Here is a 122,293-nt window from a genome sequence, read left to right on the forward strand (position 1 = left end):
TAATGGAGGCTTAATTCCTTACTGTACCCTTACTGCCACAGTAGTTGAGATCAACTAAATCAGCAGAGATCAGGAGTTCAACCTGTGAGCTGTAGGGCTTAGCACCACACTGTTGATTCGTATGACGGGAAAGGATTATAATGGGATGTCTAGTTTGGCTATCCATTTGATGACGTCCTGAGATGCTGAGTGGAGAAATGAGGTGCCTCCCGCAACAGGTCTTAGCGGACAAATTGATGAGATGAGATGTGTTCCATGGGCCGGAATTTTCTTGCGTCCATGCAGGCGGGACTGGAGGCGGGTCAGGAGTGAAAGTGGAAATAAATCGGAGCGGATTGGGAACCTGCCATTATCCCACCTCCTCACACCTTTAACTCAGGCGCGTTTGCAGCGTGGCCACGACCCGAATGGCAGAGGCGAGCGACATAATTTAGATCATTATCAGCTTGTTGTCAGACTCTTAACCATCTTTTTAACCAAACCTTTTGAATTTCGCTGCATGACCACGGGAATCACACAGCTCGGGAATCGCCTTTGTCAAGCTGAGGCGGATGTTCAGTGGCCATTGATCGAAGTGATTACTGCAGAGCATGGAAAGCACAATAAATACTGCCACCTGACAACTGCTTACTTTCCTAAGGGAAATGCTGTTGCTGAGTGCATTTTCAGCACAGATTTAGGTCTCTAGAGCTTGCAAGTCTTTTCTGCAAATTCGGGAACCACTGTCACCTCATTGCTACAACCTCTCTCACCATTGACAGATTGCTTCTCTGATCTCTACTTGACCTGCCATCTATTATTATGGGGGAGAAGTGTGAGCGCATTGAGAGGAGCCCCCACTTCCATGTCCCCTCTCATCATCGTCCCCCTCATGGGCCACCCGCATTTCCCTGCTAGCAAGGAGCTGGAGAGCACCTTGCTGCACAGCAGTGGGGCCATGAGAACCCACATCTACACTGACATCCCCCCTAGAGAGGAGGTCTGTGAGCCTCTGCCACCTATTCTCCATAGAGACCATGTGCTCATGTGAGTGGCACATTAGCTGCTCCATGCTGGTGGCCATCCTATCCATGGAGGAGCCTACAGTCGCCATCGCCTGCGACACGGTGGTGCTCATGTTGGAGATGGACTCCTCCATTCTCTGAACATTTGCAGACATCGCGGTCGCAAAATCTGTCAGAGGCTGCTGATCGTCTTCCTGCACCTCCAGGATCGCCCTCTTTCTGGATGGCCCCCGAGGCTCAGCGTCTGCATGCAGCCAAGCAGAGCTGGGAACATCCTGCGCCCTCTGGCGAGGAGCCACCACTGTTGTCCCTGTCTCCACCATCTGCTCCTGCTCACTTGTGATTTGTGAGACACCAGGTGACAGCACTACGCTAGCTCGCGTGGGACCCACCGAGGTGTGCGTATCTGTACTGGTGCTGAGTGCGCTTATGTCTGGTGATGGTGCACCCTCAGAGTCTGGAGGATCCTCTGAGGAGTCATCTTCCTCTTCCGCCTGGACAGTGGGGGGTGGTTGATGGATCTGTGGGACAGTAAATAGATTATTTATAAATGTCATATCAAGAATGGGAAATGATACCATTATGCACATGGTGAACATTCACTGGCTGCTGACATCAGTCCCTATATGAGTGACTGCTGTATGCCACGTGGCTGTATGAGATGTAATTCTGTCACCAGGTTGCTGAGATGTCCCCCTCTCTCCGTCTCCCACCACCAGCTGCTCTGCGACTCCTGAGATGTCCAGGGCGACCTCCTCTGCTTGAGTCAACGTGGCCAATGATGGAGGGCCACCTCCAGTTCTCTCCCTCTCCCTCTTATTGTGGGGTCTCTTCTCCTGCAAGAAGGGAAAGAAGAGAAGGTTGAGTGAGAGTGCTGGAATGCATGTAAGGAATGGATGGGTTACATCTGTAGAGGGTGTCTATGAAGGAGTGGGGTGCCAATGCCAAATGGCCTCCTTGTGTGGTGTTAGTTGGTATGATTGCATTAGGATGAGGGTGAGTGTGATGGGTGGTTAGTCAGATGGGGATGTGAGTATGTAGATAGATAGTTAGGGATGGGTGGACATGTAAGACATGTTGGTGTGAGGAATGCTGTGCAGGTGTAGGCTTGGGAAGGCAGAGTGATGGGGATGTGATGAGAGGTTGAGTGTGGCTTTGTACTCAACTTTCCTGATCTAATGAGGTCTTTGAAGCGCTTATGGCACTGCACCCAGGTCTTCCTCACAACATCCCTGCTGTTGACCCTCCTCTGCTATTTCCAGCCAGGCTCTTTTAGTCTTCTGGTGAGGTCTCTTCCGCCCATCAGGAGGGAAGAGGACCTCCCTGCGTGCTCTCACTCCCTCCACAAGCGTATGCAGGGAGTCATCTGAGAACCTGGGTGCAGCCCTCTGCCTCTGTGCAGTCATGTGTGCAAGGCTGAGCAAGACCCAAAAGCTCAAATTTACTGCCTAGATGAACCTTCAAGTGCAATGTGGCCAAGGCTCCTTTAAATATCACGGCTGAAAATGCGTCATTGAAGACGGCATCAGACCCGCACCATTTAATTGGGCCAGGTAATGCCTTATTAGGCGCCATTAAGGGAAAGACGATCTGAGGAGCCCGATGAATAGAAAAATGGGGTCCCGACCCGCCACGCCGACCGTCCACACCCGACCCGCCCAGGTAAAGAAAATTCCGACCATGGTCTGGAACTCATGACCACAGTCGCACTTTGGGTCGTCCCTCATCTTCCACTTCTGGAGCAGGTATCTGCATCGTCCGTGCCCTGTGTGGGTTCGGTTGGGTGTTGTCCAATGTCTTCGAGGGAGGTTGATGCCAGGGACGTCAGCTGTTGGGTCAGTGATGAGCTGTTGGTTCTTTATGTTGCGTGCGTCCCATGATTCCGTCCATCTGGATAGTGGGTCGATATCAGCTGCATGAATATTGGCTGCTGTTTCCCAGAATGGCCGGCGCGATTTTAAGCGCTTTCGTGGTGGGTTTTTCAAGTCTTCGTGAAAGGGAAGGTCGATATTGCTCATGATTTTTTCCATCTCACGGAGCACGGTGGCGTTGTGGCGAATGGCACCGTACCACACTAAGCAAATGGGCCATCAGGGAACACTACAGTACGCACTGTAGTCTGAAGAATGACTTGATTTACTTCACGTATAAATTGCAGAGTTATCTTAAAGTGCAAATTTTCCGCTATCAGCACAGCTCAGTGAGTAAGAAGTGACGCTTTCAATTATAGCTTATAGGAGCTAGCACCTGGTCAAGGTACAATTCACAGTGCAGTTATATGTGCTTCGCGCTAACCACCATTTCCTGTTTCTGCACCATTATACCACATCCTGTGTTCTGGCTAGCAGCTGCTGATACGCTTTACCACAGTGTGCTTCGTTATAGCTGGTGCAGGAAACTCAGGGAAATGAAGGTTTTTTCATTGAGCTGTTTTTAAATTTTAAATTGAAAAAGGGGCTTCAATTTTGAAGGCCGACTTTGGTTGAATATCAAACCTATTAAAAAGTAAGCAATCTCTGAATTTCTGATTAAGAAGCATAGGGACAGAAGTAGGCCACTCAGCCCCTCAAGCCTATTCCGCCATTCAATTAGATCGTGGCTGATCTGTACCTCAACTCCATTTACCCGCCTTTGCTCCAAATTCCTTGATACCCTCACCTAACAAAAATCTATCGATCTCAATCTGGAAAATTTCAATTTTTTAAAAATTTGCTTATGGGATCTGGGCGTCATAAGAACATAAGAACATAAGAAATAGGAGCAGGAGTAGGCCAATCGGCCCCTCGAGCCTGCTCCGCCATTCAATAAGATCATGGCTGATCTGATCCTAACCGCCAATCCACTATCACAGAACCATCTCCTGAATCTAACAGAATTAGACACACGAAATAGGAGCAGGATCAGGCTACACGGCCCCTGGGCCCGCTCCGCTACCCACAGGGCCATGACCGATCCGGACCTAGACTCATGTTCAAATTCCTGCCCGCTCCCCGTAACCCTTAATTCCCTTTACTTCTAGGAAACTGTCTATTTCTGTTTTAAATTTATGTAATGATGTAGCTTCTACAGCTTTTTGGGGCAGCATATTCCATGGACCTACCACCCTCTGAGTGAAGTAGTTCCTCCTCATCTCAGTTTTGAAAGAGCAGCCCCTTATTCTAAGACTATGCCCCCTAGTTCTAGTTTCACCCATCATCGGGAACATCCTCCCCGCATCCACCCGATCCAACCCCTTCACAATCTTATATGTTTCAATAAGATCGCCTCTCAGTCTTCTGAACTCCAATGAGAAGAGTCCCAATCTACTCAACCTCTCCTCATATGTCCATCCCCTCATCCCCGGGATTAACCGAGTGAACCTTCTTTGTACTGACTCGAGAGCAAGTATGTCCTTTCTTAAGTATGGACACCAAAACTGTACGCAGTATTCCAGGTGCGGTCTCACCAATACCTTGTCACTGGCAAGGCCAGCATTTACAGCCTTTGGCAGGAGAGATTTCCAGATTTCCCCTACCCTGTGTGTGAAAAAGTTTCCTGAATAAGCCTTCTGGACTCAACATTGAGTTCAACAATTTCAAACTATAACCCCTGCCCCCATTTTTCATGCTGTATGATTTTGCCATTCCCATTTGCAACATTTTATCTTTCCTGCCTCTTACATAAGCACAGTATTGTAATGATCAGTAACCTGTCATTCTAGAATGGTACACTAGGTGGAGCTGTATGTTGTTGTATGTTTAGCTGTATGTATATATAAGAGTGGGCTACCCACGATGCACTAGGCTACCCAGAAGGCAGTAGTCAAGATGGATGCTGTACAGAAGTCCACATGGCATGAATAAAGTGACTAGCTAGAAGCTAGCTGTTCATAATGAAAACGACTAGTTATTAATGAACATAACATGGTACCAGGTTTGGTAAAATCTGCTGAATATTGTGAAATGCGACATGGAGACTTTGAAGCCACCGGAGGGTTTGAAACTCACGGGGAATGTCGACTGCAATTGACGGACTTTCAAACAACAATTCGAACTCTACATTGCTGCCATCAGATTCAGTACGAAGCCAGACGCAAGGGAAATAGCGTTGCTGCTCACAGTTGCAGGCCCGCAGGTGATAGAGGTATTTAATACATTTGTATTTGATCCAGAGCAGGACAGAAAAAAATTGGACGATGTGCTAAAGAAATTTGATACACATTGTTCTCCCAAAAAGAACGAAACCTATGAGAGGTACGTGTTCCATTCACGGACACAGCAGCAAAATGAGACTTTTGATAGCTTTGTGACCGATCTAAAACTGAAAGCACAGACATGTAATTTCTCTGATCTGAAATTATCCATGATTCGTGACCAGATTGTGTTTGGTATTCATGATAAAAAGGTCAGGGAACATCTGTTGAGAGAAACCGAACTAACATTGGAAAATGCTGTGAAAATATGCCAAGCCAGTGAGCTAGCTCAAAGCACGTGAAGACTTTCAGTGAAAATAATAATAATGCGATTGTAGTAAGTGATAGTGCTGCTGTCGGTGCTGTGTCCTACAAAGGAAAGAAACGTGGGCAGAGCAGAAATGAAAGCAATTGGAGGAAGGAATTTTTAATTGTAAACGCTGTGGTTACAAACACCAGTCACGACAATGCCCAGCGTTTGGAAAAATGTGCACAAAATGTTATGGAAAGAATCACTTTGCCAAACAATGCTTTTCAAAAGTAAAAACAAAGAAAGGGCAACAAGTCCAAGTCAATGTGATTGAGGACACTGATTTAAGTGAGACATTTTCTGTAGGAATGGTGTCATGTGACAATATCAAAAAGGATACAGAAAATGTGCAGCCCTCAGGAATGGACAATGCTGAACATAAAGTTAATGCAGTAAAAGAGAACAAATGGATGATCCCACTGCAGGTAAATGGAGCATTAGTTACATTGAAACTAGACACTGGAGCAAAAGCAAACTTAATCAGTATGAGTGACATTAAAAATATGAAAGAAAAGCCCAAAATACAGAAAAAGTCAGTACTACTGAAGGACTATAATGGACAGAAAATAGATAGCTTAGGTGTATGCAGACTTAAAGTGACAGTCAAAGACAAAGTGCATCATCTCATGTTTTCTGTTGTGGCTGAAGGACTTGATTCACTATTAGGTGACAAAGCTTGTGAGGACTTAGAACTGGTCAAGAGAGTCTACCATATAAACTGTGCCATAAGCAGACCAGATGACTCGGTGGATTCTGTAGTGAGTAATTTCCAGGATGTATTGAAAGGATTTGGAGTTCTACCATTCACTTACAAGATCCAGCTAAAGGAGGATGCTCAGCCAGTGGTACATGCTCCACGGAGAGTTCCAGCACCCCTGCGTGACCGGCTCAAGAAAGAACTGGACAGAATGACCACACCAGGAGTCATCAGGAAAGTCGAAGAGCCAACAGACTGGGTTAACTCCATGGTATGTGTAAAGAAAAAGAACAATGATCTAAGAATATGCATGGATCCAAAGGACTTAAATGCAAACATAAAATGTGAACGCTACCAGATTCCCAAGCGAGAAGAAATCACCAGTGGAATGTCAGGTGCCAGATACTTCACAAAGCTCGATGCCTCACAAGGATTTTGGCAACTAAAACTGGATGAAGAGAGAACCAAATACTGTACCTTCAACACACCATTTGGCAGGTATTGTTTCCTCAGAATGCCTTTTGGGATAATGGGCCAGTAATTCCGGTCCCAACACGTGAGTACGGATGGGGTACTCACGCGTGGGCCCATTGGAAGTGCCAGATTTCAGCATGCACAGCGCATGCGCGGGAAACCGGCATTTCCTGTCCTCTGAACCAAGGGGTTCAGAGGACGAACGCGTTTGCGCAGGAGTCTGCTCGTGCGCGCTGAAATTCCTTTTTTTCCATAGGTTTGCGCGTGTGTAAGGGCCTCTCCTTTTTACGAATGTAAAAAGGAGACGTAAGGACTTCATTCTTTAAGGTAAATGGTCTATTACTTAAAATTATAACATTTTTTCCACAGCTTTATTGTTTTTAAGGACATTACAGTAAGGTAAGTGTAGTTTTAGACCCAATTTTTAAAAAAATTATTTTTTTCAAAAATTTGATTAATTGTTTAAGATAGTTTTTTAAAGTTATTTATAGTTTATTTAATTATTGGGATGTTTTAAATTTTTTTATTTAAAGTGAAACTAGTCTTTTGGGCGCCCATACTTTTCATGAGTTTGACAGTTCTTACTATCAAACTCATGAATGAAGTTTCCCCTCCCCTGATTTGCTGCACAGTGCTCACCTGATCCCAGCCGGCACATCGAACTAACTACGCCGCTGGATCAGGTAAGCACAGCGCGCTGACATCTGAACCAGGCCAGTGACAGGAATTTCAAGCAGGCCCAGGCTTCAGAACTCGGCGCGCCGGGTTAGTGCACATCGGGGGCTTGCACGCGCGGCAAGCCCCCGAACCTAATTTCTGGGCCAATATCTGCATCTGAAATCTTTCATAGAGCGATGGAACACATAATTGAAGGTCTGGAAGGAGTTCGGGTCTATGTTGATGACATCATCATCTGGGGCTCCACGCTGAAAGAACACAATGAGAGACTGACTAAAGTGCTACAGAGCATACGCTGGAATGGACTGAAGCTCAACAAAGCCAAGTGTCAGTTTGGCGACCAGGAAGTCACTTTCCTAAGAGATAATCTATCTGGTAAAGGAATAGAGCCAGATATGGAAAAAGTAAACGCCATACTCAACATGCCCCGACCCACTGACAAAAAAGGAGTGCTACGCATCATGGGGATGATAAACTTCATTGGAAAGTTCATTCCTAACTTGTCAGCCAAGACAGCCTGTCTGCGAGACCTGCTACATAAAACAAATGAGTTCGCATGGACAGAAAGACATGAACAAGAGTGGATGAACCTTAAAACAGTGCTGACAACCACACCTGTACTCACCTTCTTTGACCCAACAAAGAGAATCAAAGTGTCAACGGATGCATCAAAAGATGGCCTAGGCGCGGTCTTGCTACAAGCAGAGGGTGAAGATTGGAAGCCTGTTGCCTATGCCTCCAGGTCTATGACTGATTCTGAGTGTCGATACGCCCAGATTGAAAAGGAATGTCTAGGCTTGGTAGTTGGACTAGAAAAGTTCCATGGCTACATATATGAACTTCCCACCTTCACAGTTGAGACAGACCACTGCCCATTGGTTGCCATCATAAAAAAGAACCTGAATTAGATGTCTCCAAGGATACAATGACTCATGATGAAGCTGCAAAGATATGACTTTGAACTGATCTACACACCAGGCAAATACATAGTGTTAGCAGATGCACTATCCCGAGCACCCACAATGAGTCATGTGAGCTCTACTGAGGAAGACGTGGATGTTCATGTGAGTATGGTCACTGCTGCGCTGCCCGTGTCAGACACAAAATCAAAGCAAATAGCAGAAGAAACAGTGAAAGATACAGGGCTAGAAATTCAGTAGGCTTTGCGCCCAGTTTTCGCCCAAAGAGGGTTTTTGCGCCACTTGCTGAGCTTTCGCCGATATTCAGCGCTGCGGTAATGGCGGCGTTAGCCAGTAGCGCTGCGCCACCACCGATGACGTCATCGGTGTGCGCAGTGCCCCGCTACCGCCCCACTACCGGCCCGACCGCCATATTTAGTTGCGGCTGCCTCTTCCGCAGCAGCCGCAAACAGCGATCAGAAAACGGGGCCGTCCTGTAGTGTTAGTGGGGCGAGTTAAGGCGGAGGTGCGGTCGGCCGCTTTTTCGGCGGCCGCCTGCCCGCACCTCCTTCCCCGGCCTCCTCCACCCCCCCCGCGGCATTGCCGGCTGTTTTCCGGGAGCCCGGCACTTCTCCGTGGTGCCGGGCTCATTTGCCGGCACTAGCGAGCGGCGATCTCGCTGTTGCAGGCACCTCCCCCTTAAGAGAGGGAGGAAGGCCTGCAGTACCGCAGCCTGCCGCTCCGCAGCGGGTGGTGCTGCGGCACCTAGCGCGCCGATATTCAGTTTCAGCGCCCCAAGCGGGGGCGCCGAAACCCTTGAATAGCGGCCGCCTTCGAGTTGGGGCACTGAAACTGAATTTCCGGCAGGCGCAAGTGGCTCCGCGCGCAGCGGTACTTTCTGGGCGCGAGCGAGCTGGCCGCCCCAAACTGAATTTCTAGGCCACAGTGTTACAAACAGTAATAGAGAACATTCACCATGGTTGGCCAAAAGTTTCCTGTCCAAAGTACTTTCACATCAGGTCAGAATTGAGTGTCGCAAGTGGACTATTACTAAAACAGAACAGAATAGTCATTCCACAGGCTCTACGTCAAGACATGCTCAAAAGGATTCATGAGGGACACCTCAGAATTGAAAAATGCAAAAGGAGAGCAAGAGACACTGTTTATTGGCCTGGCATAAATAAGGACATTGGGAACATGATAGGCAAATGTGAGACATGTCAGAAACACCAAAACAAACAAACAAAGGAACCAATGATAGTAGCTGACTTACCAACAGCACCATGGCAAAAGGTTGGTATGGACCTCTTTCATTTGAATGGTAAAGACTATCTAATAGTGATTGACTACTATTCTAACTATCCTGAGGTGGCGCTGATCTCAAGCACCACAGCAAGCAGTGTCATAATGCATGCTAAATCCATCTTTGCCAGACATGGAATTCCCAGGATTGCCATTAGCGACAATGGTCCGTGCTTCAACTGTAAGGAGTGGCAACAGTTTGCAGCACAGTATGACTTTCAGCACATCACATCCAGTCCTTTGTATGCTCAGTCGAATGGTAAGGCAGAAAAAGGCGTTCAAGTTCTCAAACAGCTACTGAAGAAAGCAACAGAAAGCAAGTCTGATCCTTATCTCGCCCTGCTGAGCTACCGAGCCTCACCTTTAGACTCTGGTTCTTCACCTGCTGAACTCCTAATGGGTCGCAAGTTGCGCACAACGCTACCCTGCTGTACAAAAGAAAAGCAGAGTAAGGAACTGAGACAGAGACTTCAACTGTTAAAGCTGAAACAGAAATCATACTATGACAAGTCATCCAAAACTCTGAAACCATTGACAAGGAATGATGTTGTCAGGATTGAAGATCCAGATGCATGGAACAGGAAAGCTACAGTTCTTGAGGAAGTAGGACCAAGGTCATACACTGTTAGAACTGAGGAAGGACAGATTCTCAGGAGGAACCGCCATTCCCTCCAAAAAACACAAGAAACTATCCAAGAGCAAATTGATGACAATGCCGCAACTGAATCTTGTCAATCACCACCAGAACAATCTAACACAAACACGCATACAGGCTCTCATGAAAACACATCAGACTTACCTGTGCTGAGAAGATCCACACGTGAAGTAAAAAAGCCTGATAGACTTAATCTTTGAGTATAAAGTAAAGCCTTGAAAATGTGTTGACTGTTGTGAAAATGTTTATGTTTATAGAGCACTAACAAAAGTGTTACTGATATCATCTTTATCGTTTTTCTTGAAAGTTGATTGATATTGATTTTGTTTAACCTCAAAGAAAGGGGAATGTAATGATCAGTAACCTGTCATTCTAGAATGGTACACTAGGTGGAGCTGTATGTTGCTGTATGTTTAGCTGTATGTATATATAAGAGTGGGCTACCCACAATGCACTAGGCTACCCAGAAGGCAGTAGTCAAGATGGATGCTGTACAGAAGTCCACATGGCATGAATAAAGTGACTAGCTAGAAGCTAGCTGCTCATAATGAAAACAACTAGTTATTAATGAACATAACAAGTATGTTCCTTCAATTCCTTCCTCCCCTCCCACCACCCCAACCCCCCTCACCCCCTCACCCCCTCACCCCCTGTCTCTGCACCTGCTTAATAGCTGTTACATCTCCAGCTTTTTCCAGTTCTGATGAAGGGTCCCAGACCTGAAACGGTAACTCTGTTTCTCTCTCCACGCATGCTGCCTGGCCTGCTGAGTATTTGCAGCATTTTCTGTTGTTATTCCTGAATAAGACTGTTGTCTCAACATTTAACCCTTAATCAGAGCTGAGATCGTGCACCATCAGAGAGATGAATCGAGTCATGAGCACTTCTTACAGTCTGCATTCATGCTGTCAACTTAACGTTTGCAGTAATAAGGAGGAGATAACATCTAAAATTACTTTTTTTTACAGGCTAGCATAGTTTTAAGGGGCTTGCACAGTTAAATAAATGATACAACTTCATCATAAAACAAACTCTAAAAGGTTAGAAGATCTGACAGGTGGGTTCATGCCTGCTATTTGAACATTAAAAATAGAAAATGAATTCTAAAAAGGAATCATACACAGATGAAGTACAGATAAGGATCTAGTCAGTGGGCTGGAAATGATCTGCAACAGAAAGAAGTAACCAAATACAGCAGAAAAGCAGGACACATTTATGCTGCTGCTAAACTGGGTCTTAGTTTGATTCTCAGGACCAAAGATGGAAAGTAATTCACCTCTTGGTAGGCAGCAAGTGGAATTTATTTGGCACTCAGCAACATTACTGTGACGCTGTGCTGATTTAGATACAAAATTACCTCAATCCTTTCAGGTTACCATGGTACAAAGGCAAAATACTGAAGATTTTGGAAATCTAAAATAAAATCAGAAAATGCTGGAAATACTCAGCAGGTCAGGCAGCATCTGTGGAGAGAGAAACAGAGTTAATGTTTCAGGTCGACAAAAGTTCTGACGAAAGGTCTTCAACCTGAAATGCTAACTTTTTCTCTCTCCACAGATGCTCGCTGACCTGCTGAGTGTTTCCAACACTTGCTGCTTTCATTTCAGGTTACCGTCAATGTTCCCTTTAAGCTGCATGACCGTGCAACGCTCTGGAGCTCCCGCGCAGCCAGCTCATCGACTTTTAAATGGGGAAAGACGCGCTTGAGTGGTATTTTGAATGGGCCGCGCACCCAAAAAAGAATTAAAGGGAACATTGGTTACCATGGGCGCGATTTTCTGATGCTGTAGGAGGCGGGTTTGGAGTCGGGAAAGGCGAGAAAATTCAAATTACTGAGGTCGGGTCAGAAACCTGACTCCAACCCGCCTCCGTGGGATTTTGCCGGTGCCGGTTTTGGCGGTCGGGAAACGTTCCCGCCTCCAGCTGGCCGTAGCATTAATTAACTACTGCAAATGCTTGTTAAGGGCCTCTCTAATCCTATTTTGAGAGGCCCTCTTGAATTTACCATCATTTCGGCATGCTTCACGCAACTTCTGAATCATGCCAGGTAAACCTGGCGGGTTGACTCGTGGGTGGCCTCCTCACTGCTGCAGGTCTAACAAGACCTCGTTCCCTGCAGCAAGGCTTACTTGCAGGTGCCAGACCTTGGCTTTAAAAGGTCTCTGAGCGCTTTTAGAAGGCCTTCCGAAGTCGGAGGTGCTGCAACTTGACTCCATCAACTGTGGGACCTCTTGGGAAGAACCTCACCCCGCTTACAATGAGCGCTTCCCCAGAGGAGGCAGCTGCAAGCAGAATGAGAAACATTCATTTCCTTTCACCTTGGACCTCAGATGAGGATGAGGAGGAGGAGGAGGATGATCTGGAGGACGAGGAGCAGGAGGAGGTCATAGCGCCGGTGTTTCGACCAGCGGCAGTGGCAACACACGAGCACATGGCTGCCAGGGATGCAAGGGATTAACTTATCATGGCCAGATTTGTATAGGTTGGCCAAGTTGGCACATGTCCTTGGCTCCATGCTAGGACTTCATTGACAATGGACATGACTCTCTGGCCTCCTTTCAGTCAGGCCACCAACCTGACAACGCAAGTGTGGCGTTGCCCACAATGTGGAGCTGCCTAAGGCTAAGTAACAGATGGCATAACGCCAACATTTTGGCATCAAATCATGTTAATGCTTTCCAACAGGGATGATATTTCATCAATACACAGAAAGTCTCCCAATCTGCACACAGATCTGAAGGTTATATCCCTTGCCAGCTGTACCCACACAGCCTTGGTTTCTTTGGCAGACCTCTTCCTCCGAGATGAGTGGAAGAGCACCTTCATGCTAGCTGTCACCCCCTCCAACAACATTTGCAGCGCCTCATCCGAGAGCCTCGGGTAGACCTTTGCCTTGGACATAGTGGTTTCTCAAAAGATGTTGGAGGTGGTGCAGGAGACGCAGAAATGCTGTGGAATGAGCCAAGGGAGCAAGAAGCCATAAAATCAGACTGGAAAAGTGTTGTCAACAGAGGCGATTTTCAGTCTCAAAACACTAATTGAGCAAGGCATCCCACACCTCTGAAATCAAGTGGCCAATCATGGGAAAATCTAAATTTTTTGAAAACTATCAGTGGAGGCGAGTTTCTGACACACCGAAGTCGAAACCCGCCTCCATCCCGCCTCCAGTGAGAAAATCGCCCCCCAAGATTCTGTATTTGCATCAATAATATGAGCTTTTTTTTTGACTGCTGTAAATATAAAGAATGGTCTGTGGCTCTGCATTTCCTGTGAACTCTTTCATATTCTGTACTAAAAATAGCTGTAATATGAATAAAACACTTGTTATACATAAATGTGATTAACAAAATTCCGGCCCCCAAAGATTTGCTTAATGCAGCCTTTTTGTTAATACCCACAGCCAAACCAGTCAAGGTGATCCGATTTTAAAGTCCGAAATATTTAATCTGTTTGAACCATCAAATGTTTATTAGTACTGTCTTTTTAAAACATTAATTAGATGAAAATTTGCACTGAGCTTGCCATGTATCGTGCAACCAGAGGACAACCAGTGTTCGTGAAATCAACGACTTGTGCCTCAATATGATTCATGCCTCAATATGAATCATAGAATCATAGAATCTTACAGCACCGAAAGAGGCCATTCGGCCCATCATATCTTTACCATATTTTTGAAAGAGCACTCCAATTAGTCCCATGTTCCTGCTCTTTCCCCATAGTGCTGCAATGTTTTCCATTTCAAGTATAAATCCAATCCCCTTTTGAAAGTTCCCATTGAATCTCCTTCCACCCCCATTTCGGGAAGCGCATTCCAGATCATAACAACTCGCTGCGTAAAATAAATTCTCCTCATCTCCCCTTTGGTTCAGAGTGCCAAAAATTCCAGGTAGCTGCTCCCCAACCGAATACACAAGTGGAGCTCCTTTCCCACAGTAATATTAATTCCAATCATTTTATCTTCAAACTTCATTAGCAATTTTGGCCAGTAAATGGCAACTGAGGACTGAGCATCAATTACAGTCAGGACTGACAGTCAGGATCTGGTACAGGCATGGTGGGCTGAATGGCCTCCTTCTGTGCTGTATCATTCAATGATTCTACATCACTGACAACATGTTGACAGAAACTGTGCACTCAAACCTGAGAGATGGCTGCTTTTGCCGATATTATGCATGTGGAACTAGGCTTGAATAAAATGGAACAAGGTCACACTTTTACAAGTTACCTGTGCTTTTATTTCCTTCAGCAACCTATGTTGTAACTCGTTGACCCTTTATATCTCAACCAGGAGCTGACAAATTCAATCAAGGCATGACCTCCAAATCAAGGGTTCCTCTGCTGGTTGCATATGTTACTACATTATATAGTCCTAAACATTGCAGAAGGTAACGGTTAAACCGAGAAACCACAGTTACAAGTAGCTATCTGGGGGGGAAGTAACAAGCCTCAAGGAGCTAACCTGTGAAGCCAGAAAACCAAATTTCAATTGGTTTGTGAATATTAACTCAGCACCGAGACTGGGTTACAGTCAGTAAGTTGTCGCTGGGTACCAGCAAATATTTATACTGCACATTATGACAAGACAGTTTGTGACAACTTGGAGAAAAATATTAATAATGACTGCATTGTGCACAGATGAGTTACTGCTGGATGAGTGTGTACCGTAGTTTTGACAGAGCATTGACAGCAAAGTCAGATGGTATCAGGTTGACGGGTATCACAGACCTAAACCTGTTTTACATAGAAACATAGAAACATAGAAGATAGGAGCAGGAGTAGGCCATTCAGCCCTTCGAGCCTGCTCCGCCATTCAACGAGATCATGGCTGATCATCCAAACCCTAGCACCCGGTCCCTACACTGACAGCCATCCCACCCAAGCCCTATCCCCGTAACCCCGTAACCCCACGTATTTAATCCCCCCTAACACTAAGGGTCAATTTTTATCATGGCCAATCAACCTAACCCGCACATCTTTGGACTGTGGGAGGAAACCGGAGCACTCGGAGAAAACCCACGCAAACACGGGGAGAATGTGCAAACTCCACACAGACAGTCACCTGAGGCCGGATTTGAACCCGGGTCCCTGGCGCTGTGAGGCAACAGTGCTAACCACTATGCCACCGTGCTGCCCCTTGCCACCGTGCTGCCCCTTCTGGGCACCGTCTAAACAAACTCTCCTTTGAATTTAAGCTAAAAATATTTAATTTCAAATATTAATTAAAATGAATTAATGAGACAGATAGGATATTTTCGATAACTGTTGAGAACTATTTTAACCAGGGCTACACATACCTCTTGTGAGTTCAAACACATTCTGCAGTTACACATGATAAAAATCAAACTAGATTTCTACATCACAGTAGAATGAATAAATGAATGAATAGATTAGCCAGTTTGTTGATATTAGCTTATCTCTAGTCTTTCAAATAATCAGGATCGACTGCAAACCAATATGGTGGGAATATTGGGCCAACATTTGTGATCGGAGGCGGATGCCTCTGACCTGCAGAAAATCTACGAATGTACCTGGTGGCCAGGGAGGTACGGAGGATTGCGATCCTGAGCCTCTCCGGGTCCGTGCAGGCAGAGGCCACATATCCCAGGGGCGCCTGTGGTTCGCAAGCGCCTCTAGGATCACGTGGCCTGGCCCAACCAATAAAAGGAGGGAATCCCCATTCATACTTATGCGAGTTCCGTACGTACAGAACTCCAATAAGTATAAATGGGGATCACTTAAAAAGTACACCAACACATGAAATAATTTTATTTTTAATTACATATTTAAAATTAATTAAAATACCATTTTATTAAATAATTTAAGCAAAAATTTAATTTTTTGATAAATAAATCTATGTTTTTTCGGGGCTAAAAATAAACTTACCTTATTGAAGAGTATTTTTAATTTATAAATGAGTGATAATGTTTTATTTTTCTATTTTTTAAAACTCTTATGCTGGTAAAAGCAAGCCTTATGCCTACTTTTACCAGGTGTAAGAATTTGACAGGCTTTCAGCGGGCGGAAGTTGTGCAAATAATGCAACTCTCCACCCGCAGTGGCCCTTCTCCCAGGGAGATGGAGGATCTGTCAATAAGATTCTTGACAGATCGCAAGTGCTGGTTTTCAGTGCATGTGCTTCGCACACCTAAACCCAGAACTTGCATGGCCTCTATGGCGTGTACGCACCTCATACGCACCCATAGGGGTCGCAAAATATGGCCCATTGTGTTTAATCAGAGTTTAACACGGAATATAACACACTAGTTATACAGCAAAAACATACGACCGTGACAAGCAACTGGTACCGGTCCCGATCGGACAGTCGGCTGGCGTGCACGAACAACCCTTCCCTTCACCGTCTCTGTGAAAAAGCTCCCTACGTCTTTCTTTTATACTCTTTTTAGGGGTACGCCTAAAGTAGGATATAGAGAGGGCTATCTGACCTGTAAGGGTTCTTCCTAAACCAAGGTGCCCAATGGCACGTTGAGCTCTTTGTTTCAACTTCGAGATGAAGATCCTCCCTCCAGGAGGGGTCCTCACAATCATTACACATGCTTTTTTGTTTATACATTTTGATGGTATACCCATCAGAATTTCTCTTATCAGCCTTGTCCCTATCCTCCCTAGTTTGGAGTCAGACATGCCACTCTCGGCCATCAGATATTCGTAACTGCTTGTTATCAGTTATTTATGTTTATGCTGTTCATGCAACTATTGTACCATGGAATGAATCATTAAATTCCCAAAGATATCTTCTATTCTATGTCGTTATATTTAATTAACTTATGCATTTTAAAGCAGCTTTGTTAAACAAAGTCAAAATCCTAACTTAGCATTATAATATGGTTATTAGCAATAATGAAAGAAACATAGGTGTTGTGCCTCGGTTAGCCAAATCATAGAGACAGTCAACAACCTTTCTAGCACACAGACAGCAGACAGCTAGTCTGGAAACAAGGTCACCACCACGGTGCAGAATGTTATAACATCCGCAGCGAACCAAGAACATCAGCAAATTCTAAGCATCTATCCAATTATTCTAATACTAGTCTCAAGAGACTTTTTGTCTCAAGTTCTAGTACAATCATCTAAGCACAGTATTATTCGCATAACCCCATATATTTTGGATACCCTAATTTCTAATAACATGCAGATTTCATATTTTATTGAATTCAGTGGCACCTGCATAATCTACAAGAGAATGGTGCCAGTTTTAAATTGATCCACCCAGCAGAAACAGGGCGGTAGCAGACTTATAAACTAGCTGAGGTGAATTTAATCGCCCAGTTTGTGCCCTGCCACCATATTGACTGAAGCCTTCCACTGGGCAGCCCAGGCAACCACCTGAAGGAGATGGGAGCCTCATTACTATATGGAACCGGGGTCCTTTGATGTACGCAGGGCTGCGATGCAACTTAGAGGGAAAACTAGGTAGATCCCCTCCCTCCCCGGACCTAACTACCTAACTACCCGCTAACTGGGTCGGCCCGATATTGTGCCAGCCCTGAGCTGGCAAGATTCCGCAGTATGCCCGTTGGGGTGCATGCAGCTGGACTTCCAAATGAATCACCCTCCTGCCGGCAAGGTCAGGTGGCTGGCCTATGCACTCTGCGGCTGGTCATCGAGAATTAAAATCTACCCTACTGTGACAAAACTGTAGAATAACTTTCACTAATAATATATATATTATTTTTCAGAATGAAAATTTAAAAAACTCTTTACACCAGCAGGAAAAAAACCTCCGAATGTAGAACTGGGTGACATCTTTGAATGTTTGCATGCTTTTTCTGTCATGTGAATTCTAAAACAGGAACTGTCAGCACATTTTATGTTGTTTAAAATACCAGATGTATCACAGCATGGATCAGCAGTGGCAATGAGCTATATTTAAATGAACCAGATGCATTGGTTGGCGGTTTGCTAGTTTTACAGTAGAGTTGTACAACTAACCCTCTCAGAAGGCTTTCAAAGCAATTGTTTCTGCTATTTATTGTTGGCCTATGATAGGCTTTTTTAAAATAAAGATGTGATAGAATTCTTTTTTCATTATAATGCAGCCTTTTTTAAAATTTAGTTCAGGTTTACCACTTTTTCTCCCAACTTTTGCCCATTTTCAGGGCCCTATATAATTGCAGCAAGACGTCTTTACTCTTATACTGCAATCCTCTTGTAATAAAGGCCAACATACCATTTGCATTCCTAATTGCTTGCTGTACCTGTATGTTAACTTTCAGTGATTTGTGTACAAAGACACCCAGGTCCCTCTGAACACCAACATTTCCCAATCTCTCACCATTTAAAAAATACTCTGCTTTTTTATTTTTCCTACCAAAGTGGGATAACTTCACATTTCCCCACATTATATTCCATTTGCCATGTTCTTGCCCACTCACTTAGCTTGTCTATAACCCCTTGAAGCTTCTTTGCATCCTCCTCACAACTTACATTCCCACCCAGCTTTGTATCATCAGCAAACTTGGATATATTACATTTGGTCCCCTCAACCAAATCATTGATGCAGATTGTGAATAGCTGAGGCCCAAGCACTGATCCTTGCGCTACCCAACTAGTTACAGCCTGCCAACCCGAAAATGACCCGTTTATTTCTACTCTTTGTTTTCTGTCCGTTAACCAATCCTCAATCCATGCTAGTATATTACCCCCAATCCCATGAGCCCTAATTTTGTTTAATAAACTCTTGTGTGGCATCTTATCGAATGCCTTCTGAAAATCCAAATACACCACATCCACTGGTTCCCCCTTATCTATTCTGCTAGTTACAACCTCAAAATACACAAAAAACAGATTCATCAAACACAATTTCCCATGTTTGAGGAGATTTGAGAGAGAGAAGAGTGTAGTGTACTTATTACAAACACATTGTAGCTTTTGTATTGTGTTCTATGAACTTCAGAAGATGAATTAGAGAGAGAATGATCCCTGCGGTGGAACAAGTAGGCCTGATTGAAACTGGGCCTCGGCCAAGCTTCGGATACTGCCGCACGTTCCTAGGCAACTTGCGATTAAAATGGACGTCAATATTGGGCTGCTAATAGCAGCAATACAAAGACATCAGTGGCAGGTAAGAGAGTGGCCACAGTGTCCGACTTAGCTTTTCCAATGCTACGGGAGCTCAGTAAGCATATTTTTAAGAAGACTTCCTGTCTACAAACTTACTTCCTGTTGTCACGATTTTTGGTTATTCCTTCATGTCAACATTTACCAGTGTAAGGTACTATGTCAACATTTCCTGTTCAACTTTGTCAAATGGTTGTAGGTTCAGGCCACTAGATGGCTGTGTGCACTGAGTTTCTGAGGTCTCTCTCCCAACTTTGTTCCCATCTTGTATGTATAAAAATAAGTATGTTGATCAACTGACCATGGGCAATTTATTAGTGATAAAAGCGGCTTTCAAACTGGTCCATAGACCCATATCTTCTTCCAGGAAACTTATTAGCTGAATATATGGGGGCAAAATATTTGCAATTTTTAATAATCTTACTATGTGCAGGGCTATGAGGAAAGAGCAGGGGGAGTGGGACTAATTAGATAGTGCTTTCAAAGAGCTGGCACAGGCCTGATGGGCTGAATGGCCTCCTTCTGCGCTGCAGCATTTGGTCAGAAATTTTAACAGACTAAAGTAAAATGAATTGGACTTTTAAGTACCTATAATATTTTAATGCATTTGCAGCATTTCCTGCCGTATAACCCTTACTTCCTGTAACAACCACATAGGCCGGAATTTTCCCTACCTGGGCGGGCCTGGTGCGGGTGGTGGCCATGGAGGGTCACAAACCCGTTGCTGACTCCATCCCGCTCCACAGAACGACTTTACGTTAATGAAGTCTGTTACGCCCGCCCTGCGCGTTACCCGGCCCAATTAAAAGATGCGGGTCTGGTGACGCCATCGATGACGCATTTTCAGCCAGGATATTTAAAGGAGCCATGGCCACATTGCATTTGAAGGTTCATCTAGGAGTGTGCAGTCAGTGCACTTCACAATTCCACTGCTGCTCTCACCACCAGAGATGACTGCACAGGGGCAGAGGGCTGCACCCAGGTTCTCCAATGATTCCCTCCATATGCTTGTGGAGGAAGTCAGAGCATGCAGGGAGGTCCTCTTCCCAGCTGATGGGAGGAAGAGACCTCCGCAGCAGAGCAAAGGAGCCTGGCTCCAAATAGCAGAGGAGGTGAATAGCAGGGATGTCGTCAAGAGGACCTGGGTGCAGTGCCGCAAACGTTTCAACGATCTTGTTAGATCAGGAAAGGTGAGTACAAAGCCAAACTCGTCCTCATCCTGCTGTGCCTCTCATTATATCCCCATCACTCTGCCTTCCCAACCCTTCTCCTGCATTTTCTTACTCACACCAACTTACCTTGCACTTCCACCCATTCCTCTCTCTCTATCTACATTATCACATCCCCTTCTTACTAGCCACCCCACACACTCACCCTCAACCTAGTGCAATCATACCAACTAACAACACACAAGGAGGCCACTTGCAATTGCCACCCCACTCCATCATAGTTACCCTCTATAGTTACCCTCCATTCCTTACACTCATTCCATCACTCTCACTCAACCTTCTCTTCTATCCCTCCTTGCAGGAAAAGAGAGCCCACACTAAGAGGGAGAGGGAGAGAAATGGCAGTGGAACAGCATCAATGGCCACCCTGACCACAACAGAGGAGGCTGCCTTAGAGCTGGCGGGAGTTGCCAAGCACCTAGACGTGGGAGACGGAGAGAGGGGGACATTTCAGCAACCTGGTGACAGAATTACATATCATAAAGCTGCATGGCATACACCAGTCACTGGGGACTGATGCTAGCAGCCATTGAAAGGTCATTACATGCATAATGGTATCTGTACCCAATCTACATATGACATATCTAACTCGTCTCTTTACTCTCCCACAGGTCTGTCAAGATTTTGTTGATGAACTTAAATTAAACTAACAGCAAATTCACAACCAATCCTGAATAACCAGTCAGGAAAACCTATAACTAAAAGAACAAAGAAGGTGAACACAATCAAATCACTCAAAATGGTTTTTGGAGTAACTGAAGGTCCAAAATAAGGTTTTAAACAAAAAATTTAATATTTCACAATAGCATGATCACATTTGTGATGATTGAATTATCTTTTGCATTTTTTATATCTTCATTAAAGTTTTTATGTCAAGGTCTCAGCCTGTCTCAAAAGCTTAGACTGTGACTGGATATTTTTTCCCAGGAGAGTTGAAGGAAGTTACCAGCCACATTCGGAGCAGGAACAGTTTGGAAATTTTTCCAGGGTTAGTATGTTTCCTAGTAGAGGGTACAGTAGAGGGTGTCGCTCCCTATCCTGCGAGGATTTGTGAATTTCTTTGCTTATTCAAAAAAGCTTCAAAACAAGCTTGAAATTGAATACTCAAAGCTTTTTTTTCTATTCTGAACTGTTCAATTTTCACCTCAACTACAGTTAGATTAATCGCACCCATGGTATATTTTGTTGGAATTTTATCAAGTCTTTTTTTTGTCTCTCAGTGGAAATGTTGGAGAATTTCAGTTTGTTTTTTGAAACTTACTGGAAGATGAATCTGAATTATTGGAGGCCCCCTGATTGGTGTTGCCTACATCCCTCCCTTCTTCATTTTAACTCCAAATTCAGTTAAAATGTTTTTCTTCTAAGAAAGAAGCAGACCATTTTTGAGAGGTTTAAGGTAATTTTGTTCTGTATAAAAAAAATTCAAACAACATAAACAATTAATTTTTGAATATTTTATATTTGTTTGTTTATTGAGAATAATGTTTATTAAAGACTTAATATGAAAAGAGACTTAGTGCACCTAGTGCTTGAAGGCAGGAGCTGGTCATTTAAGTGTAAGTGGTAGGACGGGGCTGCCTGACAATCCAGAAGCAGTCACAAATGGATTTGAGAAGGAACATGAAAGGCACGAACACAGTGAGGGTGCCTGATTGTCCAAAAGAGTCCAAAGACAGCTAAGGTCTCATTCTCCTAGGTCCCTCCCCTCCCCAGTACTGCTAGACCTTGGCCTCTCAATGCACCCAGAGTTTCCCAGATTCCTCCTGGACCCCAAGATTCTTCTCCAGATAGACTTTCTCCCAAGTCCCAGGACCCACCTTAATGTCTATAAGCCCCTAGACTGCCTTCCCAGTGTTTCTTGACCCAGGGACTATCCCCAACGCTCCCAGAGCCCGCTCTAAGTACTCCCTGATCTCAGGACTGCCTCCAGTACTCCCAGACCCTGGCATTTCTATTCTTAATGCTCTCAGATCCCAGATATCCCTCTCCAACTTATCACAAGACATCCATGGCTGATGCAAACACTGAAGATTGGATTTTATCGGTTGCCGGTCATAGGGAGGACCACACACTCTAAAGAATATCTTTGAAACTTTTACAAATGTTATAAAGTTGCAGCAAATAATAATTCAGCATTATGGGATACCAGTTAAATTCATGCTAACCTCTAATTGAGCATTTTTGATTTTTTTTCCAGCATTTTTAGTGCAATTGTTTGATATTTGCAATATGCCATATTTGTATGATTTTTGTATGCTCCTGGATTTTGCAGATTTGTAAAAAAGAGCCACTTTGACACACAACACTATTCTGTTCACAAGAATATGGTTTTAAAGTGTCAAATTGCATTACAGAATCCACTCTGAGCTGACCTGAGCAATGGAGAAAATATAAATGGCTACCATTTTCATATTGTTCACTCCAAGTTGCTAAATTTCCTGTACACAATATTTTTTGTATAAACATTTCCATGAAATAGTCTTTGTTTTATTTGTGCATCTCAGTCATGTTAACATTTTTGTGCTAATCTGCAATTCTGTACATTCAAACAGTACAATGTTGAGTCTTGTTCTTTAAATACATGCTTACAATTCTACTGTTGAAACAGCTGCTTAGTTATGTTAAAATGTCTCATTAGTCCATTGATGGCTTCGTGGGGACGTACACTGTGCAATGTGGTTCTGAACCATACAGTCCCAAAATGTTCCAGGTTTGGCCTTTGGTCTGTGCCGAGTTAGCCAAACGCAGGTAGGATGGCAGTTCTGTTCGCATCCTTGGTGTCACTTTTGACCCTGAGATGAGCTTCCGACCACATATCCACGCCGTCACCTCCGTAATATCGCCCGACTCCGCCCCGCCTCAGCTCTTCTGCTGCTGAAACCCTCATCCAGGCCTTTTTACCTCTAGACTTGATTATTCCATTGCACTCCTGGTCGGCCTCCCAGGTTCTACCTTCCATAAACTTAAGGTCATACAAAACTCTGCTGCCCGTGTCCTAACTCGAACCAAGCCCCGTTCGCCCATCACCCCTCTGCTCGCTGACTTACATTGGCTCCCTGTTAAGCAACGCCTCGATTTTAAAAATCCCTTCATGGACTCGACCCTCCCTATCTCTGCAATCTCCTTCAGCCCCACAACCCCCCGAGATATCTGGTCTCCTCCAATTCTGGCTTCTTGCGCTTCCCCGATATAGGGCCATGTCTTCAGCTGCCAGGGCCCTAAGCTCTGGAATTCCCTGCCTAAACCCCTCCACCTCGCCGCCTCTCTCTCCTCTTTTAAGGCGCTCCTTAAAACCTACCTCTTTGACCAAGCTTTTGGTCTTCTACCCTAATATCCTCTTATGTGGCTCGGTGTCAAATTTTGTTTGATAACGCTCCTGTGAAGCGCCTTGGGGCATTTTACTATTTTAAAGGCCCTATATAAATACAAGTTGTTGTTGTTATTACATTTGGCCTCTTGTCCCTAGGCCATGAACAGGGCAGAAAAGTCAGCTAAGGTTCCGACTCCTCATTGTTATCCAATGTCTCCCACTGTAAAATCCATAGACGGATGGGTGAAGACAAATTGCAGTTGGCTGTGGTGCCTCCCAAATGGAATGGCCAGACTTAGACTTCTTAGAAGATGCATTTTGGGCCCTTCAACACTAAATATAAACTCAAAGCTTAGGCCGCACATAAGAAATGGTCAGGTAGTTGGGGTACCCAGAGAGTTGCTGGTACCCTGCCATGATTGTGCATTTAGCAGGAGCAGGAAAGAAAACCGGGGTGGGGGGGAAAATACCATGTTACAAAATTTTTTGACCCTTGACAGATTTCCAATACCTGAAAAAAATGAATGATATAGTCTTAACAGAATCGCAGGCAACACTATGAAGTGATACACACCTCCTGTGGCTCAATGTTAGTTCTTGTTCATTCAGTCCCAGTCCTTCAGTTTGGAGATGTTTGTTCCATCAATAAAGCTACTTCATTTCTGCAAGTATTTTTGTGAAGACTGGTGAGCAGTTTGTTGGTGATGCTGCAATATAGCAGAAAGCTAATCTCAGGGTTCCACAGTCAAGCAGTTCTCAAGTCCTGGCGTGAAACTCGGACTGCAGAATATTCAGATGTATCATCAACTTGTTTGTGAGGAGATGAACCACGGATGTATTTGAAGTCTCGCCTGGTATTTTCCTCTGTTATATCAGGAACTTGCTGTGACAAGTGTACAAAAAAATATGAAAAATCACGTTCACAATCTTTTTAAGAAGCACCTAATAAATGTGGGATAAAATCATAAAATGCTGGAAACACACAGCAGGTCAGGCAGCATCTGTGGGGAGAGGAAGGCGGGGCTAATGGTTCAGGTCTATGAACCTTTGCCAGAACCGAAGGGTCATAAGACCTGATACGTTAACCATACTTTCCTCTCTCCGCAGATGCTGCCCGACCTGCTGAGTGTTTCCAGTATTTTCTGTTACTATTTCAGATTTCCAGCATCCGCAGTATTTTGCCTTTTGTCTGATAAAGATGGGGCCATTTTGCATTCCTATTCCCACCTCTTTAATGTGCTTTGTTGTGATTTTCCTTACAGCAACAATCCAGCATACAGCCTGGCTGGGATCCACAGAATTCTCAGAAACAGAAGGGGAAAAGAACCTTCTCCTCCACCCCCAGTTTCCAGGTACCATATCAGATCTGAAAACTTACAGAACTCATTGCCCTTTGTCTCCTTGTGTAGATAAGGGAGGACGGAACACATTTTTCACAGCAAAGCATATGAACAAGTTGATTTTCAATAAAGATAACAAATAGAGAATGAACTGTTTTGAACTAAATATGATAATAGGCTTAAACCAAGACTGCGAGATTGCAAATTTATATAGGTGTGAGATGCAGGGTGTAGCAGAAATATCGTCCACTCTCAGACTGTGAAGGCAGAACTTTCCAACTTTATCTCGAATTGTTCTGATAAGTCACACATTGGGTGTGAGGCCCGGTCAATGGTACTTGGAATTAGCAACTTTTGCCCAGGGTATCAGAAAAGGCTATCTCATAGTAGTAGAAAGTGACATGTTGTAATATCTAGCACATTTACGTTGAAACAGTTTTCCATTTTCTCTCTTTTCTGGTTTGAAACAGAATTGAGTTTTCTTTCCTCTAGAATAAGGATCAAGCAAATCTAAAAGAATTGATTCTGGATATTGGGAATAACATTCACAGTAGCCACAGGTTACAAAGATATTACTAAATTTCAAATGTTAGGAATGTAAAGATGATTTGAGATAACTATGGAGAGTTCTATCCGTGTCAGGACAAAAAGTTATTGAAAAGTTGACATTTGGTTCTGAAGACACTAACATTTGATTCCACTGAAGCCAAAGGCTAAATTTGAAAGCTTCCAAAATGACGATAGATGTTACAAAATATCTATTGTGTAGGAAAAACTACTCCATTAGATTGTAGTATGATCTCCTCTATGCCAAGGAGCATGCGCAAGAATAGTACACATTTGGATATTAGTGCACCTTAGTGCAAGCACTACTGACCTAATAGTTGCCTCTCCGTGGCAACTGTCTGAGGCTGAACCAGACAGTTCGCAAACTTGGTGTCATATTTGACCCCCAGTTGAGCTTCCAACCACATATCTGTGCCATCACTAAGATCGCCTATTTCCACCTCCAGAACATCACCGACTCCGCCCCCGCCTCAGCTCATCTGCTGCTGAAAGCCTCATTCATGCCTTTGTTACCGCTAGACTTGACTATTCCAATGCACTCCTGGCTGGTCTCTCATGTTCTACCCTCTGTAAACGTGTAGTCATCCAAAACTCTGCTGCCCATGTCCTAACTCGTACCAAGTCCCGTTTACCCATCACTCCTGTGCTCGCTGACCTACATTGGCTCCCGGTTAAGCAATGCCTCGATTTTAAAATTCTCATCCTTGTTTTCAAATCCCTCCATGGCCTCGCCCCTCCCTATCTCTGTAATCTCCTCAAGCCCTATAACTCTCGAAGATATCTGCGCTCCTCCAATTCTGGCCTCTTGAGCATCCCTGATTGTAATTGCTCCACCATTGATGGCCGTGCCTTCAGCTGCCAAGGCCCTAAGCTCTGGAATTCCCTTCCTACACCTCTCCACTTCTCTAGCCTTCTTTCCTCCTTTAAGATGCACCTTAAAACCTACCTCTTTGACCCTCATCTGTCCTAATATCTCTTTATTTGACTCGGTGTCAAATTTTGTTTGATAATGCTCCTGTGATGTGCCTTGTGATGTTTTACTATGTTAAAGGTGCAACATAAATACAAGCTGTGTTGTTTTTGTTGTTAGACAGGGTAGATGTGTCGGTATCACATGGCCATGTGAACCATACTTCAATATACTATCGGAGTAGGGCAGACACATACCTATGATAAGAATCAAAAGACTAAGATCTCACAATAGCAGAATATCAGACTAAAGGTTTTCCTTCCATGCCACATTCATGTACTTTGTGCATAAAATTTAAAAACCAGTTGATTTACAAATGTCATGGATTCAATTCCTCCCCTACCCTGTATTCAGTTTACAGTTTCAGACATACAACTATGAAGAGGCAACAAGTTGAAACAAAGCATATCACTATACATATGGAAGTAAAGTCCTGATCAAGGTCACTATTAGAATAGCACTGGAAGAAATTCAAGAGTACAGCAGCACCCTTCCGCTGCATGACTTTTAGGTAGCAGAGAGTATTAGAGCTATTCACTGTCTACTAATGGGTCATGGACAACACTATGTATTCTCCCAAATCCTACATGAAGTTAAGAAGCCGGACTGACTACAATTTCCTGTACTATCAGAATCACTCTCTGAATACATTTCTTTCCCTCACTGCAGGCCCAGCTGTAAAGAGGGACTTCTGCGCCATGGAGGTGCATTTAATGAATCCTTCCTCTCCTCACGAAACAGTTTGTGTGGTGATAGGACTTTTATTCAGCGGAGAAGGGCACAATGCTTCACTGGGTATATTTCTTCTGAGGGACATTGACTCATGACTGTCCCATGATGGCTAGTGGGCTTAAGGTATGTGAAGGAGAAGTGAACAAGGAAGGTTATACTGGAATAATATTAATACCTCGGGCTGTTGGTTGTAGAATTGTCGCTTTGGATTAAAAATGACAATGTCTGCATAGGACACTTCTTCATCTTCCTCTTCTACATTGTTCCATTCATTAACATAAGCTGCCTCTGGGGATAAAAAAGAACTATATAAAACATCCATTGTCGTATTAAGATACGGAAGGGTTTTAGGTCGATGAAGTTTAACTTACCTGTTGGATGTTTTGGACTGCTTGGTAGACTCTTTCTCCTGACTATTGCATATATTGTATCTGCAAATTGAAACAGAATATGTGAGTATTAAAGTGGGAGAAGGAGATAGAGAATAAATTCCAAAATGCTCCCAGCACCAACGCTAACACACTCACTGATGTAACAAAACTCACTAAGCACTTGGTTTGAGTGTAAAACAAGGCTTTAATCAACTGTTTCCCAACCATGAGTTCCAGTTACATCACTAGTTCCTGGTTACAAAAACGTCCTGAGCAAGCTGGGCCCACGCCCGAGTATTTATACTTTCCTTGGACGGCGCCACCAGCTGGCCACCCAGTGTTATCTCATGAGTCATTTCTACATGAATGGTAAGATTCATGACACTCACCAAGATGGCGTCCGGTGCAGCCCACACCAGAAGTGTGTGTGCGTGTGGCTTGGACGTTGCGCCCAAACAACGGGCGCTACACAATCAAATTTTTAGCCCAGATGTTTTGCTGCACTTTGTGAGGAAGTGGGTGCAGAGATGGCTATCTCCAGGCAGAATGCTTACCCATATATTTACTCTCAAGGAAAATGTACCTACTTTCATAGCTGATAAGAAGCCTGAACTTGCCGAGGTGCTAAAAGATGACATGTGGCCGGCTAAACTGGGTTCCCTCACAGACATATTCAGTGAAATGAATAAGTTGAATAAAACTCTACAAGGTGGGAGAACTCATTTTTTTTTGCCCAGCGTGAAAGAATTGATGCATTCAAAAGGAAACTGGAAGTCTGGAAAGTTCTTGTCTGTGGGGGGCCCTACGGATATGTTTGAGCTCTTACTTTCTTTTGTTCAAAAAAAATGTTGACTTCGACACAATCAAACCACAGCTGGTAGCGCATCTTTCTGGTCTGCACAACAAATTTAATACTTACTTTCCAGAACTCACGACCGAACAACTCGCTACACACCTGTGGGCTTCAAACCCCTTTAGTGAGAATATTGAAACTAAACTACAAACCTCTGTCCCATCAAAGCTATTAGAGGTGCTCACTGACATCTCATCAGACAGCTCCTTCCGAACCAAAGGCCGCTGGAGACATTTTGGTGTGAATGCTCCGATGAATACAGTGCTGCTTCTTCTGCAACGCTGAAAGTGTTGGTCTCATTTAGTACAGCCTACTAATGCGAAGCTGTGTTTTCAGCAATGAAAGCAAAAGTACCGCACCAGGATGAACATTGACCATGATATGCGCGTGTGCTTGCCGAAGATACCTCCTCATCTTGACAGAATTGTTGCTCAGCACCAGTAACAAGTTTTACATTAAGTAAGTTAAACAAAAATAATAATAAATATATATGCTTAATTGTATAACTAATTTTTATTCAGAAAAAACACTTGTGTTACAGCTGTGGCTCAGTTGGCAGCACTATCGCCTCAGAAGGTTGTGGGAACGATAGCATAGTGGCTATCCAGAAGCCTGGACTAATGATCCGGAGACATGGGGGTCGATTTTCCCGAACCTGTCGGGAAGAAGGTGGGACTTCAACTTTCGGGTTTTAGACCCGCCTACTTCGACGTCCGGCCAATCTGCGCGATTTTCCCTTGATTGACCTTGTTGAGCCTGCCCAGCGGGCTCAGCAGTCCAATTAAGGGCCACCCGGCAACAGGTGACATCACAGACTGCAATTTCATCTGTCAAGAGTTCTTGACAGATGAAATATCAGCGTTTCACAGCTGTTTGAAGCTGTGAAACACTGACAGTCTGACTTCTAACATGAGTCCTTATACACAGACTCAGTTAGAAATCTCAGCAGCACTCAAAGCTGAAGGCTGTCACTTTTCACAGATCGCAGCCGTTCAGCTTTAAGTGCCGGCTGAGTGATGGGCTCCCGACGGCTACAGGAAGAAAGGCTGCTAAGGTAAGTACAGGTAAGTAAAAGTTCTTTACACACTTTAGACACACCAAACACACTTACCTTTGCACTCATGCACCCATCACTCACCTGAGCACCGACATCGCGACCCCTCCAACTCCTTCAACCCGACGGCCCGCCTGCTCTAACCTGGCGTGATTTGGAACCGTCGGGAATCCCACACGAAACCCCTCAAAATAGGGATTAGGCTAAAAACTGCCTGTTAACTACCTGTTAACAGGCAGTTAATTGACACTAATCCCTTCCCACCTGGTTTCGGTGGGTCCCAGTACGGGGCGGGTACCTGCCGCCCCTGAAAGTTGCGCGGGGCGGGGTTTTGGGCGGGATGGTGTCGGGACCCCTGAATTCAGGATTTCCCCCCCCCCCCCACATGCCTGAAACCCCACCTGACGGCTCCAGGAAAATCTAGCCCATGAGTTCAAATTCCCACCATGGCAGTTAATTAAATAAATCAGGAATAAAAAGATAGTATCAGTAATGGTGACCATGAAACTACTGGATTGTCATAAAAACCCATCTGGTTTATTAATGTCCTTTAGGGAAGGAAATCTGCCATCCTTATCTGGTCTATATGTAACTTCAGACCCACAGCAATGAGGTTGACTCTTAACTGCCCTCTGAAATGGCCTAGCAAGCAAATGGGTAATAAATGCTGGCCTTGCTGGTGATGCCCACATCCCGTGAATGAAATTTAAAAAAAAAGTGCCACTCCAGAGACTTAAGCACAAAAATCTAGGCTGATACTCCAGTGCAGTACTGAGGGAGTGCTGCACTGTCAGAGGTGGCGTCTTTCGGATGAGACATTAAACCGAGGCCCCGTCTGCTCTCTCAAGTGGACGTAAAAGATCGTATGGCACTATTTCGAAGAGCAGGGGAGTTATCCCCAGTGTCCTGGCCAATATTTATCCCTCAATCAAAATCACTAAAACAGATTATGTGGTCATTATCATAGTGCTGTTTGTGGGAGCTTGCTATGCGCAAATTGGCTTCCACGTTTCTTACATTACAACAGTGACTACACTTCAAAAAGTATTTCACTGGCTGTAAAGCAATTTGCGACGTCCGGTAGTCGTGAAAGGCGCTATATAAATGCAAGTCTTTCTTTTCTTCTTTCTTACTGCAAAACTTTTATACAGAAAAAATATGTGTGTTACAAGGGGTCGGCAAAAATTTGTAACAGGGGAGGGGGGCCTCAGAAGCAAAAGATTGAGAACCTTTGCCACTGACAATTTCTCAGGTGTTAACCATCAGGAAGGATAGCTGTTCCCATTCATCTATCATTGCTTCTCTTCAGCTGGTTCCAAAGAACTAAGTATGGGGTGACTCGCTATCTGACCTTCCCTGCCTTTTAGTTAAGGAGTGCCTCACCTTAGATCAATGCATCCCCTGATGGGCTGGTTAAAATTTGCATGTGAGTAATAATGGGGGGAAGCACACATGCTGCCAATCTGTAGCACAGCGCATCACCACAGTGTTTGAGCCTAAGAAACAGAAACTTTGAACTTTTGCCTTGTCTTTATAGATTGATTGCTAGTATCCCACATCACCCAGAATAGGCAACATTTGTCGCAATCTCAGCAAGTGTAAGCTACTCAAACTTAGCCGAGCCGGATCAAAAACTTGCAGGAGCAACGTTTACATATGAACAGTTATCCACATGTCTGCTGTGTCTTTGTCTCTGGTTGTCCCTTATCAGTAACATGATAAAAGATTTTGAAAGAAGACAAAAAGACAAGACAGAAATGGGAGAATTTTCCTCTGTGTCCCTGGCCAAAATGTGTGAGACTGCAGCAGAAACGATGGGGAAGTGGGATGTTGAGACCCACTGCCGCCTCACCGCCCGTACTACAACTGCCCACTCCTTCCCCGTCCACTGTTGGGGCAAGGACTGGGCCCTGGTGGATTTTCTGTCTTTCCTCCTGTGTTACTGCTGCTTCTCAGGGCCACCATGGGGAAGATGACGGTGGCCCCTGGAAAGTGATGGTAACGGCGAGGTGCTCCCGTGAAGGGGGAGGAACTTGTAGTGGCCTCTTCTCCCTCCATTCTGTCCCAGTGACTTATCTGTTGAAGGACCTGGTCTCTGCTGAGACCTTCAGTGGCTCTTTGCTTAAGATCTTCCGGGGCGCTTCTGCCCCTTTGACATCTCTCGTTGGATCTCTGCAGTTGGAATTTCCTCCTTTGCACTGGTGGGCTCTCTTTTGATGGTGGGAATCTTCTGGGAGTCTGCCATGCATATTTAAATGGGTCGTGGCCCATCAGGGGATGCATTGATCTAAGGTGAGGCACTCCTTAACTAAAAGGCGGAGAAAGTCAAATAGATAGTCAACCCATACCGCTTCTACTTAGTTCCTTGCAACCAGCTGAAGAGCAGCAGTACGGGTGGGGGGTGGGCAGGGGTCTCACCTCATCAGTACTCTGCCTCAAAGTGGAGAACTCTCCACAAAAAGAAAACAAAATGGTAACAACCAATTCTGAGGTATGGTTCCATCGGCAGTGACAGGACTAGTAATTCCCCTAGTGGTCATTATAACTTTCACCCTGATACTTACAGATTCCTATTATGTGTTCAAATGCATTTTCCCATTAAAGGTTCAGAGCTGAGCCTAGATATTGAGTCAAGGGTAATTGTGCAATTGTTGGGATCATAAATGCAGAGCATGCATTCCCAGCAGAGCTCACTGGATAGTACCCAGGAGCAGACACCCTGGGTGATTCATTTTCTCTCTCTACTGCAGTAAAGCTGATGCTAGTTGTAGCCTGCCCCAGCCAATTCCTCAAACATGGGACTTTCCTGTCACACCACAAGGTGCACTTAACTACAGACCCATTGAGTGAGAGCTCCAGCAAATGATTTTTGTAGCATTGACCACAGTCAATAATTAGAAACCAAATGCTTAGTAACTTAGGAACGCACATCCCTTTTTGACCTGAGGTTGCATGATTTACTACAATTTGCTATCACATTTTAACCACAAATGATTTTGCAAAATGAATGTAGCTCTGACTCCAGCATCAGTGAGGTTTGCCAATCGGGACTTAACTTCCTGATTTTCTGAATAAAGCATCAATGGCCCTGTTTTCATTGGGTTAATGGTTGGAAATCAAAAAAGTAGGTGGGTGCAATTTTGCTGCCAATGACTTCCTGAAATGCAAATCAGTTTGTGCGAATGAAAAAAAACCATCCAATTACAATGCACAATGTAATGCCTTTTTCACGCTTATAAATCAGGTATTGACATTTAACCTGTATAAGTGTCAAATATTTTGTTTCGCCAACTGTGGAAAGTACAAACCTTTTCCACAATGATACTATAAAAACTTAGGAACAACTGTTTTATTGATCAGGACATGAAAGTTACGATTGGCAACATGTTTGAAAAGCACGGTGAGCGTTTTGGTACAGTGGAAGAGGGGCAGTCCACAAGATTGCATCAGACACAAAGAGCGTGGCAGTCTATCACAGACCAGTGAACTTAGGGTGGAATATTGAAAACACCCGGAAGGAAATCTGGAAGAAGTAACTTAAAAGGGCGTATCAAGTTATGACAAGGTTAATATGCTGTCTTAACATGAAAGACACATGAAGACATGCAACTAGGTAAATAGTACAGGCTAATGTAATTGTGTTACACCTGCCAGGATGGCAAAAAGAATATGCTACTGGAATGAATTCATATGGTTCATATCGCCCTATCTGAATTCCCATTATACTTAAAGGCCAAAGTTGCATGCAACAGAGGCCAAGGAGTGGAATTAGGAAATGGTCATTGCAGCGGATGAAGCTTCTACCATGATTTCAAGAAAGTAATTTTCACGTTTTGGGTCCTCATGTTTGATGTAGATTCTCTGGTTGAAAAGTGGACAGGCAGGCAGCCAGCTTGCTAGCTTCTGCCAATAAGAACATACAAACAGTTACTGGGCTATATACCAGAGCAGCCAATGGTGATATTCTTTCCAATTCATGTATTTCGTGTTTTGGCAGCAGCAGCCTCTGTTCTGCTGTTTGGTGATGACCCAGTATAAGAACAAAGTCCGTGGACATATAATGCCACCACACTCCTTGAACTGAAGTGGCACACCTGGTATTGGAGGTACAGAATGACCAATTGGATAGAGTTGGATTTTCTTAACGAACCCTCAGCAGTCCTTCAACTAATATAATGGATCAATATACTAAACCACCATAGAAACATAGGAATTGCTAGATGAAAAAGACTAAGGTCCATCTAGTTTGCCTTCTACCATCCTGCTAGCCTGATATAATGATAATGGAGTTGTTGACGAACCATAGTAATAAATCTCTATTAATTAGTCTACTAGAGACTCAGAATTGACATGAAGAAAACCCCGGTCGGTGCTGGGGAGCTTTGCGAACCATAGGTCTAAAGTCACCCTTTTCCTCCCAAGCACACTACACTTACCACATGCCATGTCTCAAATTACTCATCTACTGTATCCCAAAATGTTATATTCTGAAAGAAATCTATCTAATTTGCATTTGAATGAATCAATACTAACTGCTTCCACCATCTCCCGAGGGAGCCTGTTCCATAGATTTATGATTTGCTCACTGAATTATTGTTTCCTCGGATTAGTTTTGAATTTACCCTCTTCAATTGAAGGCCATGTCCTCTGGGTCTGCTGTTCTGGACAAGGTAAAATCGTTTGCTTTTTGGTGCAACTCTACCATGCTTTATGAACTCTTGCATTTTATAGCTGTTTTGTCCCGTGCATGAGTTCTGTTACGATGTCCACCTAACATTTGGAGTACACCAATATTTACAAATGGGGCTGTTTTTCTTGTTCCAACATTTTCTTTGAAAGATAACCCATTTAATTGAATAGGTGGACATTGCAGAGCTACCAGGTGGTATTTCCATAGTTCTGAGGATAAATAGTATTATACCATGTTGTTGCATAGATGCACCCTTACTGTACTAAAACACAATGTTATAAACAATGTACCTACCCGTCTCACTGTTGCAACTTGCACTCCTGCCCATGGTTTCTGGACTTGAACAGATGGAAATAAAACAAAATTAATATGATACAAGAAACTAGAGTATTTCAGAACAGAACACTATCAGTTCCATTTTATTCCTCTATGGTCCAGTAACGCTGGGTGTAAGAACGGGAAACAACTGTCACCGACATTAGTATTTTAATATAACTTACATAATGGTGGATCACAGCTTTAATGGCATTTGTAAATTAGATGTTGTGTGACTTGTATTATCTAACCTACCATTGTAAGGATGTGGCTGGGTAGACTGTGTTGCAAATAAAAGTGACAGCCCTTCCAAGTTCACCTTTGTGCAGATTTCTTTTCCACTTAGAATAGGTTAAAGTACAGTCATCCTTTTCTTCAAATATGCATTTAAATATGTCACATTTTATCATGGCTGTGTCACTCTATTTGTTGAGGTGATACATGTTATAATTTTAGCATATCAGCACTGATAAATAGAAACCCTCTCACCAGTGTTGAAAAAATAATCCTATCGGTCAACCCACCGATGATAACAGGGGAGGGGGAATACAGTTAGTCCAATAAAAAATTACTGCTTACACAAGACACAGTTTGTCGTTATAATTTCTCCATTAGTGAGTGTAAATAACATCAGAGGTCCTGCTGTGTCAGTTAATGGTAAGAGGCATGTTACACTTTCTCGATTATTGAAGGAAACAAAGAAACTGCATGCCATGTAGAAACATAGAAGATAGGAGCAGGAGTGGGCCATTCGGCCCCTCGAGCCTGCTCCGCCATTCAATGAGATCATGGCTGATCATTCAAATTCAGTACTGTCCCTGCTTTCTCCCCATATCCCTTGATCCCTTTAGCCTTAAGAAATATATCTAACTCCTTCTTGAATATATTGAATAAGTTGGCCTCAACTGCCTTCTGTGGTAGAGAATTCCACAGGTTCACCACTCTCTGGGTGAAGAAATTCCTACTCATCTCAGTCCTAAATGGCTTACCCCTTATCCTTAGATTGTGACCCCTGGTTCTGGGCTCCCCCCGTCATCGGGAACATCCTTCCTGCATCTAGTCTGTCTAGTCCTGTTAGAATTTTATATAGAGGTTGTAGTCAAGTGTCATGACACAGATAGTATTTTCTACAGTGGAAACAGAGCTGCAAAAGAGGGCACGTCAGAGGACATGTGTTTGACATTCATAGATCTTTTGGGGAAGTCAGGATCCAGGCCACAGTTCCTTCAAAAGTGGTAGCACTTGAAGTTTGCTAGACCAAGATCTCACTTTAGCCCAAAGGCACCCATAACCACATCTCTGTCCAGCACACCACTCTCACGCCATGACTATAGACTGTTAGAAATTAGGAATACCTAAAGAAATATATGGTTATGCGAATGAAATTGTGATGCAAATAATACTGTGTTTAGATGATTCTATTAGAGCTCGAGACAAGTAAGGAGTCAATGTATAAGTTGTGTTTTACTGGAACTTCTTAAGTTTCGTTTTCCTGGAAAATGAGTATGAAATAAGAGACTCTAGCCTTGGGAGGATAGGGCCAGATGAGATAAGGGGAAAACAGTCCTCAACATGCTGTAAGGCCATGATTGGTTAGGTACAGAAACCATGTGTTAAAAGGACCCCTGACAGGTGGAAGATAACAGGAGGGTTCCATGGTTTAAATAAAGAACACAACATACAATTGGGCACATTGTTTTAAGGGGAACTTCTACAGGTTAAATGGCCTTGTCAATATTTTACCCCAGGTTCACCCCTAAAAAGTATAAAAGACCTGAAAAAGCCTCCAGTGCAGGCAGTGGAGTGAGAGTTCCTGAGGGTGGATCAATACTGACTTTGGTCAAACACTCTTGGGTAGTTCAGGAAGAGAGAGGAAGAAGAACTGTTCATACATGCCAACCGTCTGTCCAATCGGGGCCTGTACTCACTACTTCTCACGGTCGTACATTTTTGCTGTATAACTAGTGTATTACATCCATCTGTAACTCCAATTAAACACAACATACCCACCATATTGATTTGCACTCGATCCTGATTATTTGGAAGACCAGAGATAATCTAATCTTAACAGACTTCATAGAAGGCCTGAAGGAAGCTAAGTGAGACAAATGGACTACCAGCTAACAGAGAACAGTAGAAAGTTCAGACATAAATCCTCCAAATTACTAAATGTAGTACAGTAAACTCTTGTTTAAACAGCACTTAATCATCCAGAATACTTTAATAACCAGCAAAATAGAGAACGGGTAATCTTGCCGAATCCATCCAGCACTCGTTTTGCCGAGTCCGAGTCTCCCACGGTGGCCGGTTTAGTCAGTGGTTTTTATTTTTGTTTGTGTTAAAAATTTCCTTGGTAGGTAAACCTCTCTGTTATCCAGAATTTTTCATCAACCGGCACCATCCTGGTCCCATAGGTGCTGGATAAGAAAGAGTTTACTGTAATATGTGGGAGAGTGAACACAAAATCTTCCTTAATCTCATACATTCTCCACCAGTTCCATCCCAACCTGTCAGAATGGAGAGGCTGCAGCAAGACAGGGACAGTTCTACACACTTACTGCACAATGATCTGAAGCACCACAAAAGCCAATACCACCCATCTAAATCTCTCAGACTCAGTCCCCCCTCTCTGCTGGCCATACCTTGAAGGCAATGAGGATGCTGTGCAACATGCTAATATAGTTTCCTGATATGTATACCCTCGCATTTCTGGGACCATCCTTGTAAATCTTCTCTGCACCCTCTCCAGTGCCTCTATCTCCTTTTTATAATATGGCGACCAGAACTGTACGCAGTACTCCAAGTGTGGTCTAACCAAGGTCCGATACAAGTTTAGGATAACTTCACTACTTTTCAATTCTATACCTCTAGAAATAAACCCTAGTGCTTGGTTTGCTTTTTTTATGGCCTTGCTAACCTGTGTTGCAACTTTTAGTGATTTGTGTATTTGTACTCCGAGATCCCTTTGTTCCTCTACCCCACCTAGACTCGCACCCTCCAAGTGATAAGTGACCTCCCTATTCTTCCTACCAAAATGTAATACCTCACATTTATCTGTGTTGAACTTCATTTTCAAATTATATGCCCATTCTGCAAGTTTATTAATGTCCTCCTGTAATTTGTTGCAGTCCTCCTCAGTATTGACTATCCCCCCCAATTTGGTGTCATCGGCAAATTTATAAATTGTGTTTTTGATTCCAAAGTCTAAACCGTTAATGTAAATTGTGAACAACAGTGGTCCCAGCACTGATCCTTGTGGAACATGACTATCCACCTTCTGCCACTGTGAATAGCTCCCTTCACCCCTACTCTCTGCTTTCTGTCTTGAAGCCAGCTAGCTATCCATTCTGATACTTGTCCCCTGACTCCACATTCTCTGACCTTGTTCATCAGTCTATTATGGGGTACCTTATCAAAGGTCTTTTGAAAATCTAGATACATCTACTTCATTACCATTGTCTACTCTTTCTGTTACCTCTTCAAAACATTCAATGAGCTTGGTCAAGCAAGACTTTCCCTTTTGAAATCCATGCTGGTTATTCCTTATATTTTTGGTTTCTAGATGTTCTTCTATTTTCTCCTTCAGTAGGGATTCCATTATATGTCCTACCACCGATGTTAAGCTGACTGGTCTATAATTCCCTGGACATGTGCTGTCCCCCTTCTTGAATATAGTTATTAAGTTAGCTATCCGCCAGTCTTCTGGCACTATACCTTTTTCTAATGAATTGTTAGTATGTTTAGTAATGCCTCTGCTATCTCTTCCCTAGATTCTTTTAAAATGCGTGGATGCAATCCATCCGGACCAGGGGTTTTAACCTCTTTGAGTTTGATTAGTTCATTTGATATATCCCCTCTTTTTATTTTAAATGCACTTATCTCATTACTAATCTCATCATCCAGTGTCATGTCAACCTGTTCTATCGCCCTGATAAATATTGAAGCAAAATAATTATTTAATATTTCTGCCATCCCTCTATCATTACCTGTGGTATTATCATGTCTATTCCTTAATGGCCCTATTCCCACCCCAACCTTCCTTTTTTTATTGATGTGCTTGTAAAATATTTTACTATTTTGTTTAATGTTCCTTGATAATTTAATTTCATAGTTCCTCTTTGCCTTCCTAATTATTTTTTTGACTTCTCTCCTAATCTCTTCGTATTCTCCCTTATCATGCACTCCCCTGCTGTCCATGTACTTAATGTATGCCTCTTTCCTTACCCTCAATTATTCCCTTATAGCTTTATTCATCCATGGAGTCTCATTAGTGTTTAGTTTGTTCTTTCCTTTTAGCGGAATATATTGTTCCTGCACTTTGTTGAACACCATTTTAAATGTTTCCCATTGCTGTTCTACATCGTTGTTTGCCAATATTGTTACCCATTTTCTTTTCCCAAGTTCTATTCTCAGCCCCTCAAAATCAGCTTTTCTCCAATCTATTAACCTGGTTTTCATCATACTTATATCCTTCTTAATTATCATCTTAAAGCGTATTAGATTATGGTCACTATTGCCTAGATGTTCCCCTACTTTTACTTCTCTTATCTGCTCTGGTTCATTCCCCATTACTAGATCCAATAGCAAATCCTCCCTTGTTTGGCTTTTTACATATTAGGCTAGAAAGGAGTCCTGTACACATTGTAGGAACTCACTCTCTTATCCCCTTTACCTACCTCTTCTGTCCAATTAATATCAGGGTAGTTGAAATCCCCCAGGATTATTATTGTAAGTTTTTTACTTATTTCCCTAATTTGTCTGCATATTTCTTCTTCCTCCTCCCTTCCACTATTAGGTGGTCTGTAGACTATGCCTATTAGTGTAATCATTTATTATCTTTTACCTCTATCCATATGGGTTCTATTTTTGTCTTGCTGATAGCTGCATCACTTTTTTCTACTGCCATTATGTTATCCCAAATAAGTACAACTACTCCACCTCCCCTTTTTCCCGCTCTATCCTTTCTAAATATGTTACACCCTGCAATGTTTAATTCCCAGTCCTGATTTTTCAGTAGCCATGTCTCAGTAATCCCCACTATGTCTGGTTCCTCACAACGCATGATTGCCTCCAGCTTCCCTGTTTTATTATGGACACTGTGCACTTCTGTACAGACAATTTAACTCAATTTTAATAGTATTTCCTCTCACTTTATGATTAACCATATTTTTAGACTCCTGTTCTATAACTCTATTTATTCCCTTGCCATCAATGTCCCCCCCCACCTTACTTCATTCTTTCCTATGCTCTCTTTTCCTGATTTGTTTATATTTAGGCTGGTTACATTTCTTGTAGATCCCTCCCACCATCTTACTTGTTTAAAGCCTTTGCCACCTCCCTATGTACTCTTTCCACTAGGACACTGGTCCTATCCCGGTTCAGGTGGAGCCCATCCCATCGGTACAGCTCCTTCCTGTCCCAGAACTAGTGTCAGGGTCCCATGAAAATAACCCCTCTTTCCCACACCAGCCCTTTAGCCACGTGTTAATTCTCCTGATCTGTCTGCTTCTATACCAATTTGCACGTGGCTCAGGCAATAATCCAGAGATTATTACCCTTGAGGTCCTGCTTTTTAATTTAGTGCCTAACTCCTGATACTCTTTCAGCAGGATCTCCTCCCTGTTCCTACCTATGTCGTTTGTTCCAACGTGGACCACGACAACTGGATTTACCCCCTCCCTTTCCAAGTTCCTCTCAGGCCGCCATGAAATATCCCTTACCCTGGAACCAGGTAGGCAAGACACCCTTCCGGATTCTCGTTCTTGGCTGCAGAGGATGTTATCTATCCCCCTAATTATAGAGTCCCCTATCACTACCTCATTTCTATTCTGCTCGTCCCCCACTTGGACAGCCTTCTGAGCCACGGTGCCTTGGTCTGCATTGTGGCTGTCCTCCCTGCAGTCTTTCTCCTTGTCCTCACAGGTAGCGAGTACATTGTACCTGTTGGACAGGACCAGTGTCTGCAGGACCTTCTTCTCAACCTCTCCTAAATCCCTGCCACCCGGCTCCCTAACAGTCACACCCACCCTTTACTGAACCTGTGCTTTCCTCTGGGGTGTGACTGTACTCTGGATAAAACTGTCCAGAAATTCCTCCCCCTCCCTTACGTGTCGGAGTGTCTCCAACTCGCACTCCAGCTCAATGACTCTGAGCGAGAGCAGGACCAGCGAGCGCGGCGGGGATAAAAGGAGCGGCTGAAACCCTCATCCATGCCTTTGTTACCTCTAGACTTGACTAATGCAACTCACTCCTGGCTGGCCTCCCACATTCTACACTACATAAACTTGAGGTCATCCAAAACTCGGCTGCCCGTGTCCTGACTCGCACCAAGTCCCGTTCGCCCATCACCCTTGTGCTCGCTGACCTACATTGGCTCCCGATTAAGCAGCGTCTCAACTTCAAAATTCTCATCCTTGTTTTCAAATCCCTCCATGGCCTCGCCCCTCCCTATCTCTCTAATCTCCTTCAGCCCCACAAATCCCCAAGATATCTGCGCTCCTCTAATTCTGCCCTCCTGAGCATCCCTGATTATAATCACTGAACCATTGGTGGCCTTCTGTTGCCTAGGCCCTAAGCTCTGGAATTCCCTGCCTAAACCTCTCCACCTCGCTACCTCTCTTTCCTCCTTTAAGACGCTCCTTAAAACCTACCTCTTTGGTTTTTGGTCTTTTGGTCACCTGCCCCAATTTCTCCTTAAGTGGCTCAGTGTCAAATGTTTTGTCTTATAATGCTCCTGTGCAGCGCCTTGGGACATTTTACTATGTTAAAGGTGCTATATAAATACAAGTTGTTGTTATTGTTGTTGCCACTCAGCCCCAAGCACTGCACTTCCTTTAGTGCTTACAATTAGTAATTTTGAGGAACGAGTCCCAAGTAAAGCACAATTCACAAGTGGGGCACAAGTGGAATTGGCAGGAGGGGAAGCTGAAAGATCTTGTAAGTCTGTGATCAAATTTGCCAACCGCAAGGGCATGGGATTCGTATTCTACTGGGCTTGTCTTTAAATGGGAGTTTATGGAAAAGCAAAATGCATTTGCCACTTCCTTTGAGTCCACCTTGAGCAAACTGCACCAGCTGTCAGAGAATATTCAACAGTGCACCTGACATGACTGCAGTGCAATAGTTGGGATGTATTGACATCCAGAGGACCATGGAGTGAGGGGTATCCTTGCAGTCCTCTGTACGGGACCCCCAAAGCAGTGAAGGAGCAAACACAGAACAGAGATTTGCCATGAATGCTCTGACTGACACCACTTAGACTTTTAGAACTCAGTTACAGGAGGCTACCATTGCCAGATTTGATAGACCAGGTGAACATTTGGACAGAGCACTGACAGCAGGTTTTATCCACATTGGGGACCATCTATAGGCTGCTCTCAAGCAGATCACAGGGGGTCAACTGGAAGGTTCAGTACCAAGGCCATGGCGGGAGAAGGGTTTTTAATTTATCATTTGTCTGACGCTGTTTGTTGGTTTCAGTCATGGCAAGGCTATATTACTGGTAGAGGTCAGAAAGAGGCCAATGCTGGCCGAGGGGTAAGAATAAAGAAAGAACGAAAAAAAACTTGCATTTATATAGTGGCCCAGAAATTCCGTTCGCAGGCCTCCCGCGGGCGGAGGGCTGCGATCTGGAAAAATCTGCGCCTAGACCGGAGGGCTCCCGGGAGGTGCAGAGTTCCGTTACTGGGCCTCTCCAAACTGCCGGTGTGGAGGGCCTACGTATCCCAGAGGCGCAGGCGGTTCACAGCGTCCTTGGGACCACGTGGGCCATGGGGAGCCAATCAGAGAAGGGAATCTCCATTCATACATTTGACAGGAAGACCTGTCAAATATATGAATAGAGATCACCCCCAAAACAGAGTAAAACTTCAAATAAATTTAAAAAAAAACACATTTTTAAAATGACTATAAATTACATAAATTAATTAATTTAAACAAAAATTTTAATTTTTGAAAAAAATAATTAAATTTTTTAACAGGGCTAAAAATAAACTTACCTTTCTTTAAAGTATTTTAAAATGATAAATCAGTGGGAAAAAAAATTCTTTTTTACTTTTTTCAACTTATCCTGGTAAAGCAGGCCTTGCGCCTGCTTTTACCAGGTGCAAGAATTGTAAGTGTTTTCTGTGGGCGGAGGGTCTCCAAAAAATGGAACTATTCACCCGCAGAGGCCCTGCTCCAGGGCAGGTGGAGGATCTGTCAAGAGCTTTCTTGCCAGATCGGAAATGCCGGTTTCCAGCGCATGCACAGTGCATGCCTAAAACTGGCATTTCCATTGGTCATACGGGTGGATGCACAAAGCGTACACACCCGTAGGGATTGGAATTTCTGCCTCAGTGTTTCTAATGACCTCAGGAGATCTCACAGCACTTTGCAGCTAATGACAGCTAATCACAGCTGGACAGTGGCAGGAGATGTCCATTATTAAAAGTAGTTGTTGACTAGTTTCGCTCCCCTCTGCTAGCCTGTGAGGACCTCCTCCTCTTCCAGGGGGTTTCTGCTACTAGCCCCCTTTGGGCTGCTGTGTGCTATTCCCTTTTGAGGGCTAAACTGTGAAGCATACATCACATGTTGATGATCTTGTTCATCTTGCCTGGAGTGTACAGCAGCAACCTTCCTGTGCTGTCCAAACAACCGAAACATTTCTTGAGGTGTAATTGTGAAGGAATAGCCATGATTCAGAGAAATACATGATACCATGAACAGATTTCTAATATTAATAAAAGACATACTGGGTTTAAAAGTCTGGAATGTCTCAGCAGACAAGACTGTGAACAGAAATACAGGCTTCTGAGATAAGATCAGTTGATAACAAAGTTGTGAACAGGCTTTGAAATGGGAATTAGTTAAATAAACTAAAACAATGAAAGACTGAAGCAAACCATTGGTGCTTCCGAAAAGTCTATGGTTTGCAATGAACACAATGAAAATGCTCAGTTTAAAGTGTGAAGAGCTAACAGGTAAAACAGAAATACAAACGTTAAAAGTGGTATGAGCCTTTGAAAACATGACATCAAGTAAAGACCTGCTGGTCAAATAGTTTTATGTTAAACTTGGAAAACAGGAACCATAAGATTAAATATGCAACCAATTGAGATAGCTAGAAATGCATGAAACATTCAGTTGAAGTGTCTTTAATTTATAGACATTGTAAATATGATACCAACAAGGACACTTTGAAGATATGACTTCAATAGATACACCAAGCAATTGCATTGTGTTTGTATTGAACCTGGAGAATAAGGGGAGTCACAATGTCTGCAAAAAACCAGTAAAGCCAATATTAAGAATTGAATGAAAGCATTTTGTAGGAATGACATCAAACAGAAACCATAGCTGTCATTGTTTTTATGATGGTTTTTGGAACACCTAAAGGTAGAGAAATAATTATGCATGCAATAGTTGAATTGATAGTAAGATAGAAAGCATTCGAAAGAGGTATCAATAAAAACAATTAGCTGACACCAGCAGAGAACATCAAAGAAGAAACTGTTATAAATCCCATCATCATCAAGAAACTACTCATGAAATAACGCTGGACAGCCAGCTGGTGGCGCCTTCCAAGGAGTATAAATACTCTGGCGTGGGCCCAGCTTGCCAGGGACATTTTGTAAGACAAGGAACTAGTGAAGTACAACTAGACCTCCATGTTCTGAAACAAGTTGATTAGAGCCTTGCTTTATGCTCAAACCAAGTGCGTAGTGAGTTTTATTACGTCAGAAACCACTACCAAAAGGGTATAAAAATAAGACCTTTTTAATAGAAAGTCAGAACTTGCTGAATGGGCAAAGCATTTCTCAACTCTTCAGAGGCATCTCTGTAAGTCTTTAACTATGAGTCTCGGGAAGTCAAAGTGATTGATTTTGGTGGATGTTCTGGATTTAGAAATAAGTAAGAAATAAGAAATGTAACGAAGTAAAGATTTGAGAATAAGGATCTCTGAGAAATAAGAAATGTAAGCTAATTGTATTTTGAATTGTTAATGTTACGACTGATTCAACAGATGTTAACTGAAGGTCAGCTATTAAATAAAACGATATATTTTTAGAATTGTCTCAAAGAGTAAATCTGTATAAACTCGCGAACCCACAATGCTGTACACTCTTTTGTAAGGAGTTGCAGAATTCTGCAGTGTATTCTGGACCCTCATAATATCTGGAAGGTTACAGTCTTAGTTCAACTTATTAAAAGTACTATCTGGAGGACAGTAACATCTTCAGTCATTCCATTCCTTTAGGGAGAGATAGCCTGAACCTTTAGACCCATTTAAGCATCTTATGGAATTCAGCTATCTCTAACTTAAGTTGAAGGTGAATGCCTGGGGAATACGCCTGATCTGGGGTAGCCCAAAAGGGCTAGGACTGTAATTATCCTTTCAGATGGCACCCAACGAGTATGTTAACGAGTTGATACAGAACCTATACTTATATTAATATTGTTGTAGATTGTTAAGTATAGAAGGGGTGTTTACCGACAGTGGCTCTAAGACCCAGATTTAAGTCTCTAGAGATGACAAAGATCCTGATCAGGCCTTGTAGAGCTCAAATCCGAACTTCCTCAAAATACCATTGAGGTCTAGTAGCTTCTTATAAAGTTCATATTAAATCCCAACCGAGGTTAGGTCCTGCTCAAATATTAAATCCTAACTGAGGTTAGGTCCTGATGAAATATTAAACCCTAACCGAGGTTAGGTCTTGAAGAAATGACAAATCCTGTCGGAATTGGCCACGTTTTTTTATTAAAAAATTTAAATGATTGCTTTATTAGGGGAAATAATCCTATCCCTGTACCTCCACAAAACCAAGTGATAATTTTTGGAATAGACAGCTTTGATGGTGAAGGAGCCATTAGAACTCATGGCACAATTAATGTTCATCCCCAGAACCAGGGGATACAGAATATCCTGTGGGATAATCAAATGAATACTCCAAATCCAATAAATTCCTTAATGATAAGGTGCACACCTGCACAATTGGGAGGCCTAATGAATGGTGCCCAACAAGGTGGTGGCAACCATGGCCGAATAGCAGGACCCGGAGCATCCTATGCTCCTGGGGGCCATGGATTCCGGTTTAAGGTGGCAAACTCATGATGAAATAAATGACAATAATCTTAGAGAAAACTATAGACAGCTTAGAATCCATTATAATCAATGCCGACAGGCATTAGCTCACTCTTATCTAAATGCTGGAGGCGCAATGATTAATGGTCCAGTAAATCAATCCCAGCATTGAAGGCCTGGCACCCAGCCAGGACCTTTTGAATTTCCCTATACCTTGGCAACCTTGCCCACAAACGAACACAGCTTGATTAAACTTGTCCAGAAGGGGGAGGCAAAGACCTCCTCGAACAACTCATTAATAAATACTATCCTTATCTACAAGCCATTCAAATGAATGTGGAAAGATAGAATATCTTTCCATCATGGAGGATGATAATAAGGAGGAGAGAATCAAACAAATATCTATGAGGCCGCTTACAGAATACCATCAAGTTATTTACTGTGATGGATCGTCAATGACGATTAAAAAAGAGACATCCCAACAATCCTCAGCTAGGATGGGGATAGTAGTAGTGACTTTGAAATTGCTATTCTTTATATCCAAAAGAATTTCTGTTTAAACCCCTTGGCCATAAGACAGCGCAATATGCTGAAGCTGCAGTATTACGGTATGTTTTAAAGAAAGCAGATTTTATTAAACCCACACTGTGGGAAGAAATTCTCCATTCGAGAATGGAGAAAAAGAAGAAGTGTCAGGTGATTCATATAAACGGGCACACCACTGGAACAGTACACTCAAAAGGAAACAGCCTTACAGACGAACAAGCGAAACGTTCGGTCTGCATGATACCTCCTCGAGAGGGGCCTGCCAATGTTAGTGTAATCACTAGGGCAGAACGGGCAGCTAATCAGGATGAGGAACTGATTCAGCTATTAGACCCAATAACAGAGAATCTACCAGAATGTCCACCAAGGTACTTTTACTCGGAAACCCCTATGGGTATTGTAGTAGTTAAGTTGCCCAAAGGAAACCGAGAAGTAGCCCTGAGCCACAAACGAGAACAGCTTGTAAAAGAAGCATAAGGGCATAAGTCATTCACATTGTAGTGCCAGAATAACATTCTGCAAATTGGCCCTCTTATATTGGTGGCCAGGCATGCTTAAAGCCTGTAAAACATAGGTGGCAAATTGTGAGCAATGCTATTCGACTAATAAGTCATCACTAAATTAAGCCACCACCATTGGCTCCTGTGAAAGCTGATGAGCAAATGGGAAAATTCTTTATTAACCTTATTTGACCACTTCCTCCATTTTTGGGATATAAACATGTTCTCGTTTGTGTGGATGGATGCACTTCCTTCTGCTGGCTGGTCCCCACAAACTGTTTTGGAAAACGCACTCGCCAATGCTATTACTGATATAATTACTGTAGCTGGTGCACCCAAAATTTTGCACTCCGTTAAAGGCGGAGCCTTTGTCTCTAAGGTCTTCAAAGACTATTGCAAACAAAGGGGGATTGGGTTAGAGCACAGCACGTCACATCATCCGCAATCAGCGGGGCTGGTGGAATGTAAAAAGTCAGGAAGTAATAAAGTTATTGGTCAAACTGTTGAGAATCAGGGAAATAAGTGGACCACCTGCATTCCAGAAGTACAGCTATCACTCAAAAATGTGCCCACGTCTGCATCAGAAACTCCATATTATCTGATGTATGGGGTTGAGATGCATACACTGCTTACCCATAGTTCTTTTATTGCCTCTACACACATTGAGTCCTTGACCCGACAGCGACAGTTAAAAAAAAAGTAACAGAGGAGATTCATCGAATTGATCAGAGGATAAAGGAAGTAAATAGGCAGAAAAAATTGACATAAAGTAAGAGAATGGGTACAGGAAAAAAAGTTCGCGCAGAAACCTGGTTTAAGACTGAAGTGAAAAAATCCTGTTCAAATACAGTCTGTTATTAATGAAAGAACAGTTCAAATACATATTAACCAGCCAAATGGCAAGCATCTTTTTAAAACTGTCTCCATAGACAATATCAAAAGATGTCCTGAAGGATACTGAAAAGGAGGAACAATAGAAGGTGTAGCCGTATACTTGTCTTTAAAGACCCAGCTTGGAGTACGACACAGGAAATGGATGCGATCGAAATACTGACGATGGGAAGACAGAAAGTGTCACCGACACTTCTACACTTTGCTTGGCAACACATCAGGAATTGGATTTGCGAAAATCAACAACAGAAACAAGGAAAGATCAACGAGTTACTTCAGCGAAGAAGGAAGACACCGCAGATAATGAAGGAATCAACTAAGTGCCTGGTGAGGCCTTTACCACAACATGCATCTGTACACACGCCAGCTCGAAGGAACAGTGTGTAGAGCTTCAACTAATTTCAACTGATGTTTTCTTGACTTGTATGAATAACTCATCTCTACGGAACGTACATCTGCCGATTGGACATTCTAAGGACATTGTTGTTTCGCTAACAGCATGACAATGTACCTATCATCCTTTAAAATTGTGTACAATTTAAAAGAAGACAAAACATTGTCCTAGAATGACTTTAAAGGAATTTTCATGTAGCACATGATTGTACATCTTGTAAAATTAATATGCTATTGTAACCTCATGAGCAATATTGACGAAACTCTGCCCTGAAGATTTAAGCTCATCTTTTGGTCAAGGCAGGGGTGTGAAGGAATAGCCATGATTCAGGGAAATACTTGATACCATGAACAGATTTCTAATATTATTAATAAAAGACATATTGGGTTTAAAAGTCTGGAATGTCTCAGCAGACAAGGCTGTGAACAGAAATGCAGGCTTCTGAGATAAGATCAGTTGATAACAAAGTTATAAACAAGCTTTGAAATGGGAATTAGTTAAATATGCTAAAACAATGAAAGACTGAAGCAAACCATTGGTGCTTCTGAAAAGTCTATGGTTTGCAACGAACACAATGAAAATGCCCAGTTTAAAGTGTGAAGAGCTAACAGGTAAAACAGAAATACAAACATTAAAAGAGGCATGAGCCTTTGAAAACATGACATCAAGTAAAGACCTGCTGGTCAAATAGTTTTATGTTAAACTTGGAAAACAGGAACCATAAGATTAAATATGCAACCAATTGTGATAGCTAGAAATGCATGAAACATTCAGTTGAAGTGTCTTTAATTTATACACATAATAAATATGATACCAACAAGGACACTTTGAAGATATGACTTCAATAGATACACCAAGCAATTGCATTGTGTTTGTATTGAACTTGGAGAATAAGGGGAGTCACAATGTCTGCAAAAAACCAGTAAAGCCAATATTAAGAATTGAATGAAAGCATTTTGTAGGAATGACATCAAACAGAAACCATAGCTGTCATTGTTTTTATGATGGTTTTTGGAACACCTAAAGGTAGAGAAATAATTATGCATGCAATAGTTGAATTGATAGTAAGATAGAAAGCATTCGAAAGAGGTATCAATAAAGACAATTAGCTGACATCAGCAGAGAACATCAAAGAAGAAACCACTGCCAAAAGAGTATAAAAATAAGACCTTTTTAATAGAAAGTCAGAACTCACTGAACGGGCAAAGCATTTCTCAACTCTTCAGAGGCATCTCTGTAAGTCTTTAACTATGAGTCTCGGGAGGTCAAAGTGATTGATTTTGGTGGATGTTCTGGATTTAGAAATAAGTAAGAAATAAGAAATGTAGCGAAGTAAAGATTTGAGAATAAGGATCTCTGAGAAATAAGAAATGTAAGCTAATTGTATTTGAATTGTTAATGTTACGACTGATTCAACAGATGTTAACTGAAGGTCGGCTCTTAAATAAAACTATATATTTTTAGAATTGTTTCAAAGAGTAAATCTGTATAAACTTGCAAACCCACAATTCTGTACACTCTTTTGTAAGGAGTTGCAGAATTCTGCAGGGTATTCTGTACCCTCATAATATCCAGAAGGTTACAGTCTAGTTCAATTTATTAAAAGTACTATCTGGAGGATGGTAACATCTTCAGTCATTCCTTTCCTTTAGGGAGAGATAGCTTGAACTTTTAGACCCATTTAAGCGTCTTATGGAAGTCAGCTATCTCTAACTTAAGTTGAAGGTGAACGTCTGGGGAATACGTCTGATCTGGGATAGCCAAAAGGGCTAGGACTGTAATTATCCCTTCATAATATAGTAATTGTAGTGGTGACATGGGTTTCATTGTACCCGTGCTTTGCTGCTTTGTTGGGGTGTTCCTGATGGGCATCAGTCCGGGTAGCCCTGGTGCCCCAATAGCCATTGAGCCCCTCAAATAGTTGCAGCATTGTCAGTAATTTTCTGTTTATATAAACATCAGCGGTTCATCTGTGGAGTCCTGATGCCCATCTGAATTGCATCTACAGTGCCCCACACTCTTGGAAAATTTGCCAAACAGAAAAAGGTTCTGTGCCGTGTCCAATTGTTGGATGTGTTCCACTGGGAAAGTCATGAAGGTTGTCACAGCATGATGGCCAAGTTCTGTAACTAAGCTTTTCATGTGCCAGTATCCTATTCAAGTTAGAAGGAAGGATTCCCGTCACAAAATTTGGCATGGCATGGGGTGGCATGGGATGGCCCAGGCCCTCCGGTTTCCTCCCACAGTCCAAAGATGTGCGGGTTAGGTTGATTGGCCATGATAAAAATTGGCCCTTAGTGTTAGGGGGGATTAAATATGTGGGGTTACGGGGATAGGGCTTGGGTGGGATGGCTGTCAGTGTAGGGACCGGGTGCTAGGGTTTGGATGATCAGCCATGATCTCGTTGAATGGCGGAGCAGGCTCGAAGGGCCGAATGGCCTACTCCTGTTCCTATCTTCTATGTTTCTATGTTTCTATGTTTCTAAGCTAATGATGCAGGTGACTAGCACAACACCATTTTTTTATCATTCTTACAAAATAGGAGCTTAGAAGTTTACCACAGATAAGATTCCTCTCTTACCACAATCAATATAACATTCTGGAAAAAAATACATTGTAAAAGAATAGGCAAATTAATGACTGGAAGTTGCGGAATGTAGGAATTCATTCCCATTGGGTTGCTGTTGTACTTTAGCCAATCAAATAATAATCATAGAACAACTCTCTGTAACATGCATCAAGATCGGTATATAGTGAGGAGGAAAGGCAAGGCAACATTTGTCAAGCCACAAGTTATATAGCCCTAGATTTAATAGTGGTGGCAGATAACCATTTCGTTATCACTAAGCAAAGATCTGTATTTTTATGTAACCCACCATTGCGTGCTAGCATGCTTGCCATCATAATTGGTAATGTATCAGCTACTTTAATCTGCAGGACCATGCTATCAACTTACTTTAGTTAGCAAATACAGTCTGCCATTCATTAGTTGTGGTTTTGTCAACAGTTCTGAGTTGAATTAGGCCACCAAATGTCACTGGGTTAACACAGCATGCCTCTCTGCTCTGAAATGCTTAACCATTTGAAGTCAGTACAGCACCCTGCATCGCAGTCAAAAACATAACAAGATTACAGCTCATTCTTCAATGCTATTAATTAAGAGTTCCAAGATTCTGTACAATTCTCCAATTCTGCATTTTAACTTTCACAATAAGAAATGTACACAGCAACTCTGAAATTATGCCATGTGAAACTAGCCTACGACCGTTTAACACATTTGTTCATAATTCCTCTGTCTGCAATCTTAACGGAGGTAATATCACATTTAAAATCAACTTATTTTTAGACATTATAGTCAGCAAAGACTATCCCATAGAAGCTTTTAGCACAAAAATAGGCCTTTCAGTCCATCTTATCTGTGCCAGCTCTTTGCTGGAGCAATCCAAAACTAATCCCAGTGGTCTGATCTTTCTTTATCATTCTGCATCTTCTTCTGCTTCAATCCTCTTTTCCCTTAAGAAGTACAATTCTCTCTGTCTCAACTACTCTTTGTAGCAAAGTATTCCAAGCTCTAATAACCCTTTGCATACAGAAATTGTTAACCTTTCTTCTCACTCTCTTAGTGAATATTTGAAATGGATGTTCCTTTGTCACTGATTTCCCCCTTCAGAGGAAAGAGACTGTCCCTATTTGCCCTAGCAATCCCTTTCATAGTTTTAATAACCTCCATGTAAGCTCCTCTTAGCCTTCACTGTTCCAGTGGAAATAGTCCCAATATCTGAAATATTTTAGATATTAGGGGGGAAAAATTCAGTTGTTTGCGCCTCCCGTTAGCAGCTTAAGAGGGCGCCAATTGGGGCGCAAAGCAACTAGTGCCCGGGCGCAGCGATGTTTGCGCCGCTCGCGAAATTAACTAGATATTTTGCGGTGGTGCTAAACACTACCGCCACGATCTCCTGCGCCGGCAGATCGTGATGTCAGTCGAGCGCGCAATGCCCCGTTAGCGCCCCGGACCGGATATTGAGTGGCGCCCCCTCCCTTACCACCTGCCGCTAGCAACGACAGGTTCAGAAAGGGACTAGCGGAGCCCTATTTAAAGGCGACCGCTTCCTGCCTTTTTTTGTCGGTGACATTTTTGCACCACGCATTCTGAGAGAGAGAGAGAGAGACTTCTGGAGAGATTCAACGCTGTGTGAAGGAGTTTTGAGTACTGAGCAGCACTTTGCAGGTTTATTTTGATTTGCCCTTCCTTGCTTCGCCAGCGCTCTGAGGTAGCGCCTCACTCCTCGGCCATTGCGCCTTAAGACAGGTGTGAAGCGCCTGATTTAGCGCTCCAATCACCTCCAGGGGCGATAAAAGCCAAGTTTGCTGTCAGAGGCAATAATTAGTGCCAAGCGCTAAATTTTGCGCATGGCCGATAATGGCGCCCCAAACGGGGCGATACTGAATTTTTCCCCCTAGCTCTTTGCTAAGACTAAAAATATAACTGGCAATTGAACACTGAGGAGCAGAACTCTGTGCACGCCTCCAAGCGCTTGCGTTCAAAGCTCCACTCGGACCAAAAGATGCTACAGAGTCAATTGTACTTATCTGTTCTGCTGCGCACAACACTCTAAAGCAAGCACTCATGTCAAACTATTACCTGAAAAACAGTACATGGTCATCAAAAGAATCTGTAGATAGTGACACTGACCCAACATTATATCACCAAGTTAAACCCACTTCCAAAATAGTGTAATGAGCTCAAAGTTCTGTGCTTTCAATTAATTTTATAAAGAGTCTAAATCAGATTTGAAAGAAAGCAAAATCACAGGAGGGGGGAAAGGGGAACTGTACCTTAATATATATTTCATTTAGAAGGGCTGATATAAAATGGCAATTTAGCCATTACTAGAAAACATTCATCTCACTATGGAAAGCTGGGGACACTGTTCTTTTTAAGAATGGGGCACTAGATGGGCCCATTTTAATTGAAAAGCTTCCATGGTTGTATTTTCTTGCATTTTCTGTGCCTAATATGCATAAATGATGGTTTGATGGCTTCTAACATTAATTTTCATGCATAAAGAGACTTGAAGAAGGAATATGGTCTAAGCTTGGTGCTTTCCTCGGGTTTACATTGATTTCCAATTGTTTTACAGCGGTTTTTATGTTCCGGGGTATGCTAATGAGATTCTCAGGAAATGTCGCCGACCTGAAGATCAGCATAACTTGCCGGTTATGCCATTTCAGGAAACCCTATGTACTGTGATTAATCCATCTGGTGGTGTGAGCTGAATGAGAGAATGTTGGGCATTGGAAATGATATAATATACATTCAAGTGAGCTGGTATTTGCATGTCCTGACAAAATATGAAATAAATGCATCCAATTAAACATACATTAACTTAAAACATACTTATCCAACGTAATTTCTTGTCATGTTGAAAGCACTAGTCGGCATGAAAGTGGCTGTAAAAAAGGTTAATAACCAAATTTAACAATGATTCTTACCTCAGTTCGATGGATTCATTAACTGGATCTGGTGAAAGAAATAAAAAAATACTTTAGAATCTAAGGTTTTCTGGTAGCCCTTAACTTCCATATGAGCATTCTCAATTGCGATGATAGGACGGTCCACTCCACAGGTATCGGCAATGGTTGTCTTTTGTTGTCCCAACAGAGGGTTTGCTTCATTTGATAGACTATTTGGGTCACCACAGCCCGATCTACAGTCCTCCATCACAGCATCCAACCGTTTCTTAAAAGATTCCACTTTCTATAGAAAGCCAAAGCATGAATTCAAACACCCTTCAGACTCAGGTTTCCCAGCTGGGAATACAGCGACTAAACACTGTCAGTGTCAGATTTCTCCAGCAATATATTGACCTGGAGGTTCAGAAGAAGCCACAATCTGGTTTCAGTGGCGCTACCCTTTAATGAAACCTGTCCACCTGTTTGGAAAATGTTGCTCCCAACAATAAACTTAAAGGCTAAAACTAAGTTTGTTTTAGATGATTAGCTGTATATAAAAAAAATCTCAAGGCAATCCCAAAGGTGGTCATCATAGAAAGGTTTCAAAGTATTAAAGGGACTGTATTTAAAGGGACTAGAGTTCAGAAGAATGAGAGGGGATCTCATTGAAATGTATAAAATTCTGACAGGGCTAGACAGACTGGATGCAGGGAGGATGTTTCCCCTGGCTGGGAGGTCTAGAACGAGGGGTCACAGTCTCAGGTACGGGGTAGGACATTTAGGACAGAGATGAGGAGAAATTTCTTCACTCAGAGGGTGGTGAACCTGTGGAATTCTCTATCCCAGAGGGCTGTGGTGGCCAAGTCACTGAATATATTTAAGAAGGAGATAGATAGATTTCTAGACACAAATGGCATCAAGGGATATGGGGAGAGAGCGGGAATATGGTATTGAGATAGAGGATCAGCCATGATCATATTGAATGGCGGAGCAGTCTCGAAGGGCCGAATGGCCTACTCCTGCTCCTATTTTTCTATGTTTGTATGTACTTCTAATTCCTGTGGAAACAACCTTCAGCTGTTTCTATCATAACTGATCAATGGTATATGTGAGGGTTCGCGCACAGCCACCTTCAAAAACAAACTTACTTAAAAAATATAATGAATCAATTAATAAAAATGGTGTCACTGACACTAACGTCATACCATAATGGCTGTCGGTTAGTCGTGAAGCAATGGGCATGTGTGCTGTACATGTAACAATGTCACCTAAGTGTCTTTCTGTGAATCATTAACATAAATCATCAATATAACTGCATGCTTTAGGTCTCTAATGGATCCTGTTACAACTAGAATTCTGAAAGTACCGTCCCAGCCCCCAAAACAGTTTGAAATAGTCCAATACTTCAAGGAACCAATATGAACATTTCAGTCCCAGATATTACTGCTGGCTACTCTACCCCAGCACTGCACTGTGCAGTTTTCAGGTCAGCTTAGCTCAGCTGGTAGAACCTTTGCTACTGATCAGAAGTTTGTGGGTTGAAACTACACTCCAGTGCTTTAGCACAGCTAGTCTGACATTTCAGTGCCATACTGAAAGCAAACTCAGTACATGTGAGTGGTGTCATACTGTGGATGGAAAGTTAAATCAAGGTTCTGCGGATGTTAAAGATCCCACAGCATGATTTAAAGAAGAGCAGGGAGTTTGAGTTCTCTCAGTGTCCTGGCCAACATTCCTCCCTCAACAAACACCACCAAAATACAAATTAGCTGATCATTCATCTTGTTGCTGTTAGTGGGATCTTGCTGTTTGAAAAAAGGTTGGTAGATGACAATAGTCATTGCACTTCCAAAGTAATCAATTGTATGAGAAACATTTTGAGACATTTCTGAGAAGGTGACGAGCAGCTTATATAAATACAAGTTTTTATTTAAATTTGGAAATGTCATAGTCAAAAGGTAACCAGCAGAATCTTATTCTGCATCATCTGTACTGAGGTAAGCTTTCGATTTCACCTACACTGAGATTCTAACTTTCCTCGGACTTTCTCCCACTGCACCACCAGAAATGCGGTGAAAACCTTATTTATGTGCACACAAGGCGTGCCTGCCGCACTTTTGATGAGCTCGGCCTGAGAACACTCAGGGCCTTGTGTTTCATTTTTAGCAGACATCAAAATAGAATTGTGAGTAACTTTCAAAACGTTGTCACCATCCTGACTTAGAAGTATATCGCCGATCCTTCATCGTCGCTGGGTCAAAATCCTGGAACTCCCTCCCTAACAGCACTGTGGGAGTACCTTCACCACACGGACTGCAGGGGTTCAAGAAGGCGGCTCACCACCACCTTCTCAAGGGCAACTAGGGATGGGCAATAAATGCTGGCCTTGCCAGCGACGCCCAGATCCCAAAAGCGAATTAAAAAAAAATTCTTCCTTGTTTTGTTAAGTACTGATGGCATTATTGGTTTAAGTAGCTGGGTGGACAGCGTGCAGTGTGAATTAGTATCAGTGAATAGAATCAATAACATAGGTAAGTTAATGATCTTATTATTTCACTCGCTGTGTTATTTAGATCTCTTACATCGTCATTCTCAGTTACTCTTCCCAGTCATTTCCCAGATGGTATCATCAGCATTCACAGTTTAAACAGATGTTCAAAAGTGTAATTGTTTATTCAATTTTGAATAACTAAAAATGAATGATAAATAATTAAATAACTTTCAAAAGGGAATTGGATCAACGCTTGAATAGGAAAACATTACATGGCGAAGGCGAAAGAGCAGGGGGTTGGAAATAACTCGATTGCTCTTTCAAAGAGCCAGCACAAGCAAGACGGACCAAATGGCCTCCTTCTGTGCTGTATGATTCTACGATTTTAAAGATTGCTAAAGGGCCCTCCAACAGTGAGGATGTCTCTCTGATGCCCCAGGTATTTAAAAATGTCACAGTGATACCGAGACATGTAATGTTGTGCTCCCAGCACTGAGCCTTGCTAAACAGAAGCTTGGGACGGGAGAATCAGGGCGGTAGTATTGAAGTGCTATCTCCAACCTGCACTCCCGTCCAGTGTGGCTTAGCATTGGGAGCGCAGAATCACTAAAATATAAATGAAACCAGAAAAGTAGAACACTCTTCAGAAGGTACCTGTTTTCCAACTACCCATTTCCGCATTTTTGACTTTAAAGTACTATTAATACAAACATTGGCTTTAGTCTTCCACAGTGTACTTTTATTTATATTGGCAATTACATACATGCTATGCAGCCCATGGTTTCGTACAGTCATTTCTTACAGTTCAACCTACAGGTATCGTTTATTTCAGGACTGCAGTCTTCAACAGAGCATCTACTAGTTTTGTTACACCTCCTACTAGTGGCCATATTGTGTTTGACTGATCACCATGGCCAGATTAACTTCACTTGATGCTGTACATCCTGACGACCACAAGATGCGCCGGGTTGGCACCACCCCACACCAACACCATAAAGCATTCCTACAATGCCCAAGCCATTCCTTTCACACTCATCGCCATTGCGGGGGGCACCGTTATGTCTCACCATTCACTGCAACTCACTAAGCCACTTCCAAAGGTGCACACAAATCTGTCCAAGACCGGAAAGTGTTGAAAATAAAGGTTTCAATGTTTGACACCACATTAACAGAAACTTTACATGAACATTGCATAAAACACCCAAGTACTTACCCTTGTGTGTTGTTAGTTGGTATGATTGTACTAGGATGGGGGTGAGTGTGAGGGATGGCTAGTGAAATGGGGATGTGATAATATAGATAGAGAGGGATGGGAGGAGGTACACGGTAAGTTTGTGCAAGTAAGGATGTGCAGGAGTAGGGTAGGGGAGGCAGAGTGATGGGGATGTGAAGAGAGGCACAGCCGGATGAGGTTGAGTGTGGCTTTGTACTAATGTTTTGTGATCTACTGGTATCATTGAAAGGTTTGCAGTGCTGTACCCAGGTCCTCCTGACCACAACCCTGCTGATGACCTCGTGTGCAATGTGCAACCAGGCTGTGTTGATCTCCTGGGGAGCTCTCTTCCGCTCATTGGAAGGGAAGAGAACCTCCCTGCCTGCTGTGACTCCCTCCATAAGCATATGGAGGGAATCATGGGAGAGCCTGGGTGCAGCCCTGCACTTCTGTGCAGTGATTGTCAGTGTTTGCAGCACCTCAATGCTGTAGAACACTGACAGCACAAATGTCAAAATAGAGTTAGCCATGGTCCCTTTAAGGAAACCGGCTGATGACGCGTCATCAAATGACGTCACCAGACCCACTTCCTCTACTTGGCTGGGAAACGCCTGGGTGGGTTTAACAAGCCCTATCAAGGGAAATTGATCTCAGAGGCCGGGATGAAGACAGCAGTGGGGTCGGGACCCGCCACAGACCCGCCGAGGTTCATAAAATCACGACCTACATTCCAAAAGCGGTTTGGGGCGTCCTGAGGTTGTGAAAGACACGGTACAAATGCAAGTCTATCTTTTCATATAGGCAGGATTGTAAATGAACTTACATTGCTCAAAACCTCTCTGGACAGAAGTTGTGGCTGTCACTCATGTTTTCCCAAAAACCTTCACAAAAGGTTATTGCAAGCCCAAATTTATGCATAAACTTGCTGGAAGTACAGCACAAAAGAGAGACAGTAATGATATCTCATAAATATTACAACAGGCTACAGAAAGTATACGTGCAAGTTAGCAACTGATACATATTATTCACTAATATCCTTATAATGAATTAGACCTATAAATATTAATATAACCACTCTGCTTTTCTAACTGCAGCTTACAAGATATTTTGTTCTAATTTGCCCAACCTGAGAAAAATTCAAGCTATACACTGTTGTGCAGCCTTCCCCTTTTTTCAATACTAGTTATCAGATAATACAGTTAACAAGGCATCGGCATCAACAAAGAGAAAAGCCAAGTTCATGTTTTGGGTGTAACCCTTCATCTGAACAGAAACCTAATAGATAGGCAAGCATTTTAGTCGGGTTGGAAAGGGGAAAGAGAAGAAACAACAAATACTCCAAATCATAGAGAGGGCATTAGTGGGTTAAATGCAAACTGCTTAATAGAAAACTATCCAGTGATGTAAGAGATCATCTCAGTGAGGCAATGGAAAGGCATTAAAAGAGCAAAGGAAGAGCAAATAAACAAGTTGGTGAAATGACACAAAGGAAAAAGTCAATAAAATTAGGGAAATTGGAGAAACAAAAATTCTACAGGTGCAGAAGGTATGAAATGAAAACCAAAAGAATTGCTGGGAATGCACAGTACTGCATCGTGACATAGGAACTCCGGCTGAATTTTCAATATGCCTCCCCTTTCCATTAACAGCAATTTATCTAGTTTCTTACAATGCTGAAATATTTCAAAGGACTTCCCACAATGAATTGTTTTCTGAAGTGCAGCAACCATTCTGTGCCCGCAGTGTCCCACAAATGGCGAGGGATGAATGAACATTTACATAGGCTGCGATCCGTGCAGTGAAGCCCCCTCTTGCTGACTCCCATTTGGGGTTCGTTAGCTCACTGGAAGGGCACCATATTTGCATGGGGCTGGCAGCTGCCCATCCCAACTCAGGCACCCATCAGCCCTACACTACCAGAAACACGGGTGCAGCTGCCACCCAGTGTAGGGGTAAAGGGTGCATAATTCCCCTTCCCAGGAGAGATGATTTACTATCACCTTTGGCTGCCTTGGTATCCTAGTATATTTCTAATAATCTTCCAACACAATCCCACCAGAGTTGTGGCAAGAGTACATGAGAAGGGCCAAGCAATTTCAGCCCCATAACGTTTTTGTTGTCAGTTGATCGCGAAATGTTGGTCAGAACACCCATAAGCACTTCAGATAGTGCTACTGAATCTTTAACACCACTTGAACTACTGGAACAGGCAGCAAGAGCCTTGATTTAATGTTTACTCTAGCCACACAATGTGCACTTTCACGGTAATGTACAGGAAACTTTTTTTTATCCGGCATGGACGGGACCGACGTGGTGCCGGTTCATCAAAAATTCTGGATAACCGAAAGCTATAGTAAAAGATACGGAGCTGAGTGCTCCGTATAAAGCAACAAACCCTGTTGCTTAGCAACAGGTTCAAAACAATGGCCACAAGTTGCAAGCGTCTCTGTAGCTTAGCAACAGCTGCAGCCACACCCTTGCACAGCAACACATGGAGGAAGGCAAGTAATAAAAGTTACCTGAACCTACTCCTGAATTTTGCCGGTTAACCAACATTTCTGGTTATTTAGGTGCCGGTTAATCGAAAGTTTCCTGTACTGAATTATGAGCCGAGTGCCAGCTTGGTGCAGTTGGTAGTGCTCTCACCTCCGAATCAAAAGGTTGTGAGGTAAAGCCCTACTACAGCACCTAATCTAGGCTGACACTTCAGTACAGCTCTGAGGGAGCGCTGCATAGTTAGTGAAACTAAGTTAGAGGAAATGGTGAAGCAAGTCTGCCTGCTCAGCTGGACGCAAAAGATCCCATGGCGCGTTTTGAGTAAGAGCAGAGGTTTTTCCCATGGTCCCAGCCAAAGTTCCTCATTCAACCAACACCAGCAAAAATAAGATTACCTGGTCATTCATTCTTTTATTGTTTGTGACACCTGGCTGTGCACAAATTACCTGCCATGTGTGCATGCAGGACAATAGTGGCAGCAATTCAGAAGAAATCCATTGATTGTAAAGGGTTTTGGAATATTCTGAGGACATGATAAAGTGCTATATCAATGGGGTTCTTCACGTGCTCAAGTCCAGAAGTGGGTCTTGAACCCAGAATTATACGAGGCTCAAAGGTTTGCTATCAACTGATTCAACCGGACATCTATCTATTCCAGGAAATGGGAAACAGATTAGTGTTTCAGTTGTACTTGTTGCTCTCTATAAGGGCAGGTTCTTGGACCAGAGCAAACGTATTGTCAATCATGGGGAAATGGTTCTTACTGCACAAAATGTGCTACCTAGAAAATGCAGCCGAAGAACCTCCGAGTTTTAAAGTAAGACCACAGCCCAACATTGCCCACTCATACTGTTCATGTCACTGCTCAGGTGGAACTTACTAACTCTGCTATTGGGCCAAGATCTTATCAGCACAACAGAAGCAATGGGCAGGATTGGTTCCCTGTCTGGATGTGTCTATAATTTCCTTTAATTTTATGCTTTATTTAATGGTTTGACTGATCTCCAACTAAGATTTAATTTTATAAACTTTACATGTAGGTTCAGATGCTGTCGATGCAGCCTCTTTAGGACATAAACTGCTGTACTTACCGCAGGCAGACTCACTGCCCGAGGACTGCAGTCTTGCACAAAAAGAGTGAAAATACTGATTTCTCAGTAGATTGGAGTGGTAACAAAGCATTTGCCCTAATTCTGTTAGTTATTCAACTCTGAACACTGCTCTACCACAAATGCACAAAGGTAAATTCAGCATAGCAGATCTAGCAAATCAAAACCTCCTCAACATTAACATTTGGAACAACTGATCAGATAAAGCGTTCCACCATAAGCCATCTTGTAATCTTTATTTCACGTGTATATTTTGTATATATATTAGCACTGAAAATTACATTTCCAAATATTTGACATTTCTTCTTTCAATTAATCTGTTTTCAATTCTGTTAAACTATTGCATCTTATTACACCACAGTAACCTTTTTGTAATCATTGCCCTGCTGGAATAATAGGAACTCCATAGAACTGACCTCAACACATTTAGTTGTTACCATCAGCTCAGTAGAATTCATTGCCTGTGAAAGCCGCGGCATTACTAATTTATAAGATAGAGCTTAAACACTAAGGGGGATAGATTGGCTGTAGCCCATTTTGGGGCGCCAACCTCGCATTAATTTTAGCGCCCCGAAAAAGTTAGCGCCCCTCCCCCGTAAATTCAGTAGTAGTACCACAAGAAGGAGGTGAAGCGCTACTGGAAGCACTCCACCTCCTTCTTGGGGGCGCTACTACACAATGTCATGGCGCTATGTACTGTAGCGCCATGCGCGGTGGCATGTAGAGCCACGTCTTTGCAGGCCTCCGCCCTTGATTAAAGGGATGCGGCCTAGCGCTGCGCGCACCGGGGCCCTGCCGGACGACCGTGGCGCGGGGTGCCGTGGAAACAGCCCGGCACTGCAAAACCACCTCCTGATCCTGCCGCACATATCACCCGGCAATAGGTCAGGGGGCGCAAGGGAAGTTTGCGGCCGGGGCGCAAATGGGGTGCGGCACGCAGTGATGACATCATCATTGCCAGCGCAGCGGAGCAGGGTGCTACCAGCTACCGCTGCCGCTAACCTCCTGCTGAATTTCGCGGGAGGCGTTAGCGGCGCCGCAACGGGCGCTAGGGCATTTGCGCCCCTTAGCGCCCTAACGAGAGGCACATAGCAACCAAATTTCTAGCCCCAAGAACCACAAGCTCATAACACCCAAGCCCTGTGCAACCTGCAGAAAACACAAATGACATAGTCATCTTAGAACATTGCAAGAATAATTAGCATTGTAAAATTTGAAATATCATTCAAAGCCTTTAATAATAGAGTTTAGCAGAGATTAAAAATAATGTTTAATAAAATGCTGACTTACTTTGCCTTTCAGATGAATTGTCGCAACTTTCTCAAAATTTATTATAGGCTGTGCTTGTTTCTCTTTTATCTAAGTTGTGTTTGTTTCTCTCTTATAGTCGCTTATATAGCAACAGTTGATGCACATCAACGTAATTTATTACTTGAGGCATTTCTGAGAAACATTATAAGGCACTAGGGCTAGATTTTCAGTATAGGCAGTTTTGGGGCGCTAACCTTAGCGCCCGCCCGAAGTTAGCGCCCGCCCCAAAGTAGCGCCCCGTTGCCGGAAATTCAGTGGCTTCGCCCTAAGAGGTTGGTGGAGCGCTAAAAGAGACGTTCCACTACTATCTTTAGGCGCTAAGCCGGCGGTCCAGAGGGATAGCGCCCAGGCGGGGCGCAGCGCGGGTGCGGTCATTTGTGGACTGACAGCAGACCCCGTGGCGCCGACCAGCTCTTAAAGGGGGAAGGGACGAATTGGTCTGCTGCCACGCCCTGCACACTGCAGCCTTGCAAAGAGGCCTCAACACTGCTGCTCAGCCCCAGGGAGTCATGGCAATGCCAGAGAAGGCCCGTCAGCGTGCCCTGCGCTTCTCAGAGGGTGATCTGGACATAATGGTCACAGCTCTGGAGGTGAGGCGCAAGATCTTGTTCCCAGAGAGTGGGAGGAATCCAACCCACCACGACTACACCAAAGCCTGGAAGCAGATCGCCCAGAGGGTGACGTTCACCGGCGATGCCCCCAGGACCCAATGTCGTAAAAAATACAACGACCTGACCAGGATTGTCAGGGTGAGTACCCTTTCCAGTCTCCTCCTCATTCTTGCATGTACACCTGACATGATGGGCAAAGGGAGCTGAAAGTCCTATTGGCCAGCCCTCAGCCAGCAGCATTGGGACAGTCATGAGCATCAATTGGCCATTCGGCACTCTACACTCTGGCAAAGCTATTCCACCATGGGAGGCTGTGCACACTACATCAGGGCTTCACTCTGTCCAAGCTATTCCACCATGGGAGGCAGTGCACACTACATCAGGGCTTCACTCTGGCCAAGCTATTCCACCATGGGAGGCTGTGCACACTACATCAGGGCTTCACTCTGGCCAAGCTATTCCACCATGGGAGGCAGTGCACACTACATCAGGGCTACACTGCGCACTTACAGCCCGTCCTTTCTCTTGCAGGCTAAAGTAGCCTTTAATCGCCAGGCCCGTGCCAGGGGTGGCCGCGCCAAGCAGCAGAAGCTCACTCGGCTGGAGGAGCGCATGTGTGTGCTCATGGGAGCCCGTGTGATCGTCCCCACAGCATGCGGAGTAGCCGACCCTCCACTGCCCGGCAATGGTAAGGACCTCGCCTTTTGGCCCTCTCACGTCGCACTGGCCCATCCGAGCTACCTCCTTTGCCACTGTCCCACCAATGTGCTGAATGCCACCAGTCCTAACTCCCTCGCTGACGCCGTCTCCTCACTCTGAAGCTACTCTTGTGCATTCCTGCTTTCAGCTGGTGACGACCAGGACCCTGAAGCTGCCAGTGACAGCACCTCCGAGCAGGAGGAGGAGGAGGAGCAAGCCGGACCATCGGGGGAACAGTCACGTCCCGCAGGAGAGGAGGAAATGCTTGACACCTCCTCACTGGACGAGTGCCTGGAGGAACTGTCGCAGGGCAATGCAGCTTCTGGGACCAGTGGCGTCCAGCCACCCAGGAGCCGTGCGCGTGGCCCGCGGCCTTCCCCCCAAAGGGGGGAAGGATCAGAGGGGAGTGCTGCTGATCGGCACACTCGCCGCCACCAACTTGGCAAGGGTCCCCTAGTTCGGCCCCCTCCTCCCCAGCGGGAGAGTCGCGACTCCAGTCCGGACACCTTCACCTCGGAGGAGGTGCGGGAGCTGGATAAGATGGCCGAGGATTCGGACCGGCGCCACACGGAGCTCATGAGCGTGGTGGGGCGCATGCCTGAGGCCATTGAGTCGCTGGCGACCAGTGTGCGCGAGTTCGGGGCAGCAACTGCCGCGAGTGGCGGCATGCTGACTGATGCCATCAAGACCCTGGCGGATGTAATGCGGGCGCACACCAGGACAACAGGGGCACTCACTGCTGCCACACGCGCTGTCTCAGGCAGGCATCGCCAGGGCAGCCGCCGCGCTGGACCATCCCAGCAAGCCGCCCCTCGGCTGATTGTTGCGGATCCTGCAGTGCGGGCCTGGCCGAGTGCCACCGCGCCACAGCACCAGCCAGCGCATCCCAGACGCCAGCTGGCCCACATTGCGCCATCCGTCGCCGCCATTCCACCACTGGGGCGTCAAGGGCAAGCGGCTGCAGCTGATGGTGGCCAGGCTCAGGTGCGCCACTCAGCAGACGGCCCCTCGAGGCCCAAACGCCGTGTAGGCCGCCCCCCAGCGGCATCTGGCGGAAGGGCATCTGAGCCTCAGGCGCCTTCCCCCAGCCTCACAGCAGCCACTGGGCAGAGCTTGCGAAGGAGCAGCAGGCCGGGCAGGGGAGGCAAAAGGCTGGGCAAGGTCTCGCCCTCGCGGGCCACTCAGTAGAGGGTGTGGCCAGCTTTCCTTTTTTATGGCGGTGGCCATCTTTATTTTGCCCATGGTTGTGTTGTTGGAGGGCTTATTTTTTGCGGTAGGCCGACGTTGAGGCCCGGTTTGAAGAAATGTGGAGTGACTCCTCCCCAGTTTGTGGGAGTGAGTCGTTTGTTGGGCTTTTTGTGGGGCCCGTTTATTGTTTTTGGGGATTCATGTGGGAAGGGCTTTTCATTTTTGTGTAATAAATAATTATCTTTATTCATGCAGTCTCCATGGTTGTTCTTCTTAGTGTTTGTTGGCTTCGCCGGCTGAGGGCTTGCGGAGCGGCTGCATTCATCTTCCCTCATGGCCCCTGGCCATTCCCTGACAGGGGGCTTAGAAGTACCGTGTAATAAGGTGGCGTCGTGCGGCCCTTGGCCCTGGTTGCTCCCTCCTGGGAACGTACTCCTGCTCCTCCTCCTCCTCCTCCTCATGCTCCTCCTGCTCCTCCTCCTGAGGTGCTGGTCCAACGTCAGGTGGCAGTGCCTGAGTCCTGCGGATAGCCAGGTTGTGTAGCATGCAGCAAACCACCACAAATTGGGAGACCCGGTCCGGCGAATGCTGGAGAGCTCCTCCGGAGCGATCAAGGCAGCGGAACCGCTGCTTGAGGACCCCAATAGTTTGCTCGATGATGTTGCGGGTGGTTTGATGGCTCTCGTTGTAGGCCTCTTCAGCAGCGGTCCTGGGCGCGCGGAGCGGGGTCATGAGCCAGGTGCACAAAGGATAGCCTTTGTCCCCGAGTAGCCATCCTCTTGGGGGAGGCTGTGCCTGGAACATGTCATGCACAGTACTCTGCCGCAGGATAAAGGCATCGTGGCTGCTGCCTGGGAAGCTGGCATTGACTGCCATGATGCGCTGCTTGTGGTCACACACCAGCTGCACATTCAGAGAATGGTAGCCCTTCCTGTTGCGATACTGCTCGCCATGCTCCAGAGGGGCCCGCAAAGCCACATGCGTACAGTCAATGGCGCCCTGCACCAAGGGGAATTCCCCGAGTCTGGCAAATCCCAATGCGCGCTGATGCTGGCTCTCCAGGGCCATGGGGAAGGAGATGAATTGGCTTCTCCTTCTGAACAGTGCTTCGGTCACCTGGCGGATGCAGCGATGCGCGCCGTACTGGGAAATGTTTGCTATGTCCCCAGCAGCGTATTGGAAGGAGCCGGTGGCATAGAAGTTCAATGCCACCGTCACCTTCACTTCCACCGACAGAGACGTCCTGCACCTGAGCTTTGGCCGCAGATCTCGGCGAAGCAGGTGGCAGATCTCTGCAATCACCTCCTTTCGGAATCGGAGCCTTTTAACACATCGCGTGGCACTCATGTTTAGGTAGGAGCGCTGCTGGCGGTATAGCCTGACTGGGTAAGGCCTACGTGGCCGACGCCTCTAGCCCCCTCTGCCTCTAGCCAGGGCTGCCCCTCTCACAATGCGTCTGCGAGCCCTACGGACATGGAGCTGCAGCTCCGCGTTGGCACCCCATGCAACCCCCATCAAATCCTGGCAAACACTCAAATTTCCAAAAGGCCACTTGCAGTGCTCTGGCCTGAGTCCAAAAATACCTGAGCTCTTGCTGCTTGAAACCAGTTAGCTATCCTCCTTGTTGTGTCTCCAGAAATACGTTGCACAAGAGTGTTTTCTGAAAAAAGGCTGGCCTTTATACTGGAGAGCACGTCCCCTTTAATTTGCGCCCCCCGGGGCCCGCGCTGGTTGTGTTGCGTTCCTTTTTCCAAACGCTCCGGCCGCCAGCCGCACAATGGGGCGGTCCAACTGAAGTTTGGAATCGGGGCGGCCAAAGGGCGTTGCACGAGGATGTGACGTCATTTTCTGCGCGCGCATCCGGGCGGGCGCTAAACTTTGCGCCGGCGCTAACGGCCAACTTAATTTGGGGCGGGGCGCAAACTGCGCTGCGCACGGGCGCTACACGCATAGCGCCCGAAAATCACTTCTCTTAAGGCGCTAACTGCTGGCGCTAGCAACTGAAAATCTAGCCCTATATAAATTGACATTTTCTTTCTAGAGTTGACTGCGGGTGTTGCTGCTTTATTAGTTCTGCAAATTTATTGTTGCTAAATATTCATTATTTAGAAACTAGAAGGCGTGCTTTAAATTGTTCAGGTGTGGTACTTTAGTGAACGTATTTAGAACTTGAAGCATATGGCAGGTGATCATTCTACTTCTGCTAGTTGTATAATTATTTTCCCTTCATTTGGAGAAAAAATATCAAAAGATGCTTACTGTGAGACAAGAAGACTCTTCATTGTCCTTTCCTCTTTGAAAGTACTCGGTTGAAATTATGCTGTGCAATATTTGCAATAAAACATGTAAATGCACTTGTATAAAGTTCCTCTCACCATTATTTTAACAAAGACATTGACTGGATTAATGACGTGGGTAAAATATAAACACGTGAACATATTCAAAATTAACACCACACAGCGAATGTCATCTGCTCAGGGTTTTATTGAGAAGGCTATTTTTAGGAGAGCAGATTTTAATGGCCTCAACCTTTTGCCTCTGGATTGGTTGTTGTTAGAAATTGCATCATGATATATCAGGGGAGAATAACTTACTTCTGTGGGGCCATAGCTTTTAAAGAAATAGGGACTTACTAACGTTACGTTACAACTGGGCCATATAAAGACTGCTGTCAATACAACTGACTGCAGCAAGCTCCACTCTCAGTATGCCTTTATAAAAATATAAGCAGTTACAAAGAATTCTGATCAACTTCAATCTCATTTTGGTTTTCATCTATTTATTTCTGTGTACTCTTGGATTTTTTTTTGAAATAGTGCAAACAACATAATTGGGGGAGCTTGCTTGGAGGAAGTGCTGATGTTAGGGTGCTGAATCGATATCAAAAGATATACAGCCATTAACGACAGTGCTCCAGCCACTGTGCAATAATTCAGCTCATACAAGTCATGAGAGGGATAGAATCGAAAAGCAGAAAAGTTATGTTACACTTGTATAGAACCTTGGTTAGAGCACACTTGGAATACTCTGAACAGTTCTGGTATCCATATTAGAGAAAGGATATAGAGGCATTGGAGAAGTTGCAAAAAAGATATCAGAACTGAGAGGTTATACTGATCAGGAAAGATTGAACAGGCTGGGGCTCTTTTCTCTGGAAAGGAGAAGACTGAGGGGTGACCGGATAGAAGTCTTTAAGATTATGAAAGGGTTTAATAGGGTAGACATAGAGAAGATCTTTCCACTTGTCTCTCGTAGTTTTCACACCACTGCCATTAGATTCATTGGCCTGTAGTTGTCAGGTTTATCCCTCTCCACTTTTCTGAACAATAGTGTAACATTTGCAATCCTCCAGTCCTCTGGCACCACTCCAATATCCAAGGAGGATTGAAAGATTGCAGTCAGAGCTTTTGCTATCTCCATCCTAGCTTCCTACAGCATGCATTCCAACTGGACTGGGTGACTTGTCAACTTTGAATGATGCCAACCTATTTAGCACCTCCTTTCTATCTATTTTTATCCTATCCAATAACTCTACTCACTCCTCCTCTACTCTGACATTAACTTTATCCTCTTTTGTGAAGACAGATGCAAAATATTCATTCAATACCTCAGTCATGCCCTCATGCCACCAGAAGAAGATTTCCATTTTTGTCCCCAATCGCCCCCACCATTCCTTTTACTTTTTATATGTTTATAAATGATTTTTTGGGTTCCCTTTTATGTCACCAGCTAATCTTTTCTCATATTCTCTCTTTGTCCTTCTTCTTTCCTTTTCAATTCCCCTCTGCGCTCCCTGTATTCTGCCTGGCTTTTGATTGTATTCTGTACCTGACATTTGTCATAAACCCCCTTTTTCTGTTTTATTTTAACCTCTATTTAATTGTCATCCAGGGTGCTCTGGCTTTGCATGCCCCATCTTCCTTCCTTATGGGAATATGCTTGGTTTGTGCCTGAACTATTTCCGCCTTGAAGGCCAGCCATTGCTCATTTACTGTTTTCCTCATCAATCATTTTTTCCAGTCTCTTCCAGTTGGGTATTTTCACCTTTGATTTTTCTTTGTCCCTTTCCATAACTACTTTAAACCTAATTATGATGGTCCAGAATTTGTGGTCGGGATGATGGCAAACTGGCAGTGTTCGCCGTCATTCCGCCTTTGAAACTGACCACAGCTTTAGGATTTGGCGCATGCAGAAATCCTGAAGTTGCAGTCAATCATTGACAGCTCTGAAACAGGCCGCGCCGTGCCCCCCCCCCCCCCCACTCCCCCACACACAGAGCTGGCAATCTGTGTAATCACCCAAATCAGGGAAACTGACAAAAACTTTCTTCCGCAGTAAGTACGCTGTTAAATTCCCCACTAAAAGTTAGTTCCAAAGGGATTAGGTGTAACTGGGGTTTTGACAGCATTATTACTGCTAAACAAATGTTAAGGGCCTGAAAAAATAATTAAATTTTGTGCAGTGTGAAATATGTCCATTTTTTTTAATTAAAATTTTTAAGAAACTTTAAAAAAAAAAATGTTTTATTAGTTTGTCCATCTTTATTTCAGGTTTGCCTTTTTCCCACGTGAGCGGCCCAATCATTGTTTTGCTCTCTCTAACTATTCTAAAAAGTTAGAATTTTAAGAGCTTACCCACTTCCTTGTTCGCTGTCTGTGAGAAGCCTGCGTTTTGATTGGCTGCTTGGACAGCCTGTTGATGTCACAGCAGCTCGCACAAGGGGATCCCCACTACAGTTCATTGATTTGAACTGAAGGTCGGAAAACCCGAAGTTCTCGACACAGGGATCGTGAGATCATTGTGCGAAGCGTACTTGGGGGCGAGCAGCGAATACCTTTGCTTCGCTGCTGGCCGCAAATTCCGGGACATTATGATCACTATTACCCAGATGTTCTCTCACTGAAACACGCTCCACTTGCTCTACTTATCCAAAGATGCCATAACCCAACATGAGGTATCAGTCAATGGATATTTAAAGAGAAGAGGTGCCGTGGCTATGGTACTGGACTTAGCAACCCAGAGATTTAGGGCAGGATTTTCATTGGGCCGTTGAGTCGGGATTGGAGATGTGCGGGGGTTAAAATCCTGAAATCACCGCACCCAAACTCGCCTCCATGCCAGTTTCAAAGGAGGCGGATACCCGCCCCGCACTGGGACCCGCCTACCCGAGGCGGGAAGGGATTAGTGCCAATTAACTGCCTGTTAATAGGTAGTTAACAGGCAGATTTTAGCCTAATCCCTATTTTTAAGGTTGAAGTGTGGGATTCCCAATGGCTCCAAACCACGGCAAGATAGAGGAGGCGGGCCGTCGGGTTGAAGGACTTGGAGACTTGGAGGGGTCGAGATGTCGGTGTTCAGGTGAGTGATGTGTGCATGAGTGCAAAGGTAAGTGCTAGTTTTCACATGATGAGAACAAAAGATTATTCCACTGAAAGGTCTGATACCAAATTAAGAAAAACAGTAAATAGCCAAAGTTAGAGTTTTTATGGTTTTTAACAAATGCGATTCGAAAAAAACGTATGGTAAAATATATTTGCTTCACTTAAAAATAAATTGTGTTGTGTGTTTTCTTGGAAACGCAATGTGACCTGCACATTTTCGTATGTGTCGGCTGTGGCTCAGTTGGTAGCACACTCGCCTCTGAGTTATGAAGGTTGTGGGTTCAAATCCCACTCCAGGGACTTGAGTACATAAGGCTAGGCTGACACTGCAGTGCTAAGGGAGTGCTGCACTGTTGGAGGTGCTATCTTTCAGATGAGACATTAAACCAAGGCCCTGTCTGCTCTCTCATGTGAAAGTAAAAGATCCCATGGCACTATTTCCAAGAAGAGTAGGGGAGGTTTGTCCTGGCCAATATTTCTCCCTCAACCCACGTAATAAAACCAGGTTATCTGGTCATTATCACATTGCTGTTTGGGGGAGCTTGCTGTGCACAAATTGGCTGCTGCATTTCCCATGTTACAACAGTGACTCTACTTCATTGATTGTAAAGCACTTTGAGATGTCCGGCGGTTGTGAAAGCACTATATAAATGCAAGTCTTTTCTTTTGTGTTTGATATGCATGCTTCCATACATTATTTGTACTGATAAAAGCAGGTTAGACACGCTTCTGTTTCAACTAGGTCAGACTAGGGAAGGTTAAGGAAGGAGGGAGGCCGAGAGACAAGGGAGTAGAAATGAAAAGAAAAGGAAGCCTGTAGCCCACAAATAAAATGCTGATCTGACTAGTGGATACGTAGAGACAGGCAGAATCAAGGGGGAAGGCATCAATTCAGAGAAAAATCAATAGTGTAGAGTAAGAAATAAAAGGAACACGTGAATCGTCAGAGAGGCTCACAGAAACAGAGCTGGGGTAAAAAATGAAAAATATGTTAAATTGCCTGTTGATCTGGCAGAGGAATTTGATACAAATGTGTTCAATACTTGATCACTAGTATTGCAAACAGTAACTTCTAAGAAAGTTCCTTCTATTTCCCTGAAAGAAACAACCAATGCTACTAATATCTGTATAACCCCGGTTCTTCTTCTCAACACACTTTGCCCATTAGTTACCAATAATGATGATCACATTCCATTTTGCAAGAATTTGCATTGCATTGCATCTGCTTAATTCTCAGGCTGGTTAACAGATTGTAAAATGTTATTGTTTAAACAGAGATGAAGATAGCAACAGAAACGGAAATATTGGTTTATGTTGCCCAAACTGCAGTCTGTTCAAACCAAATATAGGTCTGTGCTAGTGACTAGGTCACAAAATAATAGAACCTTACAGATTAATAACTTACACCAGCGACTTTATTTTGATATTGTTAAGGGGTGGTATGAGTCAGGTCCTATTTGTACAGTTTCATTAAAGAAGTGTAAGATGTTAAAAAAGTGACGTAAATTAACTGTGTACAGATAGGCATGAACAACTGTGCTCATGACAGATCTGAAATTATTACAGAGTCAGTAACAATGCAGGAAAGAGAAGGGAGGAGCCATCTAGTGATTTGTGTTGTTCAAACTGAGGGAGATATGTTCCTTTCAGTGTTAAGCTTAATGGAAAAACGGTGTGCGTAATTAGGTGAGTAAGACTGTTCGAAAGTGGCAATGTGGCACTACCAGAACTCTGGCCGACATTTTTCCGATGCTCAGAGTATGGGTTCGGAGGTGGGTCCGCTGTCAAAATTGAAATGATTGACAGCGGGTTGGGAACCCACTCCGAACCCGCTTCCATGTAAGTTTCCAAAATGTCGGGTCTGCGATTTCAGAACAGACCCGACACCAAGCGGCGGGGGAGACATTTACGAGAGTTAAATGCTTGTTAAATGCTTGTGAACTACTATTTTGCCAGCCTATTTCTATTTTCCCACTTTTTTAACGGGGTTCACGTCGTTCAGAGATCACGCCAAATAAGTAGGTCGGGTTCTCTATGTCTCCCCATTGCTGTGAATAGGTGACAGCTGCAAAAGTGGTATGAAAGCTACCATTTCACAGCTGTTCACTTTCCAATGTCAGGAGATTGAACCTTCAGGACTTGGAAGACACTTTTGAGCTTTATGCAGTTTGGAAGTGTTTGGCGTAAACTCTCTATCTACTGTCACCTCTTTGGAGCAAGCGCTCTCACCATTGACAGATCGCTTCTGTCATCTCAACTTCAGCTGCCACCTATTCCAGCAATATCAGTGCCCTTGATAAAATCTCACCTTGGTCCTCAGAATCCCTCCACGATCAGCCCGAGCACCAACATCAGCAGGCGCACCAACATCACCAACAACAATAACAACCTTCTCCGCAATCACATGATGCTGCACAGGACACAGGCCATCAGCACCTGACCACATTGCTGCCTGGGAGGCCAGCGATGGCATCACCATGGCCAGATTTATTTCACTTCATGCCACATGATGCACCAGGTTGACACCAGCCCACGCCAGCACCATAAAACATCCTTACAATGCCCAAGTCATTCCTTTCACAGTCATCACATTTGTTGGGGGGTGGGGAGAAGTTATTTCTCAACATTCACTGGAACTCACTAAGACACTTCCAAAGGTGAGCACAGATCTGTCCAATAAGGCAAAGTGTTGAAAATAAAGATTTCAATGTTTGACAACACATTAACAGAAAATCTACATGAACATTGTATAAAACACCCAAGTGCCTACCCGTGTGTGTTGTTAGTTGGTTTGATTGGACTCGGCTGAGGGTGAGTGTGAGGGGTGGCTAGTGAGATGGGGAAGTGATAATGTAGATAGAGAGGGATGGGTGGAGGTGCAAGGTAAATTGGTGTGAGTAAAGATGTGCAAGAGTAGGGTACGGAAGGCAGAGTGATATGGATGTGACGAGTGGAACAGCAGGATGAGGTTAGATGTGGCTTTGCAGTAATGTTTTGTGATCTTCTGAGATCATTGAAAGGTATTCCTGACGACATCCCTGCTTTTGCCCTCCTGTGCAATGTGCAACCAGGCTGTGTTGGTGTCCTGGGGAGGTCTCTTCTGCCCTTGGAAGGACAGAGAACCTCCCTGCATGCTGTGACTCATGCGAGAGCCTGGGTGCAGGCGTGCACCTCTGTGCAGTGCTTGTCAGTGTTTGCAGCACCTCAGTACTGTAGAACACTGACAGCAGAACTGACAAAATGGCCCCTTTAAGGAAACCGGCTGATGACGGGTCATCAAATGAGGTCATCAGATCCGCTTCTGTTTAATTGGCCGGGAACCCCGCAGGGCGGGCTTAACAAGCCCAATTACGTAAAATCACTCAGAGAGAGTGGGCCGGAGCCGGGAGCGGGCTGGGGCCACGACACCGACCCTGGCCTCCCCAGACCTGCCTCGGTCGGCAAAAGCGCGGCCTCTGAGTCTCACTCCCATCCTAAACGATGATAGGAATGTAGCAGAAACAAAATAATATATGAATAAATAGACGATGTATTTTATCTGCATGGGGAAGTATTAAAAATGTCACTTTTTAAAAAAATCTTGATGAAGCAGATATACTTGTCCAAAAGAGGTTTCCTCAAGATTCTGATTCCAATACGGTTTGCTAGTCGGTGCAGATCGCTCTTAGAAATAAAACCTGAAAATCAAATGGCCTATTTGTAAAGGCTTTGTTAAAGGCCAGACATGAGAAGCATATGCAGAATTGCACAGAAGGCAATAAAAGCGAACGGGAGTTAGTCAGCTGAACTGATGTTAGTCAGCTTCAGCAGACACAGTTCTAGGTATTACCGCAGTCTTTCCTACAATCTTAACTTGAGATCTGCAACATAATTTACCATTTTATATGAATGAGGAAATATAAATCAGTGCTTTACTCAGTTAACCCATATTATTTTCATTAACATATCAAATCTTGAATTGATCACAGCAGTCCCCACCACTATTACCCAAGTAACAACAGGAAACGCTGGAAAAACTCAGCAGGCCAGGCAGCATCGGTGGAGAGAGAAACAGAGTTAACGTTTCAGGTCGATGACCCTTCGTCAGAACTGGGAAAAAAAGCAGGAAATGGAAAGAAAGTTTGGGGGCTGGGAAAAGGGGGAGGGGCTGAAAGAACGAAAGGGAAGGTCACTATTACCCAAGCATTGATATGCAGAATTCTGTTCACATGATTAGATAGTTGTAGTTTAGCTTTTGGATTGGTTTTGTTGTAAGGCATAAGTTAGTTTAAAGATGGACTAAACTAAATATGCATCAGAATAGGAATAGAAAATATAATTTACTTCAATTGGAAAAGTTAATAAGAAATTCTGGAGGGAGGTACCAGGAGAAGCATTAAATGGAGGATGAAAGATCAGAGGGTGAACAGGAGGTGATAGATCAAGAAGTGAAACTAGTAACCAAGGACCTAACAGCGGGTATCATTTAGAAAAATTAGACAAACATTAGTATAACTTAAGTCTAAGAAAAAAGTTAGTGAAGCTTGAAGTTATGCGCAGAAAATGTAAGATAATATAGGCCCATGGTTAAAGGTTGAGGATGGACATAAGTTTCATATGATCAGATTGATATCTTTATAAGAGACTAGAGTTTGGTGGCGCACTTAATAAAAGAGAACCTGCGTGTAGTTAAAAAGGAAATATTTAATCTGAGATGAGGGGAAAATATACTTCAGTGGAAACCTGAGAACTTGCCAAAAAAGATGAATATTATGGTAAACAACAAAAAAAACGTAAGGATAAAAAGACACCTCTCTGGGGAAGAGAAGGAGAATGCATCCCGGAGAAGCCTGTGACTGCCTTATAGATGTCATGGCATGATTAATATTGAAGGCTTAAAAAACAGAAAATATGCATATATCGAAATTTCAATAACCCCAAATCTGTTTTTAATTGAAATATTTGAAGCTATCTGTGAGTACAAACAGAGGTGATTTTTTTTTGCAGTTGGAAAATCTCCGAGGCGAAAACTACAAGGGGGTGAAACTGGACATGGGCGGGAGGCAAAACAGGCAGAATCGCATTTGCTGCCCGTTATACTATGCTCCTGGTATTCAGTTCTCTTGAAGTCATATGGTCCAGCCCATGACCAATTTCACGCCCCAAGTGTTGTTGTTTCCTGATTTAATCGCTGGCCAGTACTGAAGTGTACAAAATAAAAAAAATTGCTGTTCATCTTTTTCTCTCTTTCCTTTGGTGTTCAATTATTTAACCTTTAATTTAATTACATTCTGACTCAAGTGTCTCTGGGACATGTAAGAGAACGCAAAAATGTCTTTAGTTTACAATATATGTCAGCACAGATGTACAAATGGAACAAAAAATCACAAGTGTTCTAATGTAATATGTGAGACATTCATCATCAAGTTCCTTCCATGGTCACTTAATTGCTTCAACTAATTGGTTATTCTGTAGTCAGATGTGCTTTACCATGAGATCCATGTGCTGACAGCCTTTTTAGCTATGTTTATATGTGCTATGCCTCTTGTGGACAAACTGGGATTTTCCCAATATTCATGGAAATCATTAGACACAGGTATTCATATCAGGATTCACAAACTTTGCATCAGTTAAACCTTTTTAGAGATTTAGTTGCTTGAGAAATGTGAAAGGAGCATTATTACAGGTGCATTATAATGCAGGAAACTTTGGTTTATCCGGAGGTTAAAAGTCCGGAAAGCTCTATCTACCGGCAAAATTCAGGAGCCGTTTCCTATAAGTTTTTTTACTTCTCGTTGCTTTTTTTTTCCAGTCAGGCTCTGCAAGGTCTGTAGCTAAGCAACAGCTTCAGCTAGAGATGCTTTTAAGCTGCAGCCGACAGTTTTGAAGCTGTTGCTAAGCAACATGGTTTGTTGATTCACACGGAGCTGAAAATCTCCGTATGTTTCAACATTAGCGCTGGTTTGTCCGGCAGTTTTGATGGGATGGCAACAACTCGGTCCCGTCGGTGCCGGATATCACAAAGTTTCCTGTAGTCACTTTTCTAGCTAATGAGCAAGTATTTCATGAAATTCCCTGTACTAAATAGCATGGATACAATGCTTTGATATCTGACCATTAAAATCTATGAAACCAGTTATTTCAATACAGGAGGACAGCATGCTCTGTAATGCTCTTGTAGTGATACTTTACACATGTCATTTTGCAGTTATTTTGAGATTAGCAAGAATTAACCAACTATATTATAAATGGTTCAAATGGAACTCAACCATAAAGTGATCATTAACTTTTGTTAATATGAACCCTCTTTAAAGTTCTTTTCATAGAATGATATGGCTCTGTATGACTCTTTCAATCTTTACTAAAGAAAAATAGGCTTCATTTCCCTGATGTTTCCCTCAATGGCTCAGCTCATTAAGACAGAAGGGAACTCAGTCATATAGACTAGGATGATTTCAAATTTAATCCCCAGTCTGCGCAGAGTTAGCTGATCTAAGTCAAGGTGGTGGTACCAGGTCTTAGTGCCCTTGTTATGGAGGAGAAAATCAGTCAGGAGCAAACTTCTGATTGCTGTCCAGTAAAAACGCCTGGAAGCGCATGTACACTGGTATCGGGCAATGACAGGAGTTGACTCAGCTTTGATGCTCTCAACAGTCAAATAACCTGTCGACACTCACTATCCCTGAAGAACAGTCACTCTGGTATCTGAAAACTATTATCTCCTGTAGGCCCTTATTCTAGCCATGAGTCAAAGTTTCAGGAAAGGAGAGGAGCGAGAGGCTGAACACTGGCAGAAAATAGCTTTTATTTGCATGACTGTCTTCTTGAGTTCAATATTGACCACTGCAAAATAATTTATAAGTGATAATAAATAATGGCTGCAAAAACTACCATCTCCAATCAACTATATCCGTTAATAAAGTATTGGTGGGGTAGTTGATAATTTTTACTGTTATATCTATCCTGTTCTGAGGATTTCTTTACAATAATTGGTTGTTTGGTTTCAAACCAATTTTAGTCATGGAACATTCCAGTAACTTGCTACTGAGCCAGCCACATTCATATAGAAATATTGACATACAGGCGCCTGGCAACTCATAATCATTATCAGTGAAACGCACTCATTTTAATTTTGGAGGTCATTCACCTTAATTTATCTGATTCTGAAAAATAACCGGATTTACAACCTGTCACTTTCTCTGATCATAAATCTCACTCCAAACATTTCCCTGATGTAAACAGCTCTATATACACAGGGATGCTGAACTTTACAAAAGGAAAAACTGGTTTATGTTTAGTTGAGTCAACGTTGAAATAAAAATGATTAAAATATAAAGGTTTACAGCTTGATAGTTCACTGATGGAGGTCTGCGGACTTCTATTGTGGTCACCCAGGCCTGTGCTGAAGGTAAATCTGACCTCCTACTGCACACTGCTTCTCACTCACAAAGGCTGCAGTAAACCACATTTCAGAAAATTATAGAATTGTTGCTTCAAACAAGCATAAGAAATGCAAGAGCATAACTACTGACCTTTTCAATCTTTGCAGAGTTCATTTTCAGTGGTTTCATGTAACCGCTCATTGCAAGCAAGCACACATGGCTGAATGTACGGAGGGCACTATTGTAATGTGTGCTGTTCAGCTTCACCGTGCTTTGGGTACGAGGGGCACTTTACTGTGTGCAACACCACAAATTTCCAAATATGGCTGCGATTAAAAATGTTCTTTATTTGCCTTAGATGGGGGACAGAAACCAATTTGGCTTTGGGGCCCCATAAAATTTGAATCTCTGAGCTTGCTGTTATGGGATTTTTTGTGTCATAAATTAATGTAATAAGTTACAGTATAGTGTTTTTATGTTGAAAGAGTCCTTCCACGTTCTAACAGAAAAGTATTAAATTGTATGATGCACTTTTTAAAATTATTATATAAATTCCTTTGATAGCAAATCGGAGACTCGAACCCTGTGCATTGTTATATATGGGATTTTAATCCCCATTTATATTTTTTAATTTATTTTCCGAGTTGCACAGTCATTTGATGTAGCAATTCATCTTGGTTAGAAGCACAAAATGGGCGGTACTGCATCGGCCCCTGCTATACGCCCCGCCTAATAGTCAGTATACGGTTGGCTGATGCAATAGCATCCATTTGCTGCTACTGCTCGATGCATTTCTACCCCATTTTGTTCTTTAAAAAAGAACGCTTATCTAAAAAGCGCTTGAATGACAGATAGGTGATTCAGACCCTGCTGTTGCCATCCACTGGATTTTACACCATCAGAGATTTAAACAAACAGTACTGAGGCCTGGGAGGGTGAAAGAGAATAATCTTTGGTAGAGAATAAGGGCAGCCAGAAACTCCTCAGCTACAGCAGTAGGATAGAGAGTCTCATCCAGAGAGGAATGACAGCAGAGAGATCATCATCAGAAGGCAGGAGATCCATGGAATTTTGGGGGAGAAGTTTGGAGAGCCAAATTCAAAATTTGACATTTCAAAATTCCCGAATACCCTGCCGAAGTTGGGACAATAGGTTAGGATTGAAACTGATCCACTAAATTGGAATTACATAAGAACATTTGAGATCCAGAAATAACACAGGAATTCCTTTGACTTCTTTTGAAAGAAACACAAAGTCTTATGAAATGAGCTTCTATTCCCTTTGTGGCTGGAGTGCAGCAAGCAAGCAGTGAATTAGAAAAAAACACACTGTAACTGAATGTGCTTTACATATTAAATTTTGAGCTTTTAAAAAATATATATTCCCTAAATATATTCTAAACAACCTCTTGTGGGCTGCACATCAATGCCCATATTGGCTTAGCATTAATACAGTTTCCTCCCACAACCGTGTATTGTACGTAGATGTAACTCAGGCACAATTTCCTTTGACCTTGGTCTTGTTTTGTTCACAGAGCATAAGAGGATAGCCGGTCTTCAGAAATTACTGCTGAAACAACTTCCTCCACTTTCAAAAGTTTATGCAGTGAAATTAATAATATTTTAATTAAAATACACCTCGCAGTTTGAGTCAGGATATGATAAATGATTACTGATAGCTAGCCAGGAACTGCTGCATAATGACCATCGGTTTAGCACTGTCACTCACCCATGGAGTCACACTAATCTAAACCTCTTTACTGAAAATTTCAATTTTTATTGACGAGAAGCTGTTTTTCTGCTTGAGTACGTTGCATAGGGGAACACATCACCATTTGAAATTAATTAATGTTAAGAACATCCTAATGTGATTTCATGACATTATGAAATGAGTGTTCTCAATGGCAATCAACAGCATTTAATTGTTATTTTTTATACTAATTTATTAGCTTTAACTGAGGAATCACCAAACTTGATATTCCTGAATTAATAGAGACATAAAGATGCTGCCATAGAAGACTTGGCGAGTTGCTAGAGTGCATCCTGTGGATAGTACACACTGCACCCATGGTACGCTGGTGGTGGAGGGAGTGGATGTTTGAGGTGGTGGATGGGCTGATGATCAAGTGGACTGCATTGTCCTGGATAGTATCGAGCTTCCTTAGTGTTGTTGGAGCTGCACTCATCCAGGCAAGTGAAGAGTATTCCATCACATGCCAGACTTGTGCCTTGTAGATGGTGAAGATGCTTTGGAGAGTTGGAAGGCAATACCAGCCTCTGCTCTGCTCTCGTAGCCATGGCATTTAAGTGATATAGTTGTGTTTCTGGTCAATGGTGACTCCCACGATGTTGATGGTGGGGGACTTGGTGATGGTAAAGGCATTAATTGTCATGAGGAGGTTGTTAGACTCTCTTTTTAGAGATGGTCATTGCCTGGCACTTGTATGGCACGATTGTTACTTGCAACTTATCAGCCCAAGCCTGAATGTTGTCCAGGTCTTGCTGCATGCGGGCATGGATTGCTTCATTATCTAGTGAATGGCGAATGGAGCTGAACACCTTACAATCATCAGCAAACAGCTTCACTTCTGACCTTATGATGGAGGGAAGGTCTTTGATGAAGCAGCTGAAGGGAGTTGGGCCTAGGACTCTGCTCTGAGGAACTCCTGCAGCAATGACCTTGGGCTGAGATGATTAGCCTCAATATCCACAACCACCTTCCTTTGTGCCAGAGAGGGCTCCAGTCACTTGAGAGTTTTCCCCTCATCCTGTTGACTTCAATTTTACTAGGGTTCCAGTCGGTGTCCATGTTTGGACCAAGGCTGTAATACGGTCTGCAGCCAAGTGGTTCTGGTGGAACCCGTATATTCAGTATTAAAACACTCTGGTTGCAGAGATATTAATGCTCTTGTGTACATGCACCATTACATAATGGAAAACAGTGATCTTATTACACAGAATTTAGATTTAGGGTTGCTGTAGTATTTCCTTATCTGTGCCATCAGACACTCCCAGCTCTGACCCATCAGACACAACCAGCTCTGTCCCATCAGACACTCCCAGCTCTGTCCCATCAGACACTCGGAGCACTGTGCCATCAGACACTCCCAACACTGTCCCATCAGACATTCCCAGCACTGTGCCATCAGACATTCCCAGCACTGTGCCATCAGACACTCCCAGCTCTGTCCCATCAGACATTCCCAGCACTGTCCCATCAGACACTCCCAGCACTGTGCCATCAGACACTCCCAGCTCTGTCCCATCAGATAGTCCAAGTTCTGTCCCATTAGACACTCCCAGCTCTGTCCCATCAGACGCTCCCAGCACTGTGCCATCAGACACTCCCAGCTCTGTCCCATTAGACACTCCAAGCACTGTCCCATTAGACACTCCCAGCTCTGTCCCATTAGACACTCTCAGCTCTGTCCCATTAGACACTCCAAGCACTGTCCCACTAGACATGCCCAGCTCTGTCCCATTAGACACTCCCAGCTCTGTCCCATTAGACACTCTCAGCTCTGTCCCATTAAACACTCCAAGCACTGTCCCATCAGACACTCCCAGCTCTGTCCCATTAGACACTCCCAGCTCTGTCCCATTAGACACTCCCAGCTCTGTGTCATCAGACACTCCCAGCTCTGTCCCATTAGACACTCCCAGCTCTGTCCCATTAGACACTCCCAGCTCTGTCCCATTAGACACTCCCAGCTCTGTCCCATTAGACACTCCCAGCTCTGTCCCATTAGACACTCCCAGCTCTGTGTCATCAGACACTCCCAGCTCTGTCCCATTAGACATGCCCAGCTCTGTCCCATTAGACACTCCCAGCTCTGTCCCATTAGACACTCCCAGCTCTGTCCCATCAGACACTCCCAGCTCTGTCCCATTAGACATGCCCAGCTCTGTCCCATTAGACACTCCCAGCTCTGTGTCATCAAATGTTACCAGCTTTGTTACTCAAATCACATTTCTTCCGATAATATTGTGCACTTCACAGCATCTACTCTAAACCTTAGTGAAATATGAAAACTATCGAACTAATATAATGACACAGCAGTTAAAGGTGCAGCAATAAAAAAAAATTACCAGCAAGAAGAATCTACCAGCAAATAGTTAATACCACACGATTTCCATCGCTGTTTCACTTTGAGCTGATGAGTCAATGTGTATAGGTAATGAATGCATCAACATTTTCTGTTAACCCTGACCAACATCCAGCTAAATTTCAGTAAATGTGAGTCACAAATCCTTTAACATTTTCAACTGGTCACAATATTTTTATATTCTGTTGAATACACGTTATGCTGATGATATGTTATGTAGCACAAGCTGAAAAGGATGGAAATGAATTCAAGAGTTTTTATAGAGTGGAGGTGATTTATTTTTATTAATACAATCTCTGCTCTCTCTGTCAAAGCAGATGTTTATCCATCACAGAGCTAAGCCTTGACATTACTATTAGCGATATTAGTGAACAAACGCTTAACACATTAGTGTGATATTCCTTTGTTGACTGTTTTCACGCTGGCATTATACCATTTAAAGTACAAAGGTTAATGCCTTCATTGAAGTAGTGGACAGAGGGACATCATACAAAATAAGCATTTGGCTACTAATTGCTAATTGTAAAATCTGCGTCTACAATCTTAGGTGTTCTATTGTAATTTTGGACGTCTGCATTTTTTTTGAGCCAATGATGGATATTAGTGTTGAAGGTTGGCAAGAGGATGAGAAATACCAAGAATTAGTGGTTAGATGACATCACGCTTTAGTTATAAAAGCCTGTATATTGTAGGAGAAAGGGAACACAGTAAGGCATTCCACAGTTCTGTGGTTTTGAGGTGCCAAGTTTTGATTTCAATACACTGTCGGTGCTGAGAACAGGAAGTGCATGTAGGACAGTGTGTGGACCAAGAGAGGAAAGTTGAGAGTGGTGCCAATGACAAAACAACAAACAATCGCAACAGAATGTAAAGTTAAGTAGTTTCTGATGCACCGCAACAAAAAGTTCCAATAGCATCTGCGCCATTTAAGCTTTAATTCCACTGCATAGATTAATTATTCTGAGAGACAGTTAAAGCTGAATATACAAAAGATCATATGTTACAATATAGAAACAGACTGTTTGCCCAATTAAGTCTGGGCCAGTGTTTTATCTACACATAATCTATTCCCACTCTCCTGTTCACTCTCCATATTCTTTAATATTCCTCTTCTTCAAGCAACTATCCTTTATAAAGAATTCATGGACTCTGTCCCAACAATGGTTTGTGGCAGACAATTCCACATACAAAGCAGCAACTGTGAAAAGATCTTTTTTTCTAACTTCCCCTTCAATTCTTTTGTGATTATCTTAAACTTTATGCCCTCTCGTTACTGTCGCAGTGAACAGTTGAGACAATCTCCGATTATTTACCTTATCATAACCCTCTTAACCTTCTCAGCTGTAGTCAAGAAAAGCCTTATCTTCTTAAGTCTCTTCTTAACAGTAACTCCTCATTCCCACTAACATCCCAGTGAATCCTTGCTGCACCTTTTCCATTGCTTTTTTTACTCTTCCTCTAATGGGGAGCCCAAATCTAGACACAATGCTCTAACTTTGGCTCAACATTACCTCTTTATCTATTCTATGCCACCAGTTACAAAACCATAGGTTCAGTTTAGTTCTTTGGCCGTATCTACTTGTGGTTTAAATGACTTATGTCTCTGCACACCAAGTCGCCCTGCTCCTCTAATCTAAAATATTCCCATAAAAAGTCTCTGTTTTTACTTCCAAAATGTATTAACTTATATGTTTCTGCATTGAATTGCATCTGCCACCTATATACCAATCCCATTAGCCTATCTATATATTCTGCAGTGTTTCACAATCCTAATTAAAATTTCCCATATCTTCCAATTCCACGTGATCAGCCAATTTTGATATTATTTCCTTAATTCCTAAATGCAGATCATTTCTATATATAGTAAATAATAGTGACCCAATACAGATCTCTATGGAACACCAGTCGCCAAACCGTTCCAGTCCAAGAAACTGCCTTTTACCAGTACTCTTTGCTTTCTGCTCTCCAACAATCCCTGTAGCCATTTACATGTGCCATTGCTTTAGGCCCCCTTGTAGGGCCTAGGGATTCTCAAGCGGTAAGGAGTGCGATGGAATACTCTCCACTTGCCTGGAGGAGTGCAGCTCCAACAACACTCAAGAAGCTCGTCACCATCCAGGACAAGGCAGCCCGCTTGACTGACACCCCATCCACCACCTTAAATATTCACTCCCTCCACCACCGGCGTATCGTGGCTGCAGTGTGTACCATCTACAAGATGCACTGCAGCAACTCGCCAAAGCTTCTTCGGCAGCACCTCCCAAACCCGCGACCTCTGCCACTTAGAAGGACAAGGGCAGCAGGCGCGTGGGAACATCACCACCTCCAAGATCCCCTCCAAGTCACACACCATCCTGACTTAGAAGTATATTGTCGATCCTTCATCGTCGCTGGGTCAAAATCCTGGAACTCCCTCCCTAACAGCACTGTGGGAGTACCATCACCACACGGACTGCAGCGGTTCAAGAAGGCAGCTCACCACCACCTTCTCAAGGGCAACTAGGGATAGGCAATAAATGCTGGCCTTGCCAGCGATGCGCTGATCCCATAAACAAATTTTAAAAAACATGTGCCATTGCCTTTGCCATAATAAGGCTCTATATGACAGCTTAATGAATTATTTTTGAAAATTCATATAACTTGCATCCACTGCAATTCCTCTTTGTCAAGCACAACCTGCCCTTTAGAAATCTGTGTCGACTGGCCCTGATTAACTCCTGTTAGTAATTTTATCCTGTGTTATAGATTCTAGTAGTTTACTAACAAATGAAATAAGTGTAACTGGCCTCTAATGTCCTGGTTTATCTCATTTTGTGTGAAGGGTATCAAACTTGTCACCCTCCAGTCATCTGGTGCAACTTTCTTTCCCAATGTGTTTTGGAAAATTATAGTCAGAGCCTTTGCTTTTACTTTCCGAGCTTTCCTCAGGATCCTGAGATGTAAGCCTTCAGGTCCCTGTAATTTGTTTAGCTTTAGTTTCAGCATGTTCTTGAGTACCATTTCTAGTCAAACGCTGGAGAGTATTACAGAGATAGAAATATTGGTGTACAGTTAATTTACCTCCTGTATCCTAATCCAACTGTGACTGCTAAATATTTGAAAGGATGCCATTTGGTAACTAATAGAAAATGTTGGTTACATATTTGCTGCAAAAATAATATAATAATTTTGTCTTTAGCAAAAACCCAATATATTATTTAATTTTCTGGTATAGCATACCATTATTCTGGTATGGCATTCAGAGCATAAGTGATGAAATTCGGAGAATGTTTAAAAAGATCTTCTATAATGCCCTAGCTTGGTATGAACAGCCTATATAACAGAGAAAGAAAGAAAGACTTGCATTTATATAGCGCCTTTCACAACCACCGGATGTCTCAAAGCGCTTTACAGCCAATGAAGTACTTTTTGAAGTGGAGTCACTGTTGCAATGTGGGAAACACGGCAGCTAATTTGCGCACAGCAAGCTCCCACAAACAGCAATGTGATAATGACCAAATGATCTGTTTTTTTGTTATGTTGGTTGAGGGATAAATATTGGCCAGGACACTGGGGATAACGCCCCTGTTCTTCTTTGAAATAGTGCCACGGGATCTTTTACGTCCACCTGAGAGAGCAGACGGGGCCTCGGTTTAACGTCTCATCCGAAAGACGGCACCTCCGACAGTGCAGCAGAGAGAGATTGGGACATGAAAATAACCCAACAAGCAAGAACACTTACAAACACGTTACTGCAAAGGACTGTATAATCACACTGGCTAGTGAAAACCACATCATTTTACAGCTCGCTATTGATGTCAATGGTAAGGTTAACACCTACAACCAATGACTTATTGTCAGATTTACCTTTCAATTGCCTTTTCCAGATCAGACAAAGGTATATTGTTACCACAGCGATTAATCCACTGAGAGCAATGAGTAGAACCAGAAGAGAAAGAAACCAATGATCTGTGAAAGAGAAAATAAAAAATAAAATCATAAATAATAATAAAATCACATTTAATGACAACAGTCACTGCACCTAAACACAATTTATTGTATTTGAAATTCTTGGAGATATTTCTGAAAGGCATGAAAAGATGTTATACAAATGCAATTTAAAAAATTTTCTTTGTCAACTGCATAGCTATTTTCTTCAGATTCCAAAGAAAGTATGGTGCCTGGTGTACAGTGCTGTTACTCGATAAAATAGCAGGACTTTAATTTTCCATTTTCTTTGCCCAACATTAAAAAGTTCTGTGGAAAAGCAAATCGCTGGTCTTATAGCTGTAAATAAGTGGTGTTAATCATGTACAAATGTGCTTTATTCTTAATAACAACAGAAAATGCTGGAAAAACTCAGCAGGCCAGGCAACATCCGTGGAGAGAAATTAGAGTCGACGTTTTGGGTCAAAACCCTTTATCAAGACTAACGAGGCACAGGGAATGAAATAGATTAAGAGGCCAGGCTGGGAGAGAACTAAAGAGAAGTGAAGAGACATTAAGAGGTATTCAAAACGAGACGAGATGGTGATAGGACTAGTGGAGACAAAAGACAGCTCTAGATTAGGTGTGAAATGCGCTGGCAGAATAGGAGACTGCTGCCATGTGGGAGAGAGAAATAAAAAAGGAAAGGGGGGGGAAGGGAAAAAACCAAAACAAAGGTGTGGATAAAAAAATAAGTGAAAATGTAATAGGGGCCGAGGTCACAATCTGAAATTGTTGAACTCGATATTGAGTCCGGAAGGCTGCAAAGTGCCTAATCGGAAGATGAGGTGCTGTTCCTCGAGTTTACGTTGAGCTTCCGTGGAACAATACAAGAGGCCAAGGACGGTGAGGTCCGAGTGGGAATGGGGCGAGGAATTAAAATGACAGGCGACCGGAAGCTTGGGGTCACCCTTACGGACTGAAAGTTGGTGTTCCGCAAAGCGGTCACCCAATCTGCAGTTGGTCTCCCCAATGTAGAGGAGACCGCATCGTGAGCAGCGAATACAGTATACTAGATTGCAAGAAGTACAAGTAAATCGCCGTTTCACCTGGAAGGGGTATTTGGGGCCCTGGACAGTGGGAAGGGGGGAGGTATAAGGGCAGGTGTTACATCTCCTGCGCTTGCACGGGAAGGTGCCAGGCAAAGGGGAAGGGGTGCTGGGGGTGATAGAGGAGTGGACTAGGGTGTCTCGGAGGGAGCGGTCCCTACAGAATGCTGAAAGGGGAGGGGAGAGGAAGATGCGTTTGGTGGTGGGATCACTTTGGAGGTAGCAGAAATGGCGGAGGATGATCCGTTGAATGTGGAGGCTGGTGGGGTGAAAGGTGAGGACAAGGGGAACCCTATCGTGGTTCCGGGAGGGAGGGGCAGGGGTGATGGCAGAAGTGCGGGAGATAGAACAGACACAGTAGAGGGCTGTGTCAACCACGGTAGAGGGGAATCCTCGGTTGAGGAAAAAGGAAGACATGTCGGAAGCACTGGTGTGGAAGGTGGCATCGTCGGAGCAGATGCGGCGGAGACGGAGAAACTGGGAGAATGGAATAGAGTCCTTACAGGAGGCGGGGTGGGAGGAAGTGCAGTCCAGGTAACTGTGGGAGTCAGTGGGCTTGTAGTGAATATTGGTCAATAACCTATCCCCAGAGATGGAGACGGAGAAGTCGAGGAAGGGAAGGGAAGAGTCAGAGATGGACCATGTGAAGGTGAGGGAAGGGTGGAAATTGGAGGCAAAGTGAATGAAATTGTCTAGTTCAGGGCGAGAGCAGGAAACGGCACCGATACAGTCATCAATGTATCGGAAAAAGAGGTGAGGGAGGGGACCCGAGTAGGACTGGAACAAAGAGTGTTCCACATATCCCACGAAAAGGCAGGCATAGCTAGGACCCATGCGGGTACCCATAGCAACACCTTTGATTTGGAGGAAATGAGTGGAGTTAAAGGAGAAGTTGTTCAATGTGTGAACAAGTTCAGCCAGGCGGAGGAGGGTAGTGGTGGATGGGGACTGGTTGGGCCTCTGTTCAAGGAAGAAGCGGAGTGCCCTCAGGCCATCCTGGTGGGGGATGGAGGTATAGAGGGATTGTACGTCCATGGTGAAAAGGAAGCGGTTGGGGCCAGGATACTGGAAACTGTTAAAGTGGCGGAGGGCGTCCGAAGAGTCGCGGATGTAGGTGGGAAGAGACTGGACAAGGGGAGAAAAGATCGAGTCAAGATAGGAAGAGATAAGTTCCGTGGGGCAAGAACAGGCTGAAACGATGGGTCTACCAGGGCAGTCCTGTTTGTGGATCTTGGGAAGGAGGTAGAAGCGAGCTGTGCGGGGTTGGGGAACTATGAGGTTGGTGGCCGCGGGGTGAAGATCTCCAGAGGAGATGAGGTCAGTGACGGTCTTATTCTTAACATTGATAATGTTTTGAGAACGGTATGTGTTATTTACTACACAAGTGTATTTTAAAATTGAACAAATATTACAGTCCACCTACTCCTGAGACCAGAAGAGAAAATGCTTGAAACAGTTAATTTGTGCTCCCATTTTTAAACATTGACTCCACTGCAACAGACATTGTGATCTTTACACATGCATTATTACATTCTATTTACCTTTCTGTTCAGCTTTTATCCAAACACTTGTGTTACCCCAGCCGTAACTGTTGTTTGCCATACACCAGTAGGTTCCTCCATCTTCAGACTGGAACTTTCTTATCTTTACTTTTGAACTATTTAATCCAGCTGCAAGTTGTAACATCTCAGTGAGGTTTACCCTGTCTTTCACCCAGATCACAGAGGAGGCTGGGTTACTATCCACAGAGCATCTCAGTTCCAGGAATGAATCAATGGGGACAGTGATGGGGCTACTCGTCCCAGAATGGTAACTGTCATTGTTGTTCAACCTGTACATTATTGTGGGATATTTTGGTCCATCTAACAATAAAGATAATGTACACTTAATTTTACATAGAAATAATATGAATACAATAATCTTAACAACTTACATTTACATAGCGCATTTCTGATAGGAAAACATCCCAAGGTGCTTCACAGGAGTCTAATCAGACAAACATTGACACCAAGTCAAAGGAGAAAATATTAGGAAGTGTAACTAAAAGCTTGGTCAAAGAGTTAGGTTTTTAGGAGTATCTTAAAGGAGGAGAGAGAGAGAGGTGGAGAGGTTTTGTGGTAAACCACTGTTGTTCACTTCACTGTTGTTCACTGTTGTTCACTTCACTGTTGTTCACTCTTGCCCATTGTTGTACCTGTCTGTGCATGCCTCAGCTGGCTCCGCCCCTGGCTCCACCCATATGCCCTGGTATAAAGGCGGCTGCTCTGCAGTTCCCCAGGCATTCAGGACCGGTCGACCACTAGAGGCATGCCTTCGTTCTTTAGCTAATAAAAGCCTGTTTGTTACTCTCTTAACTTCCAGTCTTTCTCAGTAATTGATAGCGCATCAGGTTTACAGAAGGAATTCCAGAGCTTAGGGCCTAAAAGGCTGAAGGCAGGGCCACCAATGATGTGGCGAGGAGATGGGGTTGGAAGCTCAGCGTCAAATAGGACGCCAGGATGCAAAATGTCTGATTCAGCCTGAGACAGTGACCAGAGAGGCCACATGAGATGGCAATGTTGAAGTGGTAGTCGTGAATATGGGCATATATTTCTTCACGGCCTGATACGGTTACCTCCACATAGAAGAGCATATATGGAGGGAGAGGTTATGGGAGGACAGTGAACTCAGTGGAGCGAGGTCACGGTGGGCTCTTGAGATGAAGGTTGAAATCACCAAGGATGAGAAGCTGCTCAGTGCAAAAGCTGAAGGAGGAAAGTAGTGGGGCTTCAGTGGGTGGAAGAGAATGAGGATTTTAAAGGAGAAGCAAGAGGGGGTAGAACAAGGTGAGGGGCAAAAGGTGCCAGAAGTGTAAATGGACAGACCAAGGCGAGATTTGGTGGTAAGAGCCACACTGCCACTGCGGCAGTTTGGGCAGGGCAGGTGGCGGAGGGTATAGCCAGGCGGAGAGGCTTCAGTAAGGGGCAAGGTGTCATCCGCGAACCAAGTTTCTGTCAAGTCCGTGAGATCAATACAATCATCCACAATAAGGTCATGGATGGCAAGGGCCTTGTTCACGAATGAAAAGATATTTTGGAGGAAGATGTGGAGAGGGGTGGTGATTATTGATCAGCTGGCAGAGTCCACAAGGTCAGCAGTGGGAGAGTGAACAGGACAGGAAGGAGGTTGGTAGGATTAGCCTCCAGCAGGTGCGCGCGGTGGGACGGTAGGCAAGAGAGTAGGATGGAACAGTTAGGTTTGCTGCTCATATGGAGGCAGCAACAAGTGTCTCGATGTGCCCTCCAGAGATTGCTGAGAGAGGCACAGAGGGAAGCTGCGGGATTATCTAAGAAGGACTCAAGCCTGGGAGAGCAGCAGGAGAATAAGAGGGTAGAGAAATAATGAAGGGTTGATGCAGGGATTTGGATGAACAAAGTGGAGAAATGAAAGGAGGTATGATTGGGTAACAGGAAGGGAGGGAGACAGGAGAGAAGGGCTCAAGAGGGGTAAAGAAAAGAGAAAGGAAAAGGGAGATAGAAGTAATGGGATTGAGTCTGGAACAGCAGCCAAAATGAACACAGAGGAAATTCAGGTTACATCGGCATGGCAAAGATGAGGATAGATATGTCCTGGTTATAGAGGGAGAATAGGAAGGAGACAATAAGAGGGAGTCCAAAGTTAAAGTAAGAGGGGGAAAAATTCAGTATCGCCCCGTTTGGGGCGCCATTATCGGCCGTGCGCAAAGTTTAGCGCCTGGCACTAATTATCGCCTCCGACGGCAAACTTGGCTTTTAGTGCCCCTGGAGGCGACTGGAGTGCTAAATCAGCAAGGAAGGGCAAATCAAAATGAACCTGCAAAGTGCTGCTCAGCACTCAAAACTCCTTCACACAGCGTTGAATCTCTCCAGAAGTCTCTCTCTCTCTCTCAGAATGCGTGGTGCAAAAATGTCATCCGCAAAAAAAGGCAGGAAGCGGTCGCCTTTAAATAGCGCTCCCCCAGTCCCTTTCTGACAGCAAAACGCTCCCCTCAACCTGCCGTTGCTAGCGGCAGGCGGTAAGGCAGGGGACGCCACTCAATATCCGGTCCGGGGCGCTAACGGGACGTTGCGCACTCGACTGATGTCACGATCTGCCGGCGCAGGAGATCGTGGTGGTAGTGTTTAGCACCGCCGCAAAATGTCTAGTTAATTTCGCGAGTGGCGCAAACATCGTTGCGCCCGGCCTCTAGTTGCTTTGCGCCCCAATTGGCGCCCTTTTAAGGCACTAACGGGAGGTGCAAACAACTGAATTTTTCCCCCAGACTCTAGCATTACAGAGAATAAAACTAAGTATTTAAAAGGTTAAAGATCATACTCACACATAACATGTAGTTTGATCTCATTTATTACTGGCTGCCTGAAAGTCACGTGGTTGATCTGACATCTACAGACAGATCCATGGTCTCTCGCTTTAGGGACGATCTGAAGCTGGCTGGTGGCAACAGATGTATCGTCACCAGATCTTTTCAAGGTCAGTGTAGTGATGTTTGTGGAGATGTTTGTTCCAAGGCATGCCCAGGTAAAGGAGATATTTTCAGAGTACAATCCCTTGGCAGAGCAGGTCAGGCTGGACTGATGTCCAGCAACCAAAGCACCATCCACAGTAGAAACTTCAGGAGGTCCTGAGAGAGAGGACAAAAGATAATATATGAAACTATAAACAGCATATCCTGCTCTGTGAATATTTATTAACATCATGTGCATTGACGTGAATGGCTACATTATTAGAGATTCTTAGTGCCACTATTCTAAAAATGTATTGCATATCATAATGTAAAATTATTTATTGCTGAATGAATAGTTAATTCTAAATTAAAATATACTTTGCCATACTTTCATGCAGAACCTGTTATTTTGGTAAAATAGAGTCACATAGGTAGTTAAAGTAGGGGGAAAAATTGGGTTGATTTGCGCCTCCCGTTAGTGCCCCGAATTCAGCGGGAGGTTAGCAGTGGCGGCGGCAGCCGGTAGCACTCCGTGGCACTGCGCCTCCGCCGATGGCATCATCGCCATGGACAGCACCTAGCTCGTGCCCCAGCCGCGAGCTTGGCTCGCGCCCCTGACCTATTGCTGGACGCTATGTTCGGCAGGGTCAGGGGGGCGTTTCTGCGGCCGCAGCGGCGCAAATTAAAGGGCAGGTGCCAGGTGGCCATCTTTCCTCGGGCCGCCTGCCAGCATCTGTCCCCTCTCACCTCCTCTTGCTGGGTGCCGGCCGCGATCGGGCAGCCCGGCACTCCTCGTGAGTGCCGGGCTCTTTTGCCGGCTCCCCGCTCCCCAGTGGTCCAGCAGGGCCCCAGTGCGCGCTGCACTAGGCCCCTCCACTTTAATCAGGGGAGGGAGGGCTACAGTACCGCAGCGCTACGTGCCGAGGCGCGTGGCGCTACTGCATGTAGAGCCGCGATATTGAATGGGAGCGCCACAAGAGGGAGGAGGAGCACTTCTAGTAGCGCCTCGCCTCTTGCTTGAGGCGCTACCATTCAATTTCGGGCGCGGGGACACTAACTTTGCCCGGCGAAGTTATCACCCCGAAGGGAGCGTGAGCCAACCTTTGCCCCGTAGTCTATTAGATGAAAAAAATCAAGAAGCAAAACATACATTAGAGAATTATACTAATATCACTCTAGATAGCTGCTCAATACTGGGATTTCTCAATAGCAATCATCTGATCAGAGTAGCTCACGTACCATAGTCCTATGTTCTACATTACCTACTAGGCAGCATTAATGTCACATTAAGACAGTGCGGACCTGGGAGGAGCGGCGAGGCGGCGGCGGCGGCGATAAAAGGAGAGCCCGAGGCGCAGGTAGGCCCCACAGCAGCAGCGGCGGCAGTGCGGACCTGGGAGGAGTGGCGAGGCGGCGGCAGCGATAAAAGGAGAGCCCGAGGCGCAGGTAGATTTACCAATCTCCGAGCTCCGAGAGCGGGAGAAGTCAAAAGTAATCGAAGTGTGACGTCACCAGAAAGCAGGTAAGTGATTGGTTGGTGAGTATTTCTCTCTTTCTCATTTTTTCCAAACTTAAATTTTGTGGTTTATATTTTCTAGGGTCTCTTTATTTATCACACTTTTTCCTGCTGAATATATTCATTGAAATTGCTTAGCAACTAACTATCACACTTTTTGTCCATTTTAGTTGCCATTTGTTGATTATATGACTTCATTTTGAGTTCTGATGATGGGGTCAAGCCAAAACATTAACCTAGCTCTTCTCTTTACAGCTGCTGACTGCCCTGCTGTATATTTTCAACATTTGCAAGGTTTTTTCATTTTATTGGATTATTAATTTGATATTATTGGTTTTATAATGGAACAACTCTAAGTATTTAGAGCATTAATTGGAACTGGAGACATTAGAGGACAATTTTTCCAAAAGGTAACTGAGCATGGGGTTAACATAAACAAGTATAAAACTAGCCAATCTAGTAATTGTTTTAACAATTGTAAAACTAATATCTTGTGGTATGAATGCAATAGACAATGAAAGTGAAGAAGATACAAAAGTCATTTCACTGATGGCCTTCATACCTCACTCATGCGCCCCTCACTATTGACTCTAAACAGCAAGTGATCACAAACCAGCTACAGAGAACATAATTCCAAAGATGAGCGCTGATTTACCTCCTGCGTTCTTCGAGGTAGCAATAAAATTCGCTTAAATAACCTGGTCCTACATACTTAATAGTGTATGTTCCCGTAAATGGTTTGGTGCAAATGTTATTGCATCCATAATTAATACACACACAGTATGTACATAGAAATTTACAACATAGAAGGAGGCCATTCGGCCCATCTTGTCCGTGCCGGCCGACAAAGAGCTATCCAGCCGAATCCCACTTCCCAGCACTTGGTCCTTGGCCTTGTAGGTTACGGCGCTTCAAGTGCATATCCAAGTAATTTTTAAATGTGATGAGGGTCTCTGCCTCTACCACCCTTTCAGGCAGTGAGTTCCAGACCCCCACCACCCTCTGGGTGAAATTATTTCCCCTCAAATCCCCTCTAAACCTCCAACCAATTACTTTAAATCTCTGCCCCCTGGTTATTGACCCTTCTGCTAAGGGAAATAGGTCCTTCCTATCCACTCTATCCAGGCCCCTCATAATTTTATACACCTCAATTAGGTCTCCCCTCAGCCTCCTCTGTTCCAAAGAAAACCGTGTAGATGTAACCACTGTCTTTTTACTTATTACAAGATATGCAATACTTTACCATAAATCTGTATCCGTGTTCCTTGCCCCTTTCTCTCTACTGGCGGGTAGCTTGTCGGTACCTTCACCACACAGGTATAATTATAGTCAGAGTGACCAAAAGAAACATTTTCAATCTTCAGTGATGCAACACAGTGCCTCAAACCAACCGGAGTAACGTCAGGAATGCAGACCGGTATAACTTCAATGGGAGTATCAGGGAGCCCTGGAGAACTCCTGTACCAGGCTGGATGGAGCCAGTCATCATTACTTCCATTATAAATAAATGTACAGTTTATTGTGACTGACTCTCCTCTCAGGACACTGACCAGACGCGGCTGAGTCACCTCCTCAATCAGCGAGACACCTGATGGAATAAAATAAGTTTGTCATTTTCAGTTTGAGGCCCAGTTAGCAATTCTTTCAACATAAATAGGAAACATCAAAAACTCAATTTGAACGGTGTTGAATTTGAGATATCCTTCCTATTGGATCTAATGTAAAAAAAAACTGTTAAAATATTTGTCTTTTTCAGATTTAATTCTAAACTATGTGACGTTTTTGAGACCTGATATTCTGAAGTAATTTATTTTACTGTTTTGAATTTGTATTATTCTGCACAAACTGTCGCAGACTGATCAGGATGTCACCATAATAATCTATGGGAGATCTTTGCTTCCAGTTCTGTGAAGTAGCTGCTATCACTTTGAACACTGTTCAGTGAATGACCTACTTTTACCCAAGATCGACACAACTTTAAATAACCCGACACGTATATCAGTGTAAGGATTCACAATCAATAATACACGACAGCATCTCAACCTAAATATCAGTTATATAGAGGAGACTTAACCCAACCAATGTGATGTGGGGCTTTGAACACTGACCTTAATCTAGTGTCCAAATTACACGGCTCTTTCTCACTTAGACTCTGCAGTTCCACAACTATTAAATCGCTGAAGTTTTCTAAAAGGGGGATAGAATGTCTGTAAAATCCACATCCCAGCGCCACGTTACTGTACAAATCTCCCGATCAAAGTAACTTACCTTGAACTCCTGTCGGTAAAATCAAAAGCAGCTTCAGCAAGAGTTGCATCTTTCACTGTTCCTGGACGTTCCTAAAGCTGCTTCAACTCGAGACTTGTAACCAGTTACAATGCTGTTTCTCGGTGTATTTCAGGCATCAGCGCGGATGCGCCGCCCAGTAAATGACCTGCATTTCACACCGAGACCGGCAGAAAATGCGAAAAACCATGGTTTTTGCCACAGTGAGGGAGGAAGTTACGTGGGAAGCGAAGAAAGGTTTTTTTTTCTGAGTGACTGTTCTGTCAAGTTCGAGCAGATGACGAGAATCTGTGTAAAGAAATGTAAGATCTGAGAGCGTGGGTCAAATAGTATCCAAGACAGTTACAGCTCCACAGCCTGGAGCTCTGAATGCTGCATTGGAATCACTTCATTGCCACTTCTATCACTTCAAGTCTTCTTCTTCTCTGCTTAGGCAGTCCCTCGGAACCGAGGATGACTTGCTTCCACATTAAAAATGAGTTTGCAGGTGACTGATGAGTCCAATGCGGGACCTATAGTCGCTGTCACAGGTGGGGCAGACTGTGGTTGAAGGGGCGGGTGGGTGGGGTGCTTGGGTTGACGTGCGTTCCTTGCACTGCCTGCGCTTGGCTTCCACTTGCTCCCGGCGAAGAGACTCGAGGTGTTCGGCGCCTTCTCGGACGTGGGCGTGTTACAAGTTTCACAAAGACAGTTTGTACTGCTTCAACTTACCATGGAATCCCACGAATACAGTTGTTATTTTCTACCTGCACACACTTTTACAGAACAAATCCCTCACTTCCTAGAATTACATCAATTAAATTGCTCAGAGGCATGGGTGTATTATTATTCTTACTTAAGTTCCTCATACATTGTGGAAACACTAGGCCCGTATTTTCCAATGCCTACGGGTGTGTACGCACTGTGTACACACCCGTAGGGACCTCGCAAGTGCCGGTTTCAGGCATGCGAAGCGCATGCGCTGAAAACCGGCATTTGCGATCTGTCAAGAATCTTCTTGAAAGATCCTCCGCCTGCCCTGGAGAAGGGCCTCTGCAGGGGGAGAGTTCCACTTTCTGCAGAACCTCCGCCCGCTGAAAACCCTTAGAAATCTTATGCCTGGCAAAAGCAGCGTAAGGCCTGCTTTTACCAGCACAAGAGTTGAAAAAAGTAAATTAATAATTTAAAAAAACTTTTAAAAAAGGTAAGTTTATTTTTAACCCCGTAAAAAACATGAATTCTTTTTTCAAAAAATAAAATTTTTGTTTAAAATATTTAATTTAATGTAATTTTAACTCATTTTAAAAATGTGATTTAAAAAAAAATTCTTTAATGTTTTGATGTCCTTTTTCAGTGATCTCCATTCATATAGGTCTACCTGTCAAAAGTATGAAGGGGAATTCCCGTCTCCCATTGGCTCGCCTGGCCCACGTGATCCGAGGGACGCTTGCGAACCGCCTGCGCACCTGGAATACGTGGGCCCTGTGCATTTCGTAGAGCAGAGGCCCAGGAGCGGAAGTGGCTGGACCTCGGGAGCCCTCAGGTAAGTGGGTAGATTTTTTTCCCGATAGGAGGCCCCCGCACGCAGGAAACCTCCTATCGGAAATTATGGGCTTAAGACTGCAGTGATCCTGCAGATAGCAGTGTCAGGCCAGTACCTGTGGAGTGTGGTGCGCAGCCTGCAGATTGGAGTTATACCACCTCGGTGCATCCCTGGAGCTCTTAGTAAAAACAGCTCTGTGCTTCGATGCATGCTTAGAGCCCCACCCTCTGGTTTTGACTGGTGGGTGGGTGCGAGCATCAACTTCCTCATAACACTAAAAAGACTCCATACAGAGTTTTCACACTGTTCGATGGAAGGTATGGTACCTTTAGAATGTAGTCTGTGTGAACTCAAAGCGTGTGAGATGGCTGCCCTGGTCGGACTTTCACACCACTTGCCTTTAGTGCACACCGGGGTCGGATTGTGAGCTGACCCCTAACTTACACTGCCACATTTGCATCAATGCATATCTGAAACTGCTTTGTATTGGCACAAAGTCACAGTATAACTGCAGCCTAATGGCACTGTCGGCGCTGTCCCTATGCTAACTACCAGTGCTCCACCTTGTGCACAACTTCAGCATAGCATTGCTAAGTTTCTGATGAATTGATGGGGTGCTCTTGTAAATGTCCCCTGTGGTAAATTAGCCCATTGGCACTCACAGTCTGTGCTCACTCCTGAGCAATGACTATGTGGGCACATGCTAAAATATTCTGGCAAAGAAGCAATGCTTTCAAAGAGGGGAGAAACTAGGCAAGAAAGAAAAATTCTGGTTTGACAAAACAAGGGAATTTCAATTAGGAATCTGTTACTCTTTGCAATAATCAATAGCTGCAGTTTTCAGCAGTTCCAGTGTTAACACAAGATTAGGACTCATGGGATTGGGGGTAATATATTAGCATGGATTGAGAATTGGTTAACAGAGAGAAAACAGAGAGTAGGAATAAATGGATCAATTTCAGGATGGCAGGGTGTAACTAGTGGAGTGCCTCAAAGATCAGAGCTGGGGACTCAGCTATTTACAATCTATATCAATGACTTAGATGAGGGGACCGAGTGTAATATATCCAAGCTTGCGAACGATAGAATCATAGAATGGTTACAGCACAGGAGGCCATTCGGCCCATCGAGCCTGTGCCGGCTCTCTGGAAGAGCACTTCAGCTAGTCCCACACCCCTGCCCTATCCCCGTAGCCCTGCAATTTCTTTTCCTTCAGGGACTTAACCAATTCCCTTTTGAAAGCCACGATTGAGTCTGGCTCCACCACCCTTTCAGGCAGTGCATTCCAGATCCTAACCACTCGCTGCTTAAAATGTTTTTCCTCATGTCGCCTTTGGTTCTTTTTCCAATCACCTTAAATCTGTGACCTCTGGTTCTTGACCCTTCCGTCAATGAGAACAGGTTCTCTCTATCTACCATGTCTAGACCCCTCATGATTTTGAACACCTCTATCAAATCTCCTCTCAACCTTCTCTGCTCCAAGGAGAACAACCCCAGCTTATTTGGTCTATACACATAACTGAAGTCACTCATCCCGGAAAGCATTCTCGTAAATCTTTTCTGCACTCTCTCTAAGGCCTTCACATCCTTCCTAAAGGAGGTGGGTTGGCAATTTACATATGATAATGAGGCCTGAAGCTTCTACTTTAACCTGCTTTGCCGGTTTTACTGCAGGTGGCCGGGGATTCCAGGGCTCGGGATTCCCGGTGGCTGCAACGAAGTGGCCTCAGCCTCGGGGAGCAATCCTTGTGGGCCGGGAAGAGCAGGAGTGCTTCCTCCCGGCCCCCCAAACTGCCCCACCATCCTGGCCTTCCCCGGGGTTGGGGATCTGACCCCCCCCAGGCCTGGAAACCCCCACCCCCCCAGGATCACGACTGGGTTCCGGGGTCAAAGATCGAACACCCGGGGATCGGGACACCGCTTGGACCCCCCCGGGGGATCGGACCACCCCAAGACTTGGAGCCCCCCCCCCCCCCCCACCATCCAGGGCCCAGCACTTACCTTTTGCTGTGGCCTCCTTCTCTGAGTTCCCCGCACAACTGGAAGACAGTCTGTCAATCAGGATGACTTCCAGGCGGGGAACCCGCCCCTGACATCGCACGCACACTCTGGAGTTTTGTGTCATCTGCAGATTTTGAAATTGTGCCCTGTACACCCAAGTCCAAGTCATTAATATATATCAGGTAAAGCAGTTGTCCTAGTACCGACGCCTGGGGAACACCTTCCTACAGTCTGAAAAACACTACTCTCTGTCACTTAGCCAATTTCGTATCCATGCTGCCACTGTCCCTTTTATTCCATGGGCTTCAACTTTGCTGGCAAGCCTATTAGATGGCATTATATCAAACGCCTTTTGGAAGTCCATGTACACCACATCAACCGCACTGCCCTCCTCAACTCTCTCTGTTACCTCATCAAAAAACTCAATCAAGTTAGTTAACACAATTTGTCTTTAACAAATATGTGCTGACTTTCCTTAATTAATTCACAGTTGTCCAAGTGACTGTTATTTTTGTCCCTGATTATCATTTTTAAAAGCTTCTCCACTACCAAGGTTAAACTGACTGGCCTGCAGTTGCTGGGCTTATCCTTACACCTGTTTTTGAAAAAGGGTGTAACATTTGCAATTCTCCAGTCCTCTGGCACCACACCTGTATCTTGGGAGAATTGGCAAAATATGGCCAGTACCTCCGCAATTTGCATCTTAACTTCCCTCAGCATCCTAGGATGCATCCCATCTGGTCCTGGTGACTTATCTACTTTAAGTACAGCCAGCCTTTCTAGTATGTCCTTTTTATCAATTTTTATCCCATCCAGTATCTTCACTACTTCCTCTTTCACTATGACTTTGGCAGCATCTTCTTCCTTGGTAAAGACCAATGCAAAGTACTCATTTAGTACCTCAGCCATGCCCTCTGCCTCCATGCATAGGTCTCCTTTTTGGTCCATAATCAGCCCCACCCCTCCTCTTACTACCCGTTTACTATTTATATGCCTATAGAAGACTTTTGAATTCCCTTTTATGTTAGCTGCCAATCTATCCTCATACTCTCTCTTTGCCCCACTTATTTTCTTTTTCACTTCCCCTCTGAATTTTCAATATTCAGCCTGATTCTCACTGGTATTCTCAACCTGACATCTGTCATACGCGTTCTTTTTTTCCTTCACTTACTTCCTATCTCTTTCGTCATCCAGGGAGCTCTGACTTTGGTTGCCCTACCTCAACTATATCCCAACCATCTCCTCTTTAAAGGCAGCCCATTATTCAATTACAGTTTTGCCTGCCAATCTTTGATTCCTATTTACTCTGGTCAGATCCATTCTCAACCCACAGAAATTGACCTTCCTCCAATTAAGTATTTTTACTCTAGATTGCTCCCTGTTCTTTTCCATAGCTAATCTAAACCTTATGATACTATGATCACTGTTCCCTAAATGTTCCCTTACTGACACTTGCCCACCTCATTCCCCAGAACCAGATTCAGCAATGCCTCTTTCCTCGTTGGGCTGGAAACGTACTGATTAAGAAAGTTCTCCGGAACACTCTTCAGAAATTCTTCCTCCTCTCTGCCCTTTACACTATTACTATCCCAGCCTATATTAGGATAGTTGAAGTCCTCCATTATCACTACTCTATAGTTCATGCACCTCTCTGTAATTTCCCTACAAATTTGTTCCTCCATATCTTTCCCACTATTTGGCGGCCTATATAATACACCTAGTAGTCTAATGGCACCTCTATTATTTCTTAACTGTAACCAAATAGATTCTGTCCTTGATCCCTCCAGGACATCCTCTCTCTCCAGTGCTGTAACATTCGCCTTAACCAATACTGCCACCCCACCTCCTTTCTTTCATTACCTATCTTGGGAACAGAAGTGGGGCGCTAACCAACTAGCGCCCGGGCACAGCAAACCCTGCGCCTCTTCCCAAATTGAGCGGACATTTAGCGCCGGCGCTAAACCATAGCGCCCGCTCACCAGCACACGCAGATCATGGCATCATTCCAGAGTGCAACGCCCTTGGGACGCCCCGGTCCGGAAATTCAGTGGCGCCCCCTGCCGTACCGCCTGGCGCTAGCAACGACTGGGTGAGGGGACTGTTATGCTGTCTGAAAGGGACTGGGGGAGCGCTATTTAAAGGGGAACACCTCCTGCCTTTTTTTTAAGGTGACATTTTTGCACCACACATTGTGAGAGAGAGAGACAGACTTCTGGAGAGATTCCACACTGTGTGAAGGAGTTTTGCAGGTTGGTTTTGATTTGCCCTTCCTTGTATCGATTTAGAAGAGACTGTGGGGTCTGCACTCTGAGATCTTTCCCTGGTTCTCTTCATTGTTCTTTCCAGCAGATTAGATGTAAAGGTCTCTCCAGGCTGAGATTCAGGCCGAGATTCAAGGCTGCAATGAGCAGGATGTGGCTGGAGAGCAAGGCAAGATCAACGCTCCCCTTTAAGAAAAAAACAGAAAATGCAGGAGAAACTCAGCAGGTCAAGCAGCATCTGTGAAGAGAGAAACAGATTTAACGTTTCAGGTCAATGACCATTCGTCAGAACTCCCCTTTAAGAATTGGATGGTGCCAGTGTGTCTGTGTTCCATTGCTGACTGAAATCACATGAGCTTCGCCAGCACTGTGAGGTAGCGCCTCGCTCCGCTGGGTTAGCGCCTTAAGACTGTTGTGCAGCGCCTGATTTAGCGCCGCAATCACCCTCAGGGGCTCAGGTACCCAATTTCGCAGGAGGTGGCGATAATTTGTGCCTGGCGCTAAACTTTGCGCACCGCCAATACTAGCGCCCCAAACGGGGCGATACCGAATTTCTCCCCCCTTATATCCAGGAATATTTATTACCCAATCCTGCCTTTTTTTTGAGCCAGGTCTCCGTTATCGCCACAACATCATATTCCCACATAGCTATTTGTGCCTGCAGCTCACCAACCTTATTTACCACGTTTCATGCATTTACACACATGCACTATAAACCTATCTTAGACCTTGTATTCTCTCTTAGTATGACCCCACCTAATACCTTATTATTTCTTATTACTCTAGTTTCTCCCAATCCTCTGTGCACTTTGTTTCTCACTACATCCTAGTGCCCATCCCCCTGCCAAATTAGTTTAAACCCTCCCCAGTAGCACCAGCAAACACCCCCCAGCGAGGATGTTGGTCCCGGCTCAATTGAGGTGCAACCCATCTGGCCTGTACAGATCCTACCTCCCTCAGAACTGGTCCCAATGCCACAAGAATCTAAAGCCCTCCCTCTTGCACCATCTCTCCAGCCATGCATTCATTGCTCTATCCTCCTATTCCTATACTCACTAGCTCATGGCACCAGGTGTAATCCAAAGATTACTACCTTTGAGGTCCTGCTTTTTAATCTCTTTCCTAGCTCCCTAAAATCTGCCTGCAGGACCTCATCCCTCTTTCGACCTATGTCGTTTATACCGATATGGACCACGACCTCTGGCTGTTCACCCTCCCCCCTCAGAATGTTCTGCAGCCGTTCAGTGACATCCTTGACCCTGGCACCAAGGAGGCAACATACCAACATACCGATACAAAGCTAGGTGGGAAAGTAAACTGTGAGGAGGATGCAAAGAGGCTGTAAAGGGATGTGACCCTTTGTTCTAGACTCTAGCTAGGGGAAACAGCCTCTCAGCATCTACCCTCTTAGAATTTTATATGTTTCAATGCTGAGAGGCTGTTTCGCCTGGCTGGAGAGTCTAGAACTAGGAATCATAGTCTCAGGATAAGGGGTCGGCCATTTAGGACTGAGATGAGGAGAAATCTCTTCACTCAGAGGGTTGTAACTCTTTGGAATTTTCTACCTCAGAGGGCTATGGATGCTCAGTCGATGAGTATATTCAAGACTGAGATTGATAGTTTTTGGGCACTAAGTGAATCAAGGGATATGGGGATAAAGCGAGAAATGTAACAGTTCAGCCATGATCTTATTGAATGGCGGAGCAGGCTCGAGGGGCCATATTGTCTACTCTTACTCCTATTTCTTATGTTTTATGTTCTTAACTGTGCCTCCTCCGTATGCGCTATTTGGGGTAAACTTTTATGCCCGTGTTGTTTCACTCCAACATGAGTTGTTTAATCACTTGGTTATATAGTTGCTTGAAAAAGAATACTAAAGGTAAGTGAACAGGAATGTGGGATAAAATGAGATGGCTGATGTGGAGAAAATCCCTGACACAGACTTATTTTCTCCCTTCAGCTTACAGTCATAAACTTTACATTATCAAATTACCAACATATATGCTCCAAGTTTTTGCATTAAGGCCATGCAAATGTATTTAATTTATATCACAGAGTCACGTTGAGAGAAAATAAATTTATTAAAAGATTCAATCGGGTAGGGAACTCTGTTTTAACTATTCAGACTATGCTCTGATTCTTGGTAAATCCAAAAACCACAATAGCAGAACTGGGGTAGAAAACATTACCAGACTAGAGTATCGGACTGACACCATCAAACACAGCAGTGGAACTGATCTGCACCATATACACAACACCAACTAATGACAGCAAAATACTGCAGATGCTGGAAATCCGAAATACCAAAGAAAATGCTGGAAAAACTCAGCAGGCCAGGCAACATCCGTGGAGAGAAATTAGAGTCGACGTTTCGGGTCGAAACCCTTTTTCAAAACTGGAAAGGAAATGAAATAGATCGAAGGCAGGGCTGCGATAGAACAAAAGAAGTAAAGAAGCATTAAGAGGTATTCAAAACCAGACGAGAAGGTCTGAGCCGTCTTTTGTCTCCACTAGTCCTATTACCTTCTCGTCTGGTTTTGAATACCTCTTAATGTCTCTTTACTTCTTTTGTTCTATCGCAGCCCTGCCTTCGATCTATTTCATTTCCTTTCCAGTTTTGAAAAAGGGTTCACCCGAAACGTCGACTAATTTCTCTCCACGGATGTTGCCTGGCCTGCTGAGTTTTTCCAGCATTTTCTGTTGTTATTACCAACTAATGACAGGTGCATTTATTTCAGGGCCACATGGCTTGTTGTCACATTGACATTTTATTTTTCTTCTTTAAACAGGTGCATGCAGATCCCACATTTCCATCCATTAATGCTCAATAGATGAAGAATTGTAAATTGTAGACATGATATCCCCTAGGCAGAAAATTGAATTTTGAGCACAGTACTTTTAAATGGATTTTATGCCATTCTGAATGTTCCACTGGATGTTTCTGGTGGAAACTATTTACCACATACCACTGACAACTACCAGCTCAACCAACCAAGGGTGCAGATTGAAAGTGCTTTAGACTTTTGGCTATCCCATGACTTCTGCCTTCTGCCATGTGTTCTCTCTGAGCTTCTCTCTTCACACATCAATTTCTCACCCACAAGTGGCAAAGACAACCCCAGGCTCCTTTTTACACAACCACTGAACTCCTGATCACTCAAGTCCCCTTTGTAGCCTCCATGCTAGCTAACATCAATGGTCTCCATTCCTCCTGAAAACATCAACTGCGAGCCACCCATCCTCTCCAAAGGAAGATAGTCCTGGTTATCATCAGCCAATCATTACAGCCCCAGGATATCACTGCAGGCGTTCCTCAGGGAAATATCTTCAACCCAACCATCTTCAGGTGCTTCATCAATGATCTTCCTTCCATCATAAGGTCAGGATAAAGGCTGTTCACTGATCATTTTACAGTGTTCAGCTTCATACACAACTCCTTCAATAATGTAGTAGCCCATGTCACCCTTAAGTGGGAGCTGGATACATCCAGGCTTGGGCTGATAAGTGGAAGGTAACATTCATGCCACTTAAGTGCCAGCTAATGACCATCTTGAATAAGAGAAAGACCAACTGTTATAAATCTCATCACCATCAAGAAACTACTCATGAAATAACACTGGATGGCCAGCTGGTGGCGCCGTCCAAGGAGTATAAATACTCGGGCGTGGGCCCAGCTATCCAGGGACATTTTGTAAGACAGGAACTAGTGAAGTACAACTAGACCTCCATGTTCTGAAACAAGTTGATTAAAGCCTTGCTTTATACAAACCAAGTGTGTAATGAGTTTTATTACATCACCAACCATCTCCCCTTGAATTTCCATGGCACCACCACCAAGTCCTCCACCATCGATAGCATGGGTGTCACTACTAACCAGAAGCTTAGTTAGACCAGCCAGTTAAACACCATGGCTATAAGAACAAGGCAGAAGCTGGGTACTCTTTGACCCTGAACTCGCAAAACTTCTCTACTATCTACAAGACTTGAGTCAGGTGTGTGATGGAATACTTACCACTCACCTGCCAGCTAAAGACCATGCAGCTGTGTGGAAGAGTCAGCTGTGGCGTCGTGGTAGCATTCTCACCTCCGAGTCAGAAAGTTGTTCAAGTCCCACTTCAGAGCATGAAATCTAGGATGACACTTCAGTGTAGTACTGAGGGAGTGCTACATTGTCGGTAGTGTCGTTTTTCAGATGAGACATTAAACCGAGGCCCCATCTGCCCTCTCAGGTAGATGTAAAAGATCCCATGGCACTTTTCCAAAGAAAAGCAGAGGAGTTCTCCTCGATGTCCTGGCCAATATTTATGCCTCAAACAATGTCATTAAAACAGATTATCTGGTCATTATCACATTGCTGTTTGTGGGACCTTGCTTTGTGCATACTGGCTACAGCATTTCCTACATTACAACAGTGACTACACTTTAAAAGTACTTAATTGGCTGTAATGTGCATTGGGACATCCTGAGGTCGTGAAAGGTGCTACATAAATGCAAGTCTTTCTTTAATTTCTTTTGCAGCCTCAACAGCATTCATGCGTTTTGATGCCATCAACACAAAGCAGTTCACTTGATTGGTGCCCCTACTATTGGACCCAATTTCCAACCCTGCCCTCACCTCTGCATTGTGGCTGAAGTATGTACAATCTACAGGATGCATTGCAGCAACTCCCTTCCCTGTGGCCGCCACCACCAAGCAGTACAAGACTAGCAATGTTGTGGGAACACCATCACCTGCAGGTTCCCCTCCAAGCCACACACTATCCTGACTTGGACCTGTATTGCTGTTCATTTATTGTTGCTGGGTCAGTATCCTGGAATTTACGACCTAACAGCATTGCGGGAGCAGCATCGCAACAAGGACTGCAGTGGTTCAAGCAGAAAGCCCACCACCACCTTTTCAGGATAACTAGGGATGGGCAATAAATGCAGCCTTGTCATTGTTGCCCGCATCCCAAGAACAAATAACAAATAACAAATAACCTATTCCTACGAAATCAAAGTCATTTAATTCAAATTATCTGATCAAACTGTTTTTTAGCACTAAATGCCCATTTTGCTGTGTTATTGGATAATTATATTTTTAGTGCAGAAATTACTTTGAATTATCAGGAATAACTATTCAGCAATCATAAGGGATTCCATTCTCTCTATGATTCATAAATTATTATAAGCAAATAACACAACAAGAAAGCTTCAATCTCCTCTATTAATATTTGGTACTGTCTACGTGGTGAAAATCAGTTCCTGTTTTGTATGTGACAACATTATTGTGGTTTTGGTTTTTAGCTCCAGTTCTGTTTTTGGGATTGATAAATGTATTATATTTATCTTCAAAAAAGCTGATACAGCTCCCAAAAAGCTGACAGCCCTGGTTATAGGTCTATGACATGTGGAAGCATGTTTTGTAATTTAAGCCGCAAGTATACACACTGTATTGAAGGAAAACAAACTTCCTTACATAAAATCATGAGGGGCAAATATAACTTGAAGGCATAAAATCGGTGATGCATTTCCAGGGAGCATAGGTTTCCCTGAAAAAAGAAGAATTTTTACATTAAAACGGTTGCACTCCAGTTGAAGCACTTCTATACCTCACACTTGCTAGATTGTTTTTAGAAAGAAAAAATAAGTGACTTTTGGGGCTGGATTTTGTGGGAGTCAGCGGGCACAGTCGGTGGCAGGTCGAGTAGGAAAGTGTTTTTTCCCTAGCAGGTCGGGACCCCACTGTGAACCCGCCGGCACGCGCCCTTACCAACTGTCGGGTCTGCCAGCGCCGAGCAGACCCGACACTCAGTGGCGGGGGAGGCAATTAAAATCATTAGTGGCTTGTTTACAGCCAGTTACCATGTTTTTTCCCAGCTTTTTGGATTTGACAGATCGCCCACCGGTTTCCGCTGTGCCTAGACCTCATCTGTGAATCTGAGGCAGGAGGTCAGTGGCCACTGAATCAGCTGATGAGTTGCCAGCTTCAAACGTCAAGTCAAAGCTTCCAGCTGATTAAGAAATGTTCCCTTAACCACTAGTTTCTCTAAACTGCATTTCCACTACAGATTCAGGATGCTGCAAGTCTTTACACAAGCCTCCATCCAGTCTGACCTCATTACCTCTCCCACCATTGACAGATCGCTTCTGTCATCTCTACTTCACCTGCCATCTAACCCTGAGCCCATTATACTCTCTTGGTCCTCAGAATCCCACCACGATCAGCCCCAACACCAGCATCACCAGTCACACCAGCAGCACCAACAACAACACCAAACTTCTCCGCAATTAACAGATGCTGCACAGGACATAGGGCATCAGCACCCAATCACATTGCTGCTCGGGAGGCCAGGGATGGCATCACCATGGCCAGATTTACTTCACCTGATGCTACACACCCTGGCTGCCACATGATGCGCCAGGTTGGCACCACCCCACACCAACACCATAAAGCATCCCTACAATGCCCAAGCCATTCTATTTCACACTCATCACCATTGCGGGGGGTACCGTTATGTCTCATCATTCACTGCAACTCACTAAGCCACTTCCAAAGGTTCACACAAATCTGTCCAAGAACGTAATGTTGAAAATAAAGATTTCAATGTTTGACAGCACATTAACAGAAACTTCACATGAACATTGGCTAAAACACCCAAGTGCCTACCCTTGTCTGTTGTTAGTTGGTATGATTGGCCAAGGATGAGGGTGAATGTGAGGGGTGGCTAGTGAGATGGGGATGTGATAATGTAGATAGAGAGGGATGGGTGGAGGTGCAAGGTAAGTTGGTGTGAGTAAGGATGTGCAGGAGTAGGGTAGGGAAGGCAGAGAGATGGGGATGTGATGAGAGGCACCGCAGGATGAGGTTGAGTGTGGTTTTATACTAATGTTTCATGATCTACTGAGATCATTGAAAGGTTTGTGGCACTGCAGCCAGGCCCTCCTGACCACATCCCTGCTTGTGCCCTCCTGTGCAATGTGCAACCAGGCTGTGTTGATCTCCTAGGGAGGTTTCTTCTGCCCATGGGAAGGGAAGAGGACCTCTCTGTGTGCTGTGACTCCCTCCATAAGCATATGGAGGGAGTCATGGGAGAGCCTGGGTGCAGCCTGCACTTCTGTGCAGTGCTTGTCAGTGTTTGCAGCACCTCAATGCTGTAGAACACTGAAAGCAGAACTGTCAAAAGAAAGTTGGCCCTGGTCCCTTTAAGGAAACCAGCTGTTGATGCGTAATCAAATGACGTCACCAGATCCGCTTCCTCTAATTGTCCAGGAAATGCGTTGGGCTGGCTTAACAAGTCCAATCATGGTAAATTCATTTCCGAGGCCGGGATAACGACTGCAGCAGGGTCGTGGCCCACCACCGATGTCACCCGCCATGGATCTGCCGTCGTTTGTAAAATTCAGCCCATGGATTTTCAACAGATCGAGCAGACCTTTACTCTCTCATATCCAACTCTTCATCTCAGTTCACTTAGGCATTCTACTCACTCCAGATCTGTTATAAAGACATTCTACCCCATCCAACTCATCTTTCATAGAGACAATCTGTCCTTCTCCAACCCTCCCAATTCATACTGACACTCTTCTTCCAACACCCTCCCCACCCCTCAGCTTCCCACCCAGTTCATGCTGACATTCTCTTCCTCCTCCAAGTCTCTCAGCTCAGGCTGGCACTCTCTCTACCTACTCCCTCTCAGTGAATACTGGCATTCTCCTTCCAGCCACTCCCTCTGTTGTTGCTGGTACTCTCCTTCCCTCAGCATTAACTGAGGGAGCAGGGAAAGGGCAGTGCCAGTGTTAACTGAAAGGAAGTGGAGAGCAAGAGTGCCAGCTTATACTGAGGGGCTTGGAGGGAGAAAAGCTTATCAGCTAATGCGGTGTCTCTCTTCCCTCCCCATCCAAAAACAGCACTCCCAGCTTCTGCCCTCCCAACAGCTTTTAACCTTCTCTCCCTTCCCTCTCAATGTACCACTGCTGGCTTCTGCCTTCTTCCCTTTCACCTTTCTTTCCTTCCTCCCTTTGCCATCCATTTGTCCTAGTCCCCTCCACTCTCCCCCTTTCCTTTCCTTTCAAGGCCATATCTATGTCAGCCCTGTTACTTGAAGTGATGCCAGCCACTGTATACTGTTAATACAAATCCCTGTTTTCAGGAGAATTCCTATCCACAGCATACAGAAGAGAGAACCACTTCCATTAGCAGCAGGACTCGGCATGGAGGGGAGATAGGTCCAGTCCATGCTGATTCTTGACTGAACTCTCAAAACACAGATTGTCAACATGTATGATTTACCCAGAATCAAATTACACACTGTATAACTAAAATGGAGTTTGACTATCTTACCCTGCATACAGAAGAGGTACATTAATTAAGTTGATCTGTAAGCGTTACCACAACTCCTCTCCCACTTTTGCTATTATATGTCAGTACATGCAGTTGCTGACCACTTTCCAGTCTAGTTTTATTTGCAGTTCATCTCCAGTTTCTGTCAGGATTGTGCAGCACAATGTATAAAGTCCCACATTGTGTTAATGAGTAAATGCTGTGTGCGACAACAGCATAGTGGTAGTGCTTCTTAGTTCCAGTTCAGATATTGGGATTTCTGAATTTATTATATTTTTCTTCAAAAAACCGACAGCTCAAGTACAGCCCTGGTTATAGGTCTATGACATGTGAAAACAAATAGGTACACAGGTTTTAAAATTTAAGCTGTAAGTATACTCAGCCTTCCTTCACTTGTTTTGAAGAAAATAAATGTAAGCACATGAAATATAACCTAACCCTAACCCTAACCTGTCAGGATTGTGCAGCACAATGTATAAACTCCCCCATTGTCTTAAAGAGTAAATGTTACAGGCATCATCCCTGTCTTAGGGAGAGAAAAGATCAGCCAGGGTTCCTTTTCATATGCAGAGAGCCTGGAGGATCAGGCTAATTTATGAGGCCCTCTATCATTGAATAGCCTCTTGCCATTGTCATGTGAAAAATGACCAACTGGTTGAGATACTGAAGAGGTGCCAGTGCCCAAGTGCCTGTATCTCAGCAGGAGTTGGTGCCTTTCAGCAGCAGGAGAAAATTGTTGTTTATTTTTTTGTTTTGCAATCCCACATTGATTAAAACAAAACATCCCTTATGTGCAGGCATTGAATGTTTTATTACAATTCAACTTTTATTAACAAGCACAAATGCTTATGAAGAGCGAGCAGAATTGAATTGTTAGTTCTAGTGACAAATTAAAACATTTGAAATATCAATAAAATAATGAAAGCAAAAGTTCTTTTGCTCCGGTTTCCTCCCACAGTCCAAAGATGTGTGGGTTAGGTTGATTGGCTATGATAAATTGACCCTCAGTGTTAGGGGGATTAAATACGTGGGGTTACAGGGATAGGGTGGGATATGTGTTGGTGTAGGGGTTACGGGGATCGGGTGGGATATGTGTCAGTGCAGGCTCGATGGGCCGAAATGGCCTCTATCTGCACTGTGGGGTTTCTGTGATTCTGTGATTCTGTGATATGACATATTTTAAATGAAGTCTTAAGAGTTTATTAGCACAGATAATGGGTTGCGTAAAGATGGAGGGGCAGAGGAATTTACCATGTTGTCAGTCACATTGTACTGATCACAGATCACTCAGTAAACTTTGGAGCATGGCAACTTTCAAGAGTGTTCAATGATTTCTTCCACAGCAGGGAGTGAAAGTAAGAAAGTAAAAATAAAACATTTTGAAGTATTTTTGTTCATACTTCCCCCACCCCCCCCCCCCCCCACCCCCAGAACAGTTCTTTTGGACAATGCAGAGTAAGTTTCAAACGTTTGATGACGACACTGTAAGAAAGAGCAATGTAGCTTGACATGAATCTTATCATTCATGTAAAAATGACTTATGTAATAATACTGGGCAGCCTGCTGGTGGCGCTGTCCAGGGAGAGTATAAATACTCGGGCATGGGCCCAGCTTGCTCAGGACATTCTTTAACAGGAACTAGTGAAGGACACAACTAGATCTCCATGTTGAAAAACAGTTGATTAAAGCCTTGTTTAATACTCTGACCAAGTGCCTAGTAGTTTTCTTACGTCATAGCTGTTCATGTAAACCATATCATTAGTCAGCTCCTAAAATATAAAATAGAAGACTGTTTAGTTTGCTGAAAATCAGTAAAAATGATTTTAATAACAAAGAAAGCCAGAACAAAAAAGAAATACAATAGGTCCAAAATTCTCAGGTCCAATGAGGCTGGAATTGTGCTCTGATCCCAGATGGTAGGCTTCGGTTTGGGCAGAACCTGAATCCACCGAGTTCCTCCCCAAAGTTGAAGTACCACAAATTGAGCAGATGCTTCTTAGGCCCGTCCCATGTTACTGCTTTCAGAGCGTGTCAGGGGGAGTTCCCAGGCTACCTCAGCAATCCTGTCCAGCTCACCACCTGAGAAGCCCAGTGGGATCCACATCTGCTGGAGAGTAGGTGTAGGTCCTATAGGGGCCCTGTACGAAAGGCCCCAATAAAGCTGGAAGTACAGTTAACTGATCCCTCATCCCACTGCTCCCTAAAGGGCAAACCAAAAAAAATTGCAGCCATTTTTTGTTTGGCCTTTCCCAAAGGAATCCCACATTGGAGCAATGAGGTGCCACTTCATCAGGGTAGATGATTCTGTTGCACTTCTATAGGTACAGACCACCGGCCCAGAGGATGCAAATTACCTCATCCCCACAATTTGGAACAGGGTCAATGGCTGGTCTAAACATGGATGGAAGCCCCACCCTACTGCACTTTAACTCTTGTTATTGGTCTATAAACAACATGAGATTTCCTCTACTATTTTTTGTGCAAAAGGATTCTTAATAAAACCTTTAAAGACTGCATGGGATGTTGAAAGGGATGTGAAAGATGTTGTTGAACAGGGCCTTATTCATTCTTTGAACTTTAGCGCCTGACATATACAATTATGAATAATAAGCACTGCCCTGTACATTAAGGTTCAGCTAATGAGGTTTTTAGACCCAAGTTTCTCTCATTCTCTGATAATAAAGATTATATGCCATTTTACTATCTTTTGAGTGGATTTGTGCCCACATTTTTCCTGATATGATTGATGAATTTGTACCTCATTTAGTATTAGATTTGGACACCATATTGTCTTGAAACATAAGATTCTGAGGGGAATTGACAGATGCTGAGAGGTTGTTTCCCCTGGCTGGAGAATCTAGAACTAGGGGGCATAGTCTCATGATAAAGGGTCGGCCATTTAAGACTGAGATGTGGAGGAATTTCTTCACTCAGAGGGTTGTGAATCTTTGGAATTCTCTACCCCAATGTGCTGTGGATGCTGAATCATTGAGTATATTCAAGGCTGAGATAGATAGATATTTGGACTCTAGAGGAATCAAGGGATATGGGAATCGGGTGGGAAAGAGGAGTTGAGGGCAAAGGTCAGCCATGATCTTATTGAATGACGGAGTAGGCTCGAGGGGTCGAATGGCCTACTCCTGCTCCTAATTCTTCTATTTTTTTTTCTTACTTTCTTATGTAACTTCACATATGCCTCTGGTATGCATTTTCCTGCTGGTTCAATTTTTATTGTGAGGCAGTTTCACAAACAAGCAGAGGGGAATAAAATGGCCACCTTTCCCCTGACCAATTCTACCTCTTCGAACTTGACCTTCCTCCTGGTTATGAACAAAGTGATAATCTTAAAAAAAATCTGCACGTGTACAAAAATACACTCAAATGCCTTCAACAAAGCAATTTAACAGAAAGTTATTTCAAAATGAGCAACAACTGATCCCCTACAGAGCAATTCATTTACTGGGGCTTATTTCTAAAAGACCACAATGATTACATTAGGTGTGAGAACTGTATTATTTTATCATTACTGATTGAAAGGAAAACATCAATACCTTAATACTTCTTGGAGACGAAAGCTTCACATTCTTACTTTTATTCAGCAATTAACCAAGCAGCTCAGTGTGGTTAGAATGAAAATGAATGCAGCAACAGCAATAGATCTCAGAACAAAAATCTGAATCCTAGTATCATCTGGAAGAAATTTGTGAAAGATCAGTGTGGTATTTTAAACGAGGAGCCTTTAGATAGTTTAAAACACAATACCGAGCCTAAAGATGTCATCTACTTCAGTGCATGCCACAGGAAAAATGTTCAAACTGATGGATAGAAACACATAATTTAAATGTCTTACTGGACCCTCTCCCACCCGTTGTGAGGGGCTTAAATTTCTCCCCCCACCCCCCAAGGTTTTTTGGAATTTCTGTCTGGCAAATGTAACAATCACAGTCGTAGGCCCAGATTTTGCTGAAAAAATAACAGCGTGTGAACGACGTACTCCATTATTAATGTGCAAATTGGCCAGCAACTTCTGGTGAGGAAGAGGTGCCCCGTGAATTGAGAATTGCCTCAAGTTACTGGCCCATTTGCACCTCTCTGCCGTTAGCTTCACAAAAACGGCATCATGCCCTTAACCACCCCATGATTTTCATGACGTTGCTACATTTGCACATTAATTGCCCAGTAAACTGGCCACAGAAAGTTAAGTCTAGTATTTAACATCAAGTACCCTTTTAATGACGTGATTGTGGCGGAGCCACCGAGAGACACTGGGTAATTAGTAATCATCCCTTTAACTACAATGTAGTGCAGCTGTGGACTGCACCTTTAAACTGTATGTAGTTTCTTGCATTTTCGCGTGATGACGTCATGACGCCGATCACGTGACCCTCAGTTGGCGCGGAGAACATGATGACGTCATGACGCCAGCTTCCAGTACTTAGTAGCAGTCTTAGAGAGGCTGTGAGGCTGCACAGACCTGTTTACATCTGCTCCTGTAGTTTTACCAATTAAGTTGTTTGTTTATTAAACTTTGTTATTTTGTTTCACTGCGTCAAACTTCATTATTCGGATAGGAACTTCCGTTCCTACATTGGTGACCCCGATCTCGTCGGACAACTTTCGTCGAGATACTTATAATGAACACGAACGCCGTTGCCCTTAAATTGCCGCAGTTCTGGGAACAGCAACCAGCAGCATGGTTTTTCCAGGCAGAAGCCCAGTTTGCACTCCGGGACATTACAGCGGATTTGACCCGTTATTATTACGTGGTCTCCGCTCTCGACAGCGCCACAGCCTCGCGGGTCGTCAGCCTCCTGGGCAATCCACCGGCAGAGGGCAAGTATGAAGCTCTAAAAACTCGTTTACTACAGGTGTTTGGTTTAAATAAGTCGGAGCGTGCACGCAGGCTTATTGCTATGCCCGGCCTCGGGGACTCAAAACCATCGGAATTGATGAGCCAAATGCTCACGCTTTTGGGTTCGGAGCCCCAATGTTTTTTGTTTCGAGAACTCTTCCTCTGCCAGCTACCTGAACCAGTTCAGGCAGCCTTGGCCAGTTCTACGATTACAGACTGTGCCGAGTTTGCTGCAGAGGCAGACAAGATTTTTACGGTCACACAGCAGAGTTGTGCAGCCACGAGGCGCCTTTCCCCTATGCGAGCAAAGTCCAGCCCTCCTCCAGCAGGCTGGTGTGTGTACCATGCCCGTTTTGGCGCCAAGGCTCGACGCTGCCATCCTCCCTGTAGTTTCGCTGAAAAAAAATCTCCAGCAGGCCCGCAAACTTCGATGAGGATGACAGGGTCTGACAAACACACCCAGTTCACCGTGGCAGTCGGTTCAGCGGGAAAACTCCTCTACATTACGGATTCCAGGACAGGGCGACGATTCTTGTGTGACACTGGTTCTCAGTGCAGTATTTTGCCAGTTTCAAAGCTAGATCTACAATCCGGCGGTCACGGTCCTTCCCTCGAGGCAGCCAATGGTGCGGCCATTCGCACGTTCGGTAAACGTTAATTTAACTCTCGGAGGTCAACGTTTTGTGTGGGAGTTTATAACGACTAAAGTATCACAAGCCATCCTGGGGGCTGATTTTTTCTGTGCCTATGGTTTTCTGGTCGACGTCCAACATTGTCAACTCATTAATGCGTCTACTTTCCACGCGGTGCCTTGCCACCGCAGCACCGCTGTCTCCTGGTCGGTTGCCTGTGCGGTTCCATCGCAGGAAGGGTTTAGGTGCCTACTCGGTGAGTTCCCGGAGCTCACCAGGCCTACATTTTCGGCAGCAGTCGCAAGGCATGGTGTGGCGCATCACATCACCACAACGGGATCGCCTGTTTACGCTTGGGCACGAAGATTGGAACCCGGAAAGCTTGCAGCCGCAAAGGCAGAGTTTCAGACCATGGAGCGCCTTGGGATTGTCCGACGCTCTGATAGTCCTTGGTCCTCCCCACTACACATTGTACCTAAACCAGGTGGCGGATGGAGGCCTTGCGGGGATTACAGACGCCTTAACGAAGCCACTATGCCGGATAGGTATCCAATACCACATATACAAGATTTTTCGGCTCATTTGGCTGGCAACTCAATATTTTCCAAAGTAGATCTCGTCCGTGGATATCACTAAGTTCCTGTGCACCCTCAAGACATCCCCAAAACGGCGGTCATCACACCGTTTGGCCTTTTTGAGTTCCTCCGCATGCCGTTTGGATTGAAAAATGCGGCTCAGGCCTTTCAGCGACTCATGGACTCTGTGTTACATAGAAACATAGAGATAGGAACAGGAGTAGGCCATTCGGCCCTTCGAGCCTGCTCCGCCATTCAATGAGATCATGGCTGATCTTCGTCTGAGATCATAGCTGATCTTACCAGTTCAGTACCCCGTCCCCGCCTTTTCTCCGTAACCCTTAATCCCCTTAGCCTTCAGAAATATATCCAATTCTCTCTTGAAAATATTTATTGAATTAGCCTTCACAGCCCTCTGTGGCAGGGAATTCCACAGGCTCACCACTCTTTGAGTGAAGAAATTCTTCCTCATCTCTGTTTTAAATGATTTGCCCGCTATTTTTAGACTGTGGCCCCTGGTTCTGTGCTCCCCTGCCATTGGAAACATTCTCTCTGAATTCAGCCTGTCCAGGCCTGCCATAATTTTATATGTTTCGATGAGATCCCCTCTCAATCTTCTAAACTCCAGTGAGTACAAGCCCAAACTATTCAATCTCTCCTCGTAGGTCATTCCCGCCATTCCAGGTATCAGCCTGGTGAATCGCCGCTGCACTCTTTCCATGGCAAGAACATCCTTCCGCAGATGGGGCGACCAAAACTGTACACAATACTCCAGATGCGGTCTCACCAGCACCTTGTACAGCTGTAGTAAGGTATCCCTATTCCTATACTCGAACCCCCTCGATATGAAGGCCAACATACCATTTGCCTTCTTAATCGCCTGTTGCACCTGCATGCTCTCCTTCAGTGACTGGTGCGCAAGAACACCCAGGTCCCTCTGCACTTCCCCATCTCCCAATCTATTGCCATTTAGATAATAATCCACCCTCCTGTTTTTACCCCCAAAGTGGATAACCTCGCATTTATCCACATTATAGTTACGGGACCTTCCCTTCATTTTCATTTACTTGGATGACATTCTCATTGCTAGTAAGGATAAGAAGGAGCACATGGCTCATTTACGTACACTCTTTGCCCGTCTCAGCCAACATAGCCTCATCATAAACCTAGCCAAATGCCAGTTTGGGTTAACCAGCATTGACTTTCTGGGGCATAGGATCACCTCAGAAGGCACCGTCCCACTGGCCACCAAGGTAGAGGCAGTTACGGCATTCCAGCGGCCTCACATTTTTAAATCTCTTCAGGAGTTCCTGGGGATGGTAAATTTTTATCATCGTTTTGTCCCCAAGGCAGCCCAATGGATGCAGCCGCTGTACGAAGCACTCAAAGGGAAGTCGGGTAAAGATGTTATCACTTGGACACTGCAGATGGACCAGGCGTTCCTGGACACCAAGGCGGCGTTGACAGACGCAACTATGCTTGCACACCCACTCCCTGGCATGACCATCGCCCTTACTACCGATGCCTCCGATTACGCCATCGGGGCGGTTCAGGAACAATGTGTTGACGGGAGTTGGCAGCCATTGGCCTTTTTTAGCCGCCAACTGCGCAAGAATGAGCGAAAATATAGCACTTTTGACAGGGAGTTGCTGGCCCTGTTTTTGGCCATCCGGCATTTCCGTTTTCTCCTAGAAGGGCGCCCGTTCACTGTATTCGTGGACCATAAGCCGCTCACTTTCGCAATGGCCAAAACGGCAGAGCCGTAGTCAGCCCAGCAACAGCGCCACCTTACATTTATATCTGAATTTACGATGGATTTACGACATGTCCGGCAAAGATAATCTCGTGGCTGATTGCCTTTCACGTGCCGCAATCCAGGCAGTTCACCTGGGAATCGATTTCGTTGGGTTGGCGGAAGAACAACTGGCAGATCCCGAAGTTCAGGCGTATCGGACCACGCCTTCTAGCTTGCAGGTAGCCGATGTTATGTTCCAATCAGCAGGAACCACGCTCTTGTGCAACACGTCCATGGGAGTGCCCCGGCCCATTGTGCGGGTCAAATGGCGTAAGAAGATTTTTCAGGCTATACATGGCTTATCACACCTGGGGATGCGAGCTTCACAACGGCTCATGTCCCGCAAATTTGTTTGGAAGGGAATGCATTCGGACGTTCGGGACTGGACAAACAATTGCGTGGACTGTCAAAAATCTAAGGTCCATCGTCATGTTAAGGCTCCAGTGGCCATCTTCCCGGTGCCGGAACGCCGGTTCGATCACGTACATGTGGACTTAGTGGGTCCCCTCCCCACTTCGCGGGGTTTCATACATCTCCTGACAATAGTGGACTGCACTACCAGGTGGCCAGAGGCGATTCCCTTGGCCGCTACCACTGCAGCGGACGTATCTAGGGCGTTTATTTCGTCGTGGGTGGCCCGGTTTGGGGTGCCATCTGACATCTCCTCTGACCGAGGTCCACAATTCACGTCAGAGTTGTGGAATGCAGTTGCACAGGGCTTGGGTACCAAGCTGCACCGTACCACCGCTTACCATCCGCAAGCGAACGGTCTATGCAAGAGGTTTCATCAGTCTCTAAAGGCGTCCCTCCGTGCCAGCTTGCGTGGTCCCAACTGTGTGGAGTTTGCACATTCTCCCCGTGTTTGCGTGGGTTTCCTCCGGGTGCTCCGGTTTCCTCCCACAGTCCAAAGATGTGCGGGTTAGGTTGATTGGCTATGATAAAATTGACCCTTAGTGTTAGGGGGATTAAATACGTGGGGTTACGGGGATAGGGTGGGATATGTGTTGGTGTAGGGGTTACGGGGATTGGGTGGGATATGTGTCGGTGCAGGCTCGATGGGCCGAAATGGCCTCTATCTGCACTGTGAGGTTTCTGTGATTCTGTGATTCTGTGAACTGGGTGGATAGACTCCCCTGGGTGATGCTAGGCCTCCGTACAGTCCCCAAGGATGACCTCCAGGCTTCATCGGCTGAGCTAGTCTACGGTCAAGCACTTCGAGTACCAGGGGACTTCCTCCCTCCACATACAGAACCGTGGTCGCCTGCTCAGCAGCTCCTTCAGCATCACGAGGTGGCAAAGAATTTTCTGCCTATTCCAACCTCGCATCACAGCCTACAGAGGCCTCATGTTCCGGCAGAACTTATGAGTTCCGATTACATTTTTATTTGGCAGGACGCTCATAGAGATACACTCAGACCACCTTATGCTGGATCGTTTCGTGTCATCTCAGCGGGAGAGAAATTTTTCACGGTCGAAGTGGGAGGTAAGTCCGATACCATCTCTATCGACCGACTTAAACCAGCCCATCTAGATCGGAGTGAACCAGTTGTTGCGGCCCAGCCACTTCGCCGTGGACGACCACCGTTGGCTGCTAGACCAGTTATGCAACAGCCCACCATTGAACTGCCTGCTTCTGCCTCACCCTTGCCTACACCTTCTGCTACTGTTTCCTCCACCCCAGATGCACCGCTTCAGACACAGCCAAGCACCGGCTCGCCTCCCAACGCTCCACTGCCTGAAGTTCGTAGTCGTTCGGGCAGAATCATTAAACCTCCTGTTCGTTTGACGCTGTCTGTTAAAGAGAATTCTGGGGGGGCACCTGTGGCGGAGCCACCAAGAGACACTGGGCAATTAGTAATCATCCCTTTAACTACCATGTAGTGCAGCTGTGGACTGCACCTTTAAACTGTATGTAGTTTCTTGCATTTTCGCGTGATGACGTCATGACGCCGATCACGTGACCCCCAGTTGGCGCAGAGAACGTGATGACGTCATGACGTCAGCTTCCAGTACTTAGTAGCAGTCTTAGAGAGGCTGTGAGGCTGCACAGACCTGTTTACATCTGCTCCTGTAGTTTTACCAGTTAAGTTGTTTGTTTATTAAACTTTGTTATTTTGTTTCACTGCGTTGAACTTCATTATTCGGATAGGAACTTCCATTCCTACACGATCATAAGAACATAAGAACATAAGAAATAGGAGCAGGAGTAGGCCAATTGGCCCCTCGAGCCTGCTCCGCCATTCAATAAGATCATGGCTGATCTGATCCTAACCGCCAATCCACTATGACAGGACTATCTCCTGAATCTAACAGAATTAGACACACGAAACAGGAGCAGGATCAGGCTACACGGCCCCTGGGCCCGCTCCGCTACCCACAGGGCCATGACCGATCCGAACCTAGACTCATGTCCAAACTCCTGCCCGCCCCCCGTAACCCTTAATTCCCTTTTCTTCTAGGAAACTGTCTATTTCTGTTTTAAATTTATGTAATGATGTAGCTTCGACAGCTTTTTGGGGCAGCATATTCCATGGACCTACCACCCTCTGAGTGAAGTAGTTCCTCCTCATCTCAGTTTTGAAAGAGCAGCCCCTTATTCTAAGACTATGCCCCCTAGTTCTAGTTTCACCCATCATCGGGAACATCCTCCCTGCATCCACCCAATCCAACCCCTTCACAATCTTATATGTTTCAATAAGATCGCCTCTCATTCTTCTGAACTCCAATGAGTAGAGTACCAATCTACTCAACCTCTCCTCATGTGTCCATCCCCTCATCCCCGGGATTAACCGAGTGAACCTTCTTTGTACTGACTCGAGAGCAAGTATGTCTTTTCTTAAGTATGGACACCAAAACTGTATGCAGTATTCCAGGTGCGGTCTCACCAATACCTTGTACAACTGAAGCAATACTTCCCTATTTTTATATTCTATCCCCCTAGCAATGAAAGCCAACATTCCATTGGCCTTCTTAATCACTTGCTGCACCTGCATACTAACCTTTTGAGTTTTGTGCACCAGGACCCCCAGATCCCTTTGTACTTCAGTACTTTCCAGTTTCTTGCCATTAAGATAATAACTTGCTCTACGATTTTTCCTGCCAAAGTGCATAACCTCACACTTTCCAGTATTGTATTCCATCTGCCAAATCTCTGCCCACTTACTTAGCCTGTCGATGTCCCCTTGCAGGTTTTTTATGTCCTCCTCACTCACTACTTTCCCTCCCATCTTAGTATCATCTGCAAACTTTGATATGTTATACTCGGTCCCCTCCTCCAAATCGTTAATATAGATTGTAAAGAGTTGGGGACCCAGCACTGACCCCTGCGGAACACCACTGGTTACTGATTGCCAGTCTGAGAATGAACCGTTTATCCCAACTCTCTGCCTTCTGTTAGATAGCCAATCCTCTATCCATGCCAGAATATTACCCCCAATCCCGTGATTTTTTATCTTAAGCAATAATCTTTTGTGTGGCACCTTGTCAAACGCCTTTTGGAAGTCTAAATACACTACGTCCACTGGTTCACCTTTATCCACCCTATATGTTACTTCCTCAAAGAACTCCAGCAAATTTGTCAAACATGACTTCCCCTTCATAAAACCATGCTGACTTTGTCTTATTAAATTATGATTATCCCAATGTCCTGTTACTGTCTCCTTAATAATGGACTCCAAAATTTTATCTACCACAGATGTTAGGCTAACCGATCTATAGTTTCCAGCCTTCTGTCGACTGCCCTTTTTAAATAAGGGTGTTACATTAGCAGTTTTCCAGTCTGCCGGGACCTTTGCTGAGTCCAGGGAGTTTTGGAAGATTATTACCAATGCATCCACAATCCCTACCGCCACTTCTCTCAAGACCCTAGGATGTAAGCCATCAGGTCCAGGTGATTTATCCGCCTTGAGTCCCATTATTTTACCGAGTACCACTTCCTTAGTGATTTTGATCGTGTTTATCTCCTCCCCCGCTATAGCCCCCTGCTTGTCCAGTGTTGGGATATTCTTGGTGTCCGCTACTGTAAAGACTGATACAAAATATTCATTCAGTGTTTTTGCCATCTCCATATTTCCCACCATTAATTTCCCGGTCTCATCCTCTAAGGGACCAACATTTCCTTTAGGCATCCTTTTTCTTTTTATATAACTATAAAAACTCTTACTATCTGTTTTTATATTTTTTGCTCATTTACTTTCATAATCTATCTTCCCTTTCTTAATCAATCTTTTTGTTATTTTTTGCTGTCTTTTAAAGTTTTCCCAATCCTCTATCCTCCCACTAGATTTGGCTACCTTATATGCCCTTGTTTTTAGTCGAATACTATCCTTAATTTCTTTACTTAGCCACAGATGGCTGTCTTTTCTTTTACACCCTTTTTTTCTCAGTGGAATATACTTTTTTTGGAAGTTGTAAAATAACTCCTTAAATGTACACCACTGATCATGTATCGTCTTACCCTTTAATCTATTTTCCCAATCCACTTTACTCAATTCCGCTCTCATACCTTCATAGTCTCCTTTATTCAAGCTTAGCACGCTTGTTTGAGATACAACCTCCTCACCCTCTAATTGAATATGGAATTCAACCATGTTATGGTCACTCATTCCAAGGGGATCCTTTACTAGGACATTTTTAATTAATCCTGTCTCGTTACACAGGACCAGATCTAAGGTTGCTTGCCCTCTGGTCGGTTCAGTTACATACTGCTCAAGAAACCCATCCCTAATACACTCAATGAACTCATCCTCAAGGCAGCCCTGCCCAATTTGATTTGTCCAATTAATATGATAGTTAAAATCCCCCATAATTATAGATGTTCCCTTACAAGCCTCAACTATTTCCTGATTGATACTCCGTCCAACCGAGTTGCGACTGTTCGGAGGCCTATAGACTACGCCCACTAGTGTTTTTTTCCCCTTATTATTCCTTATCTCCACCCAAACTGTTTCATTATCCTGATCTTTTGACCCAATATCATTTCTCTGTATTACAGTGATTCCTTCCTTTATTAACATAGCCACCCCACCTCTCCTTCCTTCCTGCCTGTCCTTCCTGATCGTTAAATAACCTGGTATGTTTAATTCCCAGGCATTGTCACCCTGCAGCCATGTTTCTGTAATGGCCACAAGATCATACCCATATGTAGCTATTTGTGCAATTAACTCGTCTATTTTGTTACGAATGTTACGTGCATTCAGATAGAGAACTTTCAAATGTGTTTTGTGACACTTAGTTCCTGCTTTTGCCCTTTTTATTACTTTACCTTTTACTCCATACCTTCTGCCCCTTCCTGACACGCTCTGGTTTTTAATTTCCCCACTGCTACCTAAGTCTATGACCTTCTCTGTTGTCATTTTTATTATTTGTTCTCTGGGAACCTCCCCCCCACTAGTTAGTTTAAAGCCCTCTCTACAGCCCTAGTTATATGATCCGCCAGGGCTCTAGTCCCAGCACTGGCCAAGTGAAGCCATTGTCAATGGCTGCCAATCAATCTCTCTTGCCCAGTAAGTAAACAATTAAAAGTGTGGAGTCTCATTCCTTC

The 122,293-nt window shown here is 44.2% G+C and overlaps 1 protein-coding gene across 1 annotated transcript; it reads right to left on the reverse strand.

Annotated features, from left to right (window-relative positions):
- Positions 1-22,019: 22,019 nt before the first annotated feature.
- LOC147100385 (sialic acid-binding Ig-like lectin 12) lies at positions 22,020-94,821 on the reverse strand. Its single transcript, XM_085968231.1, has 11 exons — positions 94,773-94,821; positions 94,635-94,691; positions 93,748-94,092; positions 90,863-91,165; positions 88,068-88,388; positions 85,358-85,459; positions 53,586-53,613; positions 34,679-34,722; positions 27,788-27,847; positions 27,592-27,704; positions 22,020-24,690 (listed from the first exon to the last, which is right to left on the reverse strand). The coding sequence occupies exons 1-11, from the start codon at positions 94,819-94,821 to the stop codon at positions 24,553-24,555; spliced, it is 1,560 nt and encodes a 519-aa protein (XP_085824357.1). The 3' UTR covers positions 22,020-24,552.
- Positions 94,822-122,293: the final 27,472 nt, after the last annotated feature.

This window comes from Somniosus microcephalus, chromosome 26, assembly GCF_052327205.1.
Source record: "Somniosus microcephalus isolate GS21.2 chromosome 26, FLI_Smic_1.0, whole genome shotgun sequence".
Taxonomy (NCBI): Eukaryota; Metazoa; Chordata; class Chondrichthyes; order Squaliformes; family Somniosidae; genus Somniosus; species Somniosus microcephalus.

What these genes read in the sequence shown, in the direction of transcription:
- LOC147100385 (XM_085968231.1), bottom strand. Translation starts at nt 94,821, where the DNA reads ATGCAACTCTTGCTGAAGCTGCTTTTGATTTTACCGACAGGAGTTCAA. An exon ending in GATCAAACTACATGTTATGT is followed by an intron (nt 88,389 to 90,862) that starts GTGAGTATGATC and finishes CTTTATTGTTAG; the next exon opens with ATGGACCAAAATATCCCACA. An exon ending in CAGTCCAAAACATCCAACAG is followed by an intron (nt 27,705 to 27,787) that starts GTAAGTTAAACT and finishes TTTTATCCCCAG; the next exon opens with AGGCAGCTTATGTTAATGAA.